General features: G+C 42.7%; 1 protein-coding gene across 4 annotated transcripts; it reads right to left on the bottom strand.

The window, feature by feature from the left end:
- Window positions 1–40,583: 40,583 nt before the first annotated feature.
- On the bottom strand, window positions 40,584–105,497 carry ARHGAP12 (Rho GTPase activating protein 12). 4 transcript variants are annotated; one of them, XM_048952306.1, is made up of 18 exons: window positions 105,355–105,497; window positions 97,798–98,552; window positions 75,201–75,464; window positions 71,168–71,308; window positions 69,527–69,607; window positions 62,281–62,406; window positions 60,998–61,072; window positions 58,839–58,900; window positions 57,548–57,629; window positions 50,884–50,988; window positions 50,467–50,565; window positions 48,779–48,881; window positions 47,765–47,884; window positions 44,820–44,918; window positions 43,009–43,086; window positions 41,798–41,932; window positions 41,429–41,531; window positions 40,584–41,025 (listed from the first exon to the last, which is right to left on the bottom strand). In XM_048952306.1, exons 2-18 carry the CDS (start codon window positions 98,464–98,466, stop codon window positions 40,851–40,853), a joined length of 2,517 nt encoding a protein of 838 aa, XP_048808263.1. In that variant the 5' UTR covers window positions 98,467–98,552; window positions 105,355–105,497; the 3' UTR covers window positions 40,584–40,850. The 4 variants fall into 4 exon arrangements, with proteins under 4 accessions (XP_048808263.1, XP_048808264.1, XP_048808265.1 ...); XM_048952307.1 differs by having other exon boundaries at window positions 50,884–50,985; XM_048952308.1 differs by lacking the exon at window positions 71,168–71,308.
- Between the last annotated feature and the right edge of the window lie 12,972 nt (window positions 105,498–118,469).

Genomic DNA, 118,469 nt, shown 5'->3' with positions numbered 1-118,469 from the left:
GTGCCCTGGGGAAGGGCAAGATGCCTCTTTGTGCTGGGCTCTCTTCAGAGCAGCACCAGTGGAAGGCAATCGTGATGCTGGCAGTGCTCTCTCCATCCCTGAAGAGTTAACTAATTTTGTTCCCCTATTGTTGCTCAGCTGGGCTTTCCCCAGGACTCACGGTGGGGCAGGGCTTGTTGTGCTCTGAAAAGAGTTTGCTTCCTGGTAACAGAGCCGTCCATTAACTCTCATAGCTGTTGTGCTTGAACTGAAAGCTCTGTGCTCTAAAGCCCAGCAGGAGGAGATAATTAGCACTAGATTGCGTATTCTGGGCAATATCCATCCACTTCTGCCAAGACTACACAAGGCCCTCGAGTACAGTGGAAATATATGTGGGGTGGATGCTTTTTGCATAAATGTGGAAGGAAGTGTGCATGATTGCACTCTTGGTCAGCACGACACAGAAACAGGATCTGAGCTCAAAGCAATTTTGTGCCAGCTCCATGCTACGGGTAGGCAAAGGACTTGGGAGCAATGGATGCAGCACGGGAAAGGCATGCAGGGCCTGCAGGATATGTGCATGCAGCAGTCTGCTGGGGTAGTAGCCCCCATCACAGCCCTTGTCCTTCTACCTTCCCTGGCTTTCCTACTGTCAGCCCTGCTATGCACCACATTCCATCTGGGCTTTGCACAAGTGTGTTTGCGAGTGCTCCAGGCTTTGTGTTGGGAGGCTCTGTACCCCTGCTATGAGTGATTTAACAAACTCAGTGCTGTTCCAAAGTTTCTTTTACTGCTTAGACAGTGGGCAGAATTCAGCTGCTTGAGTGCAAACTAGTTACCATTTCTCCTAGTAACTACCATCATGTGGGTGCAGAAATGTGTGTGCCTTTTGTATGCCCTATGTCCTGCCTGCAAGCCCCAGTTGATGCGCCACTGGAGATGCTCACATTGGAAATATATCAAGCCCTATTTGTCCAGTTGGGGTTTCCTGAAGCAAGAAGTCATTAGTTGTTCTGATGCACACTGAAGACACCCAATCCACCAGCATTTTGTCTCAGGCTGCATCTTCAAAACCTTTTGCCTTTCAGATGATCTCCTTTTGATCTCATCCAACCTCCATCTTCCTTACAGTGGTGCCTCAAACAGGACACCGGACTCCAGCTGAGACCACACTGGCGCCAAGTAGAGCACAGTCATTTCTTGTGTCACGCATAAACCACTCTTGCAGGTGTGTCCCAGGATAATGTTTTCCTTTTCCTCAGTTGTAGACACAGCATACCAGGGACTCCCACAGTTTCTGGATCTCTGCAGGCTGTGGGTCCACCTCTGTCCACTGCTGCCTGGCAGGTTGATGTGGACTGCAAGTTGGGCTTGTTTGCTGGGGGCACTTTGCATTTGACATTTCCACTTTGTCATCCATGTGATGTCTGTCTGTTCCTTGGGCTTTTCAGAACCAGTTTGAATTCAGTCCTTGTCTTCCTAAGGGAAGCAGTATGGAGGACTCACGGAGAAGGTGGTCATTTATCTTAGTTTGGGTACTAAATGAGTTGCCAAATTGCATGAGCTTGTGCTTGAGAGGCAGGGAGAATTAGTTTACCCAAAAGACCATAATACTTCAGCTCGATTACTCGTGGTTTCCCTTACCTATTAGAAGTCGTAATGATTTGGATGTACCACAGTTATATCAGAGTTGTGCTGTGTGGTTTCTTGTTTTCTTAGCTGATACACCATGTTCACTGCCAGCTTTGGCTTTATAACAGCATTTGGCCACTGCCTTTGCCTACTTTGAGCCAGATTTGTAACAAACCTTGCTGGGACATTACTTAATCCTCTCGATATGAGACTGAAGCAATGATTTAAGAAAAACCCACCGTCTGTTTTCCAACTAGTTTTGCACCTTTTTTGATATTAAATCTAGACCTTTCCCTCCTGGTTTCCATGTGTGATTGTTTTCCAGCCTGCACTAAGGAAAAGGAATTAAAGCGAGAGGATGTACAAACAAGAACCTTCAGCAAGTGGTTGCAGCTCCAGTCCCAGAAGGACTGTTTGTATAACATTCCAATAAAGTTAGACATGGAGTTTATTATGGAACATATTTTTTTTTCTATTAAAAACAATTATTAAAAAAAAAAAGTTCTTACTGCTTGGGAAAAGCAGTAAGAAACAAGCAGAGATCTCAGGTGCTCTGAGGGTGGGAGGCAGTGTTTGCTCAAAGAATCTGAGAGATATCACACAGATGGGCTTTCAGCAACATAAGAGCCAACACAGCTCTTCAGAGCTATTACTGTGTCAGTGTTGTCACTGACTTCAGAGGTACCGACTGGGCTTGCACAGGGTTATCAGGGCCACGCTCAGATGGGCTTTGACCATGTCCTGCAACAAAAGACATAACTGCAGCAGACAAAGGATGGAAGAAGTGACTTGACTGGATCCTTCTGGGCTTTCAGAGAAACCTTTGGCCTCATGGTAATCCATGAGTGAAGAACTTCCACACTATAGTAGTGCTACCAGTGTGATGAGGAAATAAGACCATTCTCTAGCAGTGCGATTTGTCATCATTTGAAAGACAAATCTTCATGAATTAGTGCTTGAGTAAGGGAACTGGCAGCTCACTTTGACATCTCCTCTGTGTCCTGATTTCTCAGCGTAAAGCAAAGACACTGGTGTTTGCCTGGCTCCCTGGGACACGTTGCTGAGCTCTCCCCACCAGGGAGCCCATGTGAGAATGGCATGCTATGATGTTGCTGTTGGCAGCTGTAGCTTTTTGTGCAGTCTACATGTAAAGGAATATTCCCTGAAAACACACAGAGGTTTGCAGAGCTCCACCATCTCCTAAACCTTGTAGTCCTAAGAGAAAGAGAATCAGCAGTTTGGGTGCAGCCTCACTAGGGGGCTGTGCCCCAGCCCTCTCAGTACCACCTCAGACCATGCTGTCCACCCTATGTGGTGAGAGTTTCCTGCAGTGCTGCAGCATTGTATCCACAGCCCTGCCAGAGCCCAGGCAGTTAGAAACCAGAGGACCACAGCTTGCTTTGTGCTTTTCATGGAACATCACCATATTTTCCTTCTTGTTGCTCTGAGGCTCTCTGTACCATAGAGACGAGTCCTTCTCTTCCTGGATCTGAGCTCCCAGACACAGCTCGAACTGTTGGACTCCCGCTCAGGACCCCTCTCCCCTCCCTCCCATTAGTTCCTTCCAGCCCTGCTGGGGTTTGGATCTCTTGGAAGGAGATGCTTTGTTTAACCCTCATCGCCCTTTCTGCCTGGAAATTAAAAAAGAAGAAAAAAAGTTAATGTTTTGAGTAAACACGTGAAGCAGTTTTGAACCCCCCGGAGCTAAGCCATGGCTCACAATTAATTATATTTCTCTACAAAGAAATGCGGGGGGTCAAAGGGCAGAGTGAAGTAATACATTACAGGGAAGCTGACAGGAGAACAGTAAGTTTGGGCTTAAGTGAAAAAATTTTTGCTTTGCTGGCTCTTGGTACGGAGCCAACAACAACAGAGCGGGAGCTGGCTTGAAATGTCCACACTAACAGGTGTGCTGCAGACATCGCTGTGACTACTGAAATAAGGCTGTTAGTGCACGTCTGCTCAGTGTCTTCAGATAAAAATAATGTTAGGACAGTCTCGTGATGAAGATCTGCCCTTTGTGGGATTCACAAGCACTGAAATGTTCTCCTGTTAGCGATCGCTTTGCGTCCCTGGGAGGATATGGGCAGCACATGGAAACAAAGAGGTCTCTTTTGTTGAAGCTCTGTTCTGTACACTGAAGTTTGCTGGAGCACCAGAAGCTCTGAGCCACGGAGCAAGGAGACTCGTTGCCCTCCATGGAGCCAGGCAGGAGCCGCTCCCCTCAATGCAAGTGCGGCAGTGGAAGCCCAGGTAGCACCTCCATGGCTGGGGCAGCAGCTGCTGTTGCTGTGAACCCCAATTCCTGCTGGGGATCAACTTCATGGGCTGCAAAATCTTGCATTCTCCACCCAGAAGACCCGCTTGTTAAGTAAAAGCCTTGTGGGCAGATCCTAAGGGGCAAGGAGCACTTGAAGCCCTCCTGGAGTCAACAGGAATTGCTTGTGAGGGCTTAGGACCTCTCAGGATTTGGCTGTGTGGGCTTAGCAGCCGACCCACCAACATGCTTTTATTTCCCCCTAGTGTCTACTATTCCAGACCCTGTACTCGCCACAGCATATGTTTCTCCTCTGGAGTCACAGCATACAAAACCACTTTGATTCCTAACACAGTCCCAGCTGGTCCCTCAGCACAGCACTGCTGACAGATGCCTTCAGAACGCCTGCTCTGTGCTCCTGCTTCAGCTCCTGCTGTGCCAGGACAACACTGCAGGAGCCGCAGGGAGAGCTGCGTGCTGGGAGAAGGCCTCAGCAGTCTGTGCAGCCATCAGAGCGGGATGGTGGAGTCCTGTGCTGGTAATGGGGAGGTTTGCATCTGTAGTTAGGCTGGGGAATGGAAAACAACACGAACAGCAATCCTTCTCCTTAAGCACACAGCTTCATTGCCAGGTAGAGAAAGGAAAAAATTGCCTTATTGCATGCAAGCAAAGCTTGAAAGTACTTCTGACATGTCCAACACTGCAGGCAGCAGAGAAAAGCTCCCAGATGGGGCACTCTGTAAAACACAATGCAGCACACACACAGGCTGGCTGCCCACTGCCCGTGCTGCACAGCAACAGGGGCTGAACGATGAGGAGGTGAGCTGCTGTCCTGTCAGTCAGTGCCGGGCGGCTCTGATGGCTTTGCTTGATGTCATGGCAATCACCATCAAATAAGGTTACTAAATGAGCACGGTGCCAATTGCAAATTGCTGTATTTGTCACCACAGCACTTCATATCTATTTTGAAGCGCTCGACAGGAGGAAACTACAAATATGCAAAAGGAAATAAGCCAAGTAATTCGGTTTCATTTCAGCTCTGTTTTCTTTTGGCTGGAAAGAGAAGAACAATGCCAAAGGCTTAAGAAGAAACATAATTTTTACTAAGAAAAGAGTGATCTGCTGATGTGGGGACAAGGGAGAGGGCATTGCGGGAGAGATGTGGTCAGTATCAAGAATAAAAGGGTGAGCTTGGATCGCGCTTGGGATAAATAGTAACCCGGGGGAGACGTGGTGAAGGAATAATTACATCAAGCCTGGCCGCCTCCGAGTGCATGTCACAGCTGAGGCAGGGCCAGAAGGCAGGTGGGGAGCCGCGGTTTCCCGGGCAATAGATAAATCTGTTACAACATCACTAAGACTCATCTAAATATGGCTTTGAGCACAGGATGCGAGGAGGAGGAATAAAGAGAGGGAGGAGTCCCTGGAGAGGCAGGCCCAGAGGCAGGCAGAAGAGCAAGGGCTGGAATGAGCAGAGGAGGTTTCTAACAGGGGCAGAAGTTCCTGAGAAAACAAAATGTGCCTGGATCAAGGAGAGGACTGAAGTGTGATCTCTCAGATTGGACTGAAAAATTGAATAGGGGCATTCTGACATACAAAATCTGGGACAGAGTGCAGGGAGGTGGGGAAGAAGGAGTGGAAAGCCTCCAGAAAGGCAGGCAGAAGGTCAGCTGGGACCAGGGACCAGTCCATCCCCATTTTCCTGGCAGTGTCCTTAATCCAGCCTACTTAATCAGGAATCTTGCATTGACCAACAAAGGAAGCAAGGTGCTGAGGTCAGACCCTCCTCCTACAAATCCCCCACCACTGCCATTTCTTACAGCACTTGGTGGCACCTCTGGAAATGGAGCCTTAAGACCCGATTTCCCCTCCTCTGCCTCAGCCAGAAGCCTGCTTAGCCGTATCTGAGCACACTCTGGGTTTTCTTCCTTGCCCCATCTCACACCTACATACAGTCTCACTGTCCTGCCCAAATCCCCCTCACCTGAACAGTTCTGAATATGGCAGAATGCCAGCTGGGAGAGCAGTGCTGCTGCTCCCCGTCTGCCCCATGGAGAAGCACAGATGGTCCTGAGAAAGTGGGGGGGGGGGGAGGGGGGGAAAGGGGGAGGGGGGAGGAAGGGAGGGGAAAGGAGGAAGCTGGGCACTTACTTCTGCCCAGAAATGCTGCCAGTCATGCGAGTGAGAGATCTGAGCATCCTTCAGCCTAGTTTTTGAGGTGTATTGTGGCCAGTGTGAGTCAAAGAGTGACAGACACGTGCATCAGGTACAGCTGATGTCAGCAGGTGCAGAGGACACTCATGTCATAGCACATGACAGAGAGGCGGAGGTGGACATCCCCAGGGATGCCAGTGGGGATGGCTAGGGGCTGGAGAGACGGTGGGGAAGAACTTGAAAGACTACAAGCAAAGAGCTGAGCTGAAGAGTGGGAGGAGGAAGCAGCCAGGAGGCAAAGCTGTTTCTGCTATGGGAGCGACCAGAGTCCATGGCTGAAGGCTGAGGGCTCCTCTCAGGCCAAGCTAAGAAGCTCTTTCCCATCAGCTGGCAGGAAAGTGGCACTCTGCCTGTGCCGTGGGCTCATGCGTGCGTGGGGCAGGGAAGGGCTACCTGCAACAACCGCCAATGGCCACTAAATGAAAGAGGCTTTAATCCTGCTCTGTTTTTCACCATCAGCTGTAGCACTGGCAGAGGCAAAGCAGACTTCAAAAGGCCTTTAGGACAGAGGAACCTCTTTCTCCGCACACTTTGCACAGAGAGGGCTAGGGTGCAGCTGTTTCATTTCTGCTTTGCTTTCTGCCTCTCATAGCTGTGTGCACGTCAGCCCCCAGCCCCTGGCAGGCTGCAGGGGAAGCTCAGCCCTCGCAGACAATTTGTGGGCAGCACTCTTACTGGAATGAAATTATGCTCCTTTCTTGTGACACTGCCCCATCATTTAAAAGGCACTTTAAGTTGGGCTGCTCCTGCTCAGGTGCCATCTACTCCCTGACAGCCTGAGCTGGCAGTACAACATCTGCAACCCCATGCTCCATGGCTGCACCTTCCAGCAAGACTAAAAATATAAGCCAGAAAAAAAAGCAAATACAAGCTGAAATGGCAGCTTCTTGAGGCAAGGAAGAAGAGAGAAGCAAAGAAAATACGGCAAATGGGATGGCTGTGAGGGTCTACATCATTTCACATAAAAGTTCTTTCTCAGCTGTCCCAATTTAAAGAAATGGGTGAAGACCTATTCAGGCTTTAAAAGTGACATTTAATTTTGTCACATGGCTAAAATGATTTTCAGTGATCACTGGAAGGAGACGCTGATAGTGACTGGGGCCCAGGTAACGGTAACAGAAAAGGTGAAAGATTAAAAAACTACAGCCCACAGCCAACAGCCATTATCATCATTATATCAAACAGTAAAGAAGGTTTGCATGGCAAAACATTTTATTAAAGGACTCTATGCTAAGGAAAATGAGCAGTATCACATCCAGAATGCTTTTTCATATTTGGGGGTGACTGCTGCTCGTGCTCATCCCCACACACCAGGGACTGCTGCTATCCAGCTTCCATGGGCTGTGTCCGTGCAGTAGATGGACACAGTGTGGGACCATCAGTGAGCAAAGCACTCAGTCGGTTCGTGCAGCCATCAGTTGGATCATGGTGCCAGCCACGGTGGGACAGCAGAGGCACTGTTTGCTTCCAGCAGGGCTTGGCCTCTCCCCAGCTCTCCTGGCCATAGCACAGGCAGTTCAGCATTCCCTGCAGTGTTTGTTTGTCACAGGGACAGGGCAGCTCTTCTGCACTGGCTTGTGATGGACACAGCAGGAAATGCAGCCTGCAGGAGGCTGCTCTCCTGAGCTTGAAACACCCTAAAAACCCAAAAGAGAAGTGAAACCACCCTTTCTAGAACATGGAAATGTTGAGGGGCGTTCAATGCTCCAGCAGCCGGCAAGGCTCAAAGGGCAGCAGAAATCCCCCATGCTGCGCCAACCAGAGCTGTCGGTGTGGGAGCAGGGGCTGCATCTCAGATGTCAGAAAGGAGCACCTGGTTCGTGGGGGTGAGGGCCTGGGGAGTGTGAAGGGCTATTCAGTCCCTTCTGGAACTACAGTGGACGACAAGAGACAGGAGGGTGCCCCCAAGCCCTGGGAAGAGCAGTACAGTGGTGGAGTGTGAGCAGAAATTGACCTTCTCCTGGGTCCCCTGCAGCAGTTTTCCCCTGTTTCTCCTTGCCGTGTGTCTGTAAAAGGGATTCCAAACAATACTGCAAGGTACGTCCATGAGGAAAAGTTTTCAACTTTGGTCCTTTAATCGATGGATCCTAAATGCCCCAAAATTGTATGTTGTAACATAGCATAACATTTAGAAGTGAACGTGTCTGAAACATAACAAAGGTTTTTAGTGTCATGATCAAATTACAATGGCTGCAAGGGTGTGGGCCTGAGATCATAAAACAGGCACTATGCAATAAATCGCAAATATTTATGTATTTAAATAAATAAGAGGAAAGAAAGAAAAGGAGAGAGATCTCTGGGAGGAGCACTTTTTGCAGTAAGAGGTTATAAGTAATAACAGCCAGCTGTAGAAGGAAAGATCTCAAATCTATGTAGAGGTTGTCAAGCTACTCAGACACAGCATGCCAAGAAGATAAACCTCTCTCTTCCAGGTCAAGTTACTGCCAGGTAAATTATGTTTAAGCCATATTTTCAAGAAGCAATAGTGACCTCACATGGCTTACTAAGTTATTCCATCAGATTGTGATCCTAGCCCTTGTTATTACCTTGGTGGACTAAACTGAATTCAAATCAGAATCTGATCTGAATGCCAGAACAGCCCTGCTTTCCTAGGAATGAACATCCATTACACTATGGGATTGCCGGTGACATGGGGCTGCAGATGGGAACTTTCTCCAGACACTGAAATATCCTGACAGTCCATGGGTGGGGACTGATCCAAGGATCCCATACTCATTTTACATGGAACATTTAATAAGCAGTGATCCTGGTGGCTCAGCTGGGACAGGGAGAAGCAGTGGCCAGGCTTTGAGGGTTCTGTACTTAAAAAAAACATTTGGGCAGCATTTGGGGAATGTCTATTCAGAGGCAAGCAACTCTTGTCACAGCTCTTCTGCTGTAGTACTATTTCAAAGCCATTGGTCACCACGCAGCCCAAGGCACCAAATCCAGAAACTCAGAAAAACTCCCATTCTGCTCCACATGGCCTTCTGTGGGTCAAAGCTCTGACAGGGACTGCGCTGGAATTGTTCCAAATGGAGAGCAGTGCTCTCCAGCACCTTGACTCACTGCAGTCAGTAGCATTTTTCTAGGGAAAACATGAGTTACAATTTCCTACTAATACCATACAGCACCACTACAGCCTTGGAGATGAGAATTTCTGGCCATCCAAGACCAAGATGTGAGCAATGAGACTTTTTGCACGTGAGTCCCCACTTTGAGAGAGGACTGTGATGGATGGAGAGCAGACAGCTCTTCAGCATACCGTCAATAGCTCACCATCAGGGTTACTCAAAATGATGGAGGCGATGATGATGATATGGTCAGTGCTTCATCCTCTGGCCAGGAGACTTTGAGGTGTGACTGCAGTCATTCTGTGATTAGCACTAAGCTCTGCTCCATCTTCACTTGTGTCTGTACAGAGGATGCTGCCCAGTGGATCTGTGTATCACAACCCACACGAGCAACTGACAGCAAAGAGACGGATCAGAAGCCAGGCAGGATTTGCAGATGCTCAGATCTGTTCAAAGCCCTCTGGCAGATCTGCAGATTGGAGCCACAACTCCGCCCTGAGCTGGGCTCCTGCCTGAGGCACCGCCTGCTGAGAGCTGCTCACGTTGCAGCGAGTGTGCACAGGGTTCAGACCGGGAGATCTGTGCGTGACAGTCTGTGGAGGAAGAGGAGAGGGGCCAAGGTCATCCCTTGTGCTGAAAGGAAGACGCTGGAGAAAGCCTGAGCTGCATGTGCAGCTCCCCACCACCTCTGCTCATACATTCCTGAAAGCTGACACCGCCAGTCATTTTTTGTTCGGTTCCAAGGTGCTCATACTTCAGATGACGGCAACTTGACATCCCCATCCATTATGCGAAGGGATTGCGGAAATAACTCGGCTCTCCCTCTTGCTGTGACATCCATCGTGCAGCACAGAGCCTGCCTTCCTCCATTTCAGGCACCAGGCGCCTCAAGCTCCCTGCTGTGCTCGGCCTTGAGGAAGGCAGAGGAGTGTTTTCCAAAGTCTGGCTTGTCCTGCCACAAAATCAGAGTCCAACTGGCACATCAGAGCTTTTCTCCTTGCGTATCAGCCACAGGTGCTTGGGGTGAAGCACAAGGCCTTTAACAAGAGCATAGAGATAATATAATATCACATTATGGGAGGCAAGTATGCTTCATTAAGCGATAACTGAAAATTGTACAATTGAGAAAGGAGCCAGAAAATTAAGACCTACAGCTCTTATGTATATAGCAAAATATTGTTAGCTTTGAGGTGGGGAACTGTGTTACCTTCTACACCCTGTTGACTTTAAGCACTTGTGTTCTTAACACACACACACACACACACACAGCAAGCTGGCTCAGGAAATACAAACTATAGTAATTGCTTCAAATCTTGTCTCATCATTCCTGGGAACAGATGTCACTAGGGAAGGGACCTGCAGAAGGAGGAGGGGCAGAGCAATGGGATGCTCTGGAGAGAGAAGAAAATCAGAGTACTTTTGCATTAGTGAAATGGGATACCCATCTGGACACACAGAGAGGGCTGGCAGCGCGCTGTTACTGCACCATGGATCTGACCATGACATCTTGTAGTTGCTTTTACCAGCGGGCATTTATGTGATCAACAGCAATTAGGAGAAAATACGTCAGATGGGAGACACACCAGTGGGTGAACACAAATCCTTCCTTTGCTTAAGCATTGCTGGAGTTTAAACCTTTTGCAGAGGGGATTCATTTTCTTTCTGTCTTTCTTTCTTGGAGGGGGGGGGGGGGGGGGACGGACTGGAGAGGAGGGAAGGAAGACCTGAAGTGGAAAAACAAAACTAAAAAAAAGCAGCTGTGGAGCCGCGTGTGCAAATGTTGCAGAGGAAAGCAAAGACGCGCTTACAAAACAAGCCAGGAATGCTGGGGCCCGAGCTCTGAAACGCATACGGTTTATGTTGTTCTTACCACAAACCAAAAATATGTTCCCATTTGAAATGGTTGAATCCACAGCTGTTTTAAAATCCCTTGGTACTTCTGAGACAAATGATCCAAGTCAGACTGTGCTAACAGGGTCAGTTTGAGAGCCAAGTGAGAGCTGTGACTGATGCAGAATCACTGCAGCTCCATCCCTTTCCACATCAATCATCGCCCAATGAAAATCCTGTGGGGCTGTCGGACTCTCTTACAATATTGTTTACATTAGGAGATGATGTAAAGCTCCTCCAGCTCAACTGTGCTGCTGGATGATGATCCTCATAACGGCAAATGGGCTTCAGCTGCAGCTGTAGGACAGCACGGAGAGATGCAAGAACATACCCCGGAATTTACATCTACAAAAGCAGTCATTAATGTTTCATAAAATACACTCATTGATTCATCTCTGCAGGCAAATTCTCTCCCTTTAAACAGATGATTATAAAGCACCTTGGGGCAAGTCCACATCCTAGGCGCTCTGTAAAGTAGCCGTGCTGATATTGTCATAAAAGCTGAAATGGCTTTAATACATTTCCTCACAATAGCAGTTTTAATTCACTCGGAGAGAGCTGGCTGTCTGGAAAATAATATTTTTCTCAGATTCACACCTGAGGTCAAAACCTTGCCCTCCACGCCAGAGCTAATAAATCACGCTTCTTTTCGCCTGCTCCCTGTGAATTGCCTGGACGGTGTCTTGTGCGAAGACAAAAAAGGGCCTTTGAGGGAGCACACAGCATGGAGGGGGAGGGCACGGGAAGGCCCCCGCGTGTACTGTAGTCACGTATGAGAAGGGGAGGCTCACAGCTGTTCCCAGCCTTGAAAAGAAAGCCTCGGCACCTGTTTAATCTTGACTGAAAGGTCTTAAGTTATGGCCGTTATGCTCTAATACACCCCATTAAATAATTGCATATTAAATGTGCAGAAAAGAAATGCTGCTCGAAGCGGCGGGGATAGAGCAGCATGGCAGCCTCCCTCTCTCACCCTATGTGCCCCCATTCAGGCCCTCCTTTCCTCTTCCTCTGCTGCTCATCAATACGCAAAAATGCCCACCACACCCAGTGCCCCAAGTCTGTCGACAGGGAGGGCAGATGCTGCTGAACCGCTCCAATTCTTCTCTCGTTTTGGACCATCCCTCCCCATCTCTCCCTGCATGAACCAGCCAGGTGCCCTGCGCAGGCTGGGACACCCTTGAGGATCAGCCGCCTGCCTGGATGGGTCTCGCAGCGATGGGAGCATCTGGAGGTGCCCGAGGCTGCTCTGTCCTCAACAGATGAATGCTCTGCTTCATGGCAACGCAGCACTCTGGTCCCAGGGACAACAGGAAATGCGGTCACATGAGCCATTTGGCCATGCACTTCTGGCAGATTCAGCTTAAAATCAGGCTTCACATGTGGTTTTAGAGGTAACCGATGTCTGGTTTGATATTCTGTTGACACGGTCTGTTTTCAGATGTGGTTTCCAGCACAGGCCTCACAAGTGCTCCTGTCCTGACAGAGCAACAGGAGGAGCTCCCTCAGCTCACAAGATAGACTCATGTCAGCACATTTGAGTGGACTTGCAACCCTGGCCCTCAGGAGGGCTCAGGATAAGGAGTGAGAGGCTCCCAGTGTCCCAGGCACACCTGGCATCCTTGCCAGAAGGCCCCAGGACAGCTCTGAACTTGCAGCCGCAGTTCCCAGCCTCCCCTGGCCCTTCCCCTTTCAGGGATGAACACTCATCACGAGGTGTTACCGCATCTTTCATCACATGCCACCAACTGTGGGGAAGGGCAGATGGCACAGTTTGGAGGTCACCTTACCAACTGTGTCCTGACAGGAGAAGATGGAGGCTCCCTTACTGTGCCTTGGCAGAAGAAGTGGGTGCATGAAAAGGCCTCTTTCGGTAGCTTGTTTCTCCAGCCTCAGTGCAGCTGTGTGTTTAGTGTAGAGGAAGCAATGTCAGAGAAAAACTCCTCACAGTGGACAGGGAGATGGTGAAAGCCTGATGCTGCCTGGTGTCCGGGGCTGTTCCCTCCACTGTGGCAAACTGGCCCCTGAAAATGCTTTGCTGTCCGCACAAAAGAGCTTTATGCTGATGAGAGAGACTTCTATTGTGCCGAAGGAGCTTGACAATACAACAGCCCTCTTTGTGTGGCTGCTTCACCCATCAGCCATATGCAGTCTCAAGGCAAGGCTTGCATACTGTAGAGGGCATTACATGATCCCTCTGCACAGAGATACATTCAGCTCGAACAGTGTTATTTTTGTCTCATTTTTTAATGGCTGCTAAGAGGGGGCAGACAAAGACAATGGCAGGGAAACTGAGGTATGAGCTCTGCAGATACTTTATGTATTTCACTTACAAACATGGACAGGAAAAAAAAAATCAGTGAGGTCCTGATTCGCCTAATTGCCCAGCAGTGGCAGAAAGTGAATAGGCAGAGTTTGCTTCAACCTGCACAGACTGAAGCTTCACCTCACCATATGTCTACTCAGCCATGCACTACTCACCCAAACAACCCACATGGCAGCTTGGACACTCCATCAGGGCTGTGCCTGCTGCTCTGGAAGAGTAATAGAAAACAATTTCAAGTGTTCAGTGTTTCTGTCCTTGCTGGAGACTAGAACTGGGCTGTTAACGGTACTTTTCTATCCCCTTCTTCACTGTAAGCAGTGTAATTGCAGATGTTGGGAATGCCACCCTGCCCTCTTACCAGTTGCAACTTTAAACAAGCAGTTTGCTTACAGTGACCAACTAGATTGGCATTTCCTAATGCTCTTTACTGACTGGATTATCTTTCAGCCTCAGAGCATCTGCAGCCACACGTTAGCTGGTCAGGAACGCCCCTCTGTGTCAGGCCTTATTGCTAAATTACCCTGAGACGGAATGGTCATGGGCTGTCAGGGCTGCAAGGTTCATCTATCGCTGACACTCAAATGCAGGGGGATTTTCTGGAACAACACAGCTCGCAGATCCTTGCTTCCAGCTGGCTCCTGCCCCTGTTTCACCAGCAGCAGACTGCATTGCTGGGTGCTATAACAGATCCTCCACCAAACTGACTCATTTCAGCATCACATTCAGCGGTACCCTGAGCTCATAGCACAGAAGGACGTCTTCACCAGGATATATTTATTTTCACAGTCCATTCAGAAGATTCAGCACCATGACTAGTCACTTTCCTAGCAGCAAAAAGTTGACAAGTGCTTTTTTCTAAATCTGCTGTCCTGTCAGGGGCTCAACCAGGCAAATCTCAATTTATTTAAGACAATAAAATAAAACAACTTTACATGAAAATAAGGCCCTCAGGTACAATCTCAAACATTTCTGCTACTCACTGCAGGCTCAACATTTTTTTTCTTCCTCCTATTTAATATCCCACCACTGTCACCCATCCTTGCCTACCAGAAGGTGGGCAATGTGCCTCCCAGGAATGACAGGCGGTGGTGGCTGGTTACTCACAGACAGCCCAAATCCTGGCTACAGCTGAGGAGGTGAGTGCTGTGACTGTCTGAAGAGTTTTGAGTCCACTTCCAGCACTTTAGTTCGCGATGTCAGCCTGCCTTCTCTCCTAATCCTCTCACAGCTATCTGTAGTGCAAGAGCAGTCCTGACTGAGCTGCATTTCTTTAATCTTTTCAGGCTGCTAAAATCCAAGCTGTCAAATACAAGTCAGCAAACTGAAAACACAGATGTCAATTCTTGACTGAGTTTTCCACATGGGCTGGACATGCTTTTAAGGTGAAAGCGCCGGTCCCTTTCATCACGCCCATCCTCTGCAGCCAGTCACTTGCTGCCTATAGCATTCACTGTGCTTCTCTGCAAGCATTGCTTTTCACACCCACCAGTTTCATGCAGCTGTGGTGCACAACATGCATGGTTGGAATTGATTACACACAAAAGCAAGGGCTTTGTGACATGTCTCTCCTGTCACACTGCATGGGGACCAAAGATTTCCCAGTGTTTGAGATTGGCCTGAAGCAGGGTTGTATGGGAACTACTGAGTCACGGCCTGAACCTCTGATTGATCACCTGAGGCGAGCCATGAGCCAGCCAGAGGAGCACAGGTGAAGGCAATTCTCCTGTGCTGCCGGAACGGGTGTAGCCTGGCCTGGAGCCTCCTAGACCTATTTAAGAGCTGGCTACCAGTAGGGAAGGGTCTCATCTGGAGATTGCCTCTATTGGTGTTTTGTGGTGAGCCCAGCCTAAGGGTAAGCCTTGCATTTTATTCTCTTTTGCTATCATTGTCTGCTTTGCCTAACTCTCTTGATTATATTGTGATTGTAACATCTTGATATCCACTGATTATACAAGGGGCATTTGGAATACAAAGAAAGTGTGCTTAACAACATCGTTCCTTACCTAGAAACAGAGATCCTGCTTGCTCACAGACGTGAAGAGACTTGACTTGCAACGTGTGCAGCCAAAGGTGCAGCATACTTGTGCTCACCGTGTGTTGCCCATGAAGTAAAAAAAACATTGGACTTCCCTAGGACTCCATGAGAGCCTTTATTTGCCGCCCAGGCCTTTCTTCATCAGCACACCCTAGACCTGCTCCAGAGGGCAATACATCTCACACACAATGAGCAGACTATGTCCTCCACTGCTCCAGTGTGAGAGAAGCCCGTTAATTTAATCCTGATGAATATATTAGTACTCCTTCCATCTTCCCTGCTAGCTTATGAGTTTTCTTCGCTTGCCACAATTTCTATTCCAGCCTGTAAAGTGCTTGAGGGCAAGGACTGTCATATCTGAGCCAGGCTTGCACAAGGACCAGCACAGTGAGTCCTGAGGGGTGGCAAAGAGAAGCCTTAATACTGGATAAGCAAGGGTAATAAAGGCAGAGTCTAGCTGCTGGAATGAGACTAAGCCTACCAATCCATTTCTGCCAAGGCCATCTGAGGTACTGACTTCAGGACACCGCCCAGCTCACTTGGATTTAGTCTGCTGAGATACAGAGGAGGGCTGGCTTAGCATGTCAGCCTGCCAGAGCCAAATCTGATTGATTCCTCAGTCACCCACCAGAATTACCCCTGAGAAGCAGCTGCTCATTTTCAAAGATTTCAGGGAAACTTAGGAGCTGAATAAATATTAAAGCAAAGTCTCTCCTAATTAGGTGATCAATAAAGTGAAGTTGAAATGTGAAAACAATAATTCCTAGCAGTGCTGTATGCACTTATTTTGTCCTCAGCAACTCTATCACCAACTACATTGAGATGAGGTAATAAGCCTGAGATAAGCCTCTGTATTTCCAGACAGGTGCACCATTCTGTTGGGTTCTTTGTTGTTGTTTATTTGTGTTGGAGGGGGTTTGGGCCTTTTTTACTGCCTTTGTTCGAAGCGTAAAGAATGGGCCACTGCCAGAGGGAGGGTACCAGGCTTGATAGACCAGTGGTCTGATCAGGTCTGGCATATCCTTTGTTCCTCTGTTCCAATTTAATGCCTGCTGGGAGTGAATTCCAGTCATGTGGGGATGCTTTCACCAATGAATATTTACCAATATCCTGATTACCCTGGGAATACAGTTAAAAAAAGCAACTCCAGGTGAAGTGAACGCATACTAGAATTAGCACTCACAAATAAGTAATGAGTGCTTTTCTTTAACAGTGAAATAAACAACAAAAACGTACTGCTTTGATTCATGCATGCATTTAGGACTAAAGCAATTCAAGGCAGCATTTTCCATGTGTTAGTGGTACAAGGTCTAGATTTCTAACTACTGATAAACCTATGTATCATGTTGTAATAAAGCATTATTTTAATGATGCGCTGCAGTAGCCAAATACCAGGTAGTAATCTGCTTTCTTTAACTGCAGAGAAACTGATGCAGTAATAGTGCCAGGAACACCTCTGTCACGCTGAGTCCTGTGTATGCCTTCATGCCACCTTTATCATTGGCTTTCCCAGTTACGGTCTGAAGATCACTTGGTGCTTACCTGTGGGAACTGGCTGACAATGCAGCACTTGTTCTACCTCCTTTATAGCTGCTAAACTCACTAAAACAAGCAAAGAATCAATGATCCTCTTCCCAGGTGTCACACAGATGAGTAAGTAATTGCAGCAGCTATGGGGATGGCATGCCAGTAGCTGAAGAAGAGTTGGGCTCTGCAACTGCGTGTGGAGGTGGAGGACGTGGCCACTGGGTGATCTCTGCTCTGACATGTTAATGAGTCTCAGCCCCCACACTGGGCTGTTTCAGCTATTGAATCAGTGGCAGGAGGAGATAAACGAGAGCTATTCCTGGCCTCAAACACAGCGAGTAAGACCTCTGAGTACTGAGACCTTGCGAGGTTCTCAGCTTTCTCTTCTTTAAATGAGGTCTACAAGAAAGAAGCAAACCTGGAGAGGAGCTTTGCAGCACTGTTAATGCAGTGGTGGAAGGGACAGATTCTGCCTCATGGAGAAGCAGAGGCCTTGAGTTATTCGTAGTAAGGGGTTATTCTGCTTTGTAGCCTGGGTCAGTTTCAACTCTACATCCAGAAGTGCAGAACTGCTCTGGCCTACACAGTGCTCAACAAAGCAAGGCTGGCAGACACAACATTCAAAGGCCTATCTGCCTAAAAATCACAAGATTTTACAATGGCATATGACAAGAATGTGAGATCTCAGTTATAAGACTTTTACATGGTATTTCATTGTCCTTTCTGATATTTTTCCTTAAGAACAATTATAGATTTGATAGGGAGACTTCGTGTGTATTTTTGTCTGAAAACATCCTATAAACCCTTAATTCCAACGTCTATGACTGAGGGGAAAAAGAAATCAAAGACAAACAGTGAAAGCTCTGGTGCTGGCAATGCAAATTCTCTGTTCTGCTCTGTGATGCTGATTTGCTGTCCTGCATGCAAATCCCCAGCCTCTAGAGGGGGGAGAGTTTCACCTTTTGCTTCAAGTGCAAAATGATGACAGGTCAGGATTTTCTCGGTTTACTGCAGTTTTGGGCAGGCAGGGATTTGGGAAGGAATCTGGAGTTGCCAGTTTCACTTTTCCTTAAATATGGCTCTGAAACTTTAACAATATCCAGACTCTGAGATGAGCATGCCTCTAGCTATCCATGCCCTTGCTAGTACTGCCCTTCTCATGCAGAGACCTCAACACAGGTCAGGAAAGAGGAACAGCTCTGTGGGGTTTCTGCTTCTTCCTCCACTTCATTTGGATCCCGTGTGCATGACTGGTGAACACCTGCATCCCGTCAGCAAGAGCAAGTGAGTGGCACAAGTGAGTTGCTAGCAAGCAATACCACGCAGGGATGAACAACTCCTCCAGTCCTAGCTAACTTGGGGAGTTGTGAATGTGACTGCAGTGAATGGAATGGGGCAGAGCTTAAACATTTATACAGGTCACCATATAATTGCAGGAAATGTAGGACAGACGTTTTTGCATTAATCTGTAATGTTAAGCACTTAATCAACAACTTAAATATTCTTCAAATTCCCAGCTTGATTGACAGCATCTGAATAGTTTTCTATAAATTAAGTGGGCTTAAATTTAAGCACATTAAGGTTCCCTAATTAGTACTGACAGTCATAACCAGGTTTTCAGCAATTTATACTTATGTTGCAACATGGATAAGGTGTTCAATCTAGATTTGGAGGATTTGAGAGTTTAAAGAATTCCAAAAATATATGTAATGGACCAAAGCATCAGAGATATGACATCTGCTCCAGAGCATGAAAGAGACTGTGCTCTGATCCTTTGAGAGCAGTATAATTGCCAGAAAATATTAACTCAAAATAAAAGTGTCAACTGTTACTTGCAAGCAATGAGCCACGTTCCTCACTCGGGGCTTTCTGGGGCAGCTTGTCTCCTTGGTATCTGTTTAGGATGCTTCTCTCTTCATAGTGCCAGATAGTCTCACAGTCCTTACTGCACATATCTTCACAAACCTTGCAGGGTAGCAGAGTGCTGTCACTGGTCTTCAAAGATGGGGATCATGAGATTTTGGCTTGCTCAAATTCTCTAAAGTAAAACAGGGATTAGAAAGGCCATCTTCAGAATCCCAGCTTCCCTTTCGTGCTTCCTGCTGGATAGCTCTGCTTTTTGGCAGCAGCTTCATAACATGTAGGTCTGCTTGTGACAAATGCATGAGAGCACTGGCTGGTTCTGCAGCCACAGCCGTCCGGCTGCGTGCTTCTGGTTAAAAAACAAGGGCCAAAAGTTTGTCAGAACTCTGTCTCTGTTTTTATACAGTGCTCAGCAAATAATAGACAACTTGCAACTCATTAATATTTTAAACCTGTTATTCATAACTCTGTTTGTAGTGACTTGGGTGCCCTAAGTGTTACTGCTATTTTTTCATTCTCAAAGTGATCAAATCTGAAGTCCTGTTTACAGGGATACAGATTTTGGCACAGCTTCCACACTGTTAACAACCAGGCTCATAACCAGCAGCAGAAAGAAACCTCACAGAGGGTATTGCAGAGCTTGGGAAGGCTGCTGTTAATGCCTCTCATCCCTCTCTGGCTTGCCAGAAGGTACAGTCCCAGTTAAACACATTAAATACTGCCTCCACAGTGCCTTTCAAAGTCTTTTTTTCATTGCTTACACCAGCACCTGAATGATAAACATTCTCATGGTCTTTCTCTCCTCCTCCTAAAGTTTCATCAATATTTGATATTTGTTACTCCTGGAAGCCTAAGCTCTGCCATACAGGACATATATTCAGATAGTTCCTGAATAGAGTTGTATGAATAATGGATTTTTTTAGTCTGCCAGCCAAAAGTGTTGCAAAAGTGTTAACTCTTTATTTAAGAGATTAATTTCCTCAGATCAGTGTTAAAGTTGTTTGTGTTTTTTTTTTTTTTCTCTCCTGAGTTATCCATCCTTCCTGTTCCAGTAGGTGAATATTAAAATAAAAATGAAAATTTCTTTCTTTTTTTTTTCCCCCCAAATATAGAAATGAATTATCCAGAAGTTTCAAGGCTTTCTTCCTGCTCAGGAGAAATGGTTTGGCCTGGCTTTGGTCCAGGCTGCTCACAGAGCATTTCTGGTTCCCAGTGCTGCAGGACTGCAGTACAGAGCTGGCCCAGGACAAGCTCAGGACAGGCCCAGAGAAGGCCCAGGACAGGCTCAGAGTTGAGGGATGACACTTGGATGGCAGACCTTGTGCCCATGATGGGCAGGCACAGAGTGCATCCCGGCCTGCAGCTGGACTGCTTCTCTGCCAGGCACCCAGCAGGACCTGGCTGTGCTGTCGTTCCCTGATGTTGCTGCTAGCTGCCACTAGCAGGGAGCCAGGTGTAGGCCTGTGAATGTTCCAAAGCTAATTGAATTTAGTACTTGGATGAAGTGCATGCTAGTTAGAATTCAGCAACGTGGATGACTGCCAGGGTCCAGCAGCAGCAGAAGGCTGCAGGGTTAAGCTTGGTGCCCTGTGAGGTCAGTGCTGCCAGAACCCAGTGAGCAAAGAGAAGGTTTACATTGTCTAATTAACAGAACGTTCATTAACAGGTAGTGTGAGTGTGTCTGCTTAGCTTTGTAATCACATCCCTTGGAAATGTCATAATCTTTTGTGATGCATGAGCAAGGAGTAGTGGTTTGCTCTTGCTCAGTGGTTCTCCCTCATGCAGAGGAGGTCTGGTGCCTTCCTCAGGACACAAAGAGCCCTTCCCATTGCCCAAGCAGGAGGACGTGGCAGGATCCACACTGTGCTGTGTGGGCTTCCCTGTGTCATTGGCTTCCCCATCTATGCACAGAGACGCTTATTAGATCAAATTCAGATCAGAGACGTGGCTCTGGCCAAGATACCTGAACAGTCATTGTCAGGGATAGGAACAGATCAAGCCTGTGGATTTGGACTCAGATCTTGTCAGAGGAGAGCTGGTCTTACAAAAGATTTAAATATAGATTAAATAAGATAAGATCTAAATAAAGATTAAATATAAGATAGAGAAGTGCCAAACTCAGAATGAACCACCAGCTCAGTCAGAGTCTTAGGTATACTCATGAATCTGATTGGCAAAAATTTGTCAGTGCAGGCTGATGGCAAAAGGATTGATAGCAAACATAATGACTTTCAGTCTCCTGCTTACTGTCCTGGTTTTAGCATGATTGCAACAATAAATTGTGTGGATAGAGTAGAGCATACCCTAGACATTCAGTCACAGCACTCCTATACTTTTGGCTACCTAAAACAAGACAGGCAGCAAGAAAGACATATCAGTAGCGCGCAGTGACAGGGCAAAGGTCTAAAAGCATGAGGTTGAACATGGGAAATTCCAACCAGTAAATGGGAAAACATTTTTCACTGTGGTGTGAAGGTGGAGGTCCTGACACTGCAGCTGGTTTCTTAAGGAGGTTGTTGAATTTCCATCCTTGCAAATGTTCAAAATCCAACTCATCAAGTCCCTGAGCAACTTGCTGTGGGTGACCTTCACAGGGGAAGACTGAACAAGATCACATCCAGAGGTCCTCCCTGACCTAAATTTTCCAGTGCTGTAAGGCACTGTCCTGCCTAACCAGGCCAGCTGGTCTCCTCCAGTCTCTTTGCTGTCAAGGCAGTGAAGCAAATGCTCCAGAGCAAGTGAGGTCCTTTGGTATGACCATTCAAGTAGCCATCCACTCTTTTCCAAGACCTTCACGAAGATTAGGTAGGCAAATTGGGATTTTTTGTCAATCACTTGTTTTCACTGTCCTAGTCAAGTGTTTGATGCATGAAGAATGACAAGATGAAATGTGGAAATCGTGCTGGTTTCAAAACTGCAGAAAAAGACAGTAAATGCTGGAGTTAAAAATTATCTGGGATATACTAGCTTTCTTTTTTCCTACCTCAGTTTCACTCACAAGGAATTTTTAATTACTTGTAATGTAACTGCTACTGCATAAACTACGTACTAGCCAGTCCACATTGCTAGTTAGCTGCACCAGGAGCTTCTCCCATCTTCTTCTCCCATCTCCTTCTTCATCTTTGTCACTGTCTACTGGGATCAGGAGCTTTCTCAAGCTCCGGATTCACTGGACAGTGGGCTTGCTAAGAAAACCAAACTTTTCCCTTAGCATTTAAAAGAGGGTATTCATCCTTCCTGCAGAAGAGAACAAAGTCTGGAGTTTTCAAATACCTGAAGTTCTCACAAGTTTATAAGGGCTCTGGCAAATCCCTGTAACTGTTTATGCTCAGAGTTAATGACACTGTGTTGTACAATAAATATGTTTTAAAACTTCATCCTATCGTTCCCTGCACGAGAGCAGTCCCAAGAGCTGTGCTTTGCAGGATGTCTGCAGGCTCACAGCATGAAGCTACAGAAACCACTCCACTCCACGTGTTCAGCTCCACCTGAAATTGATAGCGGCTGGCAGGTTTTGCCCCAAACCAGGATCCGGTCTCCTTCTGGAATGTACACAGATGCAGGAATTCACAGCTGCAGTCAGGTAGTGAAGCAGGAGGAGAGGAAGTGTCTCCACAAGCAACCTAAATATCAGTTCATATCCTGGCTCTGACTGCCTTGAAAAACTGAAAATAGCCACCTTGTCCATTAGCTTTCAGAGAGCAATAGTTGCAGTTAAGTACTGAGGTACCTCATGGGCTAAAGATGTTCTGAGCAGTGCTTTCATTCTTCCAGAGATTAGAGTTTGCCTGAAATTAGAAGATTATAAACCATAAAGGCCTCTTAGGTCTTCCTACATTTTCCCACTGATAAAAGGTGTAGGATGGAGTGAAAGAGCAGCACTATTTCATCGCTTTATCCTAGACACAACTGACTGCAGCACAGTCTCCACTCTGGGTTGGCTACCCTGTAGCTGGATGCAGATGCTGGATGCACACGAGGCGGGAAGACTTGTTAGCTCTTCTGAGACGCGTTCTGTGTAGCGGCGAGCTCTTTACTGAAGCATTTGACGCACGCAGGGAGGAAGGTGTTAATCTGCTCACATCCAAGGCACAGGCTGCAGGCTGGCTGCTGGTAATTGCTGCCCCATAAATGTGCCTGTCATGCCTCCTTAGTCTTTAAATATCCAAACTCAAAATAGATGTCTGTGCAACATGTTGAGCCCAGCACTATTGTTTGGCGAAGCAGTGTTATTCATTTAGCTCCAGCCAGCTGCTCTCTATATTCAGCCTGGAGGAGCAGACTGGAATTCATAACCAGACAGGCAGGCTGGGAAGCCATAACTTATTCCCCGCACTGATAAACCCGTACATCCAAAGTACAGCAAATGAACGCCCGCTGGGAGCCCGCCCTGATGCTCAGTCCCGTCCTTTTCCCTGCCACAAATAGCAACGACTGCAAGGGAAGCCGCCTTCATAAACAAATACCCTAGCCCTTAATTCTCGATCAGCCGCATGACATAGCGTTGCTGGTATGCTGAACGCGGCACAGAACGGCAGGATACGCCGGCAGGTCGCACACGGCAACGTACAACACGAGGTTGAGGCCTGCGCCTGCTGCTGGGCGGGGACCCGGAGCGGTCAGTTAGTTAGTTGTAACCACATTGCCCTCTGCTGACAGATGCACACGGAGGCTGAGCCCTGGAGCACCGCACAGCCCGGTGCCGGCCTCCAGCGCTGCGCTGCGGGCCCGCAGACACGTGCTTGGCCTCGAGCTGATGCTCTCTGCTGAGAGCTCTTTCTTTTCCTCCCTTAACACAAACAAACAATTGTCTGAGATGTTTTCCCTGCATTCTTCATCCTTTTGTGGGCATGGTGCACGGCCCCGTGTGCAGCCCAGCTGCAGGCGTGCGGCTGCGGTGTGTGGGAGCGTCTGCAGCTGTGGGAGGCCCATTGCTGCACAGCCCTGCGCCCACGGCACTGCTGCTGGGGAACCGGGCTTCTCAGATAACCACGAGAAACTCGGTCTGCTTCCCCGTGCCCTGTATTGAAACATCGAAGTGCCCAGTGAGTCCTCCCAGGCCAACAGCAGTGGCTGTGACCGCAGTGGGGATTGCTAAGTGGGCTGAGTAAGCACAGTCTTGACTCTGTAAATCACACTTAACATCCTTTGGCTGGTTCCTGCCTTCTGATGTGCTGCTGTCCTCTCCTTGTGATGGGCTCCCACTCCCCATATGTCTTTGAACCACCTCCAGCACCATGTGGGTTGCAGGGAGATAGCAGTCTGTGGGCTATAGTTCAAAAGGCTAGGTGTTGGCATATGAAAATAAAAAGGCTGTGACCCCTACTCTGGGACAGGGGTATGTTTTACCAAGGTAGTTCAATTCCCCTTCTCTGGGTTCCATTTAACTGAGGTAGAAGGAGAGCTTTAGAGAAGGCAAGTGCAATTCCATAGTGAGGAAGTCAGGACAGCAAGGAGAGTTGTGCTGAATACTCACAACGTGCACTTCATACAGTCAAGACACATTTTTTTATACATTCATTAATGTGGGAGAAACTCAGGTGCTATGTGTTCCCTAGGAAAATTTTTATCTGTAGCTCTGTTATAACAATGCAAAGAGCACAGACCTTGTTGTTGATACTTTCTGTCTCAAACGATATAGCTCTATACCCTGAGTAATCATTAGGAAAAATGTATTACTTGCATGACATGCATGCATTTGTGTGGAAAGTGTGTTTGTGTTCCCTCTTTAATGGGATGCCCTTGAACTGGACAGAAAGTGACGCTTTGGTACTTTAAAAGAGAATGGTGGTTATAAAGGTACTAGGCAGGCGAAATGATGCTGCTAGTTATGTATGTGTTATAGTAGTTACGTAACTCTCTGCATGTCTTCAGTGAGCACACTGCGTGCACAGTCGGGTTTCCCTTCAAGGGCAAACAATGGTTAAAATCAGCGCAGTTCCTTGGGGCCTGAATTATTTTCATCCAACTGCTGATGGTTTCAAAATATTTTCAAATCTCCTATGAAAACAAAACAAGTGGGAACATCTGTGAAGCTGAAGCAGCACGGTGCATGCGGGATGGGCTGAGACTGGGGAAGGAAACCGGCCATGGGCCAGCACGCTGCCAAGTGCCATCTCCACCGCTGGAAGCACTGGCAAGGAGGGAAGCTGGGACAGGAAGGAACTGAAGAATCGAGCCATGCATGAAGGCCATGAATAAAAAGAATATAAATAATGAAGCTTTAGGTACTGGGAGAACTCCTGCCACGTAGGAAGAGGAGCAGGCTGTGACTCATCCATCCCAGCCCAGTCACTCCAGGGCAAGCGTGCGAATCACATGAGCGTGCACCGAGGCGCTATATATAGCCAGTAGGTGAAGCACCAGTTATTTATTGTTGTGTTTGTGCAGAAGGAAACTCCCCAGCACAGGAAAGATGCTACTCCAGGTCTCTTGTGTTTCCCTCTGTTTTTATGTATCTGCTTTCCCTAGCCTTATTTATGCTCATGTTCTTTATTTAAAAGCATATACTAATGACGGCAGGGTTGATAAATAATCACTAGCACCGGTGTGATCCCCTCCAGGTGTTCTATGAATGCAGCAGTGTGGGAGTCCCCATTCTGCCTGCATGCAACTGGTCTCCAGCAGCGCCCCCAAGGGCGCAGGGCTGGCTGGATGGCAGGATCTCCTTCAGGGCAGCCCTGCTGCAGCCATCCCCACTCCTGCACTGGGGAGCTCTGCTGAACGCCGTCTCAAAACAAAGACGTCAGCTCTGTCCTTCATGAATGCATCGCATGAGTCTTAGCTATTGGCTGAAGGTGTCCACAGCCCCTGTCAACATTAAAGAGAGAAGACCATGTGATTTCTGAACAAACAAATGTTTAATACATTTAAAAACTGGCTCTCAGTCCTATTTGGAGTATCAGTGCTTTGCTTTTCAACAAAACTCTTTCAAGCAGCAAATTGTCTGGCTTTTTTTCATACATCAATTCCCCTTGTTACCATTGAAAGACTTGTCATGCAGGGTTACAATGCAGCACTTGCACTTGTTTACTTCAGCACACACACATAAACATAATCTTTCCCCACCAATGTCTTTCAGATATATTTTTTTCTGTCTTTGTAACACAGCCATGACTTGTAGTGTAGCACCTGAATTCCTTAAACTTGGGATAGGGAAAAGACATATCTTATTTGTTTGCTTAACACTCCAAAGCCCTCCCAGCAAACAGCCTGGGATGTTCACAGCCAGCCCTATTTTGCTGTCTCTACTTGACAAGCCCCCTCCACTGCAGTGAGACTCAGGTCTAAGTCGTGCACCTGTACTAATTTCACACTGGCCAGTTAGTGCACGCAGGTGAGTTTGATTTCCACAAGTATAACTTCTCTGGAAGTTGAGGCCTGGCTGGCCTAGCTGTACTGTGTTTGAGTGAACCCAGACTGGCTGAGTTCACCTGTTCTGTGCATGCTCTAGGTAGATTCACATTGCTGCAGTGAAGACACCTCCTCAGATGAATTGCCCTGCATAGAGTCAAATAGAAGTGGATCTTCTCTTTCACATGATTTCTCTCCCTTACTTTGCCTTTCCCAACCTGACATGCAGAGAAGGTGGGCTGCTCCTCAGTGGGAGAACAACCCCTTTCAGAATCACAGTAGGCGGTCTAGAAGGCACACTGGGAGATCTCACACTAGCCCCACTCCCAGCAGATGATTTCCAGCTTACCAGCTAACAGGTTCCCCATGTTCCAGCCTGTGTGCTCCTGGGGGTTCTCTCCTCACTGATCAAAACCTGCCTGGAAGCTTCCATTTCCAGAAGAGGGTGCAGTACAAGGGCAGGGTAAAATAGCCACTTCTGACTTCCTTCCCTACACTGACTTGCCCACAGAAAGCAAAGCAAGACTCTTGCTTGATTTCCAGCAAAGAGGCTTTTAGCCTTGGTGCTCTATTCTGTGTGCGCAATTTTAAATTGCTTGCATTAATAACCTCATGTTAATAAAGTGTAGTTTGCGCAAAGAAGAAATTCAATCTGCTTCTCTCTCCCCTGAAGTGAAAACATTTCTCTCTCTGCTGGGTGCACATCCCAGCAGTTCACAAACATATGGTCTTTTGGTGTAAGTGATGATCACCTAAAGACAGCATTGCTGTCTTTAGCAGAAAAGAACGAGATGTGTAACAGATGTTCATGTACCTGAAAATTAATGTCTTTTGGAAAAGGAACTGTCACAATACACATTGCAGACACTTTTGTCACCTGTTGTGTGGTTGTTTACCTGCTGCTTGTTTTGATAATGTGTTATATGGGCTTTTTTAATCAGTTGGAGTGCTCTCGGGTTCAGCACTGGGCTGAACTCATTTCCTCATACGTGGCGTTTTCAGTTAGAGACTATTCATCCATTTCTTACAAGTCAGATAAATGCATTCCACTCACCTCTCTTAAAAAGCTAATAAATAAATGTGTAAGCATATGTTTGGTTACAGTTTGGAAGATAAAAGTGTTGATCTTCAGACAGAAGAGAATTTGCTTCTCTGGGATGGATCCAAATACGAAGTCTGGACCTGAATTTGAATTTCCTACAATTCAGAAACTTTCAGATCAGAGTTCAGGTTTAGACCATCACAAAACTCAATCCAAAGCAGACATTCTGGGCCCACACTCACATTCGGTTTCCTTTCTCCCCTCCCCATCAGTTTCACAAATGGGGGTTAGGATTTCCCCTGCTCTCCTACTGCTCTTTGCTAAACTAAACCTTGCTAAACTTGTCCACAAGTGAGCAAGGTCCTCAGCATAAGGGCTTCAGAGGGATTGCATACAGTGAATATTCCCTGTTCATGTAAAAAATACATACTATATGTCCTTCCGTGGATCACTTTCCAAGGACATTCCCACTGCTGGGATGTGGGTGTAACAGCTGGACCCAGGCTCTTCTCCTGACCTATTTCATGGCTTCTCTGTGTTCTACTTGTGAAGCATGGCAGGTGTACCGCAGGCCTACCCATCCTGTTTCTCCTGTGGAAATGAGGAGATTAATTTCCTCTCTGGCTGTATAAAGCTATGGTGGAAATGACTGGCAGAACTCTGCAACCTTTGGTACACTGGTAAAGCATATAATATTCTGCCTGAATACAATTTCCAAATAATGTTTCTAAATTTGAGTAACCATGACCTAAATTAAGCTGACCCTTAGTCTCCTGCATTTTTCCAAACATAGGTTTCCCCAGGTATAGCTTAACAATAAATCAGTGCCAGCACTGATCAACATAGGCCCAGATAGGAGTGAAAGTACACCTAATTGTAGCTCTCTGATAACCCTGAGGAGTTGCAGCTTAGAAGTGCTTTGCCCTGTGGGCCTGCTGTGACTTACTGGCCAGAGAACAATTTCAAGAAGCAATTAAGTTTTTCTCATACAGCATGAGTGCAGATGGGAGCAGAGCTGAGCCAGGGCACAGGCAGGAAACCTGCCCTACTCTTCTGCTCCCTTCCACAGCAGAACAGCAGCCATTTTCTTTGCAAATCCTGAGTATGACTTTTCAATCAAAGCCTGTCTAATTTCCAAAATCCATTATGGTACACCTGCAGATGTCAGTACAGCCTAAAAAATATATCCTTAAAAAGAGGGTTCCCAGTTAGTGAAGGTTAAGACTGTGCTTTGAAGCCTCTACACAAAGCTTGTGGCTCTGCTCAAGGTTTGGGTGTTTTATAAGGGAATATTCTGCTGTGTTAAATGGCTCTGGGTTTCAGCAGTATCTGCTGCCAGATTTGCAAAGGAGCCCACAGCATAAAGACAACTGAAACAGGAGAACTGGGGGGCAGGCTGTGCCCCATGCAGGCAGGAAGGGCTCTTGTCTTGAGGTTTGTACAGCAGCAGGTGATTCTGGAGAGCCCTAGGCTTGGCTTCCCCAGGCAGTGCAGCTGTTGTCCATTGGTGCACGTGGTACTTCTCTTTTGGCCATACTTGCAGTAGGAGCACATGCTGAAATAGTACATGTTCCCTGCTGGGTCAGCATTTGCTGTCTCAGCTCGATGCAGATTAGAAGAAGGGCTTTTGGCATTGTCTTCATGTGTTTGTAAGAAGTCAGAGATGCGTCTTTGAACCAGCCTCCTTTTATTTTGCATGATTCGTTCCTTGAAGGAGAAAGCAAGAGCTGTGGGCAGGGCAAGGAGGATGCATGAAACAACCCTGTGATGGAACAGGGTGATGAAAAGCAAAGGTGATGGATGCATCACAGCATCCTTGGGATGCAGCACTCTTTCAGGGAGGTGTCTGCAAAGCATGAGGCAGAAGGAGCAGCAGTCATCCAAAACACAGCCCTGCTTCTACTTGCAGGCACATTGGGTGCTGAGCTGCTGGTCCTGAGGCAGAGCTGAGATTCTGTAATGTAAAACTGCGCTTAATTACATCCTAACCCTGCAGTCCATCCAGTGCAGCCTTTCTGGAAGAAGGCACTTTCCTTAGAGGGACTGCACGCTAAGTCTTTTAGGAGCCTGGCTTACAGCAAATACCACCGGGACGTGAGGCGGCAGCAAGAAATGAGGGCCTGGAACAGCTCAAGTGTGGTTTCCCAGAGATGGTTCAGAGGAGAAAAAAAGCTCATGTCTGTCTGAGCCCACACCTGAACAACAAAGAGTGTGCACACGAGTGTGTGTGTGTGCATGTGTGCACATGTTGCTCTCCTTTCCACTCTTTGTGAGTGTCACCCAGCACCCCAATTCTGCCAGTTACCCACGCAAACAGTTGTTGTGCTGGTGTGACATGCCCAGAGCTGTTTCAGACATGAGATCTGCCCTGTGCCACTTATCTGCTGGCTGAATAGGGCCCTAGAAAAAAGTATGAACAAAAGCCTGCTTGTCCTATTTATGGCTGCTTTGTGTCCTATGCCCTGGGCTGGGTTCTTCTGAAGTTTTGACCAGGACAGACAGTGCCTGCATGTCAGCAGGTGTGTCAGGACGGGCACTCCGACCTATGGGACCATGCAGGAGGTGGCTCTGGGCAAAGCGGACATGGCTCTCGCTTGGTGACCCGTGGGTACCCAGGGGTGGCTGAGGTACAGTCACCTGCCCCAACCCGCTGGCAGCAAGCACCATGCAGCCATCTGCTGCAGCCCCACGCAGCCCGTGGCCAGCATGCCAATTAGCCTAGTCCCTAATCAGTGTGCCTTAATCCAATAAGCCGGGACATGAGGAGCCAGAGGCGGTGTGGAGCTGAACAAAAGCTGTTTATCTGCCCCAAATGGTCCCACCACGCAGGTTAAAGCTGATGGTGTCACGGTAAACAGGCAGCTCTGAGAACATGCCCTCAGCCGAGGGAAACCCCCCAAGTCAGGCTTTGCTTTCTGCCTCAGCTCTTCGGGTTTCCTCCCTCCCTCCTCCTGCTGCGTGGGAGCAAACTGCCTGCTGCTCCTGCTTCAAGCTGAAGGGTAAAGAAATGACCACAGAAGCAGGAACCTGAGTGACACCTGGCTTCCTGGCTTTGCCTATGAGTAAAATCGAGGTGTGCATTAGATCTAGCTTCTTCCCTGAGCCCAAAGTCTGGATAGATCTGCCTGTGCTTAAGCCCCTGACTCTCATCACTACCCACTCTTCCCTGCATTCCCTCCCTGATGTGTCCCCAGAACACTCCAGATAAAGTGGAGTCCCTACTGGCCCTGAAAGCACCCTTAGTCCACCCCCTTGGTCAGTGTGTGTAGCAGACCTGTCCCCCGCCACCCGCTGGGCCCAGTTGAGCTCTGTGCTGCTGCTGCGGTGCTCCTACAGAGCCTCAGCCACCCAAGCTGAGCAGAGAGGGAGAGACCCAGGGCAGCACTTCTCTGCATGGAAAAAATGCACAAAAAAGACACTTCTGACTGCTTTCCTCTTATAAAGTTTATGCACACCAGGTGTTTCCCTCTGACATTTCACAAAACCTCCTCTGCAAGGCTTTTGTTGCTTTCAAGCCAGTTTCCAGTTAAAAGAAACTTATAAAATTGCCTACCGTTTAACACCTGTTTAGTATCAAGGAGAAGGGAAGATCCTGAAGGCCGTGCTTGCATTAAACAACTGCTCCCTGAGCACATCACCCCTACGGAGCTGGGAGCCAGGCTGTGGAACCATGCCGGTCTGGGCACAGGGGTGAGCATTTGCAGCAGGCAGAGCTCGGGGATGGGTTGTGCCCAGCAGGCAGACAGGAGAGCAGGAAGAATTTTGCAGCAGGTTATTGCAGAACAACCTCACTGAGCCTTGTCACTCAAAACCTGCCTGGAACTTCAAATGTATAGGCTTAAATACTGTGAATGAAGTGACCTCTTTTTGCTTTAATGACATAAATGTATAGCATGTTAACTTGGAGGCTGTGGGCACGGTAAGCCTGCAACTTTGTGGGCTGTGCTGCAGAGAGCAGAACACTGTTTTCCACCTCCAGTGCTGCAATAAGAGCAAAATGACAAAGTAATTGCTATTGTCTGCTGTGACTGCTTCCAGTTCCACTTGTGCTCACTGACCTTTTCCAGCTCCATTTGGCTTTTGCCTTTTCCTTCTTTGTGACCAGTTCTTGTCCACTTTGATCTCCTTCCACTGCTGCATTTTAGGTACTAATCTCTAAGGAAGAAGTATGTCAAAGCCTCACATTAAAACCCTTTCTCTCAAGTGCCAGTATACTTCCAAAGAGCACCAGCACACAGGAAGAGTCTGAACTTCTCTTAGCTAGGCAGAGACTGAACAGCTCTGTGTTAGCAGCCCTGTTCTTCCTGCAGCATCATTTCCTACCGAAACTGTTGAATCCACAGCCTTATAACACATCCTCTCCCTTTTCCTTGCAATCTTCCTTCCTGGGATTGGTTTCTGTGTATTGAGGGGTTTACAGTGTTAAACCACAGTAAAGGCAAACTTACACAGGTTTCATATTGTCCTTAAGCTGACACACAGCTGTCTGTCTTCTGTAAAAAAGGAGATGCTCAGTGAGGTCTCCCAAGCAGGCCCTCCTTCCTTCAGATCCTTCCAAACGCTCAGAGGAGGCATGAGAGGGAAGAAAGTCTCATGCCTTTCTATGTAAGACTTGTGATGTTGGCTTTGCTTTCAAATTTGACACTGCAGATCAACATTTCATGGGACCAAGAAATGCAGGCTTAAATCCAGCCATCTCAGCTGAACTGTGCTGTCATGATGTTACAGGGTTAAACTCTGAAGGAAAGACCACTTCAGGCTTGAAGTACTTTTGGAGATGTTTCTACCAGCATCTATGAAGGCTTCCAGAAGCCAGGGAAGGGGAGGTAAGCAGGGAGGCTGTGGGCTCACCACAAGCCAGACATGGGGACACCCTGCTGCTTTGGGGTCAGTTCCCTCTGCTGCTGCTTTTTTTGCAAGAACCTAAAGCCAACGTGCCCAAAAAGACTTGGATGCCAGTTGTTTCAGCACCAGGTCATTAGCCTGGTAAGGCAAAGGCCAGCCCTTGTCAGCATTTCTTTCCCTATGGGAAAAAGCTTGTGCTTTCCATAGAAAATATTCCCAGGTCGATTGCATGCCATGTAGCCAGGAGGTACACTGCTGAGGGCCATGGATGTCCATGGGCTGATGGACAGGTTTGGGCCACAGGACCTCCATACTGCTTAAGTGGCACTGTAGAGGATTTGAGGTTTGTTCTCTTTCCTTTAAAGCTTTTCCTTCCACGCACATTTTTGAATTAAGTAGAAATTAATTAGGAAAGTCTGCTTATTACAAGAAGCACGATGGGATGGATTTTCCCTTGTAGCTTCCCATAGATGACCTTTATCAGTCATGTTCCATTGCCTCATGTTACTCTCTGGCTCAGCTCTCATCTGGCGTGCAGCTCAGGGCCGGGGGGTGCTCCCAGCTGCCCCCAGCCCCATTCCCACCACTGCCCCACACACATGTGATTAGCTCTGTAGACAGCACCTTTTGTCAATTTTGGTTTGCTTCTGCAGGTCAATCTCTGCTGCCTCCATTGCCTCTGCAAGCTGTAAAAGCAGTGCAGCACCCTCCTGTCACCTTGGTTATCTGCAACAGACATCACAGTGAAATCCTCCCACAGTCAATGCACAACTTACGACTTCTTTTCCTTTTTTAGTTTATTTTTTTAACCAGGCTGTCTTATCTGCAGAAACATTTCCTGAGCGACTCTCATGTCTGGCTGTGGAGATACTCTCATTTCCTGGTGCAGGTATTTTGGTCTTGTGTTCATTTAATGCCTTGCTATTTCTATCCCTCCCTTCCCTTTCGTACCGAGTTTTGCTGAGCCCCAGAGCACTCACTGTGAACAGGCTGCAACCGCTGGAGGCCCAGCCAGCCCAGCCCAGCCACCACCTCCTTCTATTTGCTACACATCATAGTCATAAGTTGTGCCAGTAGAGGTTCAGGCTCAATATTAGGAAAACCTGCTTCTCAGAAAGAATGGTGGGACACTGGTACAGGCTGCCAAGGGAGGTCTCTGGAGGCGTTCAAGAACCATGAGGATCTGGCACTGAGGGACGTGGTTAGTGGGAGTGGTGGGGATGGGCTGATGATGTCTGGATGGTTTTAGTGGTCTTTTCCAACCTTGATGATACTGTGCTTCTATGATTTTATGCCCCATGATTTCATAGTATAATCAATCACACAGCCTAGCCAATGTGGGCTAAGCCAAATTTGGGGGCATTTTCTAGAAGGACATCCTCCAGCTCTTTTAGCAGCTCTGTCACGTGAAGAGGTATGTAAATCTTAGCAATGCAGTGCAGAGATAAAAATGAAACAATTATTTTGTTGAAGAATATGTTTGAAGCTTCTGACAGTTCGGTGGCTTCAACGTGCTGCTCACACACGTGCTTTGATTTTTGTGCACTTTGAATGCATTTAGCATTGACATCTCCACTGGCCTGGCTGCAGTGGAAATCTCTGTCTATCTGTGCACAAAGCTTCCAGAGGGGCTGTCGGGCTGAGCATTGAATGAAAGGGATTCCTAAAATGAAGGTTGTTAAACTAACTGTAAATCAGCCCCTTTCTGGAGTGACGTCTTTGCAGAGGCCTATTGCAGGCATGGAGGGAGCTCTTGTCAGGCTTCTGAGGCGCTCCTTCTAAAAAAGCATGGATATTGCCTTGGGATCATCCCACAGAGAGGTTCCCTGCTCCTTGGGGAAAGAGTGCCATGGCTGCACGCAAATATTGCAACCCAAAGCAAAACCCACTCAGAAAACCTCACCAAGCTTTTAAGCTGTGAGTGCTTTTGTAACCCTCTGGAAACCAGGCTTGTGCTGAAGGATTCTGGGCAGCCTGCAGTGCTGTTGCCAATAACCACTGAGATGCTGGGGGAGGTGAGTGTTCCCTGCTGAGGGCTGAGAAATACAAGATGAGGAGTGAGGAGAAAGAGATAGAAGGAGATGGAGCAAAATGAGAACAGTTAGAGGGAATTAAAGGTGAAAGTGAACTGTAGGCTTCCCCATGCTTGCAAAGCTCCAGACCCATGCCAGATTTTTAAAGTAGAGTTCTGGAGCCCCTTTACTCACTTTCAGGTACCCATTTGGTTCCCTGATCATTGCTGTGATGTTGGATCAGATGACCTATAAGGGTCCCTTCTAACTCAAGCAGTTCTGTGATTCTGTGGTTTGGTTGTTTGTGGCAGCAACAACAGCCATGCAGGGCCAAATCTGTCCTGTGTGCCAACAGAAGGGGGCTGATTTTAAAGGTAAGAGCCTAATCCTTCACATTAACTATGTTCTTCTGTCAGCTCTGGTCATGAGAACATGGTCTCCAGATTGCAGAATCTGCCAATTACAGCCATGACCACCACATTGCTTTGACCTTTGGAATTGTCTCCAGCATGGCCAGTCCTCCCAGATGCCCAGAGATGCCCTGTGAGCACATGGGGTGGAGGAGCCAGGCCATCACATCGAGCTGCCCCACTACTGTTTGGTCCCATGACAGCATGCTGCAGTCCCGAGGCTGCAGCTCGAGTGCTAGGGAGTAGCTGTAATGCCCCCAAAGGAGTGGAGCTCAGCCATGGTCTGCTGCTGCTCAGCCTTTGCAGCAAAGAAAAAATACAGAAATAGTAACTTATTATTTAAAAGAGTAAGGAATGGGCTACCATTACAAAAAAAAAAAAAAAAAGTTGTAAAAAATCCCCTTTATGTATAGGATGATGGATAGGTTTTATTTGCTTTCTTCCCCCCCCTTTATAGACACTAAAATGATTCTTTGTTGAGCAGTGGGAGCAGATCACAGAGCTGCTTGCTGCATTACCTGAGCTCCCTCTCTTCGGGGTGACAATGGCGTTACTCAATGCTTTTGCAGCAGCGTGGGAGTGCAGTGGCACAAAAAGTGCCGTAACTCCATCCACAACAGTGGACAGTGCTTAGAAGCAATGTTCTCTTGTCCAAGCAAGATGGGACTCTGGATGTGGTCCACTCCAGGGCAAACTGCTGCAGTAAAAATACTTCCTTTGGAAGAGAAGCAGATTTTCAACCCAAAATGTGTGTTATAAATAAGTAACATGAAGGACCATGGGAACTCGAAGTTATGGATAAAGAAATACATTCATTACGTACATGAATGTGTACCTGAAATAGAGTTTGAGCTTGGGTGGACCTGTGTGGAGCCAGGAGCTGGATTCAGTGATGCTTTTGGTCCCTCCCACCACGGGATATTCCATGGTTCTACGCTGAAATCCACGTGGATGATCTTCCAGTGGCAGGACCAAGCGCAGGCCCAGCACCGCAAGCAGCGGGGTAGCAGGGCATAATTAATGTTTACTTACAATCAGCATCTTTCTGCGCCAGCAATCACGGCAGGCTGAAACCAAGCAGGAGAAGCAGGAGCCCTGCTGTTTTCGGCTGTCTGGAGCAATAATTGTGCAGTGCCACAGCACCTCTGGGAGTCTGGCACCATCCGTCCCCACTGGTGGCTGCCACACAACTCAGCCCCAGCACATCTCTGTACAAAAGGTGGAGAAATATAATGGTCTACTATTGCTCTGCCTTTGGAAAGTGGGGCTGATGGCTTAATTGAGGTTAAAACAAGCTCCAGTCAGAGGGGTAAAAACCTAACAGTGCTACTTAATCTTATATAAATAGAAGAGAGACACAAGTGCATGATGAGAGAATAATGACTGACTCGGGTAGGGTTTCTATGGAGGGCAGCCATTAGCCAGGCAGCCAACAGACTAGGCTGGAGAAGGCTGCTTAGCATTCACACCCGGTGGTGCAGGCCGTGAGTTGGAGCCTGATTTGAATTTTAGGGCTGGATTTTAAAAAAAACCTGGTCTGCAGCAAAGCATGGCCACGCTCATCTCTTCTGCCTGAGTCAGACCTTGGCCCCACTGTGGGCAGCAACCTGCCTGGGGCACTGGCTGGAACAGAAAGGCCTTCAAGGTTCCTCGCAGCGCAAACCATCCTACCACTCTGATTCCACAACTCTGTGAGCTATAGCAACTGCCAGCAGGAGCTCACAGGGAAGGGATGAGGCTGGCATGGGGAGCGATATAGGTCCAAGGGGAAGCAGGGAGCGTGCTGCAGGTTGTCTCGTGGGTGAACACCAAAGGCACAGCCTTAAGGGAAGTGCAACTGCCATCACCCCAGCTCACCCTCTGGTCAGCACACTGTGGGACAGCCAGGGGAAGATTTAAAGGATTGGACTTGCTTAGTCTGAAGAAGGGAAAACAGAAACATAGAAACCTTTAATAGCTTTATAGGCTGCTATTGGGTGTGCAGAGATGAATGGGGAAATGGCTCCACATGTGCACTATGTGGAATGGACAGAATAGGAAGAAGATGAAAACAAATTGCAGCCACAATTGCTCAGATGTGCAAGAAGAAAAGCTTCCTAAATGAGTAAAGAGTTATGTGCTAGAAAGGAGTGTCTGCGAGTTTGTAACCCCCTCCACCAACAGGACCTGCAGAAGCAGAACAAACCACTACTGGGATGCAGCAGTGCTGGGATGCCCATTAACATGGCCACTGCTGACTTGCGGAGCAGGGCAGGTGCAGCACAGAGGGAGGCACACTGAATGCGAGGGCTATGCAACACAGCAGATATAGAGGAGGTGCAGATAGGAAAGGGAGAGCAGAGTGGCTTTAACACCCTGGTAAGGACAAGGCAAAGCTGAGGCACACTGCAGGAGGGATGAGGCAGCTCTTGCTCCTGAGTGCAAGTGCAGGGCAGCAGCACACCAACAAGCAGGGCAGGAAAGGAGTGCTCAGCTTCCAGTGCTTGGTGCAAAAAGCGAAAACCTTTCCTTACAGAATTTATTGCTATAGAGGACAGCTGTTTCTTTTGCGCTATCAATTAACAAGAAGAAAAAAAAAGGGAAAAAAAAGAAAACTACCCCTGCTCCTGTCGGCCTGGCTCCCTCCCAGCTCTGCCTGTGCTCCGGCAGATTTTCTATGCAACAGTCCCTCTGCTGTCCCGGCTGTCCATCACACCTGCTTTGTCCTGTTGCCTGCCCTGCTTTGCATTTGCCCATTCCCACACTCGGGACCTGCTCTCCCCTTCCCTGTGAGTGACAACCGAGTGCAGTAAGCCGCAAGATTCAATAACCCCGGTGTTATCCTATAACTGTTCCCATTTGCTGCTCTGTGTGCGCTGAACACAACGTAAATTTCTTCTTTTGAAAGAGAGCAGCAGCTAAGTACCTTAACAAACAGTGCATCTGGGGAAGTCCGGGAAAACTCTAATATTAGAGCTGCCATTAAGTCTCAAGGAAATAAAAAGGACCAGGAGGCCAAGCTCCCTCAGCACGTCTTTCATGTTGGTTTGCTACACAGCGTGATCTTGTTTTACAAGTGCTCTGTTTACAAGAATGCTATGGAAAAAAAAAAAAAAAAGTTCATTTAAGTCCCACAATCGCATAGGGCTACTTCTGAGAAAGGGCCGATCCAGCCCTACCAGCTGCTGGCCCACAGAACTTGGCAATTGTGGAGGCTAATTAAGATTCCTCAGAGCTGCTCTCTGCTCCTCATCAGACATGCTGAGCCTCCCCCTGCGCCTCAGCAGAATGGCCACTGCGAGGCCCGCTCGTGAATTCACCGATTGATTCTGAAAATATCATTACAGGGCTAAATAAAGCCGTTCCCTTTAAGAGGAAAACATCAGCGCTCTGCATAAGAATGAAGCAACGGTACAGCACCCACAGCCTGCACCCACAGCCTGCCTTCTCTCTTATGCTGCCAGAACCGAGGATTGCCAGAGGGTTCAGTGCACAGGGAAGCCGTGCTGGCTGGCTGCGCGGGGGGGGGGTGTCAGCAGTGAGGGGACCAACTTGCACACATCTTTGATTGAAAAACAGTCCATTCAACATGAAACAACAATGTATTTGTCTTGTCTGTGTGATCGCCTCTAGCTTTAAAGAGAAGAAACTCCTACCTGGTATGGATCAAGGCTGAGTGGCTGGGTAACAACACCACGTAGCCGAACTGCAGAGGCATGCAGCTGTTACTGCAGTGTGACTTGAACTGGCAGCAAAGCATGAGACCTGCAGTCTCTTTGCGACTGCAAAGGTTTATATTGCTGTAAAACAGGTTTTACGCTAGAATCCAATCTGCTTCATATATTCCTCAGTTCAGGCTCTGTTTCATCTAACACCAATTGCTTTCCCTCCCCACGTTTGTACAGAACTCAGGGTTTGATTTTTACAGGAAATAACAGCTGACTGTGGGAAGACACCGCAGCCCAGGTAGTGAGGAATCCCAGCGTGCTGCCATGCAGAAGCTCAAGCACACCCTCAGCTCCAGCAGCTGCCTCTTCCTGAACAGGCACTGTTTAGCTGCACCACTGTCAGTTAAGGAGTACTTTCCCAAATGAGACAATTAAAACTCAGGACAATTTCATTGCACAAAACAGTATTATGTATTGTAATAACAAAATGCTTTATTTTCTGGGAGTACAAGGAAAAATGTGATGTTCATCCTGGTTATCAAATGGTTCTAAGGAGGAATTCTTTATCTGAATACAGAAACACTCATACAGCTTATCTATCTCCTTTAGCAATGGGAATTCTTTATTTTACAGCTGAAGTTGGGATTTCAATAATCTACAACAACAGATTTCAATTTTGCTTGTATTCTCTAGTAGATGGGGCACGTCTGCCACTCAGCACTGCTCTTGTTTGAGAGCCTAACAGAAGGCTGAAAAGACAACACAGATGTAGCTATCACAATTCTCACCCAGGTTGCTTTGCAACAAACCACAAGACTTCACCATTACCACAACAAAACAGTGAGAAAGCCGCAAGGTAAGTTGCTTTCTCCTTTATCTAAGAAGATTTCTCATTCAAGCTTTATGCTTGTGAAATTCTCATACCATCTGACTACATCTCAGCACTTCACCACACGTTCCCTTTGCAGGAATCTGGAACTCTGTTGTGAGAAGAATACAACAGGTTAAAAGTGAAAGTGAGTTATTTCCCAATGAATCTGCTATCTGTAAGATAGGTTGAGAGCTGAGATGCTTAAAAGACAGCAAACTTATATCCATAAATTACTTCTGTCTTCTACAGATCTTAAAGTAAGAGTTTAGCTTGTTAAAGAAAGGGGATGGGAGGTTCCTAAAATTGTCAGGTTATAAAGTAAGCTTTCATCTTTTAATGTGGCACAACTCCTTGCTGCAAGCAGTATCCATGCTAAGCAACAAGAGGTGTCAGCCTTACTGTGTAAAGGGGGTTTACGTTGTGTGAAGCGGGAATGGCAAACTCCAAAATAACTAATGGTTTTCTTTATTCAGGTTAGACATAACAAATGTCAGATACAGCAGTTAGTCTAGAAAAATACATTTAAAAAAATCTGCAGCAGACCGTGCGCCCTGTAACAAAATCTTTCAAAACCAGTTTTACAAATTATTCTACATTAATGTAAAAAGAAACTCAAATTTAGCATCATGGATTCCATCAAACTTCTCTCTAACAGAACATGAGTTTCACTTTTTGTAGATGTTAGAATTTGTAATATATCTTTCTAACGTATCCTGTACATATTAAATAAACTGAAAGGCTCCTCTTGTAGTGCATTAATTTAGCAAGCACACTCAGTATTTTTCCAGTACCATTCGTATTACAGTTATTCGCCCGCAAATGTAATTAATATCTAAAAGTGCACACAGTTAGGCCCCCCTCCCTCTCCATAACCTGTTTCAATGCTGAAACCCAGACGTAGACTGGAAACATTATGCTACTGCAGCTACTCTACCCATGGTTAGAAATGTGTGACTAGAACATTCTTAAACTATACAAGAACTGAATTATATACAAGAACCAAAAGGACAGTCTGTATTTACATAAGAAACTTCCACTACCACAGCATTGTACCAAGAACTCAAACAGTGTTACAGTCGGTATTTACTTAGGTTTTAGCTGTAAATCAGTATAACAAAACCTAGCTCAGGAAACACCCTGAAAAAATGAACATATGTATTAAATATGACTTTGTTATGCCACAGGACAAACATCCATTGCTGGATACACTTACAAGTTCAGTGTTCGCAATAGTATGCTGTTCTATAAAGCAACTAAGAAGTTCCAGACAGGTCACTGGGGGAAAAAAGAGAAAAAAAAAGGAAAAAGGACAGCAGATGTCACATGAGGAATTAGACCTGAATAACTAAACCAAACTGCCAGCATAAGAGAGTCACTGCATGCAGAAACCCCTCGGAAAAGCATCATACCGGCCTGCACAGCGTGCTGCATTGTAATACACGTGCCTAAGATGGAACTGCACTGATTATTTTTTTCATAGAACTTTTCCATACCAAGTGGGAATATTTTAAGGTTAAATTCCAGATTATCCAGTTTGAGATTTAGAGCTTTACTCTCCAACAAATCCAGTGTATGAACCTATACTGTAATTTTCAAATGCTACTGTAAAAAAAAAAAAAAAAAAAGGCAAACTATAAACTTTTTAATTTGCTATTTTACAATGAATTTTTCAAAGAAATCCAAACAAGCAAAGTGTTGTCTCTGATTTGCATTAAAGTGGTAAAACACTTCTCCTGTTTTTCCCCTCCCCCAAAAGTGCAAAAATCAAGTTGCTTCTTGGTCCACAAACATAATACATCATATACAGTGAGAGATTTTCCTCCTGATGGAATACTGCTTCCAACCCATCACTTCCAGTTTGCACTCCATGAAAATGTCAGCGTCCAAAGATGGCATTCAATTCCAGTAGGATTAATTCTACAATCTGGTTCTGGTACACTGTATGGACTGCTATGTTACCAGTCTCTTTCTCCGGTTTTAATAAGGTTGGACCAAAAACTATTGCTATGCTCTGATAGGTCATTCGGTTCTTTTCTCCATTTTCTACAACTCTGAAAGAGAAAAAAATAAACACAAAGAAGATGTATCAGTGCTAGAATAATGGGATGACAGAAAAGTAGTCCAAAGCAAATGACTATTCATGATATTTAATGACTACTAGTCTTGTAAGCACAAAGCTGCTGCGATTCCCTCCTCTGCAAAAAAAGTTTTGCTGTGTGATACTATTTTTGAAATCCTCACTATTTCTTTAACATAAGACAGTAAGCATCACAATTATGCCACATCCTCCTGATGCTCTGCAAGCTTGTACAAATACAGACTGATAAATTCCTTTTATCAAGTCCAATATACGCAAGAAAAGCACAGTGGGCACTGCCACCTCCCTTTTCTTAACTTGATTATTTAGCTTTAAGGGAGTATTGGCAATACAAAGCCTTTCCCTCTGATTCTTACCTCTTCAGGTGTCTGAAGAGCACTTGCATAGTGTCCTGATTTGGTTTTGGCAACTGTTTGATTAGATCTTTAACAGCATTGACACGCTGTCTCGGTTCTTGCTCTGCAGGAGGAAGAAGTGTAGAAACAAAACCTCAGTAATTCTGTACAAAACTTCGTGATAAAAATTAACAGACTGGGGCTAAAAGCTTTGATTTCGCAGGGCTGATATCAGAGAGCATGCTGCCACCTCCTGGGCAGCCTGTATATTACTGAGAGAACTTCAGGTAAGCCTTGTGAACATTCATAACCAAAACATTCTACAATAACCAAATTGCTCCTATTGAGCAGAACTTGTATCAAAAGCATGGAACTGCTTTCCATACTTACTAATTGCATTGACAAAGTCATTGAAGTGGTTGTAAGTGAACAGCGGCTCTGGCAGTTCTCTGAAAAACATCTTTAGAGCTCCTGTGATGACGTGTATATCTTCCCATTTACTGTCATTTAAGTCAAGCTTCTCATCTGAGAGAGAAAAATGAATAATTAATGTTAATAATTTAACTACAAAGGCCTAGTTAAAAATGTTAATTCCTTTTCTCTCCCGCGTTTATTGCTTTTAAAATATGGAAGATGGGTAACCTGCTTCAGCCTCTTCACTGCTGGGTACAGAGCTGCAACAGTGTGAAATCTTTTACATTTATAGGTGGCTTGAAGAGTACTTTTCAGAACAAATTCTGTGTGAGATGCTCATAAGGCTGCATCACAGCAACCTTGCATGCTCTTAGAAGGGCTAAAACACTGTCAACAATCCAGCCCAATCCAGCAATTCCACCCTAACCTGGAAGCAGGTTCTCTTCAGAGCCTGTATGAAAAGGGCAGTCAAACTCTGCCTACTGCACTACGTGCAGTCCTACCAAGGAGGCTTTCCAGAGAAGAATCTCAACTCTGGAGGTAACCCAGAATTTACTTTTAGACCTGATTAATCAGGAAATGACTGATCAAATCATAGTGCTCAGGTGAGCTACTGTTCATCTTCCCACCCACAGGCTACCTATTGATTCCCACTATAGCACTACACAGAACACTACATACACTATAGCACAGATACAGAAAGAGGTTTTATACATGAGAGTACTGTCAAGCTAACAATCCCCATACTAATCTTGCTAAAAAACATTAACTTACAAGTTTAACACTAGTAGAAGCTTGGCATTCTGTTTTTCCATAAGGTATGTAGTTTGGGGTTCTTTAGCCATTTTTTCCCTCTTGAATTCTATTACCACCTTTCTTCAGAAAAATGCTCTAGCAATGTCTCCATGTAAGACCAAACCTCCAGGCTGTTAGGGTGGTGGCTTTTTTGTTTATTTTGATAGGGTTTGGTGGTTTCATCTTTCTGTGTGTGTGTGTGTGTGTGTGTGTGTGTGTGTGTGTGTGTGTTTACACACTAAATTCTGCAATTTTGAAGTAACCTTAAGGATGGCCATCGTTTCTCAAGAAAAGCTGCAGTTACACATTAAGAAATCATTTCTCATGAGTTCTTTCAAACTTCAAGCAATCTGAAAAGCTAAGCTGCTGTAATGTAGTTGATGAAGACTTACCATGATTGACTGCAAATCTTAGCTTCTGTATCACTGCAAGATTACCACTAACTCGGTATAAGCCATCAACATCTAATCCTAAAATAAAGGGATAAACCAACTTTAATCTTTCATGCACACAGGTTCTGAAATCACTAGGCTCCTTGCTCACAGGTCTACTCTGTAAAATCAAAACCTAAAGCTGCCCAGTTAATCTTGTGCTAACGATCACTTCGCTCGGCAATAAACATTTCTCTAGATTTTTTGATGGGCAGGGCACATCACAGAAGGTTTAGTTTGCTGAAAAAGGTTTTGTACTATCAAGCTCAAAGTAATCTTCAAAGCTTCCTATGCAGAAGAATAGGAGTAAATGAGGTACTGGCTTCAAGTTTTCCCAGTAAGACTGGAGACGCCATTTAAAATGCTTGTAGTGGGTGAAGGGAGGGATATATGCAGAGTCCAACATGCAAGAACCGAGTGTTTTGTGGATGTTCCATTTTTTAATTTATGGTTAAGAAATATCAAATCAGGCATAAAAGAGCATCTCAAAGTTGTCCAGTGACCAGGTTTGCATGAAGGAACAACATGCCTGCATACTCACTACCCAACAGCCTTTAGAAGTAAATGGGTAGCCCTTGCTTTCACAGTACTGTGACACTCAGCCAGGGAAAGAAGAAAACTGTCTCTGTGGATGCTACTGCAATTAGTCAGAATTGATTAGCAGGTAAAGAATTAAATTGAAATGCCACTTGAATACAGCACATGAGTCAGTGCCCCTGAGAGGGTGAGTGTTGCCAGAATACCTTCAGACCCTGTGGCTCATAGAGCAGTCTGATGCAATACAGCACAGTTACCAGCACCATCTGGCATATCCCTTCTCCCCATAATCCACTAGCCATTCCTTTACAAAAAGAACAGCTTTGATGTGTGTTGGAAGTAAAAAGAGTTGAAGTAGGAAAAAAAGCTGCTCATTTCTGTCAGCTTCCCCTCAGGTATTTAAAAAGGGAAAACTTCACCACCATCTTCACTGCAGTGCTATTTTAAAATATAAAAAATTAAAAAAAAAAAAAGGGGGAAAAATAGCCCCTCTCTATCAAACTGTGGACCTCAAATGGAATAAAGCCTGCTGTTACAAACAAGAAGGGAGTTTGATCAGTTTGTTGGCCTACAGTATCACAATGGAAACGGTTATTTTTTTCCCTTCCAGGACACAAGGCAACAGCACTGAGAAAGAAAACAATATGCTGCAAAAAGCCCTAAGTTCCCATGGAAAATGCCTTAAAATTCACTTCTGGTATTCCCTCGTAAACACTCTGATCTCAATATTATGTTCTCAAATTAACAGACCATCTGAGCAATGGCAAGAGACAAGCAAGAAGCCCAATCTAAAGTACAAACAAGTCAGGAATTACAACCAAGAAATTTCAAAAAAATAACTGGATAAGTCCTTGGTATCAGACAGCTCCCATCAGACAGTCACACGTAACTTCTGAAAGTCTCTCTTCTCCTGCAGTAAAACTTTGATGATAAGCTCTTCTATGACTTCTTGTAATTTCTCCCCCTTTAGACCCTTACTGCCAAAAAGCTGTTCAGCATTCTCCTCATTGTGAAAGATACTGAAGTAGATCAATTCCTCTGCTGTAAGACTTCCTTCCCTCTCCCCACACTGGATTCCACTGGATACCTTTCCACTCTCAAAAACTCATTACCGACAGACACATGTCAGATTATTTTCTCTAACAAATCAACAGCACATTAAGGATTAAAGCATTCAAAATTAGACAGCGTGATGAGCAAGAGGGGTTTAAAGACAAACATAAAATTCACCATACCATGTTCCTCAACATGCTCAATGCACAGCTTCACGAACTTTGGCACCGTGCTGTTTTCTCTTTGACACAAGCTGGTGAGATTGGAACCAAACACTTGATCTGGAACCAAGTAAAGAGACTGATTTACAGTGGAACAGGACTCGAGTGACAGAACTAGTTCAGGTTAAAACCTCTACAAAGAGCAAAAAGTACTGGATACAATTGTTGCATTATTAGAGTGAAAGGGAGTAAAGTTCTGAAAAGAGTCCTTAACAGCTCCCAGAAAGAACAAGTGTCAGCAGTCACCCAAACATGAGTCTAGGGGGGAGGAACTTTTGGTACTGAAATCGTTAAAATCCATCAGAAGAAAACTTAGAAGAATCATACAGTCATTACTGCAGTGAAAATCTAATGGATTCAAATGTTCTGTTGTACTTCATTCCTCTCTGGAGTTCAAAATATATAATCTTTGATTAAAAAAAAAATCTGAACAGAAAAATTTTAACCCAAATGAAAGCATTCGGGGAGAGAAACATTATTCTCCATTACACCTACTGTTTAATCCAGCATTACATATTCATTTAAGAGAAAGGTTTCAATATTGAGCTTATTTCTAACACATTTAAGCTCTGAAAGGACTACATAAAAGATAGAGCTTTGCACAGCTCTGACTGCATGTGTGACTGTGCATAGGCAACATGGCCGCGAGGTTGCAGTTCAAATACAAACACTCATGGACAACGTCCATCTTTTCAGATACTGGGCGTCTTGCCCTCAAAATTACACAAAAGGCAGTGGGAGGTTCTCTGTCATAAAATAGAGCAAAAATGACAATCAGCTTTGGCAGAGAACATGTTGCAAAGTCTTAGTGTTTCACAGACACGTTAATTCTCCTTGTTCAGATCAGATGGTAGCACTGAAACGTTCCCCAGACTCATATGGTTTCATCATATGCCCAAATAACAGATGACATCCCAAGTTCAGATGCATGAGACTGAAACACGGTCTTGAAATATAGAAGCAAAGCTCAGACTCAAAAGGAAGAAAGTTTTATTTTATCTTTTGAAGGCAGCATGTAAGTGACCATCTTTGCAGTACTTAATACATTTCACTTCAGAGCTTATGCAAGAGAGAAACTGCTCTTGCATTTGAACCATGCATAGCATCTAGCCCATTTTTCATGTTTAGTAACAACATTTGCATTTGATAACTGCTTTGGGAAATCCAAACAGCACACCAAACCAATTATACAGTAAGAAAATTGGTATTATTAGCTGTATGCATAAAGGCCAGCGCCCCAAAACATCTCATTCCTGCTGCTCCTACTCACACAGCCAGCTGTATAAGCAGAATCAGTAGCAAAGGGTTGAAAAAGGCCACGCAGCAGAAAGGCAGACTAGCAAGCAGCTGTAGCAGGTAAAACAACGCAGATTAGATAGGACAAGAAATTACTGGTACATAACAAAATTATTTGCTGCAACTGCTTCTGACCGTAACAATTTCCACACACGGGAGAACCTTACTTGTTTCCCCCATTTTAAAGCAGCTTTTGTAATTCTGTTTTTCCATGTAAAAAATGTTTAGCACAGCTACTTCTCACTTTGATGCATGCTGTTTCAAGGGTGTTTTGTAAAAATTTTTCATTTTTTCAACTCATATTCCATTTGACAAGCTTTCATTTACTAAGCTTAATAGCAGCCACAAAGTACACTGGGCTTCAGATAAACTTCCGTATTTTTCACTCATACAGTAAATGTAAAACTGTACAGCACAGATCCAACTGTTAAAGTTTATATCATGCTTTTAAATAAAAACAAACTCTTTGTTCCTTAGTGTCTTTATTTAAAAATCCAATCATCAGCATGCACGTGTACAAGTTAAACTTGGCTTAGCATTCACTATTGCTCATGGCAGCAGTTACGTCATTGAGAATTCACATGAATTCTAAGCTGTAAAGCAGGGCAAAAACATCAAAGTCTGGGAAAAATGCCTCCTTACTTCAAACAAAAAATTCATCACTTACAGTTAAATTATATTTGCAGATACACAAATATATCAAATGCCACATGCAACAGAAGCACATCTGTTAAAGTATGCAGTTAGGCAAATCACAGTCAGATTGGGTCTGATATTTGCCTACCCATCTGCTATTTTGACCCTAGTAGAGCACCACCTATGAGTCCTGCTAAAGCATACAAACAAATAAATTAAGTTTTACAGTGAGTACCAGGAATTACCAAGAAGAAATTTACACAATCACATTAATTTAGACCTGTTCAAAAACTTCTCTCTTTCAGAGTTCTTACAAATGTGATAGATGGAAGTATATATTAAGCTATCAATCGTTTCATAAGTTGGATTCAAGAATATCTATAAAACTCATTCTTTGTGGAAAAAAAAAAACTCCAAAAAAACGTATACATAAAAAAAAGGTTAGGGAAAAAGGATGTTGGAGTTGAGACTCCTTTAGCCTCATCCTTTTTCTGCCTAAACATTTCATTTCTAATGAGATGGCACATATTTCTCTGGTTCCATCCAGACTAAAAACACCCCTGTAAAACACGAGCATGTGCTCAGCTCAGTAACAAAGGGACAATCTTCCTTTCCCTTGTTTGCACAAACCATTATTTGGCTATACAAAATTCCCAGCTCAGAGCAGCAGACCAAATGGACTTTCTAGCTCAGAAGTGCTGTGACTCCACAGGGGCTCCTGGGCTCTCATTTTCCACTTCAGTTTTGCCAATAATGGGATGAAAAGGACATCCTTGACAAAGTTTAGTAGCTAACAGCATTGCTCAGAAGACTCAGAAGAACAACAAACAATCACCAGTTTCACTATCCAAGACTTGTTAGGCAGGCCACATTCATGTTTTACTCTAAAACTAGATGACATGAACCCCATTTTACACGTGAATTATCAAATTCAGTTTCTCAAATTATTTCCTTTGTTAAAAAGGTTCATTTACCCTTAATGTAGCCTTTTTCACGGACAGCCTGTAATGTAGGTCGTCGTGTGAGAAACTTCTTGAGCTTCGTTTTGGTCTTTTTCTGATCTGTGGTATCGATATTGCTAGGCATTTTCACCGCTGGAAATAAAAATACAGTGAGTAAGAATATTCACAAGAACAACTTTTTTTTAACACTGGTTCCTTGGAAAAGAAATTCGACAACAAATACAGAGAAACACAGAAGAAAAAAAAGAAAATCAACTATTCAAATTCACACTGCATTCACATTTTCCTTTTTTTTTTTTTTTTTAATTTCTTGTACATAGCATCCATTTTTCAAACTGCCAAGAGGCTAACCTGTCACCAAGTGCTGTGTGTGAAAATAACTACATAGTAACTTAAAATAACATGGAATTTAAAACATATAGCTGTGTTTCAGAACTAGCCCTGGCTCTCACCAAGCATTTTAAATTAAATAAGTACTTCCTTTCAATCTACGTGCAGCCCAGAAGTAAAGGACAAAACAGAATGCCTGATTAATATATTGCATTGCAAAGAAAAATTTCTGTGGCTGGAAGAACTTTCTTTCGAATTCTGAGTGTGAGATTAAAAATGTTTCATTTCTGTAAATGATCCAATATAGGGTTAGCAACTTACTGAAACTGAAGTGTAAGTTAACAGTGAAAATGTTTACAGGTGCTGCACCATGGACAAAAAAGTAAAACTATCCAAATCTGTTTCGAATAAGGGCAAAGAGATTCTTATGCAAAACAATTTATGCCAGAGAAAACAAAAAACATCCAATTACTTCTACACATTGGACAAAAGTGAGTATACCTTGAGAATAGATTATTTCTTTACTGCCTGTTTTCTCCTACTTTTTAAGTATGATTAGGAAAACAGATAGAAGTCAGAAACTGGCACCAAATGGAAAATGTCCTCTTGAATTCTTTTCTGTTTACACACGAGTGAAGACAAGGTAATTTTTTTTTTTTTTTCCTAAAATCAATTATTGGAAAGTTTTCTACTCACAACGAAGTTTCCTAGAGTCTTTATTCTCTTTTTCTTTGTCTTGTTTTTCCACCCCAGGAGAATCTGGTACCTCATCTTCTAATGCTTCATCAGATTCTACTACCTATTACATTTAAGATAAAGGTAAGTTTACCAATTCAGAGAATACACCATTAACAATACATTTCATGCAGACTGCTCTACAATACACTGCTATTTTCCCTTTCACTTAATTCTTTCCAGAATTCTAGATGCCAAAATTATCTTCAGAGATGATACCATTCTAGCTGGCAGTAACTTTGAGAAGCATTTGGTCATAAGACCCAATACTGACAAAAATTTAATTACATCAACTTCTTTCTTCCTCCCAAATTCAGTAGACATCAGCTGTTTCATTCATATGTTCTGCAACAGAAGCACCTGACTGATAAAGTCAAAATCAATTTCTACAGCATTTATCCTGTTTCTAATCTCCCTAGTTTAAGTTTTCTGTGACAGAAACAGACTGCCAGTTGGAGAATGAGACCTCTGTCAAAGTACACACTGAATTCAGTCCAACAGAGTATCGATACCAGGGTCCAAAAGCCTTGCTCTGTGGATTAATGTTCTTTCAGCATGTTCTCAAAAAGAACAAAAAACCCACAGTTAAATGGAAATGCAAATCATGTTGCTGTATGAGGGCAGATGCTGAAGAAATTGTCTGCTGCCTCGCACCTATGTTGCATTCCATCAGGAAATAAGAAGAAAGCTTCCTTTGGTCTCAGTGCATAACACCAGTTAATTTGCACTTTAACTTGCACAGCAGACGTGAGCTTTAAACAACCCTCATTCCTTATTGCTTTTCAAAAGCTTCAGATAGACTTTTTAAAATGTCACCAGTCAATATACTCAAACGTTCAATTAATGTCCCTGCCAAGGATCCAACTGCCACTGACATCATGTGAACAGGATTCTCTTCCTCAAAGCTTTTCAGGATTGTTAAGTTTCAGATCTCCTAGATTTGAATATATCACCTAGAATTTAGGTTTGTAAAATGGACCAAGTCAAAATTTGTGTGTGTAAAAACAGAGCAGATATCCTTCACAGATATTCCTTCTATATAACATACTGACATAACAGCTCCCTGAGGGAGGAGAGAGACATGAATCTAAGCTGTAGCCTTCCTTTGGGCTTCAGATCTGAGCAAGCCACAGCCATCATTCACATTCACAGCTACTATTACAAGAGAGAGTTTTCTTCAAACTTAAGTTTGTTTCAGATCTGATTCATTTTTGTACCCAAAACTTTCAGTGCTTCAAATTATCAGATGGTCTAAATAAGGTATATTTTTCCCTGTGCAGTACTAGGTCTCTAGGCTTTTGATTCACACTTTAATTTAGCCTGAAGGGAATAGCAATAGCAGATGCTGAAGTAAGCATTCTTTTGTTGGTCGCCCTCCCTTTCACCCCCCCTCTCTTTTCTTGAGAGAAAAAAAGCTCATTTCTGAGGAGATCAGTCCACACCTCCCAGTTCTTAATCCAGTGGATCACTGCTCTTTCCTTGGCACAACTTAATTTTATTTCTTATCACTGGGAATCATCATATCCCCAGCCCATTCCCAAGAAAATGACAAAATGAAGATGTATATGAGCTACTTGGAGTAATTACATACATTATTTTGCTAAAAAATACTACCTTGAAATCAGAGCCTTCATGATTCAAATACCTACCTGATTGTTGATGGTGTAGTTAAGGACTTTATACCATTCATTAATGAAGCTGTCATTATCAGACTGAATTAAGAGTTCAGTTCCCTGGCGGGTTTTTAGCTTTAAAGAAACAAACACAGATGTCATCAGAACTGATAAACATACTAGAACTTCAAAATCAAATTACATGAAGTTAAACTTCGCGCTGGCACAACTTTCAGATGATAAATAGCTAATCTAAAATCAGTAAAAGCACAAAGTAAGTTGTCTTAAAATTGAAAAGCATATCCTGTACAAATATATTAAGAATGGACATCTCCTGCAGGTACATAAGTGTACGATTTACAGAGAAGAAATGCAAAAAACCTGAAGTTTTTAGAGACAATTTTTGAAATTGCTTGAAAGCTTAGAGTTTTGCATATAAATAAAATAATTTACCTCAATGACATTCTTTTTGCTGGATTTGTCCTTTGAAGCCCAGTCAATCAATGCCCCTTTGAGATCCACTGTAAATTCTGGCTTGGACTGATTCACACCAAACTTCTGGAAAAAAAAAAAAAGGAACAATGATGATGAACTTTAAGAAAAATACTAATAACAAAAGGTTCCAAGATACATAGACTTGCAATTCCTGAATGTAACACACTATCACTTGATTCACAGCCTACGCAATTTAAAGCAAACACAGCATCCTGCCACAAATAAACTAACGTAATACCAGAAAAACTGAAACAAACAAAAAGCACCAAAATCTCTTTATTCATGCCTATTATGAACTGCTCAGCCTAAGGATTTTAAAATTCCAGTAGTTTTAAATTCTGATCAGATTTCAGCAGACTTGTTCCTGTTGAAAGTGGTAGAAGTCTATGGAGAATTTGATCACAGCTTGATTCTTGTGGAAAGTCTCAAGCATCTTCAGTTTTTACATTCGCAGAAGAAAATCTCTTTTTAAATGTTCCCAGTGATGCTTTCTATACTAAATCTATTCAGTATTTTCCTTTAGCATACCCTAGTAAGTAAACAGAAATCAATTTCACTGTCTAGCTTCTAAAAAACAAGTAACCAAAGCAACTAAGAAGCATTTAACCCATTATCAACCAATTTGGAGGAACACAGCATGAATAAGAGCTATCTTTACTTCCTACTTTACCATTTTGCTGGGTATAGCCAAGTACTTCTACCAGGGTCACAGCATACATCCCATAGCTTTAAAACATAATTTCTCAAGGAAGACGATTCGCAAACAAAAAGCTAATTGTTAGTAAGTTTTGTTTGCTTTTAATGTATAGAGAAAGCATTAAGTCAATTGGCTGCAGAAGAAAAAAATTGATGTACATTTGGGGGACAGTCTACAGCATCAAATCCATAACAAAGCTTTTTTTCTAGTTATGAAATAATAATAATTTAAATATATATATTTTGTGCTCATGTGACAACATTCAAGCTGACCCAAGTCTCAGGACAGCATCCTTGCTGCAAACATCACAAGGCTTCCAGTCTGTACCACAACAACGGCACCTGAGGTGAGAAAACACAGCTCAAAAAACAGAACTAATCTGCTGCTTCTGATTAAATTCACAGCAAGGATGTTAGTTAATGCTAACTGTTTTAGAAAGGCTGTTTACAGCTAGAAAATCTTCCTACCTGATTCCTAATTAAATGATGATCAGAATGAAACAACCTAACCTGTGAAATATCAGAATGAAAGAATACTTCTAATTTACACAGTGTCAACTAACATCTGAAAAAACTGCCTGCTTTCTATCTTGATTCTCAGATTTCTCATCTAAGGATGTTTCTTAATAGCTTTTGGTTGAGTCCCAGCTCAGAAATGGAGTTCACAACAACCTTCGTGCATGTTGGAAAACATTTAGGGATTGCCACTGGAGAGAGCATGAGACTAGAGCTGAAGTCCTCTACAAGATGAGGGATTTGTTACCAATGCCTTCCCCATGATGCTGAGCAGCAAAGGAGATGACCTGCAGTGGGTGAAGTCAGTCAGCAACAGCCACAAGTGTTTCGACCACAAGGAGTGGTTCCCTGCTGCCCTCTGGTATGCCCCACTATGCAGAACTCCAGGTGGCAGCTCCCATGTTACCTCAAAACACCACTGTACTTTATCCTTTTTTTTTTTATTATTATTTTTTAAAAAGCCTGACTACCTTCAGCACAATCTGAAAAACACAGGACAATCCCTCCAAAAAAGAAGAAAAAAAGCCAGCTATTAATGGTGGGAGGGAACAGCCAGGGAACAGCCAAGCAAGCACTCTAAGCCCCCCTACAAAGCACCTCTGATCTACCAGAGTATCACAGACTCATCACAAACTTAGAATTTCCTTGAAGAAAGAAGTTTAACCTTCCATCTCTCCTACGAGCTTCCCTACCACGGTTCTTATCTGCTCCTGCCTGTGTGGAGATGAGAGGCCAGCCACCACTGTCCTCCTCAAAACCTTCCAGGAGCAAATCCTGAGCAAGGCTACCGAGATGCTCAGCTTACAAGGGTTAGCTAGAGGCAACTGAATCCTCCTGAAACACACAGGTTTTCCTGAGTGCAATAAGAAGAAAAGTTGTCCCTTTAGCATCCTGGAAACATAGCACATCGCTAGGTCAGCACTGGTCAAGCTACATTCAGTCCTTACTCCCAGTTCTGACTGCAGTTCTCTTTTCCGCTGTCAGAGAAGTTGCAGAGAGCAGAAATGAAAGAGAAAGAGGGAAGAGGTCTAGTACATGCTGCTGAGAAAAGCCCTAACATAGTAAGTTGTCCTACAGTCTCTTCTGACAGATTTTTCTAGGAGAAAGAAGTAGTCTTGGGACATGTTTATGCAATTTTCAAGGCAGAGATAATTTCCCCTTTTTGGAAAGTGTAATGACTGTTGTTTTTTTTCACTCAGACACAGATGCTGAGTTGCATGAGGACTGCCTTGGAGTTATGTGCTGACATCAGAATCACACTTTTTCTTGTTTTCAGGAGTTGTCTCCGCATCATGGGTGCACGCATAGGACAAACCACACAGCCAGTAGTGGGATATATTTCAGCTTTTTTGGAAACTGATCTGGCTTTTATGTATAGGAAGACATTGGGAAACACAAATGACAGCAGCCAGTCTAATAATTCTGTTCCCAGTCAGTTTCATAGAACTTTCTAATTCCATGTCTTCTTCAGAAATAGTGCCAAGGGACAGATGCTTCTGAAGTTCTGTTACCAGTCCCAAAGAACTTACAGCTTGAACAAGAAGAAGAAAAAACACCAAGACATTCTATTTTACCAGAGCAGAATTAGAGAGCTTTTCTGAAATCTACTAAAAGTATTTACATTTCAAACATTTCTCATTATTATCAGCTGAGCCCTGTATACTCAGCTGTGCAATACTGATGAACTACAGCAATGTACATACAGCACTCTTGTACGCTGTAAGGAGTGGTATGGCACTGTAAACAGAGCTTGCCCACATGAACTGTGAAGAGCACTTATTTCCTTGATCTTTCAGTGGGAAGTTTACTCACTTCTGGTTTACCACCAGCACACCCGACACTGAAGAAATGCAGCTATTACATAAGGTTGACAAACAAATCCTTCTAGCAATTTCTATTTGCTGCTGCTGTTTTTCTTTTTGAAGCCCCATCACTAATATCCATCAGTAGCTATTACATCTCCTTCACAACAAAAGAGAAAAGCTTTCAACATACTGAAAGAATTGAAAGAGAGATGAGTGAAATCCACTATTTCCCTTACAGAAAACAGCATTTTAAACAATATAATAATGCATAAAAAGTATGTGGCTTCCACACATACAGATTCATTGAACAGAAATAAAAAGAGCTGCATCATTTTTAGCACAAGTTTAATTGAAAACGCCTAGTTACTGCCTCCTGACCAAAAATAATAATAATAGAGCCATGGTAATCCAAAAGTGTCACGTTTTCAAGGATCTTAATGGAATCCAAAATATTTAGCACTCTCTCCACTCTTCAGGGCGCACAGGAGAGATAGCAATGTAGTTACAGTGGCCACCAGATTACAGTCCTCAAGAAGTGATACATTGCTTTTAATATTATATAAGATGTGTGTATACACACACACACACACACTTCTTTACTGTGAAAGCTTTAGTTTGATTCTGGTTAAATTAATAATCAGCACTAAAACACTAAAAACTGCTTATATAGCCAGTCAATCCTCTTTTTCCTTCTAACAAGAATCTTAACTATTTTCTTCTTTTCCACCATGAAACTATCATATTAGCTACCAACATTTTTTCAGTTTCCAATAAAGAGTACATCCAAGCCTGGCAGCTACCCTTCAACATATGACTAATACAGATGCTTAAATTATACATAAGGAGTTCTACAAATTTATATCAGCTTTATGTATGTAGCATAAAGCCAGAATGCCATGGAGCTCTTTTCCTTTTTTTTTTTTTTTTTTTTTGATGCATAACATTTTTATTTCAGTTATAGCTGACATTAACCAATATCATGTACATTGATGTATCTAAGGCACCACAGGAGCCTTAAAAACAGTCTGAATTAGTTCTGTTAGAAAGAATTAGACATAGTATCTGTTAAAAAGAAACAAAACGTGACCACATCATGCTGTTTATTAGTTAAGACGCTGGTGGTTCAAACGTTATGCAAATCTGGGATTAGAATTCAGGCGCTGATGATAATAGTTGATCTTTGTTCCATTAAAACAACTACAGCATTATTACAATACACTTTTGTTAATTTGTATCTTAAAAAAAAAAACACTTTGAAAAATAGCAAACAGGATACATAAGGTGTTATTTGAAGTGATAAAACTTAACTTTTGGAATGCTTAAATTTACTTTCAAGATTAGTGGCAAATGGCCTTATAGCGACAAGAGGCATGCAACAAGAACACATACACTGAGAGCTGAAACTTGGGCAGAGTTTACATAGGTGACAGCAGGTCGACGACTGAGAGCATTTTTCCAAGAAGAAAGCAGCGAGAGCAAGAGCTCAGGGATTGAGAGCCCTTGGCAAAATGACTTGACGAGAAAAGGAAGAAAAGTGATGAAGTCACAAAACAATGCACAAAAAATGATATGGTTACATCAATTATTAGACACAGCTAAAAAATCATCTTCTGCTAGATGAAGAAGCAAAAAGGAAGCAAAGAAGCAAATTCTTTCATGTCACATAGACTTGACTTTACTCAATTAAAACATTGATAAAGATCAAAGCTTCTGACAAGAGAGGTGCAATTTTTAATGTCCCCCCAAACAATCTTGTGCACAAAGATCAAAAAGAGCATGTGCTGAGTAAGCCAAATGCAAACATGCACACAGTTGATGCTCTCCCTTGACATTCTCAATTTAATTATAAATATGAATAGTACCAACAGAATAAAGTTCTGCCTACTGTCAGTATTTAACTGTTTGATGCAGAAATACTCTTACTACATATATATTAGTGATCACAATACTTTTGCTGCACTTAAATTATCAAAAGAATTGGTAACTTCTTTTTTCCACTAACGGACTGTTTGAAAGGTGTAACACAGCTAACACTGGTCTCCCCAGCCAAGCAGAGTATTATTATTGTTATTATTATATCACACAACTATTATCACTATATTACACGACTTTTTTTTTTTTTTTTTTTTAAGCAGATCATTCAGTCTGGCATACATTTATTCATTTATAACTGCATCATACAATCAGGAACAGTGATATAATAAACATAGTTAAAATTAGTATTCTGCATATTTTTGTTTTGCTTTTTTCCATCAATTGTTAAATTTGGATGAAGAGCATTAAAATTTTTTTAGAATAAAAAAATAATAGTACCCTTTGAGACCAAATATCAAACCAAATATCAAATCTCATCCTGAATGGCTGGGAATTTTCCAGTTCATGAAGTAGGATGATGAAAATGGACTTGACTGAACAATAGACAGTGACTAAAGGGTATGAAAGAAGACAAGACCAAGTTTTAAAGCTTTCCAAATCCTAACACTTCCTGCTTTGGAACTCACCTTTTAAGATTCTCTAATATTTCTTCAATATATTTTATCAGTGAAGATAATGTATGAAAAAGTAGTTCACAGATTTTTTTGATTTTTTTTTAATATTATTTCTCTCACTTGCAAATAATACTAACTATATTTACCCAGCATCCCAACATTTGCAGGTGGGAAGGTCAGTAACTTTCAGGTGTACATGCTTCTGTTCATTTTTCTGCGCTTGACCCTCTGACGTGCATCATACCCTCTTCCTCTTCCCACACTCAGTATGGACAGATCTCCTTAAGTTACAAAGTCCACTTTCTACAACAAACAGTGCAGTTCAACTTATCTCATGCTTCTAATCCTTATTATTTTTTCCTTCCCGACTGTTTTCCACCTGTTTGATCACCTTGTCCAACTTCACCATTTCCATTCCCTGCTACTCCCAGTGTTTTTTTTTCAAGCAAGTTTATCCACTTTTGTGCAACCACCCCTTCTGCAGCAACAAAATGGCAGAAAAAAAACCCCAAACTCAGAGCTTTGGAAAAGAACAATCAGTATCAATTCGCTGCCCAAAAAACTGTAGCAGCAGAAAGTGAGTCAAGTAGAAAAATCAGCAAAGCACAGCAGCGTAGCCTACATCGGTAAGAAGAAATTTTGTTGGGCAAGATGCAATTTTGTTGTTACCAGTGTGACATCCTGGAATAACTTTGTATGACCTCTCCTTAGCTATTATAGGAGATCTACATTTATTTTTAATATCAGACTTCCAAAGTAAGTAAGAAAGCCACAGGTAAGAAACCATTTTTTATATTGATTCATGTAGGAATGTAGCAGGATTATAGCCAATGTAACTATAATGTTATTAAAGTAGAAATGATATCAATATTGAAGAATCATTGTCATTGTCTCCAGTGTGAAATTTTTCTTTCAAAATAGATGCAAATATTTATCACACATTATGTGGTTATAAAACAAAAGTTCAAAGCTATCACTAAACAGTAAGACAACTTTTTTTTTTTTAAATTGTGCATACATCTTGGTATTTAAGACCAATAAACAACAGGGCTGTAATTTGTTGTGCTTTACGATATCAACACTTAAAAGAAGGTGAGGCCTTGTTGCAGAGCTTACCCAGCCAGTTCCACTTCCTTGGGTTTTAGTGAACAGCAGTGATGAACCTTGTAATACCGCCCAGGATGACATCCAATTCTTTCTGTAAATATTTGTAAACAAAACATAATAAATTGACTTTAAAAGCAGATACTAAAGCTGTGTGTCACTGCTGCCCAGCTGACTTGCATGTTAATATACTTAACCATATATATTGTCATCAGTGCCATCAGTAAGTCTTAATTGCTTGCATATTTGCAGAAGTGAACATATGTTAATTGTCCCAGCCTGACCATCAAAATCTAAATCAAACAAACCTAATTAGTAGTGGAAGCAGCTCACCAGAAGGAATGCCATACAATTATAATTTCAAAAGGGCTAATCTGGAATGCTCAGCCTACTGTGTACTAAGGAGATTATGCCAAAGCACTGCATAATTCTGAAATTGACTGATCACATCTTATTGGGATGTACATGCCCCACTTTTATGCAGTAAGCTCATTAACACCAGCAACAAAATATTTGTTACACATCCAAAAAAATACAGGAAAGGAACAAACCAGTTCTTTAGCTGTCTGACAATTTCTGTGCCTAAATATCTGCCCAGAGGTTAAAAATAAAATAGAAAGCTTTACAAGCTCTAACAATCCATTCCCACTGTCTAAACATTAATTATTATTGAACAGCTCTCAAAGTGACAGGAGGGTCACACTGCAGTATTCTGGTAAAGCAGCCCAATAATCCACATCAGTGATTCCAAACAGATTTGCCCTAAGTGATGAGGGTATACTGCACCAGCAGCAGCTTGTATGAGCCACCATCTACCTCTTCCTACTGGGCTCTTAGAAGCAGCTCTGGGGAACCAAGATGGAGATCAGACCTGCTGCCCACCTGGCCCTGGACCAGGTCAGGTCTCTGGAAACCCATCAGCTGTGTGCTAGCAATTTAATCCTTAAAAAAGAAATAATGCTTCATGTTTCAGAAATTTGGGAATGTTGATATAGACATATACAATAGTAGACCTAAGAAAATCCCTTTCAAAAAATTACAGGTAAAAAAGTAAACCTAAATTAAACCTGAGGAAAAACCACATTTAGACACTATTTGGTACTGACTCTGCAAACGCTGGAATTAGGTTAGACAGTATTAGTTGGTTTTACATTAGGATTTATAACGCAGGTGCCCACCCCGAAGCAAAGAAAGGAAACTACAAATGAGGCCATTCATCACATACAGGTAGAGTAGCATTGATAAATATGGAATCTCTTGCCCACTCGTATGCACACGTACTTCTAAAAGTAGAAGGACCTACCGAACTTTCTTCCCATTTTCTGTAATTTTTGTCACATTCAATAATCCATATTTCTCTTGACCCTGCAAGATGGAAGAAGACAAATTAAAAAGAAAATTTGCTTTTATTGCCATCACATCACTGAATTCAATCCCCTCAAACAATCAGTATCTGGCAATAAGCCATCTTTGCCAGTGTTGTAACTTCAAGAAACTACTGTAAGTATATTTAAACAAGCAGCATCAGTAAAATCAAGACTTTTCATGGGAAAATATTCCAGTATACTAATTACCACTAAGAAGGTATAATGCTTTCCTTCCACAAGGCCTAGGTTCTTTAAAAGAAAAAAAAAAAAAATAAAACTTTTGTGGAATGACACAGCAGAAATTTTAAGCAAGGATATATTGATTTGTATAATAGTAATTTTGTGTTTGTGTCTGCCACTAAAAAAAAGGAGATATCTGACAAACAACCTAAATTCTTCAACAGAATTCTTCCAACTCAAGTTAACTGTATATTTTAAATAAATCATTCCTGAACTGCATAAAAATACTAATAAATTAGTTTTCAAACAGATGAGCAAAACATTCCATGTCCTATTTTTTCCTAGCCCCAAGAGAAAGATTACAATTTTAAGCTACTTAATTATACACTGTGGATGAAAATCATTTAATTTGTATGCCACTGTACAACTTTGGAGATCAAGCAGTGAAAAGCAAAAAAAAGAATAACAATGAACTAGAAGGGTATGTTTAAGTTACAGAGGAGTGAATATTTCTAGTTTCTGTGCAAGAATAAGAAAAATAAGGCATATTTTTAAAAAACAGCGCAGGATAAAAAGGAAATAGACAATTTGCACTATTCTATTGCACTACTGCACTATTGAGAAGTAATCTATTAGTTGAAATAATCAATTAGGGAAAAGATCTAAATTAGCTTTATCATAACAAAAACATCCTCAATTTTAGATCCACTGAAAATACAAGATATTTAGAGGAGAATGTTAGAGAGAACATCTCAAATTTAAGCAGACCACAGAATAATCACAGAATACAGAATAGAATAGGAAAACTTGACTCTGACACTGTCTTTATCAGAGACACAGAGCTGTATTTCATGAATCTTACAGATTTTTATTTGCATGTTTTTTGTGGTTTGCATTAAACACAAGAGACGTGTTTTCAAAGATAGCATTTATCTGGTGATTCATGCTGTTCTGGTCCATTAGTAATTGCTCGTCTTAATCTAATATCTCTACTGAGCCAGAGTGCCCTCCCAAGCCAGTGAAAATATATATTATTTTCCAAAAATAGGACCTCAGTGCCTGGGTAACCCATGCTCACTTTCTCCAATATTCTGCGGTATTAAAAAATTGCACAGGGAACCGTTATGAATGTTCCGAAAAAGAAAAAAACCTACTTGGAAAGCATATCATCATGCCTTACTTAACAGCAACACTAGAGGGTACTAAGGAGAAAATGATGGTAATATTTCACTGGGGGGAAGAGAAGTCTAAATAACAAAACACAAAAATACAACTTTTTTTTGTAATATTAAGTTCCAGAGACAGCTAAAGAGAGCAGACTTCTTTTCTCCTATTGTTTAAAAGCAGTAGCAAGTTCTGCTACAGAATCTAACATCTCAAGATCAAACAAGTGTTCACATTTAAAACTTCAACTGAGGCAAAAAAAAATCTGTTTAGCATTCATAACAAGTCTTCAGCAAGTTGAAGTTTCCCTCCCGTTATTCTATGAAAGCAAAAAGACAAGGCTTATTTATATAAGGCTCTCAAGATTACTACAAGTTTTCAACAGGTGAAAACACAAGTGAAAAATGAAGGCATCACATCATATGAGCTATTAGTGACCAATGACAATGATAAACACAGTGGATACAGAAAGTTTATTTCTGCTTGTAAACTACCAGGTTGCTAGGTATGAAGTCATGACTCGGAGGAAAAAGTCAATCCTACATAATTTGACACAGCTAAGCTACACATCCACCACTCTCACATAGTATTCTTTTTTTTTTTTTTTCTGAAAGCCCAGTTGGATGCAATACACTCCTTGTATAGTGCCATTAGTTCTATCCTGTTCTTTTCTCCCAATAACAAGCAATTTTCTAATCACAAATAGCACGTTTCTACAACATCTACTTATTTAAACAATTTCCATACTGACTGTGGCTTGATGCTTCGGTGAAGAAGGAGAGGACTCATTTTCAGGAAAACTGGCCTTAGAAGAGCTTGATGATTCCTATAGAATTTAAATAATTAGTATAAATTATTCTTTCTCACAATGTTTTTTTAATTAAAAAAAAAACCTTTTTCACCCCTAAAGGCACACTTTCCAATTTCCCCCCCCCCTCACAAAAATAGGTTGTTCTGAGCGTTCATGATATTCTGAAATATTTGTATTATAAACCTGCTTAACTAAACAGTGTTCTTACAATACTTAAGGCCCAATCAAACCAGATTATTAAGCATGTACCCATTTGAAAAAAAAAAAGTTAATACATACTTTATCAGCTTAAAGCAAAGCTTTCATCCATATTAAGGAGCAGATTTCTTTGTATGACTGCAATCACATTATGAAGCACGTTTGAAATACAAACAAATTACAAGGCACCACGTGGAAAACGACACAGGCAGATGAAGAACAACGGAGAGGCTCTGTCCCCATGCTTGCTCAAACATCTATTAGTTGACAGCCCCCAACAGATTACCAAGAACATGCCACAGAGAATGAACAGAAAACAGCTTCTGTTATTACTGACTCAGCTCTGTCCTGACTAAACTCCCAGCTCAGCTCCGGATGTGAAATAAAACCAAGCATTTTAGCACTTTAAGTACTGTGCTCTGCCCTTAGACAACATTACAGCCCTGCTGTAATCAAGCACAACTTCTCTTCGCATATTACAGAGGAGATCAGCAGAACTGTCATTAAAGGGATTAGCTCACTACATAACACCACTATTTGTACCTCTAATTTAGAATTTTTGGTTTAGTAAGCAAAAGTTTTATTTCAACTCTATGAATACTTCAGCTACTCATCTGCCATGTTTAAAGGGGATTCTTGCTTAGCGTCTCCTACAACTGAAATATTCAGGCATAAAATATCAATATACCTTACATGGGAACCTTGCCCACATTCACAATTCTTGAATTTAAAACCTTCCAAAGCCTGAACTGAATTACAGGAAATTCCCAATTATAAGTAAAATGACTATAAACATCAAACTCTGAATTAACATGAGTTATTTCAAGGCTAACAAGAATAAGGCTACCACTGACAAAGAAACAACAGCAAAATTATCAAGCAGTCCTTGGATTCTCTGAATGTTATCAAACAGTGATGCAAAACATAAAACAAGATTTCAGAAATTCATACATGGCAGTTTCTTTTCAATACTTCACAAATCGAAAACAGTTCACATTGCAGCATGCTGTTTAACTTGCACCTACCTTATCGTTGGTGTCCAACACAATTGTGCTGTGTCTCCATTTTGTTAAAACTATCGGTTCTTGTAGCCTCCTGTCCAGACTCCTACTCTTTATTATATCTCTTTGCTGCTGTGGTGAAGCATTATACTAAAGAAAAGAAAAAAATCAATCTATAAGTAGGCTCTAATTCACACAAAAAAGGCCTGCATCTTCACAGTATGAACTTCCAGATTCCTGATTTCATCCAGGTGTGCAAAAATAGCCTTTTCTAAATCTAGCTCTTAGTTTTCAGAACCATCCTGTCTACTGTAATCCTCTCGACAGATAGATGTTTGATTTCCTGGACAAAAGCTTTCTGCAACCAACTGCCATATCAAGAACTAGTATGGCATTAGAATAAACATATGATTTAAACATTCAAGTCTTCATATTGCACTGACAGTAAAAAACACCTGTCGTGACATAAGACAAGGATAACCCTGCTATTCTACAATAAGCCATGCAGATTAAGAGTGTTTAACTGAATATGATTCTATTTGGCCCCAAGGGTTCCTATGCTTAAGAGAGTAGATACCAAGAAGTGAGGTGAGGACTTCCTTTTTCAGAAATACCTACATCAACTATTGCTAAGGGAACTTGTTACTGTGCAACACATCTAAGTGCAGAAAACAAGTATTTAGCAGGAAATAATTTTAAGACTTGGCAGAGCATTAAGAGCAAGGGAGACACAAGTTCTATGTTCTGATAAGCTCAACAGCATTCAGAGATGAACAGGTTGAGAAAATATAAAGGCCATGAGAAAGATCCAGCATTTAACTTCCATTCAGCTTTGCAGCATACATATAAGTAGCAGAGCCATTTAAAATCATCACATTATAAAGAACTATAAAAATATTTCAAGCAAACTTTCACATTGAAAGAACAAACAAGAAAAGACAAAAGATTTGTTTGCTTTTTACAGTCAGTAACAATCTCATTCTCTCTATTCAGCGTTAGAAGACTGAAATCTATACACAGAAGCAGAAGGAAATAAGCGTGACACATAATGGACTAGAATTCAAATGTAGTACAGGAAAGTCAAATACTCATTTTACTGAAAAAAGGCAAAAACTATCCTTGACATGACATGGAATTCTACAGTTTTGCTACCAATTTACTCAGAGCCTCCAATTGCTACCAATAAACTCAGAGCCTCAGGTCTTCAAAGATGATAACACATACTGACGAAGTACAGCAAAATTAAAGCTCAATAACATAAATTCCAAATTCAAGATGAATAACAAGTTAAAGTTAGTGCTAAAATAACTACTACTACCACCATGGCAGAGACCAAGATAGAAGCTCCGTATTTTAAAAGGAATGGAGTTCATGTTCCAATAAGTCAACAGATACTAAGAAGCATTTAAATTATTTCAACATGCAGTGAAGTGTTAAAGTACTCCCAGTTGAATAAATGTTGTAGTGCAGTGAAGAAAATTCAGTACATCATGTACAAACAGAGGTGTGCTGGTTGGCACCGTAGAGATTCGCATTTGAGACTGCACTGACTTCATATTGGTTTCAGCACATTTACATTCATACGTCAACTGCTACCTTACAGTGAGGTTGAGGTTGAAGTAACTTTCAGTTTGTTCCTGTGTTAAATCAAAGATGAACCACCATTCATGCTGCAAGAAATCTAATGGCAGCTTACTTTCTTGTGATACAAATATCCATCCAGACACTCCTACCAAGCAAACTGTGACAGCAGTCTAAGCAATATACAGCAAAACTGCCGACATTACAACTAAAACCTAAGCAAGTTTCAACTATACTATGCCTAAACAGCAGAAGACTGCTACAGTGTTCCTCACAACAGTTCAAATGTTTTTGCTATGAAGTGAACCATTTATTTTACATATACACACACGTATATATACTTCAGTGACATTAATGAATATTAGTTATGGAAACCTTCCACACACATTTGAGCATTTTGAAGAACTCAAGCTGTAACCACAAAGACTTTAAAGTATCTTGAATTAAAATTTACCTTAAGAGCTGGAATATAGTCACAGTCTGTTTACAGGTGATCTATATTTAAAAGGTGCCTTTGATACCATCATGAACCACTGGGAGTCTGTTTACCTAGCAGGTAACTCCATCCCAAAGGAAAAAGGGCCTGTAAGGCAAGGCTGACTCTCCAGTTTTACAAAATATACTGCACAAGAAAGCAACAATATATCGAGCTAACAGTTAACGTTTCAGGAACACTGCGCTGTGCATCTTAGCAGCTTCAGTACTTTGTGCTGGTGATACAAGCAGTGTTAATAAACTGACAAAGTCCTTAAAAAGAACATTTGACATCTCTCTCGCATTTTCTCACAACATAAGTGTCAAGTAAACTATTTTCAGTCAAATGTTCATTGTCAGGTATATTTTCCTCCCTGTGAACAGCAGAATAAACTACCAGAGGAAAAAAGAGAAAGCTAAGTATTTCTGGGCTCAAGACAAGCTTCTGCTTCTAAAACAAAGGGAGTGATTTGTGATATTTGTGATTTCCAAAGAGTTACAGTGAGATACAGATACTGCTTTGGACTCTGGATTCTCCAAGCAAACTAACCATGAACTACAATGGATAGATGCTACTGGTTAGAGAGAAGCAGCCAGGGTGCTAGTGATGCAGTTAGATTCCTCTTTACATCTTCGGTGTCACCTTGAAGACTAAGGCTAGGTAAGGGCCGTACAGAAGTCATCCTATGACACCACATGCCCTAGCATCACACCTTAAAAAGTTGCTATCATTTTCCTAATTCTGAAACTTCTAACAATGCAGCACGTAACTCCAAACGCACACTACTGCTCTTTGAAAAAATGTCCCCAGAACTCCAGCTTGTCCCACTCAGTTACCCCTCCCTAGCACTCCCAGCTTGATCCTCATTTCACGGTCAGTTCCTCTTATCAGCAAGTGAGGACAACAAACTGTTCATACTCCTACTGCATACACCAAGTAACCCTGACTCCTTATTACACTGGTTCTTGGTACAGGGTGAAGACACTGCTGATATTGATTTAGGTAACACAGGGTTATTTTCATTGTTGAAGTCATTCAGTGCTTTCACTAGCTACTTGAAAGCTTTCTTTGCCTCACAGTAAATTTCTCTAACCCTCTCAACTGGCTGAATAACTTATATTTAATTTTAACCCGATAATGGAGCATGGCTCAAGGCTCTGTCCTAGCCTAATTGTGACTGAAATAAATGCAACACCTCCAAGCTATTTGTAGCAGTTGTCCTCATTCTTTGGGAGATGACACAGATCTGTCAGCTTCAAGACAGAGAACAAAGATTCCTCTTTGTTTGCACTAATAACAGACACAGTCAAAGACAAGGAATTGGGCGGGTGAAGGGAGAAGAGGGTGGGAAGCAGCTGGCAGTGAAATTTGGTAAAGACCCAACGTTAAAAGCAGGTCAGGGATTAAAACAGGAACATATAAGAATATTCTGACATCCCATTATCCTTTATCACCTTATCTACTCCACTGTATTATTTGCAGTTTTCTCAGTAAACAGTCTGAAATTATTTTTGTTCTTTGAATGATTGCTTCACAACAAAAGGATTTCTCCAGTGCTGCAACTGTCCTTGGCTTTGAATAAACTTTTCACTTCTGTGACTGAACTAACATCAACGCAAATGTTTTGCTATTTCTTATGAACTAAAAAAAATGCTTTTTTCACCTTACATAAATAGAAATAAAACATTTCTTCACTGCCTGTAAAGGACCCTGCCCACACCTTGCTTTCTCTCCCTGGAGAATTAAGGCTCCTCATGTTCCATCTGTACAACAGCAGAGTTTCAGGCCACGGCTGCACTGAAGGAACAGTGCAGGGCAGGAGGCTGCTGCAGAAGACAGCTCCCGTTGGAGCAGAAGTGATCCAAAACCCCTCTGCACCCACTCTACTGACTTGACTGCCCTGGATGTTCTTTGCTTCACCTTCTATCCCAGTGGGTTGTTTGATTTTTTTGATTTGTGTTTGTTTGTTTTTAATAATCTGCAAGAACAAACAATTGAATGTAGCAGAATCCACAAGAGGAAAGGGAAAGTCTTCTGGAAGATGTATTACAAGTTGCAAGTAAAGATTAGTATCCATTTCAAATAATAATTCAGCTGTCAGTGAACATAGGGCAGAAAATAGGAAAAGTCTGGGGTGTGCATCACCTGGGTGTGGCGAGAGAAGGGACTGTCCTGCTCTGCTCAGCAGCCTCACCTTGAGCACTGTGTGTAGTTTGGCCACCACAACATCAGAAGGACTTAAAACTATTATAAACTAACTGTCTACAGGAGGGCTGTGAAGATGTAGAACAGTGAAGAAGGCAACACATATGACTTCAGTGGCTGAGGTGCCCGGCTGCGCTCAGCCCAGAGCAGAGGAGCTGAGGGGAGGCCTGATGGCGGCTGCAGCTCCTCACAGGGAGCGGAGGGCAGCGCTGAGCTCTGCTCTGTGTGACAGCGACAGGGCTGAGGGAACGGCATGGAGCTGTGTGAGGGGAGGGCAGCTGGGCTCAGGGAATGGTTCTGCACCAGAGGGCAGTGGGCACGGAACGGGCTGCACAGGGCTGTGGGCACGGCCCTGAGCGCTGGAGTTCAAGGAGCATCTGGACACTGCTCACAGACACTGCGTTTGATTTGTAGGTAACTTTTATGTAGTACGGACCCAGGAGTTGCATTTGATGATCCTTGTTGGGTCCCTTCCAACTCATGCTATATTATGATTGTGTTCTTCTGTTCCACTACAAAAAGTTGGGCCATGCTCATCACAAGTGTTAACAGAATTTTTCAGCAGTTGTCAAAGCTACTCCATGCAGATGTTAGTTCAGCCAGAGGCATTCTGCTATTCCTAGATGTTACATAAATGTATATGACTGGAGGGCTTGTTATAAGACTGTCTGAAGTAATCTATGTTGTAACTCACCCTCCTCCCCAACACCATCAGATACTTGTTTTTATATACACGTACAGTACTGAAGCACTAATACAGAGCATGTTCACATTTACAGCCAGTGCTATAAAAGCAAAACTTTTTCATGTTACAGTACTATCTCAGTACTGTATCTTGGTTCTAGTTCTAATAATGTGCAGATTACCAAGAATAATCTAAAATAAAAAGCATTATCTTTTTTTCTTTCCTGGTTTAACAGCATCACATAACCATACCATTCCATACATTTATTTTGCAATTAATTTTGAATAGAAACACAAGATCTAAATATGTCAAGGGGAAATAAAACTGATACTGAGTACTACTGTAGACTCCACCTAATTTCTTTTTAAAGATCTTTTTCCAAGTAACTTAACTTTCATTTAAACAAGAGTGGCAGTGCTGAAGTCTTTCTATGGTCTTTTCTCTAAGCATTCATGAGAGTTTCCAACAAAGATCATTTTTCTTCAAAGCCATTCTGCAGTCTATACTGTGTTTCCAGTTCATTTGTCCCAAAGCACTTTTGGAACCAGCCTCAGCAAGCTTTTTGGGAGACTGATCTTCAATCACGCCTCAACTACTCACATCTTTGTAACATTTTCACTGTATGTTCATCAGATACAGTGATGCAGACTAGCTAAATATTTTGCTGAAATGTTTAATATATTAATTAAAGCTATAGGTAGGAATTTCTGTCAATACATAAGACTGTGAATTGAGAACTAAATTGCTAATATACTTCTGTTAATCATATATTTGCTGCCACTAAAGCGCTTTCAAAGATCACTCAGTAAGGAACTAATAATAGAGTCTAGTCAGCAGAAGAGAAATAACTTAAGGAAAGTTCCTAACAGCAATATTTGATAATTTTGATATAAACAAGAGGCAAAGCAGATCAGACCACAGATCAGACCAAAAAGAGAGGCTAGCTATCGTTCTGTACAAGGTTACTAATAGGAGGGACCTCGGAGGCTTACACAGAACCACTAGAATATCATTACAAACACACTAAACCTCCTCTCTGTGTGTTTATGTCTCACACAACAGTTCTGGTTTATCTTTGCAACTTTTTACAGCCGAATTAGAGCCAAACTCAATGAGTTACTTTGTTCAAAGCCAACCTATTTTAGTAGAAAGCAACTTCTTCACTGTCAACTTTGTGCAGGAGGCAAAGAACAAAGCACCAAAGAAATTATTGCCCTTATTTACTTCAAACTATAAACACCTAACTACCAGTTGTTTCCACCAGAACTTCTTGAAGCAGATTTTTACTTTTCTACTTAATCTAATAGTCAATCAATGGCTAAATAGCTTTCAAAAACAATAGTTACCAATTCATTATATATATTAGAAAATGTTAAATATTTAACACATCAGATGAACACTGGAGAATTCGTAAAGATAACTCAGCTCTTCAGTAACACAAATTCTTCAGCTGATCTACCAAAAGAGCCAAGCATTTACCTACATTCCTAAGTTTAAATACTTGTCCAAAAGCACTTTCTATTAAGGCTGCTCCTTTCTAAGTAGAAAGGACACAGGCTTTAGGGAAATAATAGCTGAGGAACACACTCTTTGGAATACTTATGCATGCAATTCTCTGAATATTTATTATGATCACCTTAATATATAAGACTGAACAAACATCCTAACACTAGAAAGGCACATATAAAAACATAATTATGACAAGCGTTCTGAAAATGAGAATTATATGTTATTAGGTACATCCTCCGACTACCTAAATCTGTCAATTTCCCATAATTTTTTTTCTCACTCCAATATTAAGTACCAGTTTATACTTTAGTTGAAACTCTTAAAGGTCATTCTCAAAGACACCTTAAACTGTAGAACCTTCTGTTTTTCACTAATTCTGTGTATAAAATCAGAATCATCAAGTGTACATGGCAAAATAATGCATGGCAAAAATAATGCTCTTTGGAGTGTACTACAAAGAAAGTACAATTTCTCAGGAATATTCTGTAGCTTACAAAATTTACCTTTTTTCCCCTAAAAATGCTTTCTATTTCATGAAAATAAATCACAGATATTGCTTCGCAGCCTTACACGAAAAGCTAGGTTCTGCAAAGACATCACATCTTTTTTGCTATTTGAATAGCTACGTCATCTATTTTTATTATGTCTGTCAGCGTGCTTTTCTTCTTCACGACTTGAAATTCCACAAAAGTGACAGAAATAATGAAGTGAAACCCCTAAGTCCTCTTGTTGTGTCTAACTCCCACTAAAGGCCTCATAGAACATCTCCTAGGGAGGAGGGCAACAGTCCAAAGTTTCTTCTTCAGCTCACTCACCTTTGGTAACTCCCATTCTGATCGGGAACCATCAGCACTGTAGTAGTATGGTCTACCTTGTTCATCTGCATGTTTTAGCCACTGTAGAAAGAAGCGTGATGACAGGAAATGTAATTAGTGTGACAGTCATAACATAGCTAGACTCTGATAATTTAGGATTTAAAGTGAATTTGTCATAAAGTCCCATCCACTTCAGCAGGGTGTGCAAAGTAACCTCCGTTAACTAAGTTTAGTCAGTAGTGAGAACATATCAGTTTTCAGCTTCCTGCATTCAGCTCACTATCACTTTTTCCTTCTGCAGCTCCTCAGGCAAAACTCCTGCAGTAACACAGATACTGAATTCCTGATGACTCATATAATCTACTAAGAGATTGTGATAAACAGATGTTTTGAAGATTACACATCTCACTCATCATCATTATGATGTCATTTTAAGGAGGTATGATCTTTACACCAGATCTGTGGAAGGATTTTATACATAAGATTACAAAATTTCAAGTAGCTCATCTAGCAGCTGTTGATAATTTAAGAGATTACTAAACAACCTGAACTCCATTTTTATAGCATCAACACGAGCATGAGTTGCAGTCTAAGATGATAATACAGATTCTGTAACCTCTAACAGCAACTCCCAGAATCAAAGAGGTAAAACCACGGTGACTATGACTAATGGTGCAGAACAAACAGAACTGTAAAGAGCAAAATTCTACAGGACTTTTGAACAGTAATATACATGGAAAAACTCACACCTCAGGTCAAGTAGGTTTCACAAAATTATGCACCAGTAAGTTTGTTTTCTATCAATCCCAATGTAATTTTTTTTTTTTTTTTAACGTTTACCTATTTGCCAAAACAGAGCATGCACTATAGATTTTCAGCAGAAACAGATCTGAGAAGGACAGAAATGCATAACTGACATAAAACTCAACTATTCAAAAGCTTCTTTAAAAGCACTTGCATACGCTAAGTGGAGAACAAGTGATGCTACAATAAACACTCCTTGAAAGTCAAAGAAATCAAAACAACTTCAGTGGACAACTAGAAAAATAGACTGCTTTACAAATATAAACAAATATTGTCATTTTTTCTTCATGGGAGAAAATTCTAGGATACATCCAGAATCATGCTAAGTTGTCAGGAGCAATTCAGTAATTAGAATAGAACATAAATCTATGATACAGCTATGGTGTAAGTACAAAGTTTGTCTACATCTGAAAGCAGCACTGAAAACTTTTTAAAAAGGATGAAACTGAAAAAGAAGAATTTTCAGTTTGAAACCATCCCATCTGGGAGACAGCTGTAGACAAGAACAACACTTAAAAGATAGTAAGAACATCATTATATTGGTATGAAGTTCATTCCTGAAGTATAACCAAGAGGATAGAAGGTGGGGAAAAAACATACACGTTATATATTCATTTAAAATAATGTGACACCAATGAAAATAAGAAAACCTCCCCTGAATGGTGAAGTACATACGTCAGAAAAAAAAAATAGTTCATCTGAGAAAGTTTCATGCATATTTAAAAACAAAAAGGTAGATACCACTAAGGAATGCTATTCACTTCTAGAAATGAAATCTGCATTTCTATTAGTGAATTAGCTGAAGAGAGCATGTGATGAGAAGAAGGAAAAAAGTACCTTTTCATTAGTATAGTCATTGGTATATAAGGTTTGACCATGTTCATCCAACTCTTCTGACCAACCCTTTGGAGGAGAACCGTACTGACTATCTGACTGGCTGTAACAAGAACTGTGGTCGTTTTCTTCTGATGAAAGATGCTACAAGTAGTCAGAAACATACAAGGCAGTTTTGAGAATGAAAATGCTTTAAAATCTGAAAGATCAAAGATTATTTGACTAGAAAGAGAATAGTAATAAGAGCAGGAAGTTCACATTTTTATACCTTACATGAGAAAATGAGCTCATAAATAATCAATAATTGCTAGGTAATTAAAACAAAATCAGAACACAATTTATACTTTTTCTTTACTAACCCAGATTCTGACTACTCAAATTCAAGCAGTGTCATATGACAGATTCAAACCTAATTAATACTCTGAATCTGTTGCCAATGTAAATTTTATTCCCACCAATTTGTATTACTGAATGACGAAGGAAGCTAGCTTTCATTACCTCTATTGCTCCAGAACACCCACAAGACATACTACACCTCGTGTTTCTGGCATCATCCCAGCTTTCATACTTAAATTCCCTCGTTCTCTTTCCAAATAGTTCATGGAAACCAAATGATCATTCAGGATAACTTGAAACTTCAGCTAATCTGTCTATGCGTATGATGCATCCTACAATGTTAGCAATTTTCAGTCTTTACTTTCCAGTGTTGGCACGTGACAATTTAAAAGCAAGACATTTTTACCTGCTAAAGGCACAGCTAACAGAATTATAAGATTATCTTCTAAAGTTAAGAGTGAATTATAACATGGAAACAAGTTTGATGCATGAAATAGAAGAAAGGTTTTGCACACACATCAAAACTTGTGGTAACTCACCACGTGCATGAGGGAAACTCCCTAAGCTGACACAAACTGACTACTAAGCACAGCAAAATCCATAGATCACTTCTGGTCACTCATAAAGCAAATGTCCCCTACAGCCTACAGAATGTGAGCATTTAAACTATGCATTAAACAATCTCATTTCTCTCCTATAACACAAAAATCTGAACTGCAAATTTCTACTGATTGGGGCAAAAAGTCTTCAGTCACATTTTTACACTTGGACTTGAGACTAACAAGTTCAAAATGCTGCTACAGGCTCCTCTTGAATAATTGCTTCATAACATAGCAGTAGTGTGTACACATATTTAAGTCAAAATTATATTTTAATGTTCTAATACTGATTAGAGAAATGTCAGTGCACTTATGGTAGTGGACTTTGGAAATATATACATATTTAATAAAAATTACGGCCAAACAAGATAATGTTTCTTCCAAATAATTCCTGATGCTGAGGAAAGCAACATACAAATTAAAACTAAATATTCTCCTAGGAGAAAAATAGAAACCAGCCTGTTGCTCAGTAAGAATGACTTAACATGTCTGTCTGTAACATACTTATAACACAACAGTTCTGATGTTCCAAGGCTCAGCTAATCCCATCAGCATACTGTCTAGGAGTTTAACTTTAGCTGATAAACTTAAATGAAATTGCAGAGCCGTTACAAAGTTTATCAAACCAAAGTCATTCTTTAACACATAAAAACAAATGCTGAAGTTGCTTAAATGGGCATTTTAAAAATAACACTGGACAAACCACGCTCTACGACTTCTGGTTCCTCTTCCAACACCTTTCCAGTACTGCCTCTATGCTTCCTACTTCATGTAGCCTAATATTTCTACTTAAGAGTCCCAGCCCCAATCATATTCCACCTCAATCAACTAAAAACATCTAAAGCAGACAGCTACCAAATCTGTCACCTCGTTTTACTGTAGCTTAGCCTGGTATCTCAACCTTTACGTATTTGGTAAAAGTATTCAACACCATAAATGAAATGCTGAACACAAACAGTGGACTGTGAAACACTCACAAATGAAGGACTGAAAAGAAGAAAAAAGTGGCTTCAAACCAACCAGTAATAGCATAGCCATAAAGGACGAATTACAAAAGAATCTTGTTTATATTAATCAAAGCACATATCATCCACTGACCTTACAAAAAAAGAAATTGAGATGGATAAGATTGTTTGATGGATAGAACTGGTAAAACTAGTACAGATTGGCCTTCAAACATCATAAACAAGTGAACGAACTGAGCTATCTGACACAACAGTAAAAACAAAGCAGTAAAGAAGCTTCTGAACATGCAACTACGTGGTGAATCCTCTGCAGATGGTGGGGGAAAGAATTTTTGAAAGTACTTCCATGAGAAGAAGGAATAATGATGACATTAGGAAACCAGTTACACATTGCTACGTGAGTTACTACTCAAAAAATAAATAAATAAAAGCAGTCATTTCTTCACAGAAAATCACTCCAGAAGAACAAAATTGTACCTAGCAAAAGAACAGCCAAGCGTGAAATTAACTGATAATTGTCAGAGACTGGCAAACTGAGTTTTGCCAGTTTACCTGTTGCAGCCACTAGCCAGTGGCGAGAAGGTAAGACTCTTTAAATGCTTGCAAATACCATTGCTGCTCAGAAGGCCATTCCCAATGGCAATGAGAGGGCTCCCTTTTGCTGTCCGCCTCGTTTCTGGCACTAATGGCCCAGAGGCAGATTTCCATAACAGGATGCTTAGCAATCTAAAACTTCTGAGCAGTATACAATTAAATTTTAAAACTAAACAACATAATAGCTCATGTGTAGTTCAAGTGGATTTCCTCATATCTGAAAAAGGTATATGAAAATAGAAGATTTCTTGACATATGTTTGCTTTTTCTTTCAAGCTTGATACTGATTAACCTCAATACTGTTTGAATACAAGAACACTGTTTTAAGCATATTTAAACAGTAATATTCAGCTTCCAATTATTCCTTTCCTTTATCTGAATCACAGCAAATTGAGATAGACTAACACCACTTGTTTGGGTCTGCCTACCAATCAGCTGCACATAGCACATTAGCTACTCAAATATTATCCTTAACTATTTTTTATTGCAAATAACTTCTGTGGGAAAGCTTAACAACAGTAAACAGCTCTAAAAGGTGAAGGATTTGCATTACGAGAAAAAATAAGCTTTATAGCTGGAACGTAACTAGGTCAGAAGTTCCTACAGCCTTCCCCAAGCATTTGCCACCATGAGATCCAGACACTTGATTAGACACACCTCCCAGCACTGTTACTTACATTCTCTTCTTCTCTAGGACATCCAGTTATCATTTGCAGAATTAAGAAAATGATTTCCTCAAAGTTCACAATTTTCCCTAACAAAGTATTACTTTTAATTGCCTTTTCCCCTAGTTTTCTCTGCAGATATCCAAGGCCCAAAAAGAAATCATTGATAAGTGTGTAAATTCATTTCTTGTAAGAAAACAGTTAGATAAAAATGTATGGAATTGAATAGAAGCCTCAATTTCATCAGTGTTTTTGATGCTGTTGGAAAGTGCTACAAAACATCACTAAGTCTAGTTTTAGCTCCCAAACTCTCCTATGTAGACTTACTGCCACAGCATTAACCAAGCAGGAACAAACACCTGCACGTACCTTTCCTTTGTTTTATTGTGTATTTAACTTATACTGATAACTCCCCTCGTATTTCATTTCCCTTCCCAGTTTCTAGAAACTGCCTCACTTCCTGTCCTTCCCCCACTCCCTTTATCACCCCAGAAATGTGCAGAATACACTGAAAAAGAGAACATATTCCATGTCAGAAAAGCTGCAATGGTTTCCTTACTCCATTGTCATTTAAATTCCTGTTTGTTTCAAGTTCTCCTTTATTTTCAAAAGGAAACCTGCAACACCTGATGAGGGACTGCCAGGTACTTTCACAACTAGTACTCAGGCTTATGATCCATCTTGTACACATTTCATGTACACATTTTCATATACAAAATTGACTGAAGTCAATGGTTGATTGAATCCCATGAAGCCACACGACTGAAAAGACAAATGAAGACAGTCCTTGATACCTCAAAATTCAGAGATATCAAGTTCCATAACAAAACAGTATTCAAATGCATTACAACCTCATTGTGATCTCAGAACAAACTACCTCATGATCTGCATGGCTCTGGGAATCCCCTTTATTAATGCTTGCATCTCGGGCCCAACGTGGAGGTTTCCAGGTTCGTTCCTGTGATCCTCTGTTGTAGTAATAACAGCGTCCTGTTGTATCTTTATGGGTTTCCCATTCCCCATTTATTTGGACTGGAGCACTTGTAGGTAGTGGTGGAAGTGCAGACTGAGATATTTTCAGTTCTTGTAAATTAGCATAAACTGGTGAATCAGGCCTCCCTTGGCTTGGTGGAGTAGTTGGCTATTGAGAGAAGAAATGTATTATTAAAGAGCAAATGACTTTTATAATGCTCCCTTACAAATCAGCATATATTACAAGAGTAAAATTAACCAACACACTCCTCATTTTTTTGTTGTTGTTGTTACTTATAAAAGCACAAAGGAAAGCCACAAGATACCAAAAAGATTAGATTTTTTTCAATATTAAACAGATGTTGTTTGTGATCTTTATAGTTCACATTTCAGCATTTCTCCAAGTTGATAATTGCCTTGCAATGGATTTGAAATGCAATAAAATCTTCATCAAATAATTATATATATTAAAACTTCAGCTATGCAGTTAAAGGATTGCTCAGTAGCCGTAAGTAATATGATCTTAAAATGAAATACATTATTTCTTACATGCTACTTCATCAATTAAAGATGGTTTCCAAGTCATTTTTGTCCCGTAATATTATATAAATGATGGTGAATATAAAGCAGTGCTTTTGTTTCTCAACAAGAAGTCAGCAGACCATTGAATTTGAAAGACAAATCTAATGTGGTGATGCTGAAACTCCAGAAAACACTTGGGTGGTTTATACCTGTAAGCCTTTCCAAATAAATGCTTACTTAAACTCTTTTATGTAATAACACTGTGAGCATTCTGATTACCACTCCCTTCTTACAGAAATTATGTGGATACTTATTTAAAGTGCCCAATTTTATTCATATGTATGCAAATAAGGAGAACAACAATTGTCCACAAGGAAATAAAAATTAAGGACAATTTCACATTCATATTTTGTGGATATGAAGACCTGCGAAAAGCATAGTTAAAAGTCTGTGGTACTCACTGAAACCATGAGTACTTTCAAATAAGCCACAGAAGTGGTTAGGAGAAAAATATACTTTTGACGTTCAATTTCTGAAGTGCAGTAGAAGCATGTAAAACACACCATGCAGAGGATAAGAGCATGTGTTTTCATGAGAACTGTGACCAGGAAGCTGTGGAAGCAGCTTGCCATTAAGCCAAATTGAATGCCTGTTAACATAAAGCCAACTCTCTACATCACGGCATTTATTCAGACACTCTAAAGAAAGTAAAAATATCATGCAAACCATCCCTTCCTCCCCCCGCTTGCTTTTAATTTAGAAGCTTTGCTGTAGGCAAGCCCTTGTGCCTCTTGCTGCATCTTTCAAAGGAAAAAAAAGAACATATTGCGTTACATAAAAGATCCTTTACAATGTGCTTTTAAACATTAAAATCTTAGACTGCTAATCATGGCCACATCTAATCATAAATTATTGGGGTTTGCTCAGACAAGACAGGATATTGTACCACACAATCAGATATCAACTGCTTGCTCCACAGCTGGAACCAAATATGGGCAATATCCACAACCAGAAGGGGAAACAGCTAGAGAGGAACTTAATGAGATTAAAACAAGCACAGACCTGTTTTGTGAATCTTTAAAAGTGAAAAGACAACTTACTGGATACAGCAAGTACAGTGTGTTTAACAGGAATATACCGCAAACCTGGGGGGAAAGGGTATCTGCAGCACTTGCAAAATCAGCTGAGAACAATTAGCATCTCCTCCATCAATTCAAAGGAAAGAAACCTACTACAAAACTTTATGAAAACACTACTTTTCTACTACCCAAGTCTCTCCTTTTAGAGGGGCAGAGAGGAATGCTGGAACAGCTGGATTTGGTAAAGTACTGTTTCAACAAAGTAATGTTGGAGGACATTAATAGCATAAGGAGCACTGCCATAAATGTTCTCAGGAACGTCCCTTGACTCCACTGAACACTGAGAGTGCCCTGCCTGCTGCTGCACAGGCCTCAGCCTCGCACAGCAATCCTCAATTTTTGCTTCCACGAAAGACCAGAATTGATTTCGGCACTGTAACTAGAACAACTCTGGATGAAGCTGCAGGACCCATGTGACACTAGAATGATACTGGCAACTCAAGGCCAGTATGCTCCATGTGCTGCCACGCAGCTCAAGCAACACATCAGTTACACTTCATACACTAATGTGTGATGAAATTGTAACGTGTGTTTTTCTTCTGACTGCTTAACACTTCTAAACTAAAATTTCTGGTTTACAAGCGGAGAAGTCAGAATTTCTGCCCAGAACAGCAAACAAGGCAACTACGAGCCCTGCCAGCCAGGGCAGCCAGCTCTCTCCTGAGAGACCTTTTTGGTACAATTACAAGATTTAAGAGACACCCTTTAAGTTACTGTTTTCAGCAAAGCATGAAAAATGCAAACTCATAAATCTACCTTCAGCACACAGCTTAGCTTTAAGTGCATCCATGGGGATAACATTCTTATCAGGAACTGCTCTAAACAACCACATGGCACGCAGCAGCACTTCCCCATACCTCTGGGCACGCAGTGAGGAGCGCTGCTGCCTGCAGTGCTGAGTTCAACAGCACCCAGCATTACCAATGTTAATTTTACCTGGTAAAAATTTGTTTATTAATAAAGCAACTTACAAAAGCTCCATGAAGCGACCTCTGTGTGCTGCTCTGGGGACGCCAGCAGGAAGGCCTGTCCCTCCCCAGGCAGCTCCCACCAGGCGGCCCTACCGAGCTCCCAGGCCTCCCACACCCCTGCCATTGTGATGAAGGTGACTGCTTCTAGTTCAAGTCTGCTCTGCAAAACTGCCACTAGTTTCAAGTCAAAAAGCATATTAAAATAATTTAACTGTTTTCCTTTCATTTACTAAGCTCATTGGTAATGTGTAAATAGGAGTAAATAAAGCATTACCTAAATCAAAATCATTTATAACAATTTCCATGGCTGTTTTCCCAAATGCAGATAAATACAGGTTTGCTAAACACGAAACATTTCTGTAAGTACACGTGGACTTCCAGTTAGAACTTCCCTCCCTACTTCCTTTTTTGTCCTACAGAACTTCCAGTGCTCACATGGGCAGAATTAAATCTACTGAAAGAGACTACTTGTTCTTGCAACTCTGATAGCGAGAAAATATGTAAAACACGTCCCTCAGCATGCACACGCACGTACACAGAAGGTGCATTTCAAGCTTCATCTGCCTCTTGGTATGATTTCAAGCTTCTTCCTGCTACTTTCTCTGACTGAAAGCAATGAAGAACTCTTGCTAGGTAGAAAGTGATGAGGAAAAATGAGAAAGGAGAAGTACTTCTGCAATGTCACAATGAGCGAAAATTACACAGCCCTGTAAGCACAATGTCAGCCTTATGAGTACAAAGGACCTCCCCGTAACTCAGTAACGCTCAGTTTGATACATTCGAGGACTGCTGTACTTAACTCAGTTAAGTTGCAGTATCAGCAAATGAACTCCAAACTCGCAAACTGATAATGAAGACTTACACACAGGAAGAAGTTTCCAGAATCAACTCAAAACGTTCTTCAAAATCAGACAGGATGTGTGGCACTTTTGGAACTTAGTTATTACACTGGCACAGTAGGAAGCAGACACATGCCTTTAAATAAAACAACTTGTTAATCATTCATGAATGAGCAGTCAACATTTTCAAATGCCAGATATGCTATCAGGCCTCTGAACACACGCTTGAACTCAGTGCAATGGAAAGCAATCTTACTATACTTCACAAGGCACTTTTTCATTATCAAAATGCTTAGAAGCTTCTCAAGAATACCTTGGGTTTTAAAGTTACTTTGAACAAATGGCTTTCTTCAGACAGCAGTATTTGCTCAAGCATCCAATGTTAAAGCAAACAAACAAGGAGGTTCAATGCACTCCAGCAGCCTAAGACTGCAGTTCTACTAAAAGCAAGGACAAAAGATCTCTTCCTATCTGCTAAAAATATGTTGTTGGTTTCGACATTGTTTGTTTTATAAGCAAGGAGAACATACTGTATCAAGGACGCAAATAATTCAGAGAGGAAAAAATACCCTGAATCTGACAGCCACCTTTTACAGCATTCAAATCCAACACAACAGCTTTTAGAGCATAACTGCTTCCAGAACAAATCATAAATGATTTTCCCTGCATTACAAATGATTGCTTTGTCCTGCTTCTGTTCACGGCTTTTCTGAACGTTATAACCTTGAAATTAAGGGCCTCCATTTCAGTAACAGCATTTAGATTTCTACAATTCACTGTTAATGAGACAGAAAAGGACAGGTAGACCTTATCGTGATGCACTAGATCACACTCAGCAGATCACCATATTCGTGTGTAAGATCAGCAGAGGGAAATGAAGAATCCCAGTTCCCACAACAACCAAGCTTCTTGCCAAAGAATTGCCACTGTCCTTTCAGCAAGTCCTGAGACTTCAATACCAGCTTCATTCCACAAGAATGATATCAAAGTAATCTCGGAACCTCTACATTTTCATTTCAAGAAGTGACAGCTTCAATTGGAATCAGCTTATCTCCTCCTTTCTCTTCCTGCTCCCTGCAAGGCCTGAGTTTCTACAAACATGCTCAGGATCCTACTTTCTTTCTAACATGTTTAGGCACATCCAAAACTTCTTACATTCTCGGGTGTTCCATGAGGGAGTTTTTCAACAAGTTCCGACTTCACAGGTAAAGATAAACTCTTTTAAATAGCAAAGTTAAAATGGGAACCCAAACAATTCTGTGTGCGCTGACTTTCCCTTGCCAAATATTTAACTACGTAGTGCCTTAGACTGTAAGCCTGTGATATGCATTGAAAGAAAAATTATTACGGGCCTGTTAATACCTGATCACGGATTTACAGCCAGACACAGTAGTGCAAATATTATTTAACAGGACTAAATTTCACCCATTGATTTATCATTATAAAGTGATAAATAAAGGATTTAGTGAAGCAATACAGTATCAAAAACATCCTGTAAAAAAAATCTCAAATATATTTGCTAATTAAAGGCCATTCAACAATTAATGAAACAGTTCAATGTTTAAAGCATCACACACTGCAAGTGATCCAAGCACTCTCAAGAAAGTCATTTTTATAAATGGCTGGCCAATAACTTTGCATCAAATTGATAATAAAAAGAAAGCATGTAATTTATTTTTCCTAATTACATTTTTTATCAACTTTTGTATATAAACATCTATATATGAAACTAGGTTATGAAACAAAGCATCTTAGGATGCAGGGCTTGTGTTCTGCCAAAGATCTTTTGCTATTTAAGCCATTTGAAAGACATGCTTCTCCCAGAGTTGCTAAAAATAATTCTTTATCTGGTGATAACATAATTCCTTTCAGTAAAAATTCCAATGTTCTGAGAACAGTAATAAATAGAAAATAGAATTTTATACATACACATATTTCACACTTGATAGGGATTATTTATGCATTAATATCAAAATACATGCACCCCCTTCACTTGGTAGCCTAAAATAACTTTTTTCCCCCCTCATTAAGTTGTACTGCAAAAGCACTGCAGTGCAGGCAGGCAGGAGGCCCATTCCCAGCACACTCACACCCCGCTGGGAGCAGAAGCACTGAGCCTCTGCAGCAGCGCAGCTCTGGCACAACTCGGGCTGCTCCCAGTCCATCCGTCATCATTGACTGATCAAAGAAAACTGATGGAAAACCAGCCCCCTCCCCCTTTACATTGTACAGATTTATTATTCACATTTCTATAGCGTTCATGTGTTCCTCACTGAGACGGGCATATGTAAGCTTATGAATTCCGTAGCAAGAAAAGACAGTATATAACTGACCAAAGGACTGCGACAGTGATGTCAAATATTTTATAAAAAAACGGAAATAGGATTTTACAATGGGATCCTTTGTACAATATGGACAAAGATGACAGTGTTTACAGTACTTGTTCTCTGCCACTTGCACAATCTAGCTTGTCCCTTTAATAAAAAAGCTTTTGTCCCAGGCTACAACAAAGCTGCTTCTCCTATAGTAGGAAATTTAAATACCATACGAAACACTTTATTTCACACATGCTTACAGAGAAAGTTAACACCAATTAGGCTATGGTTGGGAAATGTAAAGTTATGGAGTCAGCCAGTAACTCTCGTTCTATTTGGCAGGGGTGGTGGGGAGGCCTTTTTCTTTTTTTTTCTTTTTTTTTTTTTATTCTGTTCATCCACCAAACAAACTATCAAAAGACATAATGTAGTGTCTGTAACATAATTCAGAAATTCAGCATCTTCAACAACCTGGACACGTCTTGCAGCATTAACTTTACATGTTTATTTTTCCTCCAAGTTTCATAAAAGCGATAAAGTTGGTTCTATAAGAAGGATTTTTCAACAACTGTAGCAGAAACACAAAATACATTCTGTTGTAGTTTCACTGCTGCCAATTCTCGACCTCTGGAGAACCTAAAGTGCATGGCTGAAAGCTGGTTTGTGAAGAACAAAGCTGCTGGGAACCATTTGTGATGCCTCCTGAGGACCATTTTCTATGAAATCGAATCACACAGAGAACCCCACAGAAGCTCAACTCCAGCAGAGCACTGGCATGTACCATGCTGACAGCTACTGCTTTTTCAGCTGGGCAGGATCACAAGAGCTCACATTTAGAAGTGCTACAGCAAAGCAATTGATACAGTAGAACAGTCTGTAAACAATGGTTTCAGGAGTACTGGAAAGTTCCCCTTCCCTTCACACGTCATTTACTATTTTGCTTAATGAATTTAACGTATAGCTCTATTTCTTACTTGCTTTATAGAGGTCAAAGTTTACCAATTATCAACTTCCCTGGACTTCTTTGTTGCCACTGTTACATACCACAGCACCTCTAAAGAGTTACCTCATATGAAATATAATTGGGGGCTGGAATGGTGTTACTTGAACTCATGGCAGCTTAAAGGTTAAAAAAAAGTTTCCATCAGTTTATTTCTATCACTTTACATTGAGTAGCAATATTTCCTACGCTTTACATTTTCCAGAAGCACAGATCCCATAGCATGCAAGTGTACTTTTGAGGGTTCAGTGCTTACACAAGGCAGCGTAAGGCTGCTCACCCATAGGAAGGGCAGATGGGAAAGCAAACATTCCCTCTACATAGACGCCGAGGTGCTGAAGCTGTATTAGTGGGCACGCTCAGAAAGCCAGAAAGATCACTCAAGCACCACTCGACAAACATACAATGAAATCCAACACCAAGCAGAATACCAAAGAACAGACTTCTTGTTCAAATGAATCATATTTTACTATTTTTAAGAGGAAGAAAAAGCCAGAGGCACTAAAACTTTCTTAAATATATTTCTTGATGGTTTGGTTATCAACTTAAATGAACAATCTGCAAGACGCTGTTCTAGAACACAGCAGTCATCAAATCTGTGTTCTTCAAAAAGAGTATTCATTTCCAAAGGCTTTACAAGAAAATGCAGAACTCCCACACAATTTATTTACAGCTGTTGGCCTTTTACACTGCTTCTGCAGCAGATTTCACTTGTGTGAAACTACTTCAGAGAATGTTGCTTGTAGCAGCAAATTCTGCAAGCACTTGTTAAGCCAATATTTCTTTGTTACATGTTGGAATAATTTCAAAATATCTTGTTGAGCTTATGAACTGCAGCAGCTATAAGTTTCTAAATAACATACACAGCTGCAGGACACCACCAGTATTCAAACATCACGAAAAATGCTGCAGTATCAGTACACTTAGTGGTACAAAGAAAGCAAAACCCCATTGGAAGCACAGCTAAGCAGCCTAGAAAGCAAACACAGTACAGTATGAAATCAGACACTAGGATAAATCCGTTGGCTTACCTTCCTAATATATTAACAAGAGTATATTCTGTTGAGTAAGCAGCAGGCTTGATCCCTTCCTGAACAAGCAGGCAGCTGCCCCCTGCACGGCTTCACACAGCTGCTGTTCCCAGCTCCCCAACACGCAGGTGACTTGGGCAAGGTTCCATTTGAGAAGGAATGAAGGAAGTCGCTTCAAAAAACAGCTACAGGGGGTACTTGCATGAACTTTCATTGACAGTTACATAAAAAACTTGAGGGACAAGTTTTTGAGTACTGCACAATTTGTTAGCTGAGAGCAATGCCCAAGCAGCATGCTCTGAGTGTTTTGCAGGACTATCCAATTTCAGATGTATGGTGACACACCACATTTTACATGCTGCCATGCTAGGTCTGTATCCTAACCTAAACATCAAGTTTCACACCCAAAGTCTGGAAAAGTTAAAATGGATCCTCTCCATCAAGTAATTAAGCCATACTTTAACATAAAACAGAGCCACAGTAAGGAGTTGGGAATGCTAGGATACAACTGTTCTCAAGTCTGTATACAGTATATGCAAAGTCCTGACTGCTTCCACGCTTCCATTTACAGGCAAATTTTTCAGCCTTTTAAACTCATCAGAACATCCACTACCAGAAAAAAAAAATTCTGCCCTTTTTTCTTTTTTTAAAAACTGTTTTTTGTTGTTCATCTTAACAGAAAGGGAAGCCACGAGAAGAGTAATTTGCTGTTTTAAACGAGTGAGTTACCCTAACTCCCCATGCACGCACAAGAAGAATTTCCTTTGTGCATAAAGGCAGAAGCCACGCTGACACTTCTGCTTATACCGAGAGCTCAGCAAATACTTTTGCTAATTCAGTTCGTGTCACCAGATTAACACAGTACACAGCTCAGAGGGCTCAGCCAACATTTTCAAGTTTAGAAAACAAGAAAAAAGAAATTAATTGTTAAATGATCAGAAAATAAGAGAGAAACAGTAAATAAGGTTCCAGAAAGAGCCAGGCCAGCTGGCTGGCTCACGGCTACCAGGAGCGAGTCCCTCCCAGCCCAGCGGCCAATGTCCCACAGCAAGATGGGGGCAGGAACCAGCCCAGCAAATCGCTGCCCCTCCGCTGATTGCTCCCTGCCCAAAGAAATGGGTACAGGGTAGCTGAAGGAGTTGCTGAAGGCTGGTTGGATGAGGCCCTGGGCAGCCTGAGCTGCTGGGTAGGAACCAGTGCATGGCATGGGGACGGAACCAATGGTCTTCAAGGTCGCTTCCAATGCAAACCATTCTGTGATCCCCTATTTTTAGCTATGCCGACTGCTGAGTTGGTCTATTTCTCACATTGTAATGAATCAATCTAAGCAAGAAAAGGTGCTATATTTTTATCTACTCTCCAAACCTCCAGGGTATATCAGTACCTAAAATAATTTATAGCCCAGAAGAGCTTTGAAACATTGAGAAACACAGGTAAGGGAAGGGGATATATTTGTCTTGAAGCAAAAGACAATTTTGTTCAGCTTGTATCAAGACGAGTTCCCACTGTGTCTGTGCAGGTTGATGATTCTGGACACTACTCGAGGTCACAGAGCACAGCTCTGAAGAACCAAGCTGCTCAGATTTCAGACAAATAACAATGTCTGCTCAGTCAGTCACACCAACCCCACAGTGGCTCCTGTTCTGCTCACCAATGTAATGAAAAAAAAATTAGTAAGATGATAGCAAAACAAATCAAACAGGAAAATAAACACAACACTGTACTTTGGAATTGATAGGTAGGTCTTTTAGAGTTCAGCCACGGACAAAGCCATTTCTGTGCTCAAAGACGATCGCAAAATCACTGCAATCATATATATTAGAATGGTTTTTAGCATAGAATTTAAGTCACCTATAGTGATATCCCATAATATGCCAGACAACCGGAAGCTCAAGGTACTCGTAACTACAAATTATCACTTCACAGCCATCAGATACGGAAGTAGTAAGACAATCTCCAGATACAATTAGAAAAAAAATTCTTAGAGGGTAGATGGCCAAACCACCCATTTCACTAACAGGAGCCTCCCTGAGACCTGCAGGATCTCATTTCCCCTCTGCTGACTCTCACAGCTGCAGTGCTGACAGGAAGCTTCAAGTGGCTGTTCTTCCTCAAGATGTTACAAAACACAACTTGTTTCATCATTTGCTTGTTTGTAATACAAATAGAGGTCTTGCAAACAAAATGAACCTGGGGCTTTTAGAGTGCAGGGGAGTCTAGACTTAAATATTTATCTTCTCAGAAGCAGTCATATTTTTCTAGTTCCTATATAATTTTCATGTATCCATTAAGATAAACCAGTTTGAAAACTGTATACTACAGTAATCAAGAAAGAACCACAAAACATACAGCCTGTAGTATGTCTACAGCATCCTAACTACAAGAACTGATGAGGGGACAAGGCAAAACCACATAGTCTAGACACTTGTTAAAAATAAAAAGGCATACGCTGAAATACTCAAAAAATAACACATCTGTTTATCCTCTAACCTTAACATTCAGCTAAACTTCACGACGAAAACAGACCACTGAAAACAGCGTGCCAGTATGATGACTTTTGAATGTGCAGCCACATGGTTTGGTGGTCAAGCACCACAAGAACCAAGACATTAGAAGCCCGCTCCACAGAAATACTAGTTGCTTTTTAAAAAATGAAGTGCATTGACAATTAGCATCTCATCGAGTTCTCAGTAATCAAATCAAAATGCTGATTTTCTACTCCTCAGATCTACTGTAACAGGAAAGGGCTCTACTTCGCTATTTCCAACTGCATGCTGGAAAGAAAACTAAAACGGAAGTTCAAAAGCACCATGTCAGCTAAGTTTCTCATAGCATCTCTCTTTATACTCTTTTTTTTTTTTAAAAAAAAAAAAAAAAAGCACCATCTTAAAGGGTATAAGAAGGCGAAAAATAGATTAGATGTACAATTAACAGTCAACAAAAATATTCTGTTTCACTGTGACTATCTGTACAACATTAGTGTACAGAAATCAGACTACAACATTAATACAAGCATTACTGACTGCTATCTTTGAGTTACTTAATAACTTAAAGAAAATAAAAAAGCCTAGGGTTTTTATTTCCTATACTGAAACTTCTCATTTAAAGGCTCAGTACCATCTATTCAACAACTGCTGCATTTGCTGCAGAAGCAAACCATTGGGTATCAACACCCAAAAGTAGAATAATATTCTTGAAATTTGTATCTTTGTGTGCTGATTTCATTTCCCCATATGAGTATCAGCAACTATTCATAGTTACGTGTTTTACCAAACCCTCTTGTCAGCAGGTCCTTCTCAAGCAGAGCTTGAATGAAACATCTCTTAAGAAATCAGTAACAAAGACAGACAGCCCGCCAGAAACAGTAAAGCAAAGGAAAAAAGTTAAAAAACCACAGCTATTTTGATATTTGTAGTAAAAGCCCCCTCTCCAAAGTCCTGCTGTGCCAGCTGGATCTGTCCAGACAGGGTCTGTTACTGATGCATGGATCAGAAAGATGGCACTTTGTCCTCCCACTTTTGCTGCTGTGTTCACACTGGGGAACCACACTGCAGGATTCAGATTGTAAAACTCTCTCAACATCTGGCTCCACAAGCTAAATAAAATTCAAATTCAAGATATAAATGGGTTAATTAATGCAGCTGTAAATGAAGCAGCCCTTGCAATAAAGATAGGAAACTTCATTCCCTGACACACTTCTGACCACAGCACAACAGTCACGGTGCATATCCAGTACTAAGCTGGCGACTGCAGGGAAAAACGTGGCCTTTCCAGTTCCTGCCACGACTACAAGCAATCAATTTCACAAGTTATTAAAAGAAACAAAATAAACCAGTATAATTAAATTGGTTGTCTGACGTAACAGTTTTTCCACTGTTGACAGCTAGAACGAAAAACTGATCCTAATCTCTAGATGTCAGAGATCCATTCTGATCAATCTGTAAGAGGAAGCCAGGATTGAACTGCTACCAAACCTAAAAATGGATGCTGTCTCTACAGCAAAAAGCAGATCAGAGGTAAAAGACAAAGAACATATCTTCTGATGAATCATGTCAAAATTAAGAGAGTGCTTTTAAATGAACTAATTATGTTTTTGCTGCCAAGAAGCTATCCTATGTATTACATTAGAAATTATATAGAAAGATTTTTAGTAACTTGTATCTTCTAAGAAAAGTCCTATCAGCATTTTGTATACCAAGATTATGACAAATGCATTTCATGCATTGAGGGAGTTCAAAAAACGCTGTCAGAAGTCATCAAGCAGCATGTTGTTGCTATTTCACATTACTAAAACATTCCAGACTATTTTTATTTTTTTTTTTTAACTGTACCACACAATAATGCAAACCTATTAGCACTGCATTATGGCTGAGATAGCAAGAATTTGCTAACAGTTTCATGATGGTTAAGCAACGGGCAGCAAACGTGGCCCTCCCCCAGGTGAGCAAATGGCAGCCCCATGCAGTGGCATCAGCAGAATGTTCCCATTGAAAGTGTGAAGGTAACAGAACACTGTGGCATGGTCTGCCAAGCTACAAGGAAAAATGCTGTTAAGGAAAGCATGAAGTCCACTCCACACACACACAGCAGAGCTCAGCACGTCAGCTTTCAACAGAAGTTGTACAGAAGGCAGCTGCCCAGTTGCAGAGAACAGGTTAAATGAAGGCTGGGCTTTCTGGGAGTCTCCAAGAAAAAGAGACAGCAATGTAAGGGGCACAGTTGTTCTCTCCTATATTCTTCAATGCATTTAAAACTCTTGAATGTAAAACTATTGCATAGAAGTTTTCAAAATAGCACCTTGCCATTGACTTCAGCACTGTTTTCCAGAGACATTTTCAGTATTTCCACGAACTCCTCTAGAAAGGCAAATTCCAGCAGCAGCAGGCACTGCAGGAGGCCACAGCTCCCTCCAGGGTACAAGGGGTGAGCAAAAGCAGAGCAGTGCTGTGTGCTGGTGAGCCAGAATGCTTCCAGAACTGCTGTCTTTCCAAAATGCTTGGCTTGCTGGTCAGTCTATTCCATACAACAGCTGTATTGGAATATATGGCTTACTGGAAAACGTTAAAAACCTGAGTATGCTTTAGGCCAGCACTGCCCCAAAGTCTGTCATCTTCATAAGAGCAACTGAATACATACGGTGGTCAGCCGCATTTGTTAAGGATTCTTAATGAGATCCAATCACCAAGATCTAATTGCAGTCCAATCACTGGCAACAACCAAATCCAGCACAATGACAGCACAGCACTCCTAAGAAAAGCTGCAGGCTGTTCTGTTGATCCTGGGGTACCTCACAGCCACCACTCCTGCATTTCTCTGTGGTCCAAGAGTCAGAGGAAGGCTTCAGACTGCTCATCTCTGCCAAGAACATCCTTCACACTGGCCTATCTACTCATCTAGGAGCGAAAGTAATATTACCTGCTGCCTTCAGCCAAGGCAGCACATAGGCTTTGGCCCCTCTGGCAAAATAGGTCTTGGAGCCGCAATGCTGCAAACAGCAATTGAAAAAACATACACAACACATCCTCGTCTCTACTGGAAAGCATACCTTTATTGAGAAGATTAATACAACTAGTTACTATCAGGTGACTTCTCTACTTGAGAAGATTTGGGAACATGAAGTTGCTGGACGTTTGTGACTGCATGTTTCCATCAGCTTCTCTCCCCACCTTCTGCCCAGAACCACTGAAGCAAACAGCTGATATTTACACACTTCATTTTTCACACGTGTAAATGGTATTTCAACAACAGTTTAATTTGTCATGTCATCATAAATATTAGTTTAAAATTAGATAAGCTCCCTTTTAAACACATTGTATTTCTGCATTTTAATATTAATATAATAAAAATGAATTTTGATGTTATCATATTTATTATTTTTCCACCCAACAGCAAACAGGTTGGACTTGGTGTTTAAGCACCACTTGCTTTATGCCAGTCCCTGTCCTGGATCATCCTTTACCAAGCCTGCATTCTTACACAACATTCTCTCACGTTTTTACTTGGTAACACTGAGTGCAATTAGTGGGTTCCATGACAGACAGACAAATTTTAGATGGTACAAGACAAAAAAATCACCGTGCAACTAAGAGCAGAGATTGCAATTCAACTTTCAAAGGAGCTTAGCACTGAATGACATTTGTCACCTGTGGTGCCTTGGAGCACTTAGGAGCGGAACAGCCTGCCTGAAGCAAACTTTAAGGCAGAAAAGCAAGCGATGGTAAGAATGCTTGGCACTGAAACAAGTTTTACATGGGCTTTCTGCTTAAAACCCTCCCTGACCAGGAAGGATACTTCTCATTTTGACATGTGAAGAAATGAAGTTCTCAATAAACCATAAGAACCCCCACATGTATCAGCACTCATCAGGAAGAGGGGGAAGGATGAATGAAAAGCTGATTTGAGACAAAGTGCCACAACCCTCCTAAATCCAGCTGGCGCTGCCTACGCAACATATTTGCTCCAGCACACAACTGAAACTGCAGTTTTGTTTGGGCTGCTAAAACACCCCCCCCCAAACTCATTTATTTGAGAGGCTCAAGACAAAGAACATCTGCTGTTGCAGCAGGCAGAACTTTTTTACAGTTTATGAGGTAGGAAGGCAAACCTTATGACAGACATGACACACACACACATCTCATGTCAAGATTTCAGTTTCAAATCGTCTTAAAAGACAACAGAATGAACAGAAGCTGCTAAATTAACACAAAAAAAGCCTATGGGAAGTGCCACATTGCTTGTATTTTTCTAATTCTTCATTTTTAATTAAACGAGAACAGACACTCTGCTTTTAGTGTTCTCTTTTCCACAGAAGCATACAAAAGAGGATGAATATTTTCATAAGGACATCCAACACACAGCACACCGCTTCCAACATCTGCAGAGATATCTAAGATCCATTTTTAAGTGAAGTGCTAAAATAAAGCACACGAATGCACTGTCAAAAGCCACCTTGAAATCCCAACAAGCACTCAGCAACAGCCCACAGTTACAGCAGAATGAAGAACAGGAGGAAGATTCTCACGGGAACCACAACCAGGTTGCAGTTTTCTCCCCCTCGCAACAACTAAAAATACACATATTCGTGCCTTGACTGTATTTCTGACTGCTTCGCTCTACTTGCGGACAGTTTGTTGGCACTTGGATTTGGGGCAGAAATGCAACACTGCCACACTTTTCTATATCTTCCTTCCTTTTTATTTTTCTTGTACCAGCAAGAATTTCTTTCATTTTTAAAAATGGTTATTTCTGTAATTCAACTTTCAGAATAAATATACTTTTCAACATTCCATTGTTTGTTCCAACTTTTAAGAACTTTCAAATAAGCCAAGTCTGGAGCTACCATGTTTCTTGGAATGAAAAGATATTTCTTAATGAAATTAGGTATTAAGGCAGCTTCCTCCCCCCTCTCCCTCCCCCTCTCCTTTCCCCCGACAGCTGCAGACCAACAGCAATTTGTATCTGCAGAATTTTGTTAACATCACAACAACTCTGAGGCTGCAATGGAGCTCAGATCCAACCATAACAAGGGTGACATAGAACCCTGGCACTGAGAGCACAAATCACAGCTCACAAGTGGTAAAAGCAGAGCAACATTCCCTGGGAGAAGATGAAGTGAGAGGAGAAGAGGATGTATACTGTACAGTATACTGTACTATTACATACATGGAACAATCAGCTGAGAAAGTTTGCTGCGAGTAGTATTTTTTTAATCAGTGTTTTGTTGGGGTATTCTTTTACATTAGTCCACTAGTTGCAGAAGCCTCATCCCATAAGCCATACTGAAATAGCAAGCATGCCCTTCATCCATCAAACCTGCAAACTTTGCACAAGGCACTTTATAGCTATTCAAGCTGCCATAGAGGAACACTCACAGCCTTTGGTATTGCTGCACCAGTATTTACACACAAGATCACAGCACTCTGCCAGCACCACCCCATCTCTGTGCTATTCCAGCTATAAATATTGGTAGAGCCAAGCAGATCCTAGAGCAGCCAAGTCCTTCAGCTGAATGGTAATCCACAAATCTGCTTACACCACCACACCAGGAAACATGCATAGCACTCCGATCTGCAGCACTGCCTTGAAAGAGAACACAGGGAAGCTGCTCAATTTAACTGGGTGGTGTGAAGACCATCTGGAAGCCTCAGAAAAGCAAGGCTTCCATTTAAAAAAAGGAAAGAATTGAACTATTAAATTCATAAGTCATGTAATCTCAGATTAATGAGGGGTGCCAGTAAATTGCATTCAAGAACTTTGTGACATTATCTGACTTCAGTTTCTCTTTGTAAGCATCAAAAACCAACAGAAGCAACAAGCTCAGTCTCTTGAGACAGGTCCCTAACTTTCAGATTTCTTTCACAAAGCTATTTATCAGAAGAACTAGAATTCATTGATACTTAGAATACTCACAGCAATCTTCAGAACATCTGTATAGAGCTTACAACAGAAAAGACATACAGATGAAGGCTAGTGAAAGAAAAAAAAACAATCAACATTACGGTTACTTCTCTTCTCAACCATCTTTCAGCAGTAATAGCAATACCTACTCAAAAACTATTTATAGTTTTTGCAATGCTAAATGTGCACCTGTAGGGAAAAGATTTTGTCAGGATTCATATGGAGCTACTCCATGCCCTGCTCACAGCCTTCTGTATACTGTTTTCCGCAGTACTCACTTTCAGGAAGAAAGATCTTCAAATTTCACAGTATATAAGATCCAGAAATACCATGGAATTACCTATAAACCTCTGCATTTTTGTTCTGCTCTGTCTCCTACAACTGACATTCTCTACAGTAGTTTGATTGCTTCTTTGCACTAACCTAACGCCTTCATAACATCATTCCTAGAAAGTTCTGATCTTTCCCCGGAGCAACACGTTAACATAGAGCAAACTCAAAATTGATTCATGTATTCTAATGGCATTCTGCCCAAATCACTCACCATGGCAAGGCTTTTGAAATTCATCATCAATTCTTATTACTCTGTTTTGCTTAAGGGTATTGTCCTTCAGTATTAGAATAAAAATCCATATAAGAACAAAACCCATTTCTCTACATTATTTTTAAATCCTACACCTCTGCCAAGAGACAGAGAAATAGCAGCTGCCTGGGTACCAGATACGCTTAACTTTACTTTTGTTTTTAAAGCACAAATGCCTACTATTCCAGAGAGGGCTGCCTATCTGAAAATAAGTGTTCTGCATTTTATTCTATCCAGTCATACGTTCCCTACTGTTTTGTCACACTGCTGTGAAACAAGCAGTACTTTCTTTAGAATTCTACGAAATAACAGCACATTTATTTAATACATGAGCCCTGCAGTATTCAACAGCTGTCTAGATAGTAGCTAGGTAAAGATACACAGAACGCAATTGTTTATTCGGAGAGTTATGCAGTGTGCAAGTACACGATATGATCAAACATTCTCAAGTAAGGTTTGTTTATTACAAAGCAATTTGAAGTTTGTTCTATGTCTGGAAGTTCCTAAGTTAAAAACCGACAGAAGCACTGCCAATAGAGAAGCAGCAAGGCCCCGGTATCTCCTGATGCTTGAGGTTTATGCAGCAGCCAAACCATCAGTTTGTTTTCCTATGCTGCTTCTTCACATCACTGCTTACTCCACCATCAAAGATTCTGCTGTCCCCATGCTGAGGACAACATTCTGTGCTGCTTAACAGAAAAGGCACCCAAACTCACAGTGCATGCTAGGAATGGCACTTCTCTAGACGAAAAACAGAAAACAATTCCATATTATGATTGTCATTCCTTGAGCAGCGCAGCTTGAGCTTCATTTGCGCTAGTAAGTAGTTACACCAGTATCAAAGGCATAGGAGGAAGGTGGATGCCTTAGAAGTTTACCTCATCATCTTCTGCGTGAAATTAAGGTAAACAGGAGTAGAAACTCAGAAGACTAGGTTAGCATGTATAGAAATATAGGAGTGCTCCAGACCTTTGTTTAAACTCTGAAAGCACAAAAACAGGACCACATGTACCTTACTCAGCCGAGCACTCAGCCACCACTGCTGGCGTAAGCCAGTCAGCTAAACACAACTTGTCCCTCAGGCTATGACTTTTCCACAGTTGCCTCCTATGTTTTGTTTTTAATATTATAATTTTGTTGTTATTATATATATATATATATTTTTTTTTTTTTTAAATGAAGGCCATCCCAATTTGCAACAGAGAAGTTCAGAAGGGTACAAGGGCTATCAGCAGCATCAGGGGCACATGGTACCCACTCATCCCTAAGGCACCCAAACCCTGAGCTGCTCACACAAAGAGCCACAACTATCTGTTAGTTGACTTACACTGCTGTTGCACATTAACATCATCCACACAGAGCTGCTCACAAACAGCCCTTCAAAGTCACATTAGCATAGGATAGGAAAAAGAAACAGAAAGTTTCTTTTGTGGACCCTTGAAGGTGTGTACAGACAACATTCAGAGCTACTGCTACAACATAAGAGCACTTCAGGCTGGTTACAAATTTCTAACAGCAGTTACTGCAATAACTAAAAAAATGTTGACGCTTTTCAAAAGGCCTCCCCTTGCAAAGCTTTTAGTTCCTCATCATCAGAAGCTGTTCTTCACCTCGTTATATCAGGTATAGCTCAGTATATTATAATCAATGCTGATTTTTAGAAGAGATGATGAAGACGGTACTTAGAACCCAATTGAAAATGCTACATTATAAATGCCATTATGAACCTGAAGAGATGAGCAGTTGCACCACAAGTATTTTCCGTGTGCTTTCTTCATCCTGGCAACTTTCTTAATTTGCATAACCAATGCATAAGTGAAAAAGCATCAAACTTCTAACCACAGAAGCAAACCGAATCAAGTCCACAAAGCCAGTAACAGCCCCCTACTTAGAGGGTTCATATCAGTGCAGCGCAGTAGCCTGACACTACCACTAGTAGCTCAGTGCCACTAGCCCTTCACTAAAGTGACAAAGTAGTTGAAAATGGTATGATCTGCTTTCACACTGCCTGTGGAGACATATAAAACTTTATGATCTCAGTTTAAAGAGCTACAGCAATTTCCACAGAAGCAGCAGAGGTAAAACAGATCTCTTCATGAGATTTTTACTACTTGGAATCAATCAAAGCAAAACAGCCATCCTAGTGATAATCCCCTTTAGCACTTGACAGTTTATGCAATAGTCAATTACTAAAGAGGATGAAAGACAGAACAGTCTTTACAAATGGGTCACTGTCTATATTTATAAATGATTAAAAACAGCCTGCTATTAAAAGTAACTTTAACAAGCATGTAACATTAAATGGGAACAAATGTTCTCATGCACATATACATTCCATGTCTCCCGTGACAGAAGAGAACGTAACACTAACACTCATCCTCATCAGAGAAAGTTTTTCAAGCAGGTTATGCATTAGTATGGCTGAAAGCAGATTTTAATTTCTGTCTGCAATTATTTATCCCAAAGTTGCATCCGCATATAAAGATAAACCCAAACCATCCTCAGTGCAATCTCCGAACACACCCATCCTTCCACGTCTGCACATCTTATCCCAAAACTTGTTAGCAGAACTTACCTGCAAACACTAACCAAAAAGCCTTTTCAAAACCACTTTTAACCTTCCTCCCCTTTTGCTTCAACTCTTTGTTCCTAAGAAATTAGGTGTGCCTATATATGTATGTTTTAGATAGGTCATTTCCTTTCCCCACCTCCCTTCAGAAGAATTATTCAGGACTAAGGCTCATCACTCAGTCCTTTCAGTTGCTCAAGTATTGTGCATCCTCTGCTACAAAGTCTCCCTCTTTCCCCTTGCTACCCTCTCAAAGGATTATTTTCAGCTGTTCTGCTGGGATCGTGACATCACACTGAATACAACTGTCCTAAAACTGAATTGAGAAATCTCACTGTTTCTCACTTAAGCACCATTAGCACACCTGTGATTCTATCTGTGCCCTTCTGATCTACTTCATTCAATTCCAATTCTGCTGGCAGTTACCACCTCCACCAGAGATTTAAATCTGGTGCAGCTGAAATGTTTCCTCTCAGGCCCTGCTTTCTCTACCTCCAGCCTTCCTACAGCTCAAGCCCATAAACAAACTGAGTGACACCCAATACTGGGGATTTCTTTGCATAAGGGGTCAAGAATTGCTTTGTGCAAAGGATCAAGAGCATTCCATTACCCAATTAATTTTTTCTTCTCTTGCCGAGATCATTTGCCCACATCTTCAGTAGCAAATTCTTCTGTTCACATTGTCACCACTCTATCCTTTACCTCCTATCAGATTGCAGACATTCAAAAAATCCTTCCTTTATACAGTTCATAGGAGACTGGATCTTCTGGCATTTCCACAGCCCACAGATGTCTGAGTAGAAGACTGTTCAGCTACAAAACCTGCACTTTACTGGAAAGGACAAGAAGGACTATCCTGTGAGAATGAGGAACCTATCTCTTAGAAGAAGCTCATCATAAGCAACTCCTCTGCATCTCATACATTTGTACTCAGTGTACTGAGAAAACACTGAAGGTTGGGCTAGGAACAAGTAATTGCCACCACCTCCAGCTAAACTATCTCTCATTCCCACAGCTGCATGGAAAGCCTGAGCTCATGAAACCAAGGACAAAAAATTCTCCCCTGTCCCCTTCCCGCCCCCTTCCCCTCCCCCCCTCAATCTAGTCTCTAACCTTACAAATTAAGAAGAAAAAACCTGTAGTTTGGAATTTACTGTAACTCAGACAACATAAAACTGCATTTCACAGCAGCAGCAGAGGGAAGGAAGAGCCCCAGTCACAGTGCCTTGGGAAGCAGCACCCTGTTTGCGTGTGAGAACTGGGAACCTGATGTTCTGACTACAGACTGACTACAGCAATAAAAAACATCTTTCTGAGCCATTAATTTCTGCACAGCTGATTTCTACGTAATGTTCATTATTGAAAGAATTATTTAATAAAAAAAAAAAAAAAAAAAAAAAAAAAACATGAGGCTCTTCCAGAAGAGAAGGCTGGCACTCATATCCGAACTAACAGTGACATCAGCATTACTACTGCTTTCATCTCTATGGCTACTAAATATCTAATATTTTCACTGCATTTCAAGAGCCTGTGATCGCACACGAGATGAAGTGACTCCACAGTTGTTAAATATGATGGCTGCAAGGTCTATCAAGCTCCAAAGACAATGACCACAGCAAGCTCACCAGTGACAGGAGTCAAACACTACATGATTTTCCTACAGCTGGAACTCAACATTTTCATGATTTCTAACTTTAAGCATTGGGAAAACTTCCATCTTCAGACCTTCCATGTAACTCAGTGAAGGCTGTACATGCATGCATACCTGTTCTGCTGAAGGCCATGCTTACAAAGAGGTTTTCATGTTGAGGCAACATATTTGCAGGGTGGGATGGAGGCGGAAGATGAAGAGATTATGTGTCACCACATCAATAGCCACAAAAAAAAAAAATCACACGGAAACTGAACAGCTGGCCTGAATGGTTATTACTATTTGCCAGAAGACACCCATGTAAAGTGAATTTCATCTACTTTAATTACAGAAGATGACACATATTCAACACAGTCAAGGAGACTGTCCTAATGCACCATGTAAATTTATGGTAACCTATTTGAAGTAAAAGGTATTTTCAAAGTATTCCTTAGTATTTTGTCATTCACCTGCAAATCAACTAATATGACAGCAGATGAGATACTGCAGATGATTCTGAAGTAAATGTCTAAGCATTATTTTATCCTTCCAAGTTCTAAGCAGCTCATACCACCTACAGTGAACATTCATTGGTTTTCTCTACTTTCTTTACAACAACCTTTACATCAATGAATTGAGAAATGTTTTTATAAATGAAGAAATTAAACTCATTAATCTCATTTATTCCTTATTGTTTGCAGAAAAAAAGGAACAAGTGAAAGTAAAATTGTTTTAAGAGTAACAAATATTAGAAGCATGAAGATCCATAACTATAGAAACTGACTTTCAAGAAAGAGGTGAAGACTAGAATATTTAAGAACTACTGATTCTGGCTACTTCAGTAACTGCATATAAACGTATGCAAGTTCATGACTGCATAAATCACTCACTCTTGTATCTTTAGGATCTCCCCATACCCAGTCATATCAGCTAAGCAGCTTTGTCTTAATTGTGTCTTATTAATAAGTTGGTGCTGAAGCACAACTCTCTGTAGGAAGATTTTCATTTCTGAAGTTAGCATCAACTTTCATGTGTATACCACCCTAAAGTGAGTTCTGATTGCGGCAAATAAGTGATCAGTTTGTATTCAAGCCACCTAAACACAGACCAAGGAGAAAGCTGACAGTAACCAGCACTACTACCTTCCTCTGGTTTCAAAAAAAAAAAAAAAAAAAAAAAAAAAAGTGAGCTACTGCAGTTGTTCCCTTCATCTAGAAGACAACATAACCCAACTTCAGTGTTATCTTAAAACAATAAGGCAATGTTTCTGTAACATTCAATCACAGGACAAACCTGTGGGACATCAGAGCCATTCACACCAACAGTTTAGACTTCAATAGCCAGCTGATGCTGAGACAAGACAGTGGTGCTTACAACTTCTGTTTATTAGGAGAAAATAAGAAAAACAAAACTTAAGACAAATAGTTATGGTAATAGGAGAAGGAAGAATTATTAAAAAAAAAAAAAAACACCCACAAATCTACAGAAACTGTTTCTTAAGCTTACCTGTGCTTGTTCAGTGGAGCTGCTACTGAGTTCATCTCCAGATTCTGAATCCTGGTGAATTTTTTCTGAGCCTTCTCCTGCCGAGTCACAAGACTGTTCATGCAAAAAGCTGGTCTTCTCTATTTCCAAGAACTCTGGACATGGGAAATGACCCATGGAGATGGTTCGAAACTGATTGGAAACCTTGGGAGACTGCAACTCGTTGTTAAGTTTTCCATTGTTCTGAGTAAGGTCCAGACTCAAACCAAGAGTTTGACCGGGGCTATTGTTTGGTCCCAGATTTTGATTGGCATCTCGAACTAAACAAGACACTTGAACAGGAGAAGATTTCCCAAAACTAGAAAGCTCTGGTGACTTATTCACATTTTCTGTCGATCTCTGTAATCCATGCGTCAGCTTTAAAGCATTATTTGGCAGCATGCCTGCTTGCTTAACAGGTGGCATCAGTGCTTTCCGTGGTATTTCCTTCACATACTGTGCTGGCACGTAAAAGGGTTTGGAATTTTCATCCCTTTTCACTTGCCACCAATCGTCATTAGTCTTCTTCACTAATATGTATTTCTCCCCCTGTTTAATTACAATTTTCTTGTCCTTGGCCTCATACTCATAGTCATACTCCACTTCAATGTACAATTGTCCTGGAAGGATCTTCGCGCTCCTATCAGCCATCTCCACCCCAAGAAATTTCACCTTTTCCGGCAAACACTTTGCCACATTCTGCTTGGGAAGTGTTTGTTTCCTGTTCACAATCAGAGCTGCAATAAGAAAAGAAAATGATGTCTATACGATGAAGTAACTGTCCGAGAGCACTTCAGAGGAAAATAATTTCAAAAATAACGTTGTAGACTCCACTTACGTCAACCTCAGTCAAACACATTAATAAATTAAAGACTCTCAGATACTTTTCACAGCAATAAAACAAAGTCAACACTACAACAGAATCCCTGATTTAAGTCCCATATTCTCACAAGCATCTTGCTATCAAGCTACCCGCTAAGCTTGTTGTTGCTACAACTAAGTGATGTCAGTCATCGAGGGCTTGGTGAGAGGACTAGTTTGACTCTCTCTTGCTTATGCACAGGCTTAATTTCTTAAGAAACTGCCATTATTCTGGTTTTAATCAAAATATTTAAAAGGAGATTATGATGTGTTTACTTTGCATTACCCTTCGGTTCAAGAGTCACTTCAGAGCACTGAGAATTCCTTACAAAATCCTTCATTCTTCCTCCAGTGCTGCATCCCAGCTTAGCACAGGCTGGCTATTGCAGACCCACGCATTGTATGTAGCCCCTGCCAACCTGTGCTGAGATGCAAGAGCTTGGGAGCAGTGCAGTATGTGGGCTTTGATGCCTCTGCATCTGGCCAGGCATTAGGACTTCTGAATTGCTTCTAGAAATTGCTAGCATAATGTAATATTAAAAAGTATTTCAAATTTCCAAAATGCTGTGTCTTCAGTGGTTTAAATTCTAAATGTTTACTCTGCTCTTAAGAGACCTTTGAGCAGTATTTACATCATAGAAAACCCGATATGCACCTGGTAAGTGTTAAAAATAAAAAAAAACCACATTAGAAAGAATAATAACTATTAAGGAGGATGAATCAAAACCAAAAATGGATAATCAATAAAACTATATTATACAGAACCACAGAAACATCTAAATATGCCTTCCACCTCAAACTCTTCTATGACTCTTAAAGGTCACCTGGTCCAACTCCCTGCAGAGAACAGGGACACACACAGCCAGATCAGGGTGCTCAGAGCCCTGTCCAGCCTGGCCTTCAGGGTCTCCAAGGATTGGGCTTCACTACATCTCTAAGAAGCCTGTTCCAGTGCCTCACTACCGTTACTGTTATTGTTATTAAAATGTCTTCCCTATATCCTATCTAAACATTCCCTCTTTTAGTTTGAAGCCATTTCCTCTCGTCCTGTCACAGCAGACCCTGCTAAAGGATACCCCTTTTTGCTTACAGCCCCCTGCAGATACTGACAGGCCGCTCTCAGCTCTCCCCAGAGCCTTTCCTTCTCCAGGCTACACAGCCCCAGCTCTCCCACTCGTCCTCACAGGGGAGGCGTTCCATCCCTTGGATCATTTTTGTTGCCCTTCCCTGGATGCACTCTAACAGGTCCATGTCTCTCCTGCACTGAGGACTCCACACCAGGACACAGTGCTCCAGGTGAGGTCTCAAAATGTATGAAAATGTAGCGTTTAGACTTACAGCACCTTCTAGCATAGCCAACTACCACTGTTCCCATATCCACAACATGCAGTTTCTCCTCTATTTGATCACCTAACACCACAATTGGTGAGTTGGTGAACACCAGTCTTAGCAACTTGCAATAAAAACAGCTTAACAAAGGAATATGAAAAAATGCAATTTCTTAACCTTGAAAGAAAAAAAATAATCAAAGCTGATAAGGGTGAGATCTCTAACACTCAAAAAGCATTTAGAAGAATCCACATAAAAGCTGCTGTATTAACCTCAAAGACTAACAAATAAGTAAAAAAAAAAAAAAACAAAAACAAAAAAAAACACCAACAACATATGAATGACAAAAACAATTCAGAAATTTGCTGCTCTGCAAGTTGAGACTTCATGATGAGACCTACAGTGTTTACCCTGTAACTCAGTGGAACAAATGCAATTCCATGCAGGCACACAGATGCAGACCATAATAGGGACTAAGTGCAAAAACAACAACAAAGGAGACTTGTGAAGAGAGCTGAAGCAAAAATGCCTAACAGTTCTGCAGTTTTCCTTCCACCATTTTGGCTATTCGAGCTGATCCTTGAATACACTTAACTCAGTTGAAAATAACACCTGACAGTCCAACTACAAAGCTTAGAAACAATCGCCCTGTTTAAATCATGTCTTTCTTTTTCCCATAGACCATTTCTGCACCCAGGACACATTTCCAACAGGTAGCCTTAAAGCCACGGTTGTTTACAAGACTCTAAATGGAGTCACAAGATCAGGCTTACAATATTATTAAAGGACTTGGCAGAAAGAAAGATGGTGCCACATGCAAACAAAGCTGGCACTAAGAGGAACGCAAAGAGTAGAAAATAATGCTCAGATTGTCTGCAATGGATTTCCTCCCCCTTTTTATTCTCTCCCCCATAAAACAGCACCCTGACATTTGCAGCACCGGAGCTAATTTACAGTCTCAGCACAAACCACCCAGCCCACCTGCCTTTCAGCACAAACAGGTATTTTTAAGTGCAGCCCTGCATGTGTTGGCAGTTCCAGCAGCAGGTAAACATGCCCACATTGCAGCCTTCCCCCCCTCCCATACAAAATGATATTTTCTTCCTTGTAACCAAATCCGACTGCTCCCAACACTTCCCAGTGCTGCTACCAATCTCAGCTTCAAGGTCACAGACCAGAAAAACATAAGTGACTCTGAGCTACAGGCTACCATGAAGGTATGCTGCCTTGGAAATGAAAATTTAGGAACACAGCCCATTCACACTGCCTTTCCTTCTCCCATACAGAGGCAAAACAAAAGAACACACAGCCGTGGCTTCCCACAGGGCTACTAAGCGTTTAAAGGCTTGACATTTTCATTCTTTTGACTATTTCAAGTAACTATTTAGTGAAAAAATGCATGCTAAATGTCTTTTCAAGATAGATATGCCCAGTATAAGCTGTATTTTATACTTAAAAAAGTTAACAGGATTTTAAGAAACAGAAGGTAAATTAAATACAATAGCTACAAAAATGGTTTTGCTAGCTCAGCCCTTTGCCACTAAGAGAAAAGGCACATATTTCTGTTCTTCCAGCCAAGCTGCAAAATTATCAAGTCAATAGCAAACATTTGGTAACATCAAACACATGATCAAAAAGAAATCAGTTCTGTGGCAGGCCAGAACACTAAGACAGTTGTATAAACAGCTCATCATCAGGATCAAGCAAGGCTCTGCTCTTCCGCCTCCACAGAGCTAAACACCGAAGGCACAGGTGGGAAAGCTTCCTCACTGCTCAGAGTTAACACTTCAGGTTTGCAGCCAACTGCCCTTATGGTCCCTGCTGCCCAGGGTCAGCACGTGGGCTGTTCTCCCACAAGCTCAGTGCCATCCTGCAGTGGGCACACAGAAACTGGGACATGAGTGCACACTAATGCCATGGGGTGACTTTGGTGCTACAAATCAACAACTGCAGTCACGCACCGGGCCAGGCCTTGCAGACCCTTTGTGCTTTCTCTTTAACTATTACTGGTAAGGCTGGAAGACATCCACTTTGATAAAGAAGGTTGAAATATTCTAACTGGATGATGACGGGCACAAAAATGAGATTTACTTCCACAGAGGACATCTGCAACCTTCAATATCTTACTCAATAATCAATATCTTAAATGAAGTCTTCATACCTGGACAGGATTGAGAAGTGGGCCCACACGAACCTAAGAAGTTCAACAAGGCCAAGAGCAAGGTGCTATAGCCAGTCAGAGCAATCCCAGATTACACGTGCAGACTGGGAGAAGAACTCACTGAGAGCAGCCCTGTGGAGAAGGACTTGGGGGTTTGGTGGATAAAAAGCTGGACGTGAGTCTCAGATCTCAGGATGCCCACTGCATTCTGGGCTGCATCAAAAGAGGGGTGGCCAGCAGGGTGAGGTGAGGACCATCCCCTTCTGCTATGCACTTGTGAGGCCCCATCTGCAGTACTGTGCCCAGGTTTGGGGCCCTCGCAACAGAATACAGAGCTGTTGGAGCAAGTCCAAAGGAGGGCCACAGAGATGATCAGAGGGCTGCAGCACCCCTCAGAACCCAGAAAGGTTGAAGGAGCTGGGGTTGTTTAGCTAGGAGGAAGGTCCACAGGAACCTCACTGTAGCCTTCCAGCACCTGAAGGGAGCTTACGTGCAGGAAGGAAGTCAACTTTTTACATGGTATGATAGGTGACAACAAACAGGGAAATGGCTTTAAACTATAAAAGAGGAGATTTAGGTTAGATGTTAGGAATACATTCTTTACTCAAAGGGTGGAGAAATGCTGGCACTACTGCCCAGAGAAGCTGTGGATGCCCCATCCCTGGAGGGGCACAAGGCCAGGCTGCATGGGGGAACCAACCCATGGCATGGGGATGGAAGTGAGGGCCCTTAAGGTCCCTTCCAGCCTAAGCTGTTCTATGATTCCAAGAATGTCTGCTTAACAGATAAATAACAATGAATGAACCCCAGTGACAACAAAAACATGGGAAAATATTTTCATGAATACAAAACAAAAAGATTCAGACCACATTTTCCACATTTTTAGAAGTGAAACCCAAATGGTACAGAGTAACTAATTTAAGGAGGGCCGCATGCCCACGAGGAAACACATTTATAGAATCACAGAATGGCTTGCGTTGAAAAAAACCACAATGATCATCTGGTTTCAGCCCCCTGCTACGTGTAGGGTCGCCAACCACCAGACCAGGCTGCCTAGAGCCACATCCAGCCTGGCTTTGAATGCCTCCAGGGATGGGGCATCCACAACCTCCTTGGGCAACCTGTTCCAGTGCATCACCACCCTCTGCGAAAAACTTCCTCCTAATATCTAACCCAAACCTCCCCTGTCTTAGTTTAAAACCATTCCCCCTTGTCCTATCACTATCCACCCTCATAAACATTCACACAGAACACATTTGCCATAACACACACGCTCCCACCAGCTGCCTACCAGCACAGAGATCGGCACCAGCCCAGCCCCAGCCATGCTGACAGAGGCACTGGGTCAGGGATCTCACAGATCTCCTTTGGCACAGAGCTCCTAGGCTCCGCTTCCGATGGGACCTGCTCCCGATGGAACCGTTCCCAGCCCTTACTCAGCAAAAGGCTGCACAGGGCCAGCACCCGCTGTTTGCTGAGGTCAGCCCCACCCTGCCTGCTGCCCGCACCCCTGCGACACTTCCTCGGGGTGGGAGCTACGTGCAAAGCTCAGCAGTCCTCCACGCCAGCCCGAGCCCAGCTTTGTTACTAATACAAGATTGTATTTGCACACTTCCAAACAAACTGGGATCTTTTCTAATCAAACCTGAATAACTGCAACAGCAACTTCAGCCCTTCTTGGAGTGGTTTGTTCAGGTATCTCCTTACTTCAGTAGTCGGCCTTCTTAATGCAGCTGAAACCCTACAGCATCACCCACTGAAAGCACTCAACCCTCACTGATCCTGAAGTGCACGTGACTAGGAAGGGAGGGAAGCATGGTCCATGGATGGGAGCCTATAAAGTCATAGTATGTGCATATTGTATTAACTAAGGTCGCTCCCTATTCAGCATTACCTCAGAACGCAATAGGAAATACAAATCAGGAGGTACATAGCAGGAATTCCCCACCTCCCCTCAATTTATCCTCCACTTCTGATCTTCTATAACCAGGTAATTAAGGCAAAAAGTCTTTTGGGTTTATCTCTTTTTCTTTATATTCCTCCTGATGAAAAAAAACCCTTACTGTGGTTCAGGAATTTTTTACTTTATAATACAAACAGATCTCAGTTACTAAATGCAGAGAGTTGCAGATCTCAGCTCTCTCCTGTGACCTTGTTCCTGTGTCCTACCAAGGAGCACCAGTTGCCTCGTGCAGCCTTTTTTCCATTTTCAGCATCAAACTTCACCCCTTATTGACACGGAGCCTTGTGCGTTGCTGCCACAAAAACAACTCAATCGCCAGCGCTAGATCGGGATAATTTCCTATTAGTTCGGGCCGACACTCCGCCGGGTTCCGTGCGCGCTCCCCCGGGGCAGCGTTCTCAGCAGCTCGGCGCACACCCGTCGCAGCTCACGCCGTCCCGTCCCGCCCGGCACACCTCCACGGCGCTCTGCGGCCGCCGCGCTGCTGCGCGGCCGCCTCCGTAAGCACCGCGTGTGCGTGCGGCGCTCGGACGGAAACAAGTGCAAAGATGCAAACGCGAACAACAAATCGGCCCCAACGGGCAAGTTAGAAGCTTTTAAAAGCGAGCTTAATCCCCGTTCGCTCGAGTTAGCAATCCGCTGCTATTGCAACGTGAAGTGGCTTCCCCGAGCTCGGACTTCCTTAAAAACTAAAAGCTTAATCAGTAACCACGCAGCGCTGCTCGCTGCTCCCTGACTCACGGCAGGCGATGCCCGGCCAGCAACTGTCAGCGCACCTCGCGGGGTCGCTCCGCTCCCGTCCCGTCCCACCGCCCCCCGCAAACGGCCCCGCCGCCCCGGGCCACCCATCGGCTCGACTTATTTATTCAAAGGCAGCCGCAGCCCCAAAGCGGAGGGGGCGGGCGGGGGCGAGGCGGCGGCAGCGGCCCCAGCAGCGCTGCCCGGAGCCCCTTTGTTCGCGGAGCGGCCGCCCAGGTGAGGCGGTTGCGTAAGGCGCTCAACCCGGCTCGGGCCGCCCCCGGCGCCGTGCGGCCCCCGGCAGCGCCCAGGTGCGCGGCCGCCCCGAGCCCGCCCCGCCCGGGGGATGGCGGCGGGGGCCGCGGAGGGGGCGCGGCCGCGCTCTCGGCCCGCCTCGGGGCAGCCGCCCGCGACGCCGCCGGCGCCGCGCCGCCCCCCTCCGCCCCCCGACCGCCAGCCCGAGAGGTGCGGCCCCGCGGCCCCTCACCTGTCCCTGCGGCGCGGGCCCCGCTCCGGTAGCCGCGGTGGCGGCAGCGGTGGTGGTTGCGCGCGTGCCCTGCCCGCCGCTCGCGGCGCGACCCCTGCGTCGAGTGTCAGCTCCCGGGCACGGCGGCGTCACCCCGCGTCACGTGCCGGGGGCGGGGCCGGAGCGGAGGTGGAGGCGGAGCTCCGCCCCCAGCGCGATGCCGCCGCGAGGCCGGGCCCGGGAGCGCCGCAGGTGGCGGGGCTGGGGCGGGGCCGGGAGGGCGTCTGGGCCGGGGAAGCCGCTGTGCTGCCGGGTAATCGGCGCTGCCCCGCGGGGTTACGGTCACAGAATCACAGAATCACAGAATCACAGAATCACAGAATCACAGAATCACAGAATCACAGAATCACAGAATCACAGAATCACAGAATCACAGAATCACAGAATCACAGAATCACGGCCGTTTTGTGCTCCGAGTGCAACGCGAAGTCGCTCTGTTATGGCGCACACAGATGGAGCACAGGAGCTCCCTCGCAGCGAGCGGAGACCCGAGTGCCGGTGAACAGGTGAACGGACCGCGGCACTTGAGCAGCTCGATCAAAAATAAGTGAACAGCAACAGGCAAATTCACTTATTCAGTTATGAGAACTTCCCTTACTGTAGCAGACAAAACTGCCGCACATCCCGGCTGGGAACATCTGTGTGACCTTCACAGTGTTTTCAAGCTGTCGGCAATCTTATCTCCAAAGAAACGGCTCCTTGGGGTGGCAAAGGGAGCCTTGGAAGAACGAGCCGAGTGTGAGCAGGGGTGTCCGACTGCGTGAAGACAGCCTAAAGCAAAGCTCAGGGATGTGTGCTCTCTGTGCACTCTAACTAACGTGATCAGGGCTAATGCTGGCCCTGTGCTGGTTATTTTAGCACGTGGAGTAAGGAAGGAGATGGTAAAAATCCTCAAAAAGGAGGGGGAAAGAGGTGAGAAAGAAAAGGAGAGAAGTGGCAAAAATGCCTTTACATGAATGTGTGGGCACGGTGCCGTACAAAATAACATTTCTAATACTGACACTTTCTTGGTATTTTGTATCTGGTGATGCATGACAACATGCAAGACAGGTGGCAAGCTCTACAAATATCTTAAAGCTTTGCTTCTGTGTATCTTGGCCTGAATACTTGTGCCTGTGTCCTCCTGGCTCAAGGATTGGGCCTGCCCATAGGACACCCTCATTGAATTCTATGGGCTATGTTGATGCATCATGGCTGACACCTCTGTCCCAGTCCTTGTTCAAGCTCATTACAGAGTTCAGAAGAACAGCAGATTGGTATATCTATTGTAAAGGAAACTTTTTTTTTTTAATAGGTGTTCACTATTTACCCTTAAAAGGCCAAAAAAACCAAAACAACTTGTAGTTTTCCATTCAGAGAATGATAGAACTATAGAATATCCCGAATTGGAAGGATCATTCACTCCAACACAAGAATCATCAACTCCAGCTCCTAGCTCTTCAAAAGTATGCATGTGAGAAAGAGCAATTCAGGATGCTGTGTTCAGTTGGATGTTTATGTCTAATAGGATTCTGCTCGCATGCCCAGTTTTGTGGTAGAAAATAATATACTTAAGGCACTCGGGTGTTTCTAAGCAAGCTGACTATGTTTTACCTATTGGCATGCCTGAGGTATGCATAAAAGAATCTAAAAAGTCAGTCATAGTAACCACACTGTAATTAGCCTTTCTTACTGCCAAAGCTGCAGCAGAGTGCTGCAGGATATGGCATTAGTGATTCACTATGAGGCACTCTTCCCTCTGAGTCAGTGCTGAACCTCTGGTCCCACACCATGTCAATGTGCATAATAGAGCCGAAGGTGCCAGAAGATATGTAATTTTGAGTCCCTGCCCAAGTGCAGTCATCCCACAACACTGCACACAAACTGTCCAGCTCAACTTCCAGTTTTAGTGTGTTACATATCCTGCCTATGAAGGATTTCTCTGAAAATTTTCTGGGATAAGAAGAGCTGGAGGTCACAGCCTGTGCCCATTGCAACTCGTTTTCCCTGGAGGTGTGCAAGCGTGGGATGGCTGTCACACCAACACCTGGGGTAGGGCTGTATGTACACGTTAAGTGGCAAGACCTGGTATCTGTAGTGACCTCATGAATTTCAGATGGAAAGAACTGCCAAATAAATTGCTCCATGTATTGTGGCAGAAACTATAGGGCTATTAATTTTTACACTTATTGATTTGGAAAGTTTATATATCATAACTCACACATAAAACATCAATTTCCGCATTTGTAAACCAACTCCTTAAACTAAGCCAGCATGCAGTCAGTGTCTGTCTGTCCGGCTGCCCCATATTTCTCCACACCATTGTCCAAATGTAACTGTTTGCCAAAAGGGAGTTGTCTCTAAGGCAGTTAATTAAGTTCCTGGCAGTTCTGTGAAAAAGGACAGCCATGTAGAAGGGCAGGAGCAGACATATGAGAAAATGACATTAGGGATGCCACAGACATGGAGAAAAAGGTTGACCTGATATTTCAGTGTGTCTGTCATGAAACACAAATACATAAAAAAAGAAAGAAGAAAAAAAAAAAAGAAAGAAAGAAAGAAAAAAAAAAAAAAAAGTGTCGTAGTCCTGAAAATCCAGTCCTGGAATAAACATTTTTTGCTGTTTGAATTAGACATGGAAAGAACTACTTATTCTCCTTAGGTTGAGAGCTCTGAAATAGCAGGGTCGTTAATATAGAAGTCTGAGTCTACTAAATCTGAAGGGCAAAATTTCTTTTTCTTGTCTGAGTCCACTAATTCTACTCTCCACAAGTTCAGCTGTCCATTCTTTCAGGCGTGACTCAGTTGCAGTAATTCTGGATGAACGTCATGTTTTAATTCATTTGAAATGCATATCTGAGCCTGGATGCTGCCATGCTGCTGCTCACAGTGCCACAACTGCTGTTAGGTAACCAACCGAAATGTGCTGCCTAAAACATGACCAGTCTGAGATCCGGGCCGTTCATTCTTTATTTTCCCTCCCCCTCACCAAACAGCCTAATCTCATTGTGAACTACACTGATTCCTTCTTTCGGAAGTACACAGAGCTTTCTTACAGCTTCTTTCTTCAGGCACGTACTGCAAATATTCACCTTACTCTTTCTGCTTTCTCCTTGGATTTTCAATCCATTTTCCCATCATTCTGTGTTTGTGACTGTAACCTCAATAGCAACATGCAGCAGGGAAATCAGTCCAAATTTAGATTTTAAAAAATCTACTTAAATGAACAGACAGTTCTTACACAGATAGAATTTTTTGTTTCCAATACTACTTACAAATTTGTTTTATAAAGTAGTTCAACTTGCCTCATATGAAATACATCACCTGGGGCATCTCCTGTCTACTCTGCTCCTACTCTCTGTTTTACTGACAGCTTCTACCCTCTCACCTCGAGCTAAAGATACTTCTGCCACCTACACACGTCCATACAATCAATCTCCCCTTTCTGTTCCTTCTAGAGACTACAAAAGCACTTCTAACAACGTGCAGATGCTGTGGATTTTTTGCACGAACTTGTCAATTTACTCCCCATCTCCTGCCTCAGCTCGTGGATGAGCCATCTTTATTTATATAACTGCATTATAGAGAAAATCAATTGAAAAGGGAACAAAGAAAGTCAGGAATATAAAAAAGGAAGGCAGATTTCTCAGAAGTTCAGCAAAGGATTTCTGCTGTGGCACTGCAGAGGAATGTTCTTTGCCTTAAGGAGGAGCTTCTGTTCGCAGTTCAGAGAAAGAAATTCCATTACAGTGAAAATGTAGGGAGAAAAGTGTGCAATTCTTCTGTCCTTCCAGGGGATTTTGTGAAAATAATGTTAGAGTGTTCTGTGGGCTGCACATGCTTCTTCTGCTCATCTGCCACTCGGTTGTTTCGTGGTGTTTAATGGTTGGATTTCTTTCTGGAACCATCTGGTGGGAGCTGTGACAAAAATTCCAATATGGCCATTGTTTGTGTTAGCAGTCTATCAACTATCCGATTATCAGCATTACTACAGAACAAAGTAGCACTTGTTTTGGTCAAAAGGACCATTTAGGTTTGCTCCTGCCGTGAACAGCCTCACTGGTTTCCTGTGATCTAGCACTGTTTGCTGCTTTTATCTTCTTGGGCATCTACTACCAAGGTATCGCTTCTATGCTGAGCAAGAAAATGCATCTCTGAGGCACAGCATGGGATTAAAAATGAGGAAAGGAACCAAATCCTTCTCTGATACACTCTCGAGAACAAGCAGTGGGTGAAGGAGTGCATTTCTTCCTTCTGCCTTTGCTCAAGCACAGAAGTACAACGCTAGGTCTAAGCCTGGCACAAACATTGTGTCCTGGTCTCACAGCGGCCTTAGCGAACAGATAGACAATACAAAAGGCACAAATAATCCCTTAATAACAGCTCCTTCATGAGATAAAACTGCAATGAAAGGTACTGACTATGGTACTCAACAACAATCACTCTTGCAAATCACAGTCTAAAACTGTCAGTGCTGAGAGGCAGACAGGGCACCTGCAGTGTTGTTAATGTGGTCCTGGTCAAGGCTTTGGGACGTGGTTTGGCCAAGTGTGAGCTGGAAATGACAAGATGCTTTCTAACCAAAATTAGAAATAAGGACTGAAATAGGCTGTAGGAACAGGAGTAAAAAATACTTACATTTTTCATATTCATCATGGTGGCTTGAAACAGGTGAGTCATGCACTCATTTTTAGGAGGCCCCAAACATTTACATGCTCTCATATTTAGCTGAGCACTGCAAAGAGAGTGGAGATTTTCAATGGCTTCAGAAGAAGCACTGGAGTTGGGAAAGGTGTAACACTTTCCAAGAGGCTACTGAACGCGTTTGGAGAAATACCATTAGGACTTGGCTGCTTCTGTGAAAGGAAGATACAAGATATCCATGTGCCCTCTGTGGCTGTGGCTATACCTCTGTGTTAAGAACAGCTTGCGCAGTGAGCCCAACTATCCTGGGAGGGCCTGCAGCCACACTGCACAGTGTGATCTGGTGTTCACATCCAAACTGGCTCATAGCAGAAGGTGTGTGGGACCCTCCAACCAAACCATGGGAAGGACAGCTCTAACAAGTTAACAAAATAAATGAGCTCATTCCAGCGTCTGCGAGCATATTCTTTTTGCCTGCATAGATGTCACCTTCTATTCTTCCTCCTCCAGACACTTTGTTCTGTTTTAGCCCCTGCACCAGCTCTTGTCTATTTAATTCTCTATTTCATAGAAGACGAAAGCAAATTTCTGTACAGCGACTGACAGCGACTGCAGAAAGAGGTAGAAGGTTGTGACATTTCCATGGCTTGCTGTGTTTCTTTCTTTCAATTTTGTATTTTGTTTCTGACAAAAAAGTTATTTCAAGTCCCTGAGTGGGCTGGTATGAAGGAAACTATGTGCTGGCTCAGAGTTCCCAGTAATTTCAGAACATCATAGCCATTCCTGAGGAGTCACTGGAGTTCAGGGAACAAACTTGTTCCAATCATGTTGCTCCTTCTTCAAGAACAGAGATCTTCAGGAATCCAAATCTTCATTTTGTCTCACGTTTGCTTTCATGCAAGTGTTTCTGCAGCTCATTGTTGCTCTTCCTGCTTGCCCAGTTATTTTCCACTGAGAAGGGAAAAGAGACCCTTACAAAATATTTCATTGCTCCAAGGCTGGTGCAGCAATAGTGCTGGAGGTGATAGCAGTCAGTGCTGCCATCTCCTCTGCTGTCTCAGCTGGCTTCAGCCAGAAATGAGTCACTCACATTTTTCACTAGAGAGCAAACCACGAAAAGTACTCATAAAAAGGGATTGGCTGGGTCTGCCTTATTTGTGTATGTTTTTTATTAGTAAAACCAATTTGTCATTAGATAGAATGGAAAATTACAGTACTTTGGCCAGACCAGAATTGGTTTACACCCCGAGCTGCTGTGAAGGATTCCCTGGTGTGTTTGGGGTGGACCATAGCTTGACCGTACGATTGCCCCATCCTAAATAAAGGGAGAAAGGAGAGGCTGTATGAGCTGTGACCCTGCACTGCACATCATCAGTGCAGCCTCTGCCCAACTCCTTTCCCCTGGCCACAGCGGTTCACTGCTGGCACACCCCAAAGCCTTCGTGGAAACGCCTGATTTGTGTCATCAAGCTGCTCCCCAGAGCCTCCTTGTCAGAATCATCACAGGGTGTCATTGCTGCACACCAAAAGTCAAGCTTCAATTTAATAATTGCTAGACCTTTTGGTGAAAATGTTGATGGTGAATATGAACCCTGTTGGTTTGTATCTCATTTGGAGCCCGTTCTATATAATCAATGTCCAAAACGCATTTTAGCCGGTTTCAATCAGCTCAGTCTCAGTGAACGTTGTGCCTAGCGGGCTGTGGCTTTGGCAGCATGTAACATGTGAGCTCTGACTGCTGTGTTACACACAGAGGTCATGATTTTCTCCCGCAGTGGGAGGAAACCCGGCAGCACCCGCCTGGCCCATCCCACAACATGCTGTGCTGTGGGTGTTGTGCTGGTTTCGGTCGTGGTGACACCGTGGGTGGAAGAGTCACAGAGCTGCAATCAGCTGGGCCCAGATAAAGGCAGGTGGCATCACCATGGCACAGGGAAGTGGGAGCAGGGCGGCAGGGATCTATTATCCTTCAGATAAAAGAATACCTAGAAGGTGTGCTAGGTGATGAAATAATTGCACCTTAGGGATGAATCAACTCCAAAGCCAAGTGAGAGGTGTTCTCTGGCCTGGAGCTTTGTTAGCATTACATTTGCAATGAAAGAGAACGCAGGGAGGGCTCTCGGGCATCCTGCTGAGATAAAAAACTAAAGGGGAAAACAAAATTACAAACAGGCCCCAGTTTGGGTGAGAACAAAGTTAAATCTGAGAGTTTTCATGGCAACACAAAGAGCTTGTTGTTTGGCTCAAATGAAGCAGAAGATGCCAACTCCCCCACACTGGTGTTCTGCTGGATCATCCACTCAAACTCCCAGCTCCACACAGCACCCAAACGCAGTGTCTGAGGGCTGTGTCCAGACACTCGTTGAACTCCAGCACTCGGGGCCGTGCCCACAGCCCTGTGCAGCCCATTCCATGCCCACCTCTCTCTGGTGCAGAACCATTCCCTGAGCCCAGCTGCCCTCCTCTCACACAGTTCCATGCCGTTCCCTCAGCCCTGTCGCTGTCACACAGAGCAGAACTCAGCGCTGCCCTCCGCTCCCTGTGAGGAGCTGCAGCCACCATCAGGCCTCCCCTCAGCTCCTCTGCTCTGTGCTGAGCGCAGCCAGGCACCTCAGCTGCTCCTCATCCGTGTTATCTTCTAGACCCTCCCCATCCTTGTGCAGCAGAAGTTAAAACAGGCTCCCTGCTGCAGTGGTGGGTGAATAACACAAAGTCACCGTTCTTTAACACGGAGAGGTCTTCTGCTGTTGTGCTGTTGGTTGTGGTTGGGTTCTTAGGATCCCAATCACATCGCCACCCGAGCAGTTCTCTTTCTCAGCACATTTAGTTTCATTCTTGGAAGAGGACAAGGGAGGCATGAAAAGGGAAAAAATAGCTTTTCTTATAAGGATGATTCAGGATTGCTCTGTTGTTTTGTAAGTGGGCATTATTCATTTTCCCCACTTTATTACACTTTCCTTTTGAGAGGCAAAAGAGATTAGTATGCTTTCCTTCTGGGACAGACCAGTACAGCGATAAGAAAAAATATAATGTGTTGGTCAAAAGAGTGCAGATCAAAAGTCTCCGATTGCTCTCTTTCAAAATAGGGAAAGAAAAAAGAAGGGAACATTCAGTGACAGTGAAATGTTACAAATTAGAAACAGAGACCATTTTTCACACAGAAGAGGCACTCATTACCAGAAGCTTCCGCACAGCCTGAGTGCAGGAGCAGGAAACAAAGGAGCCTTGCACAGGTGGAACTGCAGGGGCTGTAAACCCTCTGGTTTCACAGCATAAACTGGCCTGCTGGACCTCCCGCAGTGAATAGGAATCCAGGGCAGGTCGCCTCCAAAAGAACTTGAATGCTTTGGCTTTTAGAGAAGGGATTTTGGCACAGGCAGTCCTCTGCTCCTGCACCGCGTGTCTGTGTTTGTGTGACCCTATGTAAAGCCACTGGGATTTTCAGAAACTGAATTCGACTTGTACAGAGTATGGGTTTATCTCATAAAATCATTGCTTCAGGACACCAACACATTTTCTTGCCAAGAAAATAATAATAATGTATAAGCTGCAGGTTAGCCAGTCTGTAGTTTAGCCTCTTTGTTCCCTGTTTATTCCAGAGAAACATGCGACAGGTAAATAGGTCTCTATTTGTTGTGACAAAGAACAATCTGACGAAAAGTAGATGGTTTGCAAAGTTAAAAGGATGATCAGCAGCAAATCACGGGCCAGGAATCCCTCAGCAGAACTTCCAGTTTCTGGGTACAAGGTAGCAGCAGCATTCTGTCCTGGAGGCACACCCCCAGCTCTCACCGTGCTTTCAGCACACTCCCAGCCCTGTACAACCTAGAAGAGAAACAAAGGCAGTGTGTGACTTGTCTCTCCTCCTTATTTAAAATTCCCCCCAAAGCAATTACTGATGAATTATGCACTCTTCCCCTCTCTTGTGTATATGCTCACTGGCTGGCTGGCTGGATGCTAGCCATCTATTATTCATGGGCTCTCTCTCTCCAGCCTGGCCCTGCAGCATCACTGCTGCCCATTGTGGATTATTGCCATCTGCTGGAAAACATGTTAGACTGCCAGATAACCTCACCCCAATTCCTGAAAATGGAGTCAAGCCACTTAAATTGTTAACAGCAGGCACTGGCCGGCATCATCACAGCTGTGAGATGTAAATGCTTCAATTTCACATGCTTCAGAGGAACCTAGCAATCCAGGGAATGAGCTGGGAGTGGGGCTTACGGCAGCACAAAGTGGCACCTTCAGGGCCACCCTGGGCATGGGTTGCCCCCATGGCTCTGAGAGAACCATAAAGCCACTGCAGTGTTGCAGTGCTGCAGTGACCAGGTTGTCACATGGAGCAAGGCTGTTCTGCAGCTGGGAGTCTTTCTCTTAGATACAGATCATCCCAGTTAGCTGTATAAGAAGGCAGGCTGGATATTAGGAAAAATTTCTTCTCAGAAAAAGTGATGAGGCACTGGCACTGGCTGCCCAGGGAGGTGGTGGAGTCACTGTCCCTGAGATGTTCAAGAACCGTGTGGATGTGGCACTGAGGGGCACAGTTAGTGTGCATGGTGATGTTGGGTCGATGGGTGGACATGATGGTCTTAGGGGGGTTTTCCAACCTTAATGATGCTATGCTTCTACCTGACTTTTTTCCTTCCAGAGGTAAATAAATTTCAAGCACAATGAGAAGACTCTCATTTAAAATTTTCCTAAGCAACCAGATCTTTTATGAGTAATAACATCTTTAACATCTCTCAAAAACAAAAGACTGCCATGTAAATGAGGATGCACTCTGGAAACGGGGATGGGCTCTGATCCCCAGGGCTGCTGGGCTCCAGTAGCAGCGCTGGTGTTGCCTCTCTGTGGCCTCTGACAAACCATCCCATGGTCCTATGAAGCCAAATGTGAAAAAAGGCCTACTGTGCTTCATAACATCCCAAGCAGATGATTAACAACATGTATTTTTAAAAGGAGCTTTTATGTTCTCGTGTCATGCACCCTTAGTTGAAGCTCAACATAACTGTCTATACTGATATAACTGTCAGAGGAAAACTAATTAATCTCTTACTGGGAGGTGAAATGATAGCTTCAATTTGCTGTATTACCTTTTTTTCCTGACTGTGCTACATCAGTTCATATCTCAGAGATAGTTCCTTTTATAGAAGAAAGCAGGTTACTTTTTCTAGGTTTGAAGTCTTCAATTGCTTTCAGCTTCATGCAACTTTTTGATTGGGCTGTCAGACAGCAAAAGGCTGAGTGGGGCACCCAAGGAATGATCTCAACCAAAGAAAATACAGCATGATGGGAGACAACTGACATTACTAGACAAGCTCATGATGTATCACAAATATTGTGTTCATATTACAGGTAAAACTGCAAAATAATTCTGGATTATACCTTAAAAGATAATGGATTAATTAAAATCATGTTTGAACATCCTCAGTACAACATCCAGAATATTCAGTTGGTGTGAATGCTGGCAGGCTCAGTAAAATTGCTTGGACACAGACAGTGCCCTGATCAGCTTCTGAGGCTGAGAGAATGTGACAGGCATTCATCCCCAGACAGATCAGTCTGACAAGATGATGTGCTGATGACTGTCTATTTTCTGTAAATTCTGCAGTTTTTGATTGCCCAGCAAGAATAAGACAAATGAGCTGCTTAAAATCAATGCTCCCCAAAGCAAAAGAGCCTTTGATTTACTCAAGGTGTTGTGTTATTACCTGACACTTACGTGTGATGGGCACTGAAGATCTACATCGATTTTTGAGGTTCAGAAACTGAAAGAGGAAATGGGTTCCGCTGAGCCTCGCCACAATGGGATTTTGTCATATTTTTTGGTGATAATAAATTCTTCCATTGGTCTTATTCTTAGTTGGCTCTAAAATGCAGATTGGTGCTTTATTATCTGCCTGTGTGCTGGAGGGTATGTCAGGAGCTCATAGAGATATTCAAAATTGTTAGCACTACAGTCTGTACTGCTGTGAGCAAGCAGCAGGAGTAGCACAGTGAGCAGGTGGATCCTATGCTGTAGAATTTATAGTAAATAAAAGAAAAAAGCAGTATGGGGAGAGAAGGTGATGCTGTGGGAGCCCCGCAGCCTTGCTGTTGCAGCCTTATTGCATGGCAAGGAAATGTGGTGAAGGGATGGGAGCTGCAGCTGAGCGCAGAACTTCCCCATTCCTTTCGCTGCTGTAAGCTGCAGCCGTGGGTACACACACAGCACTGCGGCTGCCTGGTGGCATTGGTCTCACTGCTGGATCCGGAGGTGTCCTATTGAATTTGGTGAGGATGAATGACAAAATAACAGCATGGCTGGAGTAGAACTGGACATCTGGGTCCATCTGGCTCCTCAAGCAGGGACACCCAGAGCTGGGAGCCCAGGCTCATGCCCAAGCAGCATCTGAACATCTCCAAGGAGGGACCCCACTGCCTCTGGGTGGCCTGCTCCTCTCCATGCCATCCCCTGCAGGGATGAGGCAGCAGCCTGTGGCGCCACAGTCACCTCCTGCTGGAACCGCAGACACCTGCTGTGGGACCATGGTCACCTCCTTGGATTTCTCTGCCTTCAGAACAGGAGACCACACAGGTTTCAATTCACTCGGCATCAGGAGAACCTCGCACCACTTTAGCAGCACAAGGCTGACACAGGACACAGTGTTACAGCAGGGAAGAACTTTTGCTTAACACATTTCTATTCACAAACCTGAAATACTTTATACAGCAGGGCAGAGATTTTTCTGTTGAGTTTAATCCATGCCAGGCAGTAATCTCCTAATTACACTGTGCAGCAGGATCAGTCTTGCTAATCCTTAATTAGATCTTTGCTTGGAAAATATTTTGTCTCACTGCTGTCTCTTGCACATAGTCTCCACCTGCCCAAAGGCTCCCACCTTTGGCCCCAGGTGTGTTAAATTCATTGTTTCCATCTTCTCCAGCAGTGATGCTGGGGCTGTGCACCACAGGACCCCCACTCCATCTGCACCAGTGGCCCACATCCACTCCCACTCCCTCTGGGCTGGCCAAACCCAGGGCAAACACTGAAGCACACAGTCCCACATGTCCTGTGTGGTCCTGGGTCCCACTGACCTGAAATGGGAGTTACAGCAGTTACAGAAGCAGAGGTGAGCTACCCACAGGTGTATTGAGTTACGGATTTAAGCTTCCACGAGGGAACAGGAAAATGCAACCTGCCTTTTCCTCCTGCTGCTGCATGAGGCACTGATGTTGGCATAGGTTTGTGTAGGAATCCGTTTCTCCTTTTCGAGAATAAATGCAGAAAAAAAGAGTTCTCTGGATCAGATGAATGGTTTGAGTGAACAAAAGAGTTTTCTTTTAAAAGAAACACAGCTCACTCTGACCTCATTTTCAAGCCACAGTGACCCTATTTGTTGTGATGTGAACTCTTAGTGGTCTTTCACTATTAGATGATACCCTCAGATATGAACCCAGGCTTTAGCTACCAACACTTGTACTATACCATACATTAAGTTCTCCTTTCAGCTGTGCTCTTTCCTCTGATTTGTCCCTTTCAACTTGGTATATTCTATTGCTCTACAAATTCATTTTAAAAAAAAACACGCTGATGACACTGTAGATATTGATGTAAAGGCAGATTTAATACTTCAAAGGTGATTGCATTAGCTTCCATGATGAATTATTTGATAACAATGGGAAATAATTTCTAAAGCAAAGATGAAGATGCTTCAGCCACCTGCACACATCATGCCTGAGAATAACCCAACATAGGAAAATGCCAGCTTTCTTCCCAAACTGAGCCCATCTGACAGCGACCTGGTGATGCCCAAAGCCTTCAATGGGACCAGAGTTCAGAGCTGGTGGTAGCAGCCAGGCATCTCTGGGATGGCTTTTGCAACGGCAAACACTGTTGGTGGGTGGCTCACATGAGCTTAGTCGTCGCTCTGGTGCCTCAGATAGGGATCGCTGTTTTGGATGTGAGCTGAAGAAAGCAGGAAAACCGCAGACAAGCTGTATGACCTGGTGATTTCTGCTGCACCACCTCCTCCTCACACACAGCTGGTGTGGCCAGGCAGGCCAGTCCTGCATGCACAGCTCTGGTGGCACAGGCAAGCCTCAAACGTTCCTCAAAGGAGTAGGATAGGAACTCTAGAATCTGTTAAATTGGCTCATAGAGCATGAACAGTTGGTTTGGTGAAGCTGCCAGGCTGTCTCTCCAGCATGGCAAAGCAAAGGGAGATTTCAGGCCAGGAAGAGCAGGCAAGAAAACCTGCAGTGTTCAGTGGCTGAGTTTTGCAGAAGAATGACTGCTCTGACTTGGGCTCAGCTCTGTCTTGGTCACCCACAGACGTGCTCCAGTGTGAGCGAATTTCATTCTCTTTGAAGACCAGGTTGCCAAAGAGTTATGGAGAGATGTGAACCGTCCCTCTACTTGACGATGTGCCATGAATTGCTTGGGATTTGTACAAGCAGGATTTGGGGAATAG

The sequence above is a fragment of the Lagopus muta genome, chromosome 7 (genome assembly GCF_023343835.1).
Source record: "Lagopus muta isolate bLagMut1 chromosome 7, bLagMut1 primary, whole genome shotgun sequence".
Lineage (NCBI taxonomy): Eukaryota > Metazoa > Chordata > Aves > Galliformes > Phasianidae > Lagopus > Lagopus muta.
This window is presented reverse-complemented; position numbering and strand designations above follow the sequence as displayed.

Bases quoted from the DNA above. Each gene is read 5' to 3' on its own strand.
- ARHGAP12 (XM_048952306.1), bottom strand. From the start codon at position 98,466: ATGGCTGATAGGAGCGCGAAGATCCTTCCAGGACAATTGTACATTGAA. The intron at 50,989-57,547 runs GTAAGCTCTGCA...TTTTTTTTCCAG, and splicing joins AAGGAAGTGGAACTGGCTGG to AAGTTTGGTGTGAATCAGTC. The intron at 41,026-41,428 runs GTAAGAATCAGA...TTTCTCTTTCAG, and splicing joins CTCTTCAGACACCTGAAGAG to AGTTGTAGAAAATGGAGAAA.